This window comes from Anser brachyrhynchus (assembly GCF_964034855.1).
Source record: "Anser brachyrhynchus genome assembly, chromosome: 10".
NCBI lineage: Eukaryota > Metazoa > Chordata > Aves > Anseriformes > Anatidae > Anser > Anser brachyrhynchus.
In genome coordinates this window covers 12,177,494-12,307,021 of record NC_137705.1, presented here as the reverse complement: position 1 = coordinate 12,307,021, position 129,528 = coordinate 12,177,494, and the positions used below count along the sequence as shown (strand labels likewise).

Sequence of the window (129,528 nt, the reverse complement as noted above, 5' to 3'; positions counted from 1 at the left end):
TTGCCCAATTTGTCTTCGAGGCTGACACGAGAGAAAACCCCAAATGACAGCGCCTGCCCGGCACAGTTTTACCACAGTATCCTGAAAAAGGCATCTGGCGAGCTGATAGTGCAGGGGGGCTCCGGGCGGGAGCCCCGGCCGGAAGCGCGGGCCCGGCAGCGGTTGCGGGGCCGATGCTTCAGCGCGGGCAGCAAACAGGAAACTTCCCCGGCCCCGGGGAGCTCCTTCGGGGCTGCTCGGCTCTCCAGGCCTGCTGGAGGCTGCCCACCCCGCCAGGGACACCGCAGACCCCCTGCCGGCCCTGGCCCCCAGGGCTGGCCCCGCTGCCATCTTGTGCCAGGCCCTGAGTCGTGCCTTGGAGGCGCTGCCTCCTCCTGAGGGCCGTGAACGTGCACGTGGAGGCTGTGGAGCTCAGCCGGGATGGCACGGGCCTTGCCTGCCATCGTGGGACAAACCCATCTTCGATGGCTCCAGCTGAGAAACATCCCCAGCAAACGCTGTTTGTGTGGCCCCACACGGTGTCCGTCCCATCTCCCAACGTTCCCCAAAAGCCACCGCTGCTCCAGGGGCTCTGCAGCATGTGGGACGTGTCCTCGTGGGGACACGGGGGCTGTGTGTGTTGGTGGCCTGTGCGGCAGAGCCGCGGGTGCAGAGCATCGCCTGGCCAGCAGGGATGCGGCTGTGCTATGCACGTGCAGCCACGGGCTGCAGAACGCTGCCCCGAGCTAGGAGCAGCCTCAGAGGGATGTTCAGTGTCGTGTGGGACATTTAAAAGAGGAGAGCCCCTGCTAACGCCTCCCAGAGCAGTGGGGAAGGCAGCAGAGGAGCAGTGAGCACACAGGGAGAGCAGGAGCCACACCACACCTCCTCACTGAGAGAGGAAGCTGTCGGTCTGGGCATGGGGCCCTGGCACTTCTTGCCCTCTGGCTCTGAACTGATCCAGACTGGAGGGGTCCAGGTCCTGCGGGGCTTGGAGCCACAACCAGAGACCTTGGCACCCCAAATACGCTGCCAGGGTGAAAGTCTCCCAGTCACTGCTCACAGAGCAGCCTCATGGTGGCAGCAGTTTGGAGCAGGGAGAGGAAAAGGGATGCTCAGCATCTCTTTGGTAAAGTCAGCATGTTTGGTTTTTTTTTCATAAACTTGGAACATTTGGGAGATCTTACAAGCTGGGGGCATCCAGAGGGGCCTGAGGAGAAAGATTTAGAGAGGAGGTGCTGAAAGACCAAATCCACATGGTTTGGGTTAGCAGCAGGGACAAGGGGCAAGCATTGCCCCAGGAGGGCAGAGCACAAGCAGCCATCAGCTCCGTCCCTGGGAGGCAGGAGCGCAGGGAGGGGAGGAGGAGGAGGATGTCCCATGTGCAGCCACACTGACTTGCCCACTCCCCGCCGTCCCTCCTCGCCCTCTCCCTGCCGGTTCCTGCACCCGCAGTGCCCCCTGCCTTCGCTGGCACAGGCCAGGCTGTGCCCCAGGCCAGCCCTGCCACAAAGCTGCTGTGGCCTCGGCCCTGCGATGTCCCTGTGCCGGAGGAGCGGAGAGGACAGGAGCTCGTGGTGCCTTCAGGATACCGGGCCCCCGTCCCACCGAGCAGCTTTACACACAGGCAACAAAACTACCGGAGGGCAACACCAAAATTCTCTTCCTTGCTTTTTCCTAATCATTTGCAAGCAGACTTCAGTTTCTCTTTGTTTCCCGTTATTTAATAAGCCTTTATTTCCTCTCGTTACGACAGAAAAGGAGGAGCAGTGGCTCTTCAGGGGTGCCGTCCATCCAGCAAGGCTCCGCAGCGCGCACCCCGGGGGGCTCCCCAGCTCCCCACCGAGTCCCCCCGAGGCAGGATCGGGCCCCCCACAGCCCCGAGGGTGCTACTGCCCCCCGGAGGACCTCGTGCCCCGCGGGGGTCCCCTGGCCCAGCCTCGGGGACGCAGTGAGGCTGGCAGCCACCAGGTGTCCCTGCAAGCCCACGCTTGTCCCCGCCGCTGGCAGGGCTGGGGCTCGCCGGAGGGACGAGGGGACGAGCGGGGACACCTCCTGAAGTGGCCTCGCCCGCTCCTTGCTTGGCCGGGTCAGCACAGAGCTGAAGCCGGGGGAGGATCGGGTGGTCTTGTTGGGGGGGATGGAGAGCGGGACCCGTCGGAGGTGACCGTCACCCAGAGGGGCGGGTAGGAAAGGAGGGCTGGGGACAAAAAGCATCACTGGGGGAGATGGAGCAAATGGGACCTTCAAGGGGCTCCTGTACCTGTGCATCTGGGAGCTGTGGGGTCTGTGGGGAGCTGTGGCGTCTGGGGGGAGCTGTGGTAACACCAGGGGACCGGGAGCTGCAGGAGGCGCTGAACAGGCAGGCGCTGCTGGCAAGGTCAGGGCATCTGATGGCAATAGCGAGGGGGCTTTGCTACTGCAGGCAGCCATGGCAAGACACTTTACCTTCAGCCAACAGCCTTCCATAAGGCTTTGGGGATGGGAAGCTGTTGGGCCGCTGCAAGGGAGCACCCAGCAAATATGGCCCGAGCAGGGACTCAAAAGAGATGTGCAAGCACTGCTGATGTTGCTTAGGCCCATATGGAGGGGCAAAGGTGGGGGAGTTGTGGATAGGGGTTGGCAAAGGCCATGCACGCACCCTTCATCCCATTGTCTCTCCATAGAGGCCGCAGGGCAGGATGCAGAACTACACATGGAGCAACACCGGGAAGCAGCACCTGCCCTCCTCGCCCCCCCAGCCCGCCCCAGTATCTGGGTGAGCGCTGTCCGCCCGGGTTTCCTCCCCTCTGACAATCAGGCATTAATCTCCCCCGCGCTGCTGTCCTGCTCACGTTCATTTTTATCACAGTTCCGTTAGTGCCAGGCTGAGCTTTCCGGGCGCTGGCGGGGCCCTGCCGCGCTCCTCGTGCCAAGCCCCGCCGTCCCCGCTGCCGCCAGCCGCCCCGAGGGGCTGCCCCCCCCCCGCCCTCACCGGTGGGAGCTGCTCACCACATCAGGATACAGAGCCGTGCCCCAATTCCGGCCGGGCTTATTTCAGCGCTCTGGTCAACCGCAAGCACGGGGGGGGCTCACAAACACGGCACGCCACCCGGCACGGGCTGGGGCCTGGCCCCGCAGCCTAACGGATGCTCCCTGGGACCATGCCGGCTGCGAGATGCCCCCCCAGACTCCCCCAACCCAGCCTGGCCTGCTTCGAGGGGTGCTGAGTTTCTCTGGTTCTCAGCCTGGCTTGCAGCACTGCAGGTCGTGCACTACCAGACGTGGGCAGGGCAGAGGCCTCAGGCCGGCTCTGCAGTGTCGTTCTGCCTTCTGCCAGCAGCTTGGGTGCACCCAAGCACAGCACATGCCTGCCCCGCTGGGCCCAGCCACATGCAGGATGGCGCTAAGCCCATGGGTGACCCACGGTGGAGGAGCTGGGTGCTGGCACGTGCTCATGTTCCCCTCCACTTCACGCGTTATCACAAGCCATGAGTTATCACAGAGGAACGAGGCCAGCGCTGCGTGCTGCCGGACGAAGCTGTGGTTTCAGCAGGGAGCTGGGCAATCCCTGCAACTCGCTGCGGGGCCTCTCTGCGCCGCACCAAACCCCCCTGGCTCTGCCTGGCCGACCTCACAGCTCTGCTCGGATACACCTATTCACTTCGATTTGGCTCTCAGTGATCCAGGCTTCAGCAAAAATCAGAAGCAGGAGTGCGGCTGCTGCAGTGACAGAAGGGAGACAAGAAGGCCTCTCCTCCCTCCTTCCCCTTTAACTCTTTACAGAAAGAACTGGCTCCAAACCAGCTCCAGGCACCCCCAGCACTGTTTCTGTGCAGGGACAGGTGGCAGGGCAGGGGGCACGTCCTCACCCCGCTGCTGCTGGGGACCAGCAGGACAGACACGGGCAGTGCCACCACCCTTCTGTGCCAGGACGCCGAGACCAGGCACAGCACTTTGGGATAAATCCTGTGCTCGGAGCATCGCCTCGCGCCCTGGGGGAGCAGCGCCTGCAGCCAGGGCCGCATCCAGCTTGCTGTCCCCTGACCCAGCACCCACAAAGGACACGTTTTTGGGAAGGAGGTGCCACCCAGCGGCTGGCTGCCTGATTCCCTGTGTGACCACACCGTGTACGGCTGCATCAGAGTGTCCGACAGCCCCACAGAGCTGGTGCAGGTCTTCAGGGACAGGGGGAAGGCTGGGGAGCAGCGACATGTCAAGGCAGGGGCTTTGGGTGTTAGCTTCTAATTGCTTCCATCTGAAAAAAAAAATCTATTAAAATAACTCAATGTATATATCACCTTTTTACCTGCACACACTTTTTCACAGGCACTGCTGATGCCTGGGCATAAATTCCACCCCATCCCATCATGTCCAGAGCTCCACAAAGGCAGGGATGGCCCGGGGTGGCACAGAGCTGCCCCAGGGAAGAGCCGACTGCTGCAGGACATGTCCCGTGGCACAGCGAGCTCCCCCTGCCCTCCAGGCTACTGTCACAGCCCCCCAGATTCAACAGGACATTTAGGGCCTCTTCGGCCAAATATCATTTGTAAAATCCATAATGTGAGAAGCAAAAGCCTGCCCCGGGCTGCTGCTGGCCTGCAACAGACGCACCTTAGTGCTCTGTGAACAGGCACCGGCTGCGGGCAAGGGCTCGGTCCCATTTAAAGCTGGGGACACAAAGGGACTTGGGGTGGCTGCCTGCAGCAGAGGGACACCTGTATCTCTCCCACCATCCCCTCTCCCCATGCCCCAGAGGGGTCTGCACCCCTGAGCCCACCCGCACACCAGTGGGGATGCACGGGGAGGGGTTTGCTGGCAGACACAGAGCTGTGAAGCAGCAGCACCTGCCCCAAACACATCCCACGTGCGGCAGGAGGCAGAGGCTGCTGAGAGATGTGCCTCTCATCTGTCATCGGCGCAGCTTCTTCTCCTCAAGGTCTTATTGTGCCCCTTGGAGCGCATTGGGAAGCTCTGCCAGACTAATCCTGCCCAGTACCCACCCCCTCTGGACCTGGGAAAACAATGTGAGCCCTTAACTTCCTAATCCTGGGAGCTCCCGGGCTTTGCTTTGATAGCAGCCCTGCCTCAGCCCATCTGCGGGGCAGGGCTGGAAACTTCTGTCCTCATGTCCTGACAGCTCCAGGAGGCATCTCTCACCGCTGCGAGCCCACAGAGGGGCTGGCACAGCCTGCCGGAGGGGCTGCGGAGCCCTTCACCTCCCCCTGGCCCAACAAAACACTGCCAAAGGGGCAGGACCTACCCCTCACATCACTTGGGGCTCCAGAGGCTGTGACTTGGGGGCTCACGAGGGTTCCTCTGACCATACAAAGTGCCAATCTGCACAGCCCAGCCACTCATCCATCCTCTCCTGCCCACATGGCCCCCAAGGGACACGAAGAGTGGGTCCTGAGCTGCCCACCCAGCCCAGCACCATCCCGCAGAGCGGCCAGGGCAGGATGGGGCTCGCGGGGCTTGGACGGGCGAGGGCCAGGCTGCCGGGGAGCGGCGGGGTGGAACACAAACAGGAAAGCTGGCGGGGACCCAGCCCTTCCCAGCTGGGACAGGAAAGAGACACGCTGTCCCCTGCTCGGGGCCCGAGCTGCAAGGGGGGGGGGGACGATGCTTGAGCTCCGAGCGGAGCCCACCCCAGGGTGCCCACCCCTGACCGGCTCCCCCGGGACCACCCCATCCCTTCGTGCCCTCGCTGCCCACCCCAGGACAGGGGCTGTGGACACCCCAGAGCCTGCCAGGCTGGGGGGGACCCTGCGGGCACCCGCCGCCTGCCCAGCCCAGGGGGCTCCCCAGCAGCCCCCGAGCCGCCGCACAGCGCTGCGCCGCAGGAGGGCACCATCGGCCAAGCTTTCCCCTTGCTGAAGCCCACCGAGGCACGGAGGGGGGGGGGGAAGCACTGCTGAGAGCACACCTGAAGCCCTCACACCCCGTCCCACAGGACCCCAGCCCCACCGAGGGACCGGCCAAGGGAAGGCAGCGTGGCGGTGGGGAAGGGGCTTTCTGCCTGAAAAGGGGGAAAAGCAGCCGTAAACCCGCAGCAGTTCCTAGCTGGGATTGGAGACAGGTCTCGGAGAGATCCCACCGAAGGGATGCTGCGTGTTTCCCATGAATGGGGAGGTGGAGTGGAATTTTTCCAAAAAATGCTCCAAGCATTTCACCCAAGCCCCTCCAGCCCCTGCTCACACTGCCTGCACCAATTTCTCCTACAGTGGTTTAAAACAGCCTGGCCAAGCTGCGTCCCAGCAAATCCCAGATGTCTGCCTCGCCTTGAGCATCGCATGGACAGGAGGAGAAGCAGCCTCCTGGCCTCCCCCATCCCCTTTGGTCCATCCCCAGGTGCGGTGGCCGAGCCCAGGCCCGCTCCTGTCACCGCGCCGCTTGCCTTCATGCCGAGCGCCTTGCCACTACCTGCCCGCGATGTGCCTCTGTCACTGCCATCGTCCCCAGGCTGTCAGCGCCCCGGCCTCCCTGCAGGTGTGAAGACAGGACAGCCCTTTGTGTGTGAGCCCTTCCCGGCGCTGGGCTCTCAGCAGCGCTGGCACGGCTCCCCAGCTTTTCAACACCTCCCATCACGCCCGCCACAAAGGGCAGCCCTGTCCCGGGGAGCCCCATGGGGCTCCCAGGCACGCAGGCACAGAGAGCTGCTCACCTCCCCGGGGAGCAGGCACGGGGATGTACAGCCAGGAAAGGGGTTACTGGGTGCGCCCTGCTCCTTCTCTTAGCAGTTTTGACCTCCTTTCACTGGGAAATTCCACTGGGATGCAGCAGGGAGGACAGCGGGGCATTTGCTGGTATGCCCCATGGGGTGTTTGCCTGCAGGAGGCTGGGGCTAGCTCACAACGCTGAGGGAAAACAGGTTACGGCCAAAGTATTCGCAGCTCTTCCTGTAACAACAACAAATGTGCTCGCAGCCCCTGACCTGGCACATGTCAGAGCCCGCGTGTTTGTACAGCGGCCTTGGGGTTTACACCTGGCTGGCGGGGCCGGGCAGCGAGCCCTTCGCTCCCCGCAGCGGAGCAGCCAGCGACCGCACCGCCCTGGCCGCCTGCCCCACTCCGGGCCAGGGATCTCTGCAGGCTCGGGATATCCTGCTCGCTCTGCCCCAGCACAGCAGGTGCTGCCCAGCCTCAGCAAACCCCTCGCTCCTGCCCGCAAACACGGCTCCAGCACAGGCTGCCACGCATCCTCCTGGCCGGGACGATGGGCAGGGTCGCTGCTCCCTGCTGCGGCTGGTGACCGTGGATGCTTTGCCAAGCAGCTTTTCCCTCCCGTCCTGAGTCCACAGCAGCACTTGGAGGGATCTTTAAATCACAGGACTGGACAGCCTAGGGGCAGAGCCTCCTGCACATGGGGCGGACGTTTTCAATTTCTGCAGCCAAGAGAGCCTCGCGGTGCTACCAACGCTGTTCACAAAAGCTCAACAGCAGCACCCTGCTCCCATCCAGCAGCTTTGCCCCAGCCAGTGCAAAAGGGAACTGTGGAAAAAAAATACAGCACCACATCACACAGCTTTTGCACAGAGCACTGGGGACATATTCAGCCCTTCCATTTTTTGCTGGAGAACATCGCCCCAACCCGTTTCCTTGCCCCGTGCTGTGCAAAGTCGGGCTGCGCTGCACATGACCATTGGCACAGCAGTGCCTGGGCAAGAGAGGACAAAGCTGGAGCACACGGCAGTAGGACAAGGTGCAGGGGGTGAAAGCTTTCTGTATTTCCCCGCCAAGCCTCCCCTCTCTCCGAAAACAAACCGCGCTGTTCCCTGCACACAGCTCCCCGCTGTGCTCTCCACTTTCCAGAGCCCGTGCCAGCACATCCCTCCGTGCCCTCCCTCCCTGCAGAGACCACGCTGCAAGCACTGGCCCTTCCTGCCCTCTGTCTCTCAGATCATTAACTAGCTCCACTCTCACTCATTTTTTTTTTTCTTCTTCCCTTTTGAACATATCAGCCTAATGGAATCAAAGAGGCATTTCAGTGACTCAGGCGTTTCCCATTGCCCTATTCCAGCATCCTCTACTCTTAACGCTGAGAGCTTTTCACGTCCTATTTGGAACTGATAGGAAGCCCTTTCATTGTTTCACTACATGGATATTAACACTGATGAAGGAAATGCTCCATCTGATAACAGAACCGTTGAAAAGAGCTCCATTTCCAAACGAGCAGACTCTGAGACACTGCATGCCTGCCTCTCACACCGGCTCAGCACGGTCCCCGGGCACGGCCGGGTCCGGCTCCCTGTGAGCCGCATCCACGCCTGCTGGGATCTCACCTTCTGACCTCTGGGGAACGGGCTGTTCCCTGCCACGGGCACGTGGCATTGCCCAGGCTGAGCCTGGAGATCAGCTTGGTGTCCTCCAGGCTGCAAGGAAGAGCTGCTGTCACTCTGAGACACTGATTTCAGGAGCCCGATGGCCAACAGCAAGGTCAGCCCTTGGCTGGAGGGAATGGGTTTGGCTCAAGAAGCCAAGGAATAAAATCATCCCACCTAGGAGGAGGTTGTGCAGCTTTTAAGGGATTCTCTGAAGCCTTCAACATATTAAAGCTGAGAGCTTCTCCTGTGGACAAAGCCTAACTGGAGCTCAGAAATGATAAAAGTACCCTTGGGGTGGGTGGGGGGGGAGTCTATGAGCCAAGAGCTGTCTCCTGCCTCGGTGCAGAGCACAGCCACCAGCATCTGCATGGGGCTTCCTGGACCTACAGCAGCTCTGTCCTACCAAGGGGCCCCCAAGAACAGCACAGACTTATGACTTCTCTTCAGGACATACCCCAAAAGCCAGGCACCCAGAGAAACACCTCTTTCCAAAGCATGTTGATCACTTGGGGACTTTCTGCTCTCCCTGATGCCTCTCCAAAGCTGGCTGGGTGCTCACTCCTGAAAGTCCTTTCCTTCCAGTGTGGCCGCCCTAATCAATTAGCCACCTATAAATAGCCTCCCTGATTTCACAGTGACACACAGAGAGCTTCATCCCTGACAGCCTCCTCCTTTTCCTGGAAGCGGTTTATTTCCAGCACCCTGTGTGGGATCAAACAGCCACCAACCCACCCACCCTCCCAGCCCTCTCTGATGCTTGCAACCACCTGGTGGCTTTCTGCTCCCTGCCAGCCTGCTCCCACCCCAGGGCCATGGGACCCATTTGGGGCTCAGCATTTGGATGCTCTGGATCTGCTAAGAAAGGTCCCACTTGGGGCGGTGGCCACCCCTATGTGGTCCCTCCAAACAGCTCGTCCCATCCCTCCCAAGGTGACATGGTGGGGTGCAGCCGTACCTGAGGATGTTCCTTCTTCCACGAACAATGCCCAACACAGGTCATGTTTGCCAACAAGCCTCCTGATTGAGTAGAAGAGCCAAAAAGCCCCTCAGGAAGATTTGTAGGGTCACCAGCCTGGGGTACGGCCCTACGGGGACCTTGGGGGAGCCTGCAGCCAAGGCACAGCCTGGCAGCACCCACCTGGGCTGAGTTGTCCCCACGCTGGTGTCACCCCCATGCACCAACGGGAGGGCTTCACACGGTCACTGCAGCAGGGCCACCACCGCTAGCTCCTTCTTCCCCTGCACAAGCAAAAATAGTTCAATTGTATGCTAAAAAACAAAAGAAACATGGGACTGGAATGGGGCTATTGCGGCCGGCTGGCAGTGCCCCCAGCTTTTGTCGTCATTTCCCTTCCCCAACCAATGTGCAAAACCCAAACCTGAGGAGCGCATTGGGCTTTTGCTGGAATTCACATTTTTTTAAAACATGCTTATGTGGAGAAGGGAAAACTCAAGGCCACCCATCAGATTATTATTATTTTTCTTCAAAACTCTCCATCACCCGGCTCTTGCCTGGGCTGTCTGAGCAGCAGAGCCGCAGCAGTTAACAGATCTCTTCCCTCGCCTCCCCAGCGCTGCCCCTGGCACCACCGGAGGAAGTCTCCCAGCAGCTCGTTCCCGTAAGCTGCCCCTTTGATCAGCTGCAACTTTCAGGGATCAAACGGCTCCGAGGACGTAACCGCAAACCCCGGGGCACGCAATGACGGGCGGGGAAGCGGCGTCTCCAGCAGGAGCTGGCGAAGCCCCGGCCAGCACAGCCGGGAAGCCGATCCCACCCGACCCACAAAAAAACCCAGGCTGGCACCTCCAAATCCCACGATGGCCAAAGCTGGGGGTTCGGCTCCAGCAAAACTCCTGGGGCATGGCTGGGTGGCGAGGGTCCTGCCCTGCTGGGTGTATTGGGGGGTTCCGTGTATAAAAAGCCAAGGGCAGGAAACGGGTATACAGCTCCTCAGGGGGCATCCAAGTGGTCCCCGCAGCTGGGCTGCCCTTGGAAAAAAACACACCCTGGTAAAAAGTCCTTCTGTCTTGTGTGCACATCGGTCTGGGAGCAGCCACCCTGCATGGCCACATTTCTCACTGCTTTGTGCCGCAAATATGTGGCTCCCATGTGGAGTCTGCTGGCTACTAAGGGGCAGAAATTTTCCTAAATTTCTAATAAGGGACAGGATCCCTTAAATCCTCATCTGCTGGAGTCAAGGAGTTTTTGGTTTAGTTGTGGTTTATGATTTTTTTATATATTTTTTTCCTAAAAGCAAGGACTTTTTAGCCCATGGGATTACAGAAAAAAAAATAGCTCCCAAAAAGCAGCAGACAGATGAAAACACAACCCAAAACATTCATTTTTGAACAAATTTCTTCCCTTTGGTTATATCACATCAGCCACTGCTTTGGAGCAGGGACAGGTTGAACCCTCCATGGGAAGATAACTAGGGTCTGGCAGGGAAACAGGGCACTACCCTTGGATAAAACCCTACACAGACACACAGGCACACAGCACCTGAGCTGGAGGACAGGACCGCAGGGGGCCGGGGGCACCGGGCAGGGATGCTCCGCACCCCAGGGATGCTGCAGGCAGGGACGAGCCCTCGCGGGCCCTTCGTGGACCAGCCTTAAGCATATTTCCACACAGCTGGAGGGAAACCCCAGCTGCAGTCCTGAAAAATAACAAATAATAAAAGTGGCTGTGAGCAGCAGCAGGGCTGGCAGGAAACATTCCCAGTAGCAGCTGCTTCCTGAGTGCGACATTTATTTGATCCCCTGGCACCATCTGGGCCATGCCCCACTCTTTGTTTTCATTAAGAGTTTAGAAAAACAATTCAGCTTTGACTAATTGCTCTTTAAGGTCCCAGGCTCGCCCTTTCTCCTCCCCCCACATTTCCTCTCCCACCCCCTCCGTGCCCTCCATCCCCAGACTCTCCCCTTGACCCACGCCGTCTGCCTTGTCCCCATGTCCCCAGGTACCTGGCGTCCCAGACAAGGCACGTCTTCACACACCCCACGAGCACCTTCCCCTCCTGCAGAGGTAGCAGTGGCACAAGCACAGGGTGCCCGATGTGCCTGGGGAGCCCCGAAGCACCCCGCTGCGGTGATGCGCTGGGCTGGGGCGCTCTGAGCCCGGCACCTCTCTACCAGGCAGATGGGGCCGGATGCTGGCGGGCCAGCAGCCTTCCCCTGCACCATCCAGGGCCGCTGTGCCGTGCATGGGTACCTCCCAAATCCTGCTGGTGCCCTGCCCAGACCCCTCACTGTCTTCTTTCCACCGCTAACGTGAGCGCGCTGCCCTGGGGGAAGCAGCCCTGCGACCCTGCCGGTTTAGTCCGACGTGTATTTTCCACCCCGAAATAATCAGCGAGGAAAACGTCAAGCCTTGATGTGAAATCCTTGCCACGCTGGGAGAGGGTTGTTATTGCAAAGGGCTTGCGTGTTCCCCCTCGCCCCCTCACCCCGTGTCCTCACCTGATGGCTTTAGCAGGATTCGCGGCAAGGACAAGGAACCGGAGGAATTCCGGCCCCGTAATTACACTTGCCGGGAGGAATTTGCTTTTGCAATATCCCCGCTGAGTTAACCTAACAAGCGTGGAGACGAGCCTTTCTTAGTTAATTAGCAGCTCCACCGTGAAGTCCCCTCCACGGCACGCACACGCGGGCTGCCCCCTCCCTGAGCTCCGCACCGCTGTTTGTCCCTGTCCCCTCACCCCTTGCCCTCTGCGATCCTCTGCCAAAGCTCAAAGCGCTTTTACGCCTTCCTACTCCCACTTTCCGGTCCTGAAAAGCCTGCTCGGGTTGAGGCAGTGGCTCCGTTTCCTCGCTCCTTCCTAACAAGCGCTTCCTGCCCCTCGCCGCCCGCGATTATTTGCAGCTCACCAAGCGCTGGGATTTCCTTCCCTGGAAGCCCTGCTGGCTCTGCTCTGCTGCTGCAGGCTCGGAGGGATGGGGAGCCCATCACTGCCACCTCGCCAGCCCCGTCGGGAGCCACAGCCACCAGCTGCTTCCCACAGCGGGGGCTGACCCCTCCGTAGGGTTTTTTTTTGGGGGGGGGGGGGGGGGGGGGCACACTGGGGTCACTGCTGGACAGGGCAGGGATGTGGGTGTCACTAAGAGGCTCGCCGTGAGCTGCTTTGGAGATGTTGAAGCCTGCGACGGCACTCGATGGGCTTGGGGAAGCTGGCAGGTGGGGATGGGGTCTCGGAAAGGACCAGGCTGCTTCCATGTGTGCTGTGAATGGCTGCAAAGGGGCTGCTGGTGGGCCAGGGTTATGCCAGCAGTTAGACTCGTACCAGAACGAGAAAGAGCAGAAAAATAGGTTTTCTGGGACTACGAGAAGCTCTGCAATGGCCCGGCAATGCTGGTTGGGAGGGAGATTTTGCCCAGCTAAAGGCACGTGTCAGCTTCAGACAGGAGCTCCCGGGCCTTCTTCCTACCAAACAAATTGCCAGCGGGGCTGCTCAGGCCGTGTCCCACTGCTGACGCCTCCACTGACAACACAGACACCATCCCTGGGGCTGCCAACACCACATACCCCAAAAAATCTCACTGACCTGCAGGAGCCGGGACAGGGCAGCAGAGCAGCACCCACTGCGACCAGCAGTGTTGGAGCAGTGGTTGTGCGTGACTGCGAGATGCCAGATGAAATGCAGCCAGTATGTGACCCCGGATAGACTTTCCCATGCAAGCCAATAACACACAATATAAATACAATAAAAGGAAACAAAAACAAAGTGACAAACTAGAACAACAACATGAGCAAACTTAGACATTTGGAACTGCAGAGGACTGGGCTCACCTGGTGGACTATCGGAGGAGAACAAAGCTGAAAACTCTCCTGGAGAAGCATCGTGGAGGCAGCACATCGTCCAGGCTTGGTTAAATGGCACACTGGTTAATTGGGCTTGGGCATACGCAAAGGGGAATTGCAGAGATCTAAGAGGAAAGCAAATAGAAACCACAACGAGGAGCTGGCTGAGATCTTACCAGCTAAAGCTGAAGCACCTTAAAGAAAATAACCCAAAACATGAGTATGGAGGAGGTTTTAGGAGAAGACCCCAAGGCCTCATCTGCCTGCCTGGAAATGGAGCAGTCCCACCAAGGGGGCACGGTGAGGGGCCGTCTCCTTGGCCATGGCTGCGCGGCATGGGGGAGATGCTCCGGGATGAGCCTGCGGTGGGAGAGGAGGGACAGGGCACTGCCCTGGGCTGCGGGGCTCTGCCTTGACCCATCACGGTGCGGCACTGCCCATCTCACGCTGAGGTCACCTAGGACACACACATGCCATGCACCCTTGCAGTTAGCTGTCACCTCACCTCGCCGTGACCACCTCCCTGCTGCGGTGTGACCATCACCGGAGGGACCATGGCTGGAGCCTGTGCCCGGGGCATCCTCGGGACAGACACCGGGCTGCATCACACCCGTGCTGAGGACCAAAGCCTCCGAGCATCGCTTTGCTCCTGACCCAAAGAGCAGGACAATGAGTGCTGCAGGGCCGCGTCCAGCGGGGCAGCAGGCGCTGCTCGGGGCGGAGGTGCTCCAGGCACGCCGCAGGAAGCGTGACTCGGCTTTCCAGCGCGCAGGAATGCCGGGCGGCGCGGCGGCCAGCTTCCTGCCACCCACGGCACGCTTCCTGCCCCAGCCCGGGGCTTACTGGAAACCCCCAGCACTGCCCAGCACGGCCGCCAGCATTTTCCAGGTGGCACAGGGCTGGTGCAAGCCCCTGCCACGCCGTCCTCCTTCCCCTCTGGCCTGTGCTCCTGCGGGAGCAGGGCTTGTCTTCTTTCTGGAAGGATGTAGAAGCCAGTGGGCAATGTCGGCTGAGCAGAGGGCTTGTCCCAGCAGGGTTTGGGCTCCCCAAGCAGCACTGACTGCCTGGGGGGCTCCTCTTTCCCCTTCCCCTCCGTGCTCCCTCCCAGACCCAAATCCAGGCTTGCTGCCAGGCCCCAGCTCCAGCTCCTCCCTGCCCGTTGCACAGCCAGCCCAGCCCGGACCCACAGTTTCTTGCTCTTCAGCATCACCTCTTTGTGCACAGGTTCCTCTCCCGGTCACCTTCCTGAGGGGATGCTGTAAGGACCCACCTTAACCCCAAACTGCTCAGAAACACCACTGATCACATCTCACCACTTCCAGCCTCCCCCACACACCACCTGGCCACATCTCAATCCCATCTCAGCAGCGATGTCTTCCCACTGGATTCCCTCTTTGCATCTCAAGCCTCAACCCTAACACCGGTGCTGTCCCTGTGAGGCAGCCCTCAGCCTCCTTATTCCTTCCACACCACTCGGAGCACAAGAAAACTCATCCCACCTTCCTTATGAGCACCCCCAGTGCCCCGGGCAGACACCAAATCAGTGTCCCGTACAGCGCATCCCAGCCAGGCGGGAGCGCCTCGTGCTGCACCAGCAGCCCCCTAATCTCCCCAGAGCCAGTCCTTCGGGGCTGTTCCTGTTCAGGCGCTGATAAAAATCTGACCAAGATGTTTTCAACAGTAAGCCGGGAGCGATTACAAAGCAACCGTCCCCTACCCTCCAGCTGGGAAAGCTCAGCCTGGAGTTTTCTTTTAGAAACAAGTGGATTTTTTTTTTTATTTTTTTTTTAATTTTTATTTTTTCTTGCCGATGCAAACTCTTGGTGGGACAGTCCCAAACCTGGTTCCCTGAGACCTAAAGGGAGAGGGATGGACCAGAGGCAAGGCAGAGCCCCGCTCTCCTGCTGCAGAACCCCATCCATGGAGGTTTGCAGGACATTGCTGGGCAAAGCCAAAGCTGGGACAACCCAACACCAGTGACCATCCCCCTGGCCTGGCCTGGACACCTCCAGGAGCTGACCCTTGGTTTGGCATCACCCCAGCGGGGTAAATCCCTGCAGGATTTACCTGGGCAGCTCTGCGTTGACACAAGCGACCCATTAATTAACATAACCACAGAGGAAAACAACAACTCACAGAAAACATTTGGCATGGGGATGGAGGACACGGCATTTTTGGCTTCAGGACCCAAATACCTTCCCTTTATAGTGCTGCCAACCCGTAGCACGAGCGTGTCAGTGCATGAAAACCATTTTGTGAAATGCAGCAGGCTCATTAGCCAAAGGCATTAAGGGTGAAAATTGACCAAAACGCCCTGGAAAGTAAATCACATGTAAGAAAAAAAGGTCTTGGATAAACGCATATATCATGGCCAGGTCCCAGGGAGTGCAGAGCCGGCCCGGTGCTGGTGCACAAAGCCCCCCCCGAGCTGCTCAGCCCCAGTGCTTGTCACCTCAGGGGGAATAAAGGATTTAATTAGCCCTTCAACATGCAGTGAAAGCATCCCCAGCTGATCCTGGGGAGCAACAGGTACTTTAAACAACATTTTTAAATCCCCAGAGCCATAGGGAAATTACAAGGCAGTCACTTCACGATCAGGGGAAAATTAAAAGTCCAACTTTGGTGACAACAAAAATAACGCAAAGCCACAACGTGCAATAAACAGCCCAGGGACCGGCAGGCTCTTTAAACAGGTTTTTAATCTCCTCTCCCCTCTGCTCATAACATCGCCTTTATTATTTTCTGATGCGGAGCCTGATTCTCATGAGGGTGGCGGATGCTGACAGCAGAGTAATGGAGCAGCGGCAATTTTGCCCGGGCAGCCCTCGGGGATTTAATATGCTGCGGAGAGCGAGACGTGACTGAGGGGAGAGGGTGAGCGGGCCTGGAGGTGCAATAAAGCCGGGGTGATAACGAGCCTGCTGGGCTGAGCAGGTTCGTTGGCTTATGTCCCTTCACAGTTGGACACTGGGGCTGGTGAGGAAGGTGCCCGAGGACAGGGACGGATGGATGGGGTTTTGGGGAGACCCACATCCTCTAGCCCAGGTCAGCCCATGGCCAAAGGCTGCCAGTCCCTCCCCACAGCCCTTGATGTGATTGCTGACCCAGGAGACCCGGGTTGTCATACATGGGTCCGCTTGCAGCCAAGGCCCCACCTGTTTGGGACTAGCAAGAGCCACGGAGCCCAGAAGGGGACGGCCCCATCACCAGGCCAGACGTCGCCTCCCTGCACGTGGGAGCTGAGCTTGTGGCATCCTGCCCCCATCCAAAGGGTTCCCTGGAGGTGAAGAAAACCAGGCAGGTGTGTAGGAACAGCCCGAACGCCCTTGTCCCCACAACCACCTGCAATCCCTTTCCCTCCTCCAGCCCGGAGTCCCTGCAGCATCCCTTGACCTGCAGCCTCCCTTCTGCTGACCTGGGGTCCGCTGCTGCAGCTCCTGCTCACACAAACGTGCTGCCCTCGGACGCGGTGCCATGGGCTGTCCCTCGCTCCCCAGGGAAGGTCTCTGCTGGGTTAGGAAAAATGAAACATGCTGAGATCTGACCAGTGGCTTGCACGGTCCCACCCACGCCTGGTCCTTGGCTGCCGTAGCCATCGCCTTTTTCATGACCACTCAAAACCACCCCGATTTTGACCTACAGCATTAAAACAACAGCACCACCAGATGACGGAGAGCAGCGTGCAATGGCAGGACACCAGTGGCAGCACAACAGATCTGCTCTGAGCTGCCAGCAGAGAGGTCCCATCCTGCCCGTCCCTGCGGTGGAGCACCCACGGGGAGGGAAAGCTCCCGGTACCTCCGGCCCCCGCGCTGCCTGCCGGTGCCCTCCTGCCTGACAGCGGCACGTGACTGCGGCTGGAGTGATGGATGGGGCCGGAGCCTCTCTTTAATAGTATCTCACGGTGGTTTCCGTAAGTTGATGGAGATTGCACAACACTACCAACTGCCATGCCGGATATATTTTGCAACCAGGGCTTTTGTGCCACATCTGTAGGATGATATGCCAGAGCCTTCTGAGGAGGCCTGGGGAAGTCTGAGCACAGGAAGAAAAAAAAAAAAAAAAGAAAGAAAAAGGAAAGGAAAAGAAAAAAAAAAAGTCAACAAACCCCTTTCCATAGCAGCTATTTTGGTGAGGCACCCTGGGGTGAGGGGAGCGGGCACCAGCCAGCGCGGAGGCGTGGAAGCCCAGCAGCTCTGCCCCACTGCAGCGGCCAGGAGAAGACCTCTCCCGTGTGTGGGTGGCAGCGTGCCCTGAAATGCTCAGCCAGGGCTGTGGGATGGCCAGTGCTCGCCGAGAGCAGCCGCAGGTCCGATGTCCCTGCGGAAGAAGTGCTGCTGAAGCACGGTGGAGGTGTTGGCCAGCTCCGGGCTGTGCCAGCTGGTGGCCCTGGGAAGCGCTGTCCCTGTCCGCCAAGCCTGGTGGCTCATGCCATCTCCCATCCCCTCAGCCTTTCTCTACAAGATAGAAAAAGGAGCCCAAGACACACGGCCCAGGCCAGCAGGTGTCGGTGAAGGCACCAGCCCGGCTGATGCCGTATATTAGCACTGCATCTTACAACCCTCAACAGCCTTAAACACATGGCGCAGCGCCAAGTGCAGACGAACTAGCACATCCCAAAGTAGCATCCCCATAAAATTGCCTTCCTTGGAAAGCTTTTGGGCTCGGTCAAAGAGCTATCATGTTGACTCCATCAGATGAAGGAGGCCAAGGAAAGGGGACTCCAGGACTGCTGCCTTCCCAGACTCACGAGCAGCTGTCAGCCCCTAATTTAAGAGGAAGGACAATCTCCATCACAGAGGACCTGAAGGGCTCTACAAACTAAAGCAGACCACGGAGAAAGGAACAAGACGAGTCAGTGCCCGCAGCGTGTGAACCACGGTCCTTGTATTTGATTCACATCCGGAGAGCCAGGAAGGGGCATTCTGCACGAGTAGTTGTGCTGGATATCCCACCTCATCAGTGCACAGAGGAAGACAAAGCCCTGCCCTCCCACGGTGGGCACCCACTACAGACTTCAGAACCCCCCGAGATGTTGCAGGCAGGGCACCCAAGATGCAGGGTGGTGAGGATGCAGAAGGAAGCACGGAGCCAAGGCTTCGGAGATGCTCAGGGCTTAAGTGGCTGAAAATGAAAGCGCTGGGACACTTTTTCAGCCTGCACTTGACAGTGGGGATGTGATAACATCAGAGATGCTGAGCGGAGAGCATCTCTTGTGGAAGATTGATGATGCCAGCAACGAACCGAGCCAAAAACATCACGTCAGCCTCCGTCTGCTTGGAGCTGAGTGCTGCCGTGTGGAGGACCCCAAAAAGCTGGCTGATACGGGGCCAGCCATGGGTTACCCAACACCAGTGAGCCAGACATGGTGCTGTGTCATCCTGCTGCCCCGTGCTGGGTTTCCCTGCTCCCAGCCAGGGAGCGAGCAGCTCTTTTGTCCCTGAACCCAGTGGGCCGACGACACTTCATGTACCAGCTAGATCTCTCCGGCACTGCACAAATGTTAAGGAAACCTTACGAAAACCCATTAGAACATGACCCAGTAGCAGGCCAGCTAAGGACTGCCCAGCCCTTCTGCAACTCAGCCGTTTTCTTGAGCTCTGCCAGCACATCCGAGCCCTAGCCAGGCTCAGACCCTAGCCGAGGAGCAGAGGTGTCCCAGTGCCACGGGATGGGGAAGAGCTCACAGAAATGCCTCCCCCCACAGGTTAAGCACGTGTAAGAGCTGCTTCCCACGTTGGCATGAGGGGAGGAAGCACCAGGCTGTATTTTTCCGTGGCTAACCCAGCAATTGCCTGACCTTCTGGCAGCCGCTCCTCTCCTTGGAGGCAGCTGGAAGCAATTCCCTTTTCCAGACGGGGACTGGACCCCACAATGCTCGCACCAAGCAGGGTCCACCTGCTGCCTTATTTCTGCCTCCTGCTAATTTGCAGGGACTGTCCAGGACATGGCACTGCTCACGCTCACCTGGGTGCCCTTGCCTGGGGATTTGCTCACCTGCTTAATCCAGAGGCACCAGAGCCCTTGGCTGTTGCAGGTTAACCCTAAACCCACGTCACCCATGCCCATGTCCTCTCATTTTGGGTGTCTTGGTGCCAGCCTTGGCAGGCAGGCATCCAACTCCCCTCTGCTCCGAGCTGCATGGACAGAACAAAAGCGTGGCTATCTCAGTGTTACCAGCCCTCATTTTGAGAATCCACCTGGGAACGCCCAAGCACCCAGGCTGGCTGCTGCCCCCAGGAAGCAACAAACTCCCTCTGACGCCTCAAATCCAGCCAGATTTTGCCCCATTGAGATGCTGATAGACCAAGCCTTGGTCACTGGCTGCTGGGTGTGCTCTGCCAGCCCCTTCACCCACAGCCAACTGTGCTGACTACCCACCATGCTCACCTAATGATGCCATCAGCAATACCTGCTAATAGTTCATTATTATTTATTACTGCTGCTGCCTAGTGCCTGCTGGGAAGGTTAAATAAACCAAATGCTGCCACAGATGTTGCCCACGGCATGGGGAGCAAGGATGTGGAGGAATAACAGGGAAAACAACTTTCCAATTTCCACCCCCCACTCCTGGAAAAAAAATAAAAAGGAAGAGGAAAAAAAATATCCCTTTCAGAGCAAGGATGTGGTGAGGGCCCGACAGCCTCCCCTGACACGCGAGCCAGGATGTGGAGATGCTGGCTTTTCCAGGAGGAAAGGAGGGATTTTACCATCTCCTCCAGTCAATGAGGATTTAATTCATCCTAGCTCTGGGCAGGTGCTGGCAGTGCCACATCCCCTCACCCCCCTCGCTGGCAGGCAGCCACTGGCCCTGCCTCAGTTTCCTCAGCTGTAAATCAGGATAACTCTCATCTATGGCAGAACTTAGTGTGTATCCACAAAGCCCTGGGAGGCCTTCACACCTTCCATCATCCATCATCATCTAAAAGGTGACCACGGGGTTTTTGCGGTGCAAAGAGCAGGTCCCAGGCATCTGCCCTTCGGGGCTGGGGCTGTCTCCCTTCTCCCCTCCCATCCTGCAGCAGCGGGCTCCTTCCCCTCGTCTCCTTCCTGCACGGGCCAGAAGCGGAGCCAAGCTAATAATTCAGATGACAGAATTAAACTGATCCTGATTAGAAAAAGCCTTTACCCTGAAGAGAGCAAAACCTGGCTCCGGGCTGCCCTGTAATCCAATAGTCTCCCACGGCTGCCGCAGCGAACCCGAAACCTGCCTCCAGGCAGAGGCACTTTGTCCTGGAACAAGGGAAGTTAAATGTGTCTTAATGGGAATTTTGACACGTTTTGCTTTGATTTCACTAATGTTACAAAAGTAGCTGTTAGGAAATATTTCAGCCCCCCTGTGCAGGGCCGGACCCTTGTGAGAGGGACGATGGCTGAGAGGCTGTGGTGCCCGGTCTCCTCCACGCTTCCCTGGGTGCAAGGACTTCATTTGGGGTCTGTTGTGGAGCCAGGAGCCCCACAGGTTTGCAGTGACACCTGCGGGGCAGCTAGCATCATGGATGGGACCTGTTCAAGCCCCTCATAAGGCCAAAAAAACCCAAAAGGTTTCATCAATTTATTTCCACCTGGCACCAAAACAGCAGCTGGCATTTCCCTGGCCTTCGGTGACTTGGGGCAGGGGGAGTCCGGTCTGCATTAAATGCACCCCATTGGCATTCCTGGTGCTTCCCGGTCCCAGTTCAGCCTGGTGGGCACCCTGCTGGGCTCACAGCTCGCTCCCAAAAAGTCTCAGCCCAGTAACAGGAGTTAGTGGATGCCACAGGGCATGTCCTGGTGCAGCCCAACTGTGTGCATGGGCAGATAACGCGGTGTGAATGCAGAGAAGGAGGTGGCAAACGGATGGGATGAGACTTTAGTGGTGAATGTACTTAGATGGGAAGCTCAAAACAAGGCTCTTCTCCCCCAGCATCTCCCCCTGCACAAGGCAGAGCCTTTGCAAGCCCTGCAGGGACCAGGTCCCACCTCCAAACACAGGTGCCCCCAGCAAGGCTGCTGCAGGGCAGGCAAGGAAGGCAAAGCCCAGTGCAGGACAGCACTAATTTTAGTGAGCCTGAACGCAATTACCCCAACTGGAAGACGTAAGACTAACAAACAGCCAGGGTTGTGGGGTTGCAGGAGGCATCTCTGTGCACCTCCCTGGGGACCGTATTTACTCACAGGGGCTTTTCCTGCCCCTGCAGCCCCATCCCCACCCGGCTGCCTCGGCCCACGTCTGTGAGCTGTTTTTTGTTGGTTTAACGCGATGCTACGATTCTAACCCAGAGCCTCAGATTGTCAAACAGTTTTTCTTTTATTTTCTTTCCTTTAGGAAAAAAAAAATACAGCTGAACTAATTTGATGAAAGGGGAAAATAAAACGTAAGCCAGACTAAACACATGCAGTTCCTACCTACAGCCAGGGCCCAGCTTCTCCCAGGCCAAAGTCAACACATGTCAATTTTTAACATGACAGGGCTTTAAAAGGGAGGTTTGAGCCCTGGATGAGAGGCGGCTGGAAAACGTTAATAACAAGGTCTGTCAATTAAAGGCAAGCATGACATGCCACCAGGACAAGGGCTGGGGGTTTTCCCTTCCTCCCCTTCTCTTCCCTCTTAATTTGGTGAAAAAAAAAGGGGGTTATGGAGAAATCCATCCTTTCGTCCAAGAAATGCAGCCACATTACCAAATGAAGGATGGTCTTTGTTTAGGAGCCTTGAGAACAGCCCAGCAGAAAAGGGTCAAGACCCCCGGGTTAAGGAAAGCACAGCCCCGAGGGATGCTCCCAGCACTGCTCCCAATTCACCTGCATCCATGGAGCCATGGATGTGCTAGGGCAGGATGCTCAGCTCCTGTGCTGGTGTGCCTGGTGCACTGGAAATTGCTATTTTGGGTTGCAGAGGAAAAAAATGCTTTTATCAGTCCCATAGGAAGCACTGCTATGGTTCTGTGGGCTGGGCAGATTTCTGCCCAAAGTCACTCACTTGTTTCCAAAACAGAGCTGGGAAAAACAAGGGGAAGGGCAGTGCAGCACAGCCTGACCAGCTTCTGGAGGTGAAGGCAAAATCCTTCATGGGTAAGGGGAGGGGGTGCTTCATTAGGGGTGGAGGGGAAAGGGCTTTTCCCCAAAATGCTGGGAAAAATCTGCCCGCCATACTGGGAGCAGGGTGCTGGGCTCTGGAACAGCGTCAGTGGCTCTCAGCTGCGGGAGCAGGTAAAGATTCAGCCTAGAGGGAAACAGCAGAGATTCATTTCTCCTTCAACACCTAAATAAACACTGCGCCCACAGCCACACACTGCACGCCGTGGCGGTGTGCATTACACATCCACAGCGCAGGAACCGGCCGGCGGAGCGGCTCCGATATCCCGGCTGCAATATCCTGTCCCCGACAGCGGCTCAGCCAGATGCCGTGGGAGGTGTAAAGAGCCTGCAGCAGCCAAACACAGCCTGCTCTGCCGCCCAGCACCGACTGTCCTGGCCTCTGAAGGGCAGAGGACCCTCCTGGAGACACGCAGGCACGGGCACTGTGTCCACCCGGCACACACTGCGGGGCTGGAGATTTATGGGGCTGCTGCAAGGAGCTGGGTGCAGGACTCAGCTCTGCTGCCACATACACTGCTTGCCAGAGCATAATGGGTGAGCTGGGCTCCAGCCCCGTTCTCAGATTGTGTTTCGCTTTCCCTGGCCCAGCATCCAAAGCCTCCGTCCAGCATGCAGGAGGCTCCCTTGGCAAGGGCAGGCAGAGCCAGCCCAGGCTGCTTTTTTCAAACAGGTCCCAAGGCCTCGCCCCTGAGGGGGTGAAAGTCTCTGCCACCAAAAAGCCAGCCTGGGGTGGCTGGGGGGCATTGGATTTTAAGACAAAGCTCAGAAAGCCTGCGGCTGTCCCTGCCCACAGCTCCTGGAGAAACACCCCACCGACACATCCCGCTGCTGCAGCCCTCACCTGGAGCAGTGGCATCTCCGCAGGTGGAGAACAACCTGCCCCAACAAAGGGAGCACCTGGGCTGGAGTCGGTAGCTCCTCATGCTCATCATCTAAATTGTTAGCTCCGGGGCTGCTGACAAGCCCTGTGCGCCTCTGCACCGCCGTGCGGGGCGACCGCCGGCTGTCAGCCCCACACTGCCAGCACAAAGCCCAGGACACAGGTAGCGGGACCTGGGATGATTTATGCCTCCACAGCAGATGCATTGTTTGGGTTTTTCAAGACATGCTGTCAGCCCTGGCTCAGAGGAGACCGAGCCTGGGGAGCCGACCGCCCTGCGGCCAGCAGGGACCATCCCTACGTCTCAATCCCGACGGCTGCCTGCTGTCACCGTGCCCACACTGTCCTCAAGTCCATGGGTCCACCCTGCGCTGCACTTCACACGTGCTCCTCTCATCATTCTCCAAATTTCCAGCACAGCCTCACATGTTGTCCTCATCCCTGCCCTCCTCCGGGCAGGCAAATCAGCTCCCCGCAGTATCATCTACCCAGATCGCACAGCACAGACAAAAATATCGAAGCAGAGCCCTTCTAAATCAAGTTCGTGCCCTGTGTCAAGACAGGTTAGCCTTCCCCCTCCCCAGATAAAGGGTACAGATGTTAAACTGATGCCACGTTTGATCACAGCCAAAAAGCCAAGAGGGCTTCAAACGTTCATTCATCTCGAGCTGCAAGCGAGGCTGATTCTCGCTAATCAGGTAATTACTCTGCCTCTCCCCCAGCACGAAGAGCAGCCGTGCAGCGGGAAGGTTTCCTTCCTCCCCGGGACCCTGCTCAGAGCTGGGCTCAGAGGTTTGCAGGAGAGTTCCCCCCTTTTAAGAGACGGGGCTGGGAACGTGGGGCTGGATTCAGCAGGATTGCTCTGGAGCAGGATTGGGCCCCGGACTCTTGAGCTTCCTGCTCGAGATGAGCGTCTTTGATCTAAGCACATCAGGGCTGTTGGCATCACCACGAGATCGGGAACGTAGGGAGCCACGAGGGACCAGCAGGGCTGACATCCTCCTCAAACTCCACAAGATCTTTTCAGACAGCAAGAGGAGCAAGGATAAATCAACACCTCCAGTGTGGTACAAAGCGAGCAATGAGCAGACAAAGCTGCCCACGAGGGCCCGACGGAGCAGAGCAGAACAAGGAGATTTTCTTCCCGGAGACGTCTGCTGGAAGCAGTCTGAAACAATTCCATTTATGTTGCCTTTTAATAGCAAGGTCAGCTCCTTTCTTCCTACCCCGACATCCTCCATCAGGGCCTCTTTCTGGGAACTTGCAGCAACGCGCCAGATGTCGCCGAGAGACAGAAAAACAACCGGGGGCCAAACTGGGGCATTTCACTACTGCCCCCAATCCCAAACCGCACTGAGCTGCCTGAGGCGTGTGTGTAGGGGGTGAGCAATACCCCTCACGGGCCATCCCTGGGTACCCAGGGCCAGCAGGAGCCCTTTCCTCCTGGGCACAAGCAGCTGCGCTGCTCCCACAAAAAGCCACCTTACAGCAGCCCCAGCAGTACCCAGCAACTGGAAAGCATCTAAATAACCACAGCCCAAAGGAGACATGTTCCCCTCACCCTCCCCATGCTTTGCCTCTTGCTGTGCTCGGGAACAGGGTGGAGGATCTCCTCCGTACCAGCTCTCCCGTCAGGATCAGCCCCAGCCAGCGCCCAGCTCCCTGCTCCTCGGGGACAAGGGGGTGGCCGTGCAGCGAGCAGCTCCCCGACCCCGCTGGGACACAGATCCTTGTGCTCAGCCCCCCCTGTGCTGCTGGCCACCAGCGGCAGACCTCACAGGAAGGCCAGAGCCACGGGGGGAGTCCAACATCACCACCCCAAGGAGCGGAGGAGCAGCTGGACCACCCCTTTTTGGCTAGGGGACACGGTTATGGCCAGATTTCTAGGGGGGGGGGCTTTCAGGGTTGCAGACCCCAGGCACACAAACACCACATCAGCCGCTGCCCGGGGTGAGGAGGATGCAGTAGGGAAGAAAAGAAACCACAAGGCTTAAAAAAAGAAAACCACCTACATGCGGGGACACTCTGTGCTCCTCTTCAAACTTTCAGCTCAGGGCACGTTTCCAGGCTTCTTCCTTTTAATAAAAAAAACCGAAAGCAGGAACACAGCTACCTTCTTTCTAAAGGCAGGTAAGGCATCCAGTCCCAGGATCCAGAGCTAAAACCACGAAGCTTTAGCCCTAAAAATGCAGCTCTCTGCCCTCCTCTGAGAGGGGCAGAGGGAAACAGAGACCAAAAGGAGAGGAGAGCCCAGGCGGGGGCTTTTATAGGTGCGCAGGTGTCCCGGGTGGGCCAGGCAGGTGGGGAAGCAAGGGCTGTGAACAGAACCACAGGTGTGGACGGGCACACGCACAAATTACCTCTCTTGGTTTTCAGGAGTGACCTTGGGAAAAAAAAAAAAAGGAAGAGCCGTAGTTCTTCATGTCGAGGGTGATAACCCGTTTGTCACTGTGCAGGCTGTCTGAGGGCTGCCCACGTTTTACTTTATTGCGTTCCTGGGTGTCACCAAAACCCAGCTGAATTACTCTGCCAACTCCATCATAAAATAAATAAATAAAAAAGTAAATAAAAAAAGGGGGAAAAAAGTGACTTTGCTTTACATCTCCGCAGCACGCTGGAGACCGGTGCTTAGACCTCTCCACTTACCTTTATCATTTTTATATATATATATTTTTTTTTTTTTTTTTTTGCGTGAAACCAGAGGGTGAAAGGCTCCGAGCCCCTCAGCGGGACACCATCCCCGACCCTAAATCGGGCATATTTCATCACCGCACCTGCGGCCCCCCCCAAAATATTCAGCAGCCCACCAAGGGCTCAGGGCGCCCGGTGCCCCCCCGGTGCCCTCCCGGTGCCCCCCTGCGCCCCCCCCCCGGGCTCCAGCCCCGAGCTCCGGCCGCCGGCGGAGCGGGGCCGCGCTGCGCGTCCCCGGGGGATGCTTGGGGGGGGGGGGGGGGGGGGGGGCCGGCCCCCCCCGGCCTGCCCCTGCCCGGCCGCTGCCTCGCCCCGGTCCGCCAGAAGGTGACGCCGTCCGCCCGCAAATTGCTGCCAGCCCAATTAGGCGGCCGCTATCGGCTGCAATCACGGCTGCTGATAGAGATAAATGGGGAAGGCGCTATCTGCGCGACAATAGTGGTGTGGGTTTTTTTTTTTTTTCCTTAAAGGGGGGGAAAAAAAAACTTTTTTTTTTTTTAAAAAAAAAAAAAACAATTGAACTTTTCATCAGCTGCTAATCATGATTTTTTTATTGCTTTGCTTAGCGTTTTCTGGGGAATAAAACCTCAGAGGAGCCCAGTCTTTTGTGGAAAATGAAAGGGCATATAAAAAAATGAATGTACATGGATTCTAAATATTTCAGGTTGTATGACTTTGTGTTTGACCTTAGCAGAAGATGAACTAATCCTGCAATATAATAGACTTTCATAGAGATATGGAAAATGGCTGCTTTTTTATCTCAGTTGCCATGGGAACCATCAGAGAGAAGGCCTAGCTGAGATGCAATAGAAGGTTATTAAATGTGTGCTTGTGTATATTGGAAAAATACAGCTTTTTGTCATCTTGTGTCACTCATAGGTCTTTAATACGTAATGTTTAGGTTATTAATAAACTAACACAGGTCCATTTTTTATGGGGAACAACTGTGAATACAGCCATAAAAAAATTAGTACAAGTTGAACATTTGCAAAACTCTTGAGCACGGGCAGGGGCTGGATGGGGCTGCTGCTCGCCTGCAACTTCCCATGAAAGTTTCTCTCCTTTTCCAGGAGAAGGAAGGGGTCAGACGAGCCCTCCTCGCCCACCGCAGAAGCCAGGCACCCCTCTGCCCTTGCCAGACAGGCAAAGGGACTGGGACACCGGGGACATCCAGTTCCTAACGGGGCAGTGTTGGGGACACAGGGGTGTGCAAAATAAAATGCTGCCTTGTTCGGTGACTGGGCACCGGTTAGAGGCTGCCAGGGAAAGAAGGAGCTGCGGGGACATCTATCCCCGGCTCAGAATCACCTGCCCCGGAGCCAGGAGCTGCATGGGCGGGCTGCGAGGCGGTGGTTTTTATGTTGGTATCTGCAAAAATAAAAATAAAATTAAAAAATAAAAATAAAAAAGAGAGGGAAGAAACAAGAAAATCTGGAAAAAAAATGGAAGAAGAAGAAAAGGGAAACAGAAAGGGAAGAAAAAAAAAGAAAAACAAAGCCAGAAAGAAACAAGGCTGATGCTGCCCTGAGCAGACTTCGTGGTGACCCCAGGAGGGAGAAGGACTCCCTTTTTGGGGGGGTTTCTTTTCTCGCCCATGCTCACCGCTCGCTCCCCAGGCTCAGGATGCCCGCGGCTGGGGGGGGCTCCCCACTTTGGGGTCCTGCCCCGCTCCGCTCCCTCCGCGCCCAGCAAAGCCAAATATCGCAGAGCGGCACCTTGCAAGGAGGTTTTGGCCATCCCACGCCGCTCCCCCGGCTCGGGGACGGGCTGGGGACACTCTCCTCGCCCCAGCGCAGGGCTGCGTGTGCCGAGAGCCCCGGGGGTGTCCCAGGCCCGGCGGGGGCACCCCGCACGCACCGCAGCCCGGCGTCCGTGCATACTAAGCAAAGCAAGGAACACATAGATTTTGCCTATCTGCCGATCAAACGCGGAGATCTGCTCTGGTAAATGATGCATTAGATGTGGTGGCTGTATTTGTTGTGTGAGTTTTGAAAGGGTTCCGATAATCTGGAAGCGAGAGATAAGGAACACCATTTATTCAGCAGCACTTTGGAACCAATTTTCAACCCTGTTCAACCCCATTCTCCAGCAGCCTCCAGGAGCCCAGGAGATAAGGATTGGGCTATTCATTATCTTCACAAGGAACAAAGATTAGCTAGCAGAGATGAAAAATTACCCCTGGATAGTAATAATAAGGAAGCGAACCTGGAGAGTTGCTGAGCCTATATTCTCCCTGCTGCTGGTGCTGCTTCTTCTCTTTTTTAAATTCTCTCCCTCTCTTTTTTTGTTGAATAAATATTGAAAAGGTTGGTTCTTTTTCTTTCTTTCTTTCTTTTTTTTTCCTTTTTTTTTTTTTAAAGGAAAAAAAAAGCGCCTTCCTTGCTGTCTATCATATTTTTACTCTGCAGAATATGGTTGTTACCGTGGAAGAGAGCTGAGCGCGGTCCCCCCTTCCTCCCAGACTTTCAGATGACATCTTTAGCACAGAAGCTAAACAGCAGAGGAAAACAGCCTTCTCTTCCAGCGGGCATGAGGGGGAAACAGCACCCCTCCTCCTGCCCCCAGTGTCGCCGGTGGCACTCGGGGGTGGCCCCGGCCCCGGGACAACCCGGGACAACCCGGGACAGCAGCGCCAAGAGCCTGGGCTGCGCAGCCCGGCTCCTCCGCGGGTCTCTCCCCCCACCTCCGCCCCGAGCCCCTACTCGGACACCCCCTCTGTCCCCGCTCCGGGGGAAATCTGCAGGCTTCGAAACCCCGTTTTTCCCGTAGTTTTTCCGCCTGGGCGATGCTCCCTCGTTTTGGAGTCGTTCCGTGCGGGGCGATCCCAGGACGCGGCTGGCGGCACCGTCTCCCTCTTCCTGGGCGCAAGGGAAAAAAAGAAGGGGATCTGTATATATGTGTATATTTTAATAGCACATTCTTTTGTATTTTTCCCCTGCATAAATCTGGGGATGTATCTCCTCTCAGAGGATGAAGGGTAATACAGGAGGAGTAATTAAAACACTTACTTTAGAAATGGGCTGCGTGGGGCTGATAAGAATTATCTGCCGCATATCAAGGACCCTTTTTCCCCCGAACCATATCACAAAGACAGACAGAAAATGCCAGCAGAATAGGATTCCCCCCACCCCTCCCCTGCTCACATTTTTACCTCCATTATGATGATAATTCCTCTCCCGCGAAACTTTTTCTCCTTCCCTTCCCGAACCGTATTTCGTTCCCCCGCTCCCGCAGGGCCCCCGCCGGACGGTCCGGCCTTTTGTCTCGGCATTAAGACGGTTTGCCCGCAGCCCCGAGGCGGGGGGCTCGCCGCCCCCTCCCGGAGAATCGCGCCGCGCCCCGCAGCGCCCCGCCGCTGCCCCCGCTGCCCCCCGCCGCGCGACCCCCGCGGCGCGACCCCGGCGCCCGCGACCCCATCCAGCCTCCGGGGGCTCGGCGAGGGGACCCCCCCCCGCTCCGGCCCCGCACACACACACACACACACACACGGGCAGCGGGAGGAAAAGGCACAGCAGGTGAGGAATGCCAAGACGGGGCTGGGGCGAGCAAACGTTTCCCAACCCATTCGTTTTGGCTGAGTCGCCTTGGTGGGCTGCGAAATGTGTGTTTTTACCGTTTCTTTTCCACCTATAAATTGACTCCGTCGTGTGGTATCTGCTTGTGCCTCTTCCAGCTCCCCCGCTGCCTCTCTTAGGTGCAGGTGCATAGCACGAAAGACTGAGTTTGGGAAGGGAGAGCGGGGAGAAGAGACACGAGGTTATACAAAAAAATAAAAAACAGGCTGGCCAATACAAAAAAAAAAATCACCCCCGTCACCAAGGAGTGGAAACTAAATTAATACGAATAGTAATATTTTATAGCCATAATTGATAGTACAAAGCGGCTCCCCCCACCCCACCTTCCCTGGGATCCGGAGGCAGAAGCGAGCGGCTCGGGGCTGCGGCGCCCGGCGTGCCGGAGCCCGGCTTCCCAGCGCCTGGGATGTGAGCGTGCTGTTGGTGTAATATCAATTCATTTAAAATATGAAAGTCAAGTCGCGTAGACTGTGACAGCAACCGTAACAAAAGGTGCAAGCAACAGACAATGTGATGTGCTTGTACCGATATTGTAATGATGCAAATGAAGTGGAGGGGACGAGCTGCCTTATTATGTACATAAATACACAGTGGCTCGCTGTGCCATCCTTGAATGCAGGAGAGGGAGAGAGAGAAGGGGAGGGAAAGAAGGGAGAGAGGAAAAGAGAGGGAGGGAGGGAGGAAGGGAAGGGGGGAAGGAGGGAGAAGAGAGAGAGAGGAAAAAAAAAAAAAAGGGCTCAGCTCGAAAACTGCTGCCAGTTTTAAGCAGAGCGCACCTCGGGCAGCCCCTCCGCAGGGCTGCGCGCTCCCACCGCCGGGGCACGGCCGCGCCACCGGAGCGGGCAGACGGGGGAGGCTCCCCGCGGCCGGCGCCCCCTCCCCAGCCCTCGGAAGGGGAGAGCAGGGGCTTTCCAGGCACCGGGCGGAAAACTGAAAGAAAAACCCCGGACGGGAGAAAGGCAAGGTAAGGGGATGCGGCTGCGCGACTCTGCGCGGCCCCGGGGGCGGGCGGGGGGCACCGGGGTCCCGCCGCCGGAGCGCAGCGCTCCGGGCGGTTTCCCCCCCCGGCACCGGGGACAAAGTGGTGGGGTTTTGTAAAGAACGAAAAAAGACACCCCCCCCCGTAAAAAAAAAAGCACTGCACCCCCCCGGCAGCCCCCTCCCGCGGGGCCGGTTCCAGGCACGGCGGAGCCGCGGGGGCTTCGCCGGGGCGCACCGGCACCCTGCGGAGAGCGGGGCCACCGGGCCGCCGTCCTTGGTGTCGCTTTTTTTTTTTTTTTTTTTTTAATTCTTTTCCCCCCTCATTGTCATCAGGATAATTATTTAAATCTCCATCTTTGAAAGTTGCATTTCACCCAGGGCGGCCCGGGCAGACGCATCCCGGAGAAAGGGTGTGCAAAGCCCCCTCCCCGCAGCCACATCCTATCTCCTCGCTCCCATTGTTGGCAGATTTGGGTATAAAAAAAAAAATTAAAAAAAAAAAAAAAAAAAAAAGAGGGAGGGTTTGTTCTGCTCTCGAAAGCCGCGGCTCGGCAGGGCCCGGCCGCTGTTCCCCTGCACCTGCCTGCCGGGGAGTCCTCCCGTCCCAGTCCCGTGCGGCAGCTTTACGGGGCTTTGCATGATTTAAAACTACCCAGCCACATCGGGGACCCGGCCGCTCCTCTCTGCTGGCTCCTCCACCGCCCTCTCTCTCTCTCTTTTTTTTTTTTTTGTATGTGCAAAGTTCCCCTCTTTATCCTCCTTTTGCTTTGGGGTGCAGAAGCTGGAAGGCAAAGAGAAAAAAAAAAAAATCCACCAGGAGCGGAGCCTGCCTGGATTTGAGGCAATTTCAATAAGAAAAGCGATTTCAATAAGAGGGGTGCGGGTTTTGGTCTCGGGGATTGTTTCTCCCGAGAGCATCTTTATTAATTAAAGGCTTTTTTTTTTTTTTTGCTTTTTTTTTTTTTTTTTAATAAACTGTCGGAAGTGTAAAAACCCCGGCCTGGTTCAAGCCCCGGGGAAAGGCGGCCGGGGGCGGCGGGGGGCAGCCGCGGGCGGTGCCGGTGCCCGGTGCGAGCCGAGCCCGCGCCCCAGCCAAGTTTTGCCTGCGGAGAACCAACCGTAACCTGCGGGCCCGGCCTCTTTCCCCGATCCTGAAACAGCTGCGCCCGAAATAACCTTAAAAAAAAAAAAAATACAAAGTGCAGCGAGCTCCCGCGAACGAAATCTTCCGTGGCAGCGCCTGAAAATCAGATTTATACCTTCCTCTGGACAAACGCGTGCGTGCGCAAACCTCCCGCACGAGTTTTTCTTTGGGAACTTGAAAAAAAGGAAAAAAAAAACCACGGTGTCGTGGCGAACCTGGGGCTTTTTCTCGGCTTTGTGGCAGCTGGGGGGGCTGCGCCAGCGTGCGGGGGGCACCGGGCGGCTTGCGGACAAAGCGCAGGTGAAGGAGGTGAAGGAGGGGTGGCACCGGGACGCAGGGTGGCACCGGGGGCTCCCACGCTGGGGGGCAATTTTCTGGGGACAAATTTTCTGCGGGTGGGGGAGAGCGAGGAGGCTTTTAGACGATTTACCAAAAAAAAAAAAAAAGGTATTCCGTGATTTATTCCCCGAGACAGACTTTTTTTTTTTTTAATGCAGCCTAAATAGGGTCCTGTGGCTAGGAGGTACCAGTGTCGTTTTCTACCCCTATCAGCAGCCATAATATGTGCTGCTAACGCAGGACGGGGGTGGGCGGGCTGGGGCGGGGGGGAGAGCAACGCGGAGACGAGACCAGAGGGAGAAAAAAAACCGGAGAAATAATAATAATTAAAAATAGGCAGAAGGCAAGAAGTTGCCCTCCCCAGAAAAAAATAAAACAACCCCAAGGAAATAAAGCCGGGGCCCGACGCGGGGGGGGGGGGGGGCTGCAGCCGGGCCGTGCGGGGCTCCCGGCCGCCCGGGGGGGCTCGTACCTGGGGGAGGCGGGCGGTGGGAGCCGGCCCCCGGCTGGCTGCTCCTCTACCTGCCCCCGGCGGGCGGGAGGGTCGGCGCTACGCCCACTGGCGGCCCTGCCAGCCCCCTCCCCGCCGGGGGCAGCCGCCTTCCCCGGCCCGCCCCGGGGCTCGCACACCACCCGCCGGCACCGGCGGCACCAGGCTGCCGTGAGTACCGCGGCCCGGCCCCGGGGCCGAGCGCTTCTCTGCCTCTTTTCCTTCCTTTTCGCTAAGGTTGGGGGTTATTTGGATTAGGTTTTTATATATTTTTTTTTTTCTTTCCCTCCCCGCTTGCGGCCGCCGGGGGGTTGCGCTTCGGGGAAAGGCGGCGGAGGGGTTGGGGAGGGGATGCGCGGTCGCCCCGGGAGGTCTCGTCCCCTTGGGGTGCGTTAAACGGGGGGGCAGGGGGGAGTGGGGGCCCCGGGGGGGCTGCCGGGGGCTCCCCGGCAAGGGGCTGACGGAGGGGAGCGCCTCCGGCTCCCATCCTGCCGGCCCCAGCCCCGTCGGCTCAGGTACACTTTTTTTTTTTTTTCCCTTGATCCGAGCTCCCAGGGTCAGGGAAAAAAGAAAAAAAAAAAAAAAAGGAAAAAAAGGAAAAAGAAACAAACCCCGCTCCAGGCGTGTAAATAAATAGCGTGGGTGTACGGCTGGGGATATTTGTTTTCTGCCTTTGCGTCTGCCCGGGCATAGGTGTCAACTCCATCACAAGGCGCTACTAAGTGCTGCTAAAACATGCTGTCGTCCCCCCCCCCGCGATATGACATCACTTGTCAATCAAATCAAAATAACCAGTTGTGCTGCCAGATGTGGGAAATCTCTTATTAAAAAAAAAAAAAGCAACGACGATAACAAAATAAAGTTAATAAAACTGAGCCCCTCGGACAGGAATCAAAAAAAGGAAAAAAGAAAAAAAAAAAGGAGCGGCGGGGGGGGGGGGTTGAAAGTGGTGGGGGCACCCCCGGGCTCGTCCCGGCTGCGGGGCCCCGCTCCCGGGGGGGCTGCAGCAAATTGCCCGAGAGCCGCCCGAGCAGCCGTGTGGAGCGGGCTGCGGAGCGGAGCTAAGCTGCTGGGCTTGCTGCTGCTCCCGGCGGGGGAATTAATTCAATTAAAAGCCCCAGCCCAGCTCAGCGCCGGGCACCGCCGCTCGCCTGCAGCGGGGATGGGATACGGCGGGGGGGGAAATAAAAAAAAAAAAATGAAAATATAAAATACATAAATTTAAATAAAAGCAAATCTCGGGAGGCGAACTCCGGGCTGAGCTGCGGGAATTGAGCCGCTCCTTCGGCAGGAATCGTTTCTCCCTGCCGGAGGGGTCAGTGGGTTTGCAAAGGGGCTCGGGAGCACGACGAGAGGCGCCGGCCGCGGTGCCAGCAGCTCGGGGGCGGCCGGACCCCCCCGGGCGGCCGGGGACCGAGGCGGGGGGGGGCCCGGAGCCGGAGCCGGCGCTGCCCGCTCGCCCCTTTTGTTTTTGCTTCTCCTGCCGGCCCCCGGGTAACCCGAGCCGGGGGCTTCAGGGAGCCCTTGCCGGGCAGCTCCGGGGTCTGCCTCGCCATAAATCAAGCCGCCTGATTAATCTTTACAATTTGTCTTTTAAAACAAACACGAACGAATTATCAGCTCGTTAACTGCGATTTTATCACCTGCCTAAAACAAACAGCCCACCCCCTAACCCCCCCCACCTTCCGCCCCCCCAAAAAAAAAGGAAAAAAAGAAAAAAAAAAAAAGAACCGCGGCCCCGTGCTGTTGGCAGCCGGGCAGTAATTATAATTAAAACATCCCCAGGAATTAATAAGGGAGCAGCTGCCCGGGAGATGCTCGGTGGCCCGGGCCGGGGGCGGCGGGCACGGCTCGGCCCGGCTGCGGTCAGAGCAGGGAGCCGCGGGACCTACCTGGGTTTATTTTATACTCACCCCTCTTTAAAAATAAATAAATAAAAGAAAAAAAAGAAAGGAGACAGAAAGAAAGAATCCGTTTGGGGGAAATACTCGGCTGCTTTTTGGTGGGTTGCTTTTTGCGTGTGGAAAGCGAATCGCTTCGGACGTGGAAGGAGAAGCCGGATTTTTAGAAAGCTCGCTTGCTTCTCGCTCTGCCTTTTAACTTTTTTTTTTTTTTTTTTTCCTCGCTTTGTTTCCCTTTCCTCCCTGGCACCTCCGGCCTAAGGCGCCCCGAGCGCGCTCCGCAGCTGAGCAGCGCGGGGGGCACTCGCCCTCCCCGGCCCCTCTCCCCCCGAGCCCGGCCCAGCTCCCGTCGCCTATCCCGGCCCTTCCCGGGCCAACCAGCCCGGCCCGGGACAAGCCGGCTCCGCCGCCCCCTCCGTGCCCTGCAGCCGGCGGAGGAGCCGCCGCCCGCCCGCCGCTTGCGACCCCCCCCCCGGCGGCAGGAGGGGCCGAGGGGCTCCGCCGTGTCCCCCCCCCGAGGTGACCCCGGTGTGGGGTGCGGGACACCCGCGGAGGGAAGGGTGCGGGGTGTGTGTGGGGGGCATGCCGGGTCCCCCTTCCCCAGCATCCCGCACCCCCCACCCCACCGGGCTGCTCTGGGGGTCCCCGGGGGGGGGGGACACGGCGAGTGCAGGGGGGGGCAGCGGTACGGGAGGGAGCCCCGCGTCTCTCCGGCCAGACGTGCTCCGCAGCGAGGAAAGGGAGTTTATTATTATTATTACCGTCATCATCATTATTATTATTATTATTTAAAAAACACACAAAAAAAGTTCATTTCCTGGCGAATTTGGCAGCGGCGGGTGACGTCAGAGCCCCGGCGTCGTAGTGACTGGGGCGGCCGGGCCGGGGGGAGGCCGGCTGCGGCTCCCAGCCCCCGACCCCAGCGCTGCCCCCATGCCGGGGGGGGGTCGGCCCTAGGAGCCCCCCCCCGGGCACCCCCCGCGGGGCCCGGCACCGCCCGGCCGGCACCGAGCGGCTCCCGGCCCGGCCGCCCCGTCGGGCAGGGGCTGTGCTCCCAGCCGCCCCCCCCCGCAAAACGGGGGGGTCCTGGCCCTGCAGCCCCCCCCCGCCCCGGCTCGGAGGTTTTGGGGGCTGCAGCGAACGCTCCCGTTTTCCCCAAAAAGCAGAGGTTTGAGGAACGGGAGGGGAGCCCCCGGGAAACAGGACCCGCAGCAGCGCCCATGGCGCTGCGGGGGTTCGCTTGTGACTTTCCCTTTTTTTTATTTGTTGGTGGATTTCTTTTTTTTATTATTTTTTTTTCCCCTTTCTGCCCCCCAAAGCGGACGGGTTCATGGGGCCGAAGCAGAGCCCGAGCCCCGCCGGGTGCTGCAGCCCCAAACTCCGCAGCAAACTCGCGCTGAGCCGGGCTGCGCCGCTCCCTGCCCGCTGAAAAGCCTGCCAGCCACTGCGAATAACAAAACCACTACCAGAAAATAAAAAAATACAGAAAAAAAGAAGCGAGGGGGAGAGGAAAATAAAACCATCGGGAGATGCCGCGGCTGCCGGGCGCCCTGCTCGTGGCCCGGCACGGCCCGGCACGGCCCGGCTCGGCTCGCCGGGCCCGGTGCTCGCTGCAGCAGCCTCCTGCCGGCCCCGAGCCCCGCAGGCCGGGCAGGGGGGGCACGATCTGGCCCGGGGGGGGGGGGGGGGGGCACCGCAATGACCCCGCTGCCCGGACCCGAGGAGGCTCCCCCGGGTCGGCGCGGAGCCTGGCGTTTATTTTTTTTATTATTTTTTTATTTATTTTTTTTTTTGCCGATTCCGACGGTTCTTTCCAAGGGACGGGATGGCAACGAGCGCGCCGGCGTTTGTCCCGCGGGGGGGCTGGGGCGCGTTTGTCCCCTCGGTGCCGATTTCATCCCCCCCCCCCCCCTCTCCATCCCCAGCCCCGGGCATCCCTGCGGCTCCGCTCCGGGGCAGCCCCCGACGGAGCCACCCCCCGCTCCCCCGAGCCCTTCCCGCACTCCATCCCCCAACCCCCCCCCCCAACCCCGCACACCCCTCCGGGACCCCCCCAATTTCACCTTCCCCGCCCTATAGGGGCGTGCAGCGCCCGGGCGGGGAAAACCCCCACGGCGCTGCCGGGCGAGGATGCTACGGGCGGGGGCGGGGGGGGGAGAAGAAGAGGAGGAGGAGGAGGAGGAGGAGGGAGGGGGGGGGTCTGCGCCTCGCTCCCCCTTCTCCCCCCCCTCCGGGCCGGCTCCTTTTGGGGCCGGGGGTGCGGTTGGGGGCGGTGTGGGGCGGCGGGATTGGCTGGCCCGGCCGCCGGCCCTGCGCGCCCCGGCCCGTCTGCGGCGCCGCGGCCAGCTGGCGCCAGCGCTCATATAGGATGCGCGGGGATGGGACCGAGCCGGCCAGAGCAGCGGCTTTGCCATCTGAGTAACACCCTCCAGCCAGCCTCCTCTCCTCCTCCCGCGCTCGCCCTGCTCCCCCCCCCCCCTCCTCCTCCCGAGCCCCCCCCCAACTCTGCTCTCCGGCTCCCTCTCTTCTTCTCTCCCCCCCTTTTTTTTCCCTCCCCTCTCCGCCGCACTCGCATCCCTCCAGGCAGGCAGCCGGCGGCGCCCACCCCGCGGGGGCACCCTGCCTCCCGCACCGGGTAAGTGTGGGGCGCGGGGGGGCCGCCGCGCCGCTGCCAGGGCGCGCTCGCTGCTTTCTCTAAACACCCTTTCCCCCCCCCCGCCCCGCTCCCGTTTCTCTTTCTCTCCCCCTCCAATTTTCCTTTTGTGTCAGGCGAAGTTCTTGCTAGAACTGCGCCGTGTTAGATCTGCCCTTCTTCCTTCCCCCCCCCCCCCTCCCCTTTTGAAGCCAGCTGGAAAAACTCCTGTTGACGTTTGTAGCGAGAGCGGGGGGAAAAGGAGGAAAAAAAAAGGAAGATTTTTTGCTTTTTTTTTCCCCGTTTTTTTCTTGGTAAAGTTTGAAATGGGATCTGTGTTTATTTTGCGGGGCAATGGGAAGGGAGGGCGCAAGGCGAGGACTTGGGGGGGGGGGAGAGGATATTTTGGGGAGGGAGGAGGGGCTCCGCTTCCCCCTCCCCATCCTTTTACCGCCGGGACCAGCAGCGCACCTCGGGGCCGGCGAGCCGCTCACCCGGCCGTGTCTCCCTACAGGTGCTGTCCCCGGACCTGCCTCCTCGACCTGTCCGCTGCCAGAGGGACACGCCGCCTCCGGGGGTCTCCCCCCATCCCTCCGAGGGCACGCTCCAGCCCCCCGACGGCCTTCTTTCCAGAAAAGCCATCCCCACCTCCTAAGAGCCACCGGTAGCTCCAAAAGCCACCCGCGGGCAGCAGCCCCCTGCCCCGAGCGCTGCTCGCTCCCGGTCTCGGGGGTGGCTGGGAGGGGAGGCCCGAGGCCATGGAGGTGGCCACAGACCAGCCTCGCTGGATGACCCACCACGCCGTGCTCAACGGGCAGCACCCCGAGAGCCATCACCCCGGACTGGCTCACAACTACATGGAACCAGCGCAGCTCCTACCTCCGGACGAAGTCGACGTCTTCTTCAACCACCTGGACTCCCAGGGCAACCCCTACTACGCCAATTCCGCCCATGCCCGGGCCAGGGTCTCCTACAGCCAGGCACACGGTAAATGAGCCCTCACCGCCCTCCTCTGCACCCCAGCCCCTTCCCCACCCTCCTCTGCCTGCGCCCCCCGGGCTCTTCCGTGCGGGCCGGCGGATGTCCTACGTGGAGGCGAGGAGTTTCACCCGGGGGCCGCTCTGGTGCGTCGGGGCCAGGGGGAAAAGAGCTCGAAGAAAACAGGATAGAAAGGGAGGCACGGGTGGATTTTAACCCCAGCGATGACCAAGCATTGGCGGAGGGGAGGGAAAGTAGGGGAGGGTGAGAGAGGAAGGGGAAATAGTGCGCGCACAGGGTAAAACTTCGCAGACACGGCTACTTCCCGGATGCAAAATACAAACCAATTTGAATCGGCGATGGATTTTAATCGGGGGTGGTTTTAGGAGCCGAAGAGAGAGCGCTGCAGCAGTTCGGAAGACAGAGCAGAAGGGGGTTTGCTAATTATTGCCAGGGTGGGGCGGGAGGAGAGGGGGTGCCTTACTCCTGCCCCTTGTGCTGCTGCCCTCTTTCTCACCGAGCTTCCCTGGGCTGTCCGGTGTCCCCCTCAGAGGGGTCTGGGAGAAGGGGCTGTTGCGCCAGGCTGGCTGCTCTTCCCCGGGTTGTGAAATCTCTCCCCATGCCCGGTTCCCCTCTGGCTGCCCGCACACCAGGGAGCTCCCCGGGCCGGGAGCCGGGAGATTTCCCGGAGCCGCTCCGGGCTGAGCTGCCCCACGCTGATCCCCAACGCTCTTGTGTTCCTACAGCCCGCCTGACCGGGAGTCAAATGTGCCGGCCTCATCTTATCCACAGCCCCGGGATCCCCTGGCTGGACAGCAGCAAGGCGGCACTGTCTGCCCACCACCACAACCCCTGGACCGTCAACCCCTTCACCAAGACACCCCTGCACCCCTCGGCAGCCGGAGCGCCCGGGGCCATCTCGGTGTACCCCGGCAGCAGCACATCAAGCACCGCCTCCGTGTCTTCGCTCACCCCGGCCTCGCACTCCGGCTCCCACCTCTTCGGCTTCCCCCCAACCCCTCCCAAGGAAGTGTCCCCGGACCCCAACTCCACCAGCGCTGCCTCCCCTTCATCCTCCGCTGGGGCCCGGCAGGAGGACAAAGACAGCATCAAGTACCAAGTGTCGCTGTCGGAAGGGATGAAAATGGAGAGCGCCAGCCCGCTCAGAAGCAGCCTCACCAGCATGGGGGCCCAGCCCTCCACCCACCACCCCATCCCCACCTACCCCTCCTACGTGCCGGCTGCCCACGACTACAGCAGCAGCCTCTTCCACCCGGGCAGCTTCCTGGGGGGCCCCGCATCCAGCTTCACCCCCAAGCCGCGAAGCAAGGCCAGATCCTGCTCGGGTAAGTGTTGCCTCCCGCGGCCTGCCCCGCCACACGTTGGCTCTAGCCCTGGGGGGGAAGGAGCGAGGTTAGGGCCACTCTGCCGGGTGCAGGAATGCATGTTGGGGGTGGCTTTGCTTGCTCTTTGGGGTTGAAGTCGCAGGCAGCTGCAGGGCCGGGTGTTTTCGTCAGCCCTCTTTGGGACAGGAGGGCAGGTGACTGCTCGGTCCCGCTTTTCTGGGTTTTTAAACTAGGAAATAGGGGTTGTACCAGGGTGCCATCGTCTTCGTAGTGGCTGCTGGCCTCAGGGCGCTCAGATGGGGCCGAGGGACGCGGGAGCCGGCACAGCGTGAGCTGGCAGCCTGAATCGTACAAAGAGGGATTTATACAAGGAAAAAATGTAAAAGCAGCCCCTGACAGGCTGCAGCCCCCCGAGGGACTCAGGCCTGATCCTGCCCTCCCAAAGCGGTTAACCCCCCCCCCCCCCGCCCCAAATTCCACGTGGGGACTTTCTGCCCATAGATATTTCTCCTGCAATAATTTTCACGTCTCTTCGTTAATACGAAAGAAGGCCCCAGCGCAGGATGAAAGCGAAACTTACTCGGCCGGTCCGCTTCAGATCGCGGAGGGCCTTATTTCCTTCACAATTTACAGGAACAAAAGTTCAAATATAGTTTACATACCAGTGCAAAAGACGAAGGTGTCCAGTCATCGCTAACTTACGCCAGCCTAAGTCCAGAAAATCCTCCTTTTTTCCTGAACCAGACATCTCTCTGCTTCCTAATAACTGACTGCAGACCTTTCCCACACTCACAACCCTTTCTTGCATTTCTACCTAAGAGTGCAGTTCTAAATTAGCAAATTAGGTGATGGATGAAATCCTGATCCCACTTTGAAATCACATTAGTTGTACAACTAGACAGATGAATTAAGGAAATTTGTCTTAAGTCCACTAACCTTCCCGGTTTAACATCCTCAGCAACAGAAGGAAATGAAAGAATGTGTATTGGTACTGAATTGAGACAGCCCTTTAAAAATAAGTGGCTATATGTGTCGGTGTGTGAATTCTTACATATCATTGCATATATCGGCTTATGAGTAGACCACATGCATTTATTTTTAAAGCAGACTCATTTAGAAATGTGATCTCTTATGAGTTTTGCAACAAAAACATCGGGTATTTTACAGTCTCATCAGATCTGTTTCAAATGGCTACTCTGAGAGGAAAAACACACTCTCCCATTATTTACATGCATTCCATTATTTACCATTATGCGTATGTATTTTTTGGTAGTGTAGAGACTAGTAAGTAAAGGCAATTAGCAGCCTGAGCCTCCTGATTTTGGAAGCAAATTCATGACCTAGGTCTCTGCAGATAAAGGGATCTCAAGCAGCTTTTTTATTTTCATCCGGCAGTTGCCGATGATTTTATTAAATGGGGGTGTTAGGGGAGCTTTTTGTGTGCGTGCTTTTTTTTTTTTTTGTAAGGGAGCCCCCTGTGCAAGGAACTGGGGAAAGTTCGTGACCACTCAGTGTTTTTGTAGGAAAACTAAGACTCACGACACAACGACTCCTGCAGCTTCCTGCCCTAGGAGGGACAAAAGCTACAAATGCAGCGCCGCAGAGCTCCCCTCATTTTTCACTGTAGACTGTGTTGTTTAAAAGCCACCCACTCCCTAGATTAAAGGAGACACAACCCTGTTGAACTCAACGTGGCCTGCTTCAGTTATTAGCAAAAAGAGAATTTCCTTTCCAGTTAAATACTTTAGGATTTGCATAAACTATATTAAGAGAGATTTCTATATTAAGCAGACCTGCCTTCGAACCATCGGAGGCAAATGAACTTTTAGCAGAGGGCTTTCTGAGGCAGAAACATATCTAGGAGTTGCATGCTGGGTTTAATAGAGCCATTCTACAGTGCTGTTTCCCATGTTGTTGTGCTACTAAAACTACTAATAAAGCAGTAATATGGTAAACTGTTCCCTACCAAATCCAAACTGCATTGTTGTAAAGTCACAGGAACAGAAAAGAACTCACAGCTTCTTTTTTACAGTAATTTCCAGAGTGCTTGCTGAAACTGAACTTTCTTTTAAAGATCAGCATTAACAGCGGCTTTCTGCCTTTAGCACAAAAATCATAACTGAGCCTTTGGCATTGTGTATCTATTCCCAGTCTGCTCGGCTTTACTTTCTTACCCAGTAGTGCTTGCAACAAAAACAGAAAGCACAGAAAAGGAGCTCCTTTTGCTTAGATTTAATTCTAGAAAACCCCTTTCTTTGATTTTTTTTTTAACCTTTTTCTTTTCTTTCTTTTTTTTTTTTTAACATCTTGTGAGCTTGCAGGTGTGTGTTTGTGTACATGTGTGTGCGTATTCATGGCAGGGGAACATGCAATCTAACCATCGCCGTGCAATAGATACGGGAGGGGAGCGGTGCCCGCTGCAGATTAAGGGAGTTCTCATTACTGAAACGATAACTTCCATCTGACACAATAAGAGTGTCATTCTTTCTCACCTTGTGCAGAGCATGAGCTGCCTATTTCTGCTCGTGACATAAAATACTTACCGGAGTCTGGGCGTTCTCGAAACGCTGAGGTCCTTGCTGCATGTGCTGTAGATGTCACTGCTGTCTGATTGTGCTTGAATTAACACACTGTTTTGACTTGTGGAAAATGCCTAAAGGACAATGCAAAAAGCTTTTGTGAATTTGTTTTTAAAGAAAGAAATCCGGTTTCTTCGTGTTTCCATTTAGAAGGCAGAGAGTGTGTGAACTGTGGAGCAACTGCTACCCCTCTCTGGAGAAGAGACGGCACCGGGCATTACCTGTGTAACGCCTGCGGGCTCTACCACAAAATGAACGGTCAAAACCGACCTCTCATTAAACCTAAACGGAGGCTGGTAGGTATCTCTATCTTTCCTGGGTTTGGGGATAAATCGGGCTAAGGGACCACACGCAGGCACAAGGCAAACGTGTCTCAGTGCTGCTCAGCCCCTGCGCGGATGGGGCTCAGTCACGCCGAGGTCACTGCCGTGCCTCGGGGCAGATCCCCCGCACGCTGCCCTGGCTGGGGCATCCCTGCCGCCGCAGCCCGGCGAGCGTGCCTCCGTCCCGAGCCTCCCTGCCGTGCCAAATGCATGTGGGGTATCGCGTATCCATCTCCCCGTTTATCCTCGGATGACAGCTTTTAATTTAATTCCTCATTTATTTGGCCTCTTGGGACGTTTTGGGAGCGTACTGGGAGCGAAAGGGTTATGAGCGTGAATGTCCTCCACTGTGGACTAAAAAAAAAGTTCCAGCTCTAAAAAAGCAAAACAAATCAGATGAGTCAAAGCTACTGCTCCCTACTTAATAATTATTTGTATAAAAGCCATGAAGTAATTTTCACTCTTATATTCTCTGGCAATATTAATATTGGTTCCCTCCCCAGACAATCCCCTACTGTTTAAAAAAAAATCCGATTATTTTTCCATGGAGTCACCTATACTTTGTATTTTCATTTGAGTGATTTAAAAAAAATGTCCTTTCTAAGCTCCTGGTAGTAGTTTCCTATCCGGATATCTGTACGTTAAAGATAAGGAAACTTTGTGTATCTGTTTCCTGACTCTAAAAGCTTTAGAGAGTTTCTATAGGCAAGCCTTGCCAGTCATGCTTGCTGTTTTGAAATTTCTAATACACTCTATTCCACAAATAATGTGTAAAATGCTAAGAATAATAAATATATTTTTTTTGGAGCTTTGTGATTTATGGTGCCTAAGACTCTTAGCTATTCGTGGGCACATTTAAATGAGGTCTGGAGACCAGCAGAGAGCAGAAAAATTGGCATTACTGCTCTAACACTGGGATGGGATACAGAAGATTTCTGTCCGGAGTCAGAATTTCAACTATGCAAGCTTCTTAATGACTTGCCTTCTAAAGTGACTGACATATAGAAAAATGTTAAGACAACAGTGTAACATTATCGTCTCTCAGGCTCAAGTGCTTTGCAGCCTGAATGGGACAGGCCGTGGAGTTAAGCAGCACGGGTGAATATCAGTAAGCCATCTCAAATATGCAAACAGAGGTCTCCACCTTCCCCTGCGTTGGGAGACTGTTATACTTAGCTCCCTGTGAGGGATCTGGGGGGAACTGGAGGGGTTTTCTTTTCGTTTAGATGTTTTAATGGTGGTTGTTGTTGTTTTTTAAATTGATTTACAGCTTTGTTAATTGCCCCTTTTTTCCACTGTAGTTTGCTTGTTTGCAGGGGAGAGGAGATGGCCATCTTTGGGAATTTGTTCATCTCACATGCAATAGCAAAGCGATCATATTAATAATGTCAGTGTTTGGAGGTCTGGCATTAATTGTGTTTGGGTTGCATGAGTGTACTTGCAGTAGGGGGTACCCCTTCTTTCTGCCTGTGGCCTGTTCTCGCAAGCGAGTAAGGGACTGAAATATATGAGTCTCAGAGGGCCTGATTCTTGCTCTAAGCTGCTGAACCGTCGTCCATCAGCTTTGGGAAAGTTACAGGGCCACGGCGTAAATCAGCGGCAAGTGCAAACAGAACCTGGTGCTCCCCACTTGTGAGCTGGGTCAGTCTGGGCTTTGAGAAAGCCATGCCAGCTCCCAGTGGGGCCAGCCGGCAGGGAAGCGCACCAGGCTCTTTTGGGAACCCCGCTGCTCCGGGACTCCGCTGTCGCCTCGCTGGGGTGCCCAGCGCTTAATGTGAGCCTCGCTGCTGCTGCTTCACCCGATGGTTCTCATGGCTAATTGCAAAAATACCCCGAGAGTAAGGCCCCGGGGAAATTCAGTACAATTGATCAGCGTTAGAAAGTAAAACTGTGCTAATTTAAGGGGGAAAAAAAAATGAGTCCTCTGCATTAATCTGATCGTGCAAAATAGATCGTATTTTGACCATTTCCAGAGGCAGGGCTGAAGCTTTCTAATGAGAAATTCTTTCCCCAAATACGGGGTGCAGTTAGCTTGTCCACAATAGTTTCAACGATACCGTGCTTGCACAAGGAGTGTATTATGTTGTGGGGTCTGCTAGAGAAGGGCCCATCCAGAAATTACTGGTTACCTGCTGTTTTGCTTTTCCTGTTCTTGTTCTGGGAGGTGGGTGAACGGTTGGGGTATTTTACTGCCCCCCACCTTGGTTTCAGCAGAACAATATGGTTTAAAAAGATCCTTTTCTATTTTTTTTAAAGATGGTTGTTTGAGGGCTTGTCAGCCAAGGAACTGTGAGTAGGGACAGAGGCGGCAGACGGGTCAGCAGAATCATTGCTGCAAGGCATGAAATTTGGTTTGCTAAATATTTAAAGAAAGTTGGAGCCGGTTTTGTTTTCTCCCTTTCACTTGTAAATGGAAACTGAATTTTCAGTGATGGCTCTGATAAATACTGCACCCAGTTAAGTAATGCGGTTGGTTTTCTTTTGTAGCCATCTTTAAAGGGACAGAGTAGGGGTAAAAAAAAATCACATTCTTTAAGATCATTACCTCTTTTGAAACCCAGTCCCAACATTGGCACTCACTAAATTGGTCACTGAAAAAAAAAAAGGAAGAAAAGTGAAAAATGAAAAAAATACATTTTTTGTGACGCATTCTAGAATCCTGTAAAAGGGAACCTTGAACAAATCAAACACCATGTCCCCCTCCTAAAATTTTTGTCTTTGGAGAGTTAGAGATGTATTGCTTCCCTCCTTACTTCCCCTCCACACACGGTGCCACAGGGCTGGAAGCTGCAGTCTGCAAAGGAGAATACTTGCATTTTTTAAACAAAAACCCAACGCCACAGAATACAAAACTGCCAGGAGCCTTCCTTCAGACCTGATGCTGTGTACAGTTTTGTTATTAATCCTGCCCGACCTAGATATTGAGCCTAACTTGACCTTTCTCATGATCTCCCTCCTCCTGCTGACACATTTTTAATTTTCTTTTTCTTTTGGTTAGTCAGCGGCTAGGAGAGCAGGGACTTGTTGTGCCAACTGTCAGACCACCACCACGACCTTATGGCGACGTAATGCAAACGGGGACCCAGTTTGTAATGCCTGCGGACTCTACTATAAATTGCACAATGTGAGTATTTGCTCATCTCATGTGTCGCTGCTTGCCTAGCTGGGACTGATGTCTTAACTGCATGGTGTACACTAGGCTTTTATAGGTTTCAGGGTTTTGGTTGTTGTTTTATTCCTTCCCCCCAGTCTCTAAGGTTCCCCTGGGAAGTGACAGCCATTCTTTGTCGGCATAGTGATGCTAAGTTCAGTGACATTACAATGCATTAGCTTGGCTTCTAACGCTTGGGCAAATCAGGCAAAATAGAGTTACAACACTTGGTTTTAACTAAGCGTGTTTTGTGTGCCGTCTCCCTCCAGAAACACAGGGGCCATTCGGAATGGGCTCCGTGCAGAAATTAATCTCGGTGGGGCCTGTTCATTTTGATTTAAAACAAAAAACCCCACAACAATGCACCACCAAAACCCCTACCATTATATCTAAAGCTTTGTCTTATTATATATATTTTTTAAGAAATTAATTTCAAGCAGGAATCGCTTGTCATGTTAGAAAGTTATTTAAACCATAAGTAACAGAGGTTATTGATACAAGATTGTTCATGTCTTAGGACTGAATTTGGGTCACCATGTACCTCCTAGTTTGATCTTTCCTATTAGGAAATGAATGAGGACTGAAAGGACGGGAAAGAGAGTCATCAGATGCCAAATTCGGTTCAATTTGTTTTTCATGTCTCGGGTTTTTTGTGTTTGTGGTTTTATTAAACACATCAACATAAACAAGTTCTGCAGAGAGAAACACCTTTTTTTTTTTTTTTGGCCAGAAAAAGGTCTACATCCAGGAAAAACACACGGGGGCTGTCCAAATATTTTCATTTTTGCACAATAAGGTCATTTTGTCTGCATGAGCCTGATTTTCTCATTTCTTGCAGGTGAACAGGCCTCTGACCATGAAAAAGGAAGGAATTCAGACCAGAAATAGGAAAATGTCCAACAAATCAAAGAAAAGCAAGAAAGGCTCTGAGTGTTTTGAGGAACTGTCCAAGTGCATGCAAGAGAAGTCGTCTCCTTTCAGCGCTGCTGCCCTTGCTAGCCACATGGCTCCCATGGGGCATTTGCCACCTTTCAGCCACTCTGGACACATCCTACCAACACCCACCCCCATCCACCCATCTTCCAGCATCTCATTTGGACATCCACACCCATCCAGCATGGTTACAGCCATGGGATAAAATCTGATGACCAAGAGACCCACCCAGAGATTAAGAACATGGGGCTTTGCCTAAGATGACACCAAGTAAGAAAATGTTCTGCCAAGAAGAGAATGTAGGGATGGCAAAAGGGGATCTTTGCTCCCATGTCGTTTAACTCTTAACGCTGGACTTAAAACCTTGCAAATGATGGGTCTTCTGCAGAAACGCGTAGTGGTGCCTGTAATGCACTTTGCCCCCTCAGGTATAAGGAAAAAGAAGAACTCACCTGTTCGATATTCAGTGGTCCAGCAGAAAGCAAAAGATGGCAGAAGCAGAAGGAAGAGGCTGGAACTGGCTTTCCTTTTTCTCTTTGTTATTACTGTGAATATTGTAAAGAGATATAAGCAGCCTCCCAGGATGGAATCGGCTCACTGGAAGCCACACATGCTGGATTTCTATCGTGGACTTTGGGGAGGGGAAAAAAAAAAAAGACATCTTTATAAAAACTTAATTTTTAAAATGAAATCAGACAAAAAGTCATATTTATTTTGTTCTTGTTTTCCACAAAAAGCCTCAACCCCTCTGACTGCATGTTTTTGTGCTGTTGTTTGCAATGGCTACCCTGTAAGAAAAGCTGCCTTCATAACTAAGGGGGGGGAGGGACAATATTCAGCAGCCCCCCTGGATTAGCTCCATCTATCTTCCATATCAAAATATCTGCTAGCAAGGGGGAAAAGAAAGGGTAAGCAAAGTTGCAGCCGTAGTACAGGATTTCAGTGTGCCCAAGATGGTGATTATTTTTGACACAATTTCTTAATTCTTTTCCTTAACGTGAAAAATTAATTTAAAAAAAAAAAATGGCCCCCCTCCCGGCTACCCCATTGTTCCTCAAAACAGATAGCTATGTCAGACAAAATGTTGGGGAGATACTTTTGGGAAGGCAGTCCTGCACTAGCAAGGGGTAAAATACAGGCATTTACGAAACTGTCGCAGCTAGCTTGCAGCACAGCAAAAAGCATCGCCGGGCATAAAAACATCCAACTCCCAGACTTCAGAGGTTGAAGCATTTTGTTCTGTTGTGTCGGCAGCTGTTGCTTAAAAATGCAGATTAGCTGCTTGGGTAAACTTACGGCAGTGTGGCCACCATGTCCACACGCAGCCAGCCAGCGCGTGCGCTGTCTCAGGCATCCAGGCCCCGGTGGACTTCACAGGGAGGAAGGGCAGAAATGAGGTTGAGATCACTGGAGAGGGGAAAGAGAGAGACAATCAGTTTGAGCTTCACACATCCGTCAAATCCCAGACGCAGCGACAGCTGATGAGACGAGGGAAAGCACCGTTCTAAGGGGAACGTCGTGTTTTCCGTAGTGCATTTTATAAGAAAAGAAAAAAAAAATTAAAAAAAAAATTAAACCTCCCATTATTAAATCACGTTGTACGTAAATGACCGAAAACAAAGCTATTGCCAATGTGAAGTGTATTCTATTGATTGTAATGATCTGATGCCTCTCGTGAACACAAGCTCCAGTATAACATACAATGTACATATTTAGCTATACTTCTGATGAAAATGCCCCAATGAGCAGAGGGGTTTGATAATGTAAACCACGTAAGCTTAACTCTGTGACAAGCTTTTTTATTTTTATTTTTTAACTTTTAACTTTTTTGTTGTTGGGGTTTTTTTTGTTTTGTTTTTTTTTGGATCAAGCCAATTGTACCTTTACTGCAAAAGTCCTGCTTTAAAGAAAACAAACAACAAAACAAATAAAAATGGATGTATGTTTTGGTTTTTTTTTTTCTAAACACATAATTCAAATATTTGATAATGAATTTAAGAACCAAGCAGACCTGGAAAATCCTGCTTTCGTCCTTTTTTCTGGTCTGCGTAGGCATATAGGTGCACTTTGTATAGAAGTGGAAATAAACAGGAAACAAAATCTGTTAGGAAAAATCATAAGGCTTTTTAATCTACTGAGGTAAAAATTTGGATCCTTTTTACTTTTTACCTTTTACAATGGTACAGTTGTACGTTATTTGTACCCGACTCAAATTTCTGTAGGATTTGGGCAGGGGGGGTGGGGAAGGGATGTGGGTGGAAGACAGGGATTACTGATACAGTTGACAAAGTGCAATATATTGTCAGTCACTGCAGCATAGACAACGGCAGTTGAGATTTAAATTATTTTGTACTTGTATCAGCATAAAAAAAATCTGCAGTATTTTCTGTTTTTATTTTAATTTTTTTATTTTGCTTATTTTTGGATTAGTGAACTAAGTTATTGTTAATTATGTACAACATGTTTATATATTGTCTGTAAAAAGTGTATGCTTTCCTCATATTCCTTCAAGGTGAATATTGCTAAGAATAATAAAATACCTTTTTTGTGAAACTACTCGTGCCCAGCTTCATGTCCTAAAGGCTGCTTTTAACTAGGAGAGGAAAAATTATTGTTGTCATTGTAGCTAGTAGAATTATTAGCTTAAACTTTATGTAATAGAGTGGGCTATTGCTATTTCAGAAACCTAGCAGGGTAGGACAAAAAAAAGTGGTTGGTGAATGATTTAGTACAAAATGCTCAGGTACAAAAGCTCATTCTCTGGTGTTGTTCTGGGGTGACGAGGTCATGCAGTTAAGAGCGCTGAAGTTTCTAAACCAGTTTTAAAACATAAGGCAGCAGCAACTTTGCAAATGATGGACTGCAGGTTTTTATTATCATTATTTTAAAGTGCTTAGAGAAATACTTTTCAATTAAAAACAATTTTTAAAAGCACGGAAAAGCATCCAGCTGCCTAATTGGTTTCAAGACTGAGCCTTTGTTAGGCTGGGCAAAGTTCTCTGTAGGCTCTTGCACTAGTGTAAGAGGCAACATCATGAACCTAAAAACTGTTTCTTACCATTTGGCATCATCCGTGGCACGAAAGGAACAAGAGGGACAGCCAGCCTGGAGCCGCCCTGTGCTCTTCTGGAAATGGGATGACGGGTGTAGACGTGGGGGCTGTGCGTGCGGTCTGGCACATGAGGACGGAGAACAGGGTTTACCAGGCAGGGCTCCCAAGACCAAAACTTGGCGGTTGCTTTCAACACATGGTCGAGTGTGACCCACACAAGGAACTCCTTGGGGCCTTACAAACTGAAAGAGACTTGCAAGTCGCCCTGCCATGCGTGGGGGTGAGTACCACTCCTACTAAAACAATATTTTCTAGAAAACTGCTAATGAACTTTGGGTTTCCTCCTTTGACACAGTGGGAGCTGCATCTCACTTCTGTGGAAGCCAGCCTGGGGATAACTCCTTACTCATTAAAGAAAAAAAATAGTTCCTTTTTCAGTGAATGCGTACAAATTCCAGCCCTTTCTCTAACTGCTTCTCTTTGCTTCTTGCAAACGGGGCTGTGCAGCCTCCTCTTCAGCCCTATTTGCAAGCCCTGCTAGCAAATGACAAGGAGTTGCAGCAGCTCTAGATGTGCTGAAGAAAGCACACACAACCGGGATGAGACCTTCCTCCATCATTTCAGACGAGTTAATCATCTCTCTAACTTGTTTAGCAAGGCTTAGTGCAAACACCCATTTAAAAAAAAAAAGGAAAGAAAAAAAAAAAGGAGTTTATGGCATACCGTGCAAGCTTCATTTAAGAGGAAACATGTTCATCCTCAGACAGGTTTAAAACGGGGTTATAACTAAACTCGGACTGAGTCAGTCTTTGGAGGAGAGAATGGGAAAACTAACCACACCATTTTAAAATAATTTAAAATAATTAAGCCATTTGCTCTGGTTGCACATTACACGTACAGGCTTTGATTAGGGTTTACCTTGGAGTTGCCTCTCCGCAGGCTTTTCACGGGGTCATTTCGATCCGCTCACAGAATCGGGGCCGCAATCCATCAGCTTGGCAGGAGGGGTGCTGCAGCCCCCCCAGCGCAGGGAGCAGCGTGCCTCTTCTGACCAGGGTCAGCAGCGGTTCCTGCAACACAGATAACAAATAATCCCGTGTTTGTCAGGTGGCACTAATCTGCGAAAGATCAAACCATCTCTCTGCAACGTGTGTATCGTGTTTGTCTCCAGACATTTTGCATAGCGGAAGAAAAACAAACAGCAGGGAATGGAAATGGAGCAAGTGTGTAAAGTTCAACGCGAAGTGTAAGCACACAGCAGATACTGAGGCAACAAATTGGGATTTACGGTCCTTTCACTACCACCAGATACTGGGGGAACAGGCTTTTTGTGAGGGGGGGACCCTGACATTACTTGCCTTTGGTTCCCGTTGTTGGGATTATTGTTTTAAGCCGTGCTTAATTGTCATGTCTCCACAGCCACATCAAAAGCCAAGAAGATTAGGTTACAGGGAGTGTTTGATGTCAAAATACAAAATAAATAAAAGGAAAGCTGAAAAGGTAGCCTATTTTCCATGATGTCTAGTGAGGTTTTTTGCCTCAAACTTTTTTTTTTCTTTTTTTTTTTTGCGAAGGTTGCACTTTTAGTGACAAGATTTCATTTATTTGCTTCCAAATGACTCCACAGCTTTCCTACAACAGCTCAAAGGGTTAATAGACCCTCTTTGATGGCAAACGTGGTATAATTAACGCAAACTTCTTAAGTATCTTGGTGACCTGTAGATGGCCACATGAGAATTTTGTTATTTACTGACTTGCCAAACGTTTATTGCTTATAGCAGGACAAGTGGGAAGCAGGCATTAATTTTGATACTGTTATCTGTGATTGTGCATAGAGTTCACAGCAGAGAGTGCCTATATGTCAACTGCAATTAAACATTTCCCTATTTTTTAAATGAATTTCATGGTGGTGGAGGGGATTGGATTGGCAGCTTTGCAAACTGAAATCCTGCCCATCCACAGAGCAGGCACGACACAGCCAGACACAGGACAACTTCCCCTTACCTGCAGGCTGCAAAAGAAAACAGTCTGGCGCCACGGAGCATTTGATCCTCAGCTTCTCCACAGAGACAGTCAAATCAGGACCAACTGTGGCAGGGCACGGAGGGAGATTTTGTGGTGTGACATCTCCCCTTGGAAACCAGCCTGAAAAACACCAAAAATGAAGCCAAAAGCGGCTATCAGGTGAATATGTTCATTTATTGCCAACCTGGACTGGATTAGAATGCGTGACCTAGAAGTAAAATGCTTTGTTTAGCTCAACTCCCTGGGCCATCTGGTCCTCACGAGTAAACATTTCTAAGTGAGATTAAGTGACTGTTCTTTAAGCGTGGTGATATGAGTGCAAACCAGGCTGCTCTGGATCTAACAGATCAAAACCTCAGCATCGGGGCAGCCGGCTGGTGCCGATTCAGAAGCACCATTTGCTTGAATGGCGTTGAGTGCAATTCTCCGTGGTGTCAGCTTTGCAGTCAATCCTGATTCAATCTGATGTGTCCCGGTAAGATACAGAGCTGTCCTCAGCCCAGGGCTCAGATTGCACAAAAGTGCTGCTGGGAGGTTGAGGGCCCCACCAGACGAAACTTTTGGGAGATGCTACAGGAAGAACTACACTGCATTTGCACTCAGCTGCATTTCTGAACGCCAAAAGCTTGGCTGAGCAAAATGTTATAGCAGGGTAGGAGATATAGGGAAAAGAAAAAAAAAAAAAAGTAAGAAAAAAAAGCAGCCACCAGGTAGTAACACAATAGAGAACTAACCCCTCCTTCAGGGAAAGGCTTCTACATACCACTGAGGGAGGGAACTGCTACTGTTTGGTCTATAAAAACTGAATCAGGGAAGTATAATGTTAACCCAGCCTATGCAGCAGTGCCAAGGAGAAGAGAAAACAGCTACCTGCCTATATACCGCGTCTCTCTGTGTGGTTCTGCACTCAGGGCTGCGGGGAGTTACCTGGAGGAAAGCTGGCTCTGGCTCAGGAGGGTCGAAGGCATGCGTAAATCATTTGAAGTCGGGCCTATCAACACCAGAGCGTGAACATGGACTCTTGTTTCTCCTAAACTCTTCAGTGCTTCACCTGAGTCTTCCTCGGTGATTTTATTTTCCTCTGGAGCTCAAGTCCTCCTGCCCACGTTCTGTCAGGCAGAGAGGATGTGGCAGATTTCTTTCCTTGGGACAGAGGAGCAGAAGAACATTATGTTCTTCTTTTGGTTGGCATTTTGTTTGTGACTATTTCTCTCTGGTTCTTTCATTCAATCCCACCTGCCCACACCGGCTTTTAGCAGCAGGTTATGCAGCTGGAGTGATCTCCAGGTGCCCCTGGAAACTCCTACAGGATTTTGCGGTATAATTCACATTCATTTACCGCTTCCCATTGCATTTCAGTCCTTTCTCTACATTTTTTTTTCTTTTTGTGGTAGACCCTTGTAAAAGCACCCCATTTGGCAGTTGATCTGTTAGAAGGGAACTAGCTGAACAAAAAGGAGCAGTCCAAAGTCATTCAGGTAACCCTCGTGCCCACAGCCCCTCTGGGATATTGAGCCCATGCAGTTTTTCTCTAGCCGAGCACAAATCCCACCAGCACAGGAACACGCTCTTTAGGACGAAGCACATCTCAGGAGACAGACCACTGCTCGGCTGCCGCCAGGACTCACCACGATCCCTCCCACGCTCACTTTCTGATAACAGGCAAAGCGGCAGAACTCCGTGCCTCAGTTTCCCCTCTGCAGAACAGGCACCGAAAATACGTGACCTGCCCTGTCAGCTGCCTACGAGTGCTGACTCGCTCCGGCCTAGCAGACCTCTGGGCAAGTCTGAGCAAACATCGGCACGTGGTGTGTGCTGATAGGCACTCAGAAAGGGCACAGCGCTCTCCTCTGCAGGTTAGAGGCTCCTCCCTGTCCTTGTTGGAGTGCTGCTGGCCTCTCCATACAGCTGCGTGTGGCAAAAGTGACACACTGGAGAAATTAGTCATCGGCGTGCATCGCCCAGCTGCTCCCAACTGCTACGCAGCCCCACACACACACTGCCGCTCGCCCCAGCCCATTGTGAAGCAGCCCTGACTCCATCTCCCATGCTGTCAGCCCCTGACCTTCCTTTCACATGCTCTAATGGTCACTAGAAAACTGCGAGAGAACACAGTCACGGTATTAAATGGCCCTAATTTGTCTCCAGGCCTTTCCCCTCCTCCTCCCACCTCGGTCTCCTCCGACTTAACGTTTAAACCAGCTGAAGCTTACAACAAATCAAAGCCTCCCTATAGGCCCAGATTGTCTAAATACGGAAAACAGGAAGTGAGTAACCTTCAAGGGGAAATTGTTCATCCGATGGAGGCCAAGACCCAAGGCCTGGCGCTTTTCAGTCCTGCCCCTGCAAAGGCAGACACAGCGTGTACCGAGCGGACGCCCGGCGTTCAGCAGGAGGGAGTGGTTAGGCAAAAGTTTTGCTTCTCTTTTAGGCAAGTCGCGGCTGTTTGGAGAGAGGGGACGGTGTTTGTGCCTGTGCACAACACTAGATGAGCAGCTTGGGAAGGGTTGTTTTTTAAGAAGACCTGGGATGAGGTGGAGAAAAAGCCTGGGGTGGTAGGAGGAAACAGAGAAGATGCACGAACCCAAATGGAAACTGCCTCTTGCTTCCTAGGAAGGTGAAGGTGGCAAAAGAGCGGCGCAAACAGCGCTGGGCTGTTTCCAGCACAGAAGGGCGGGAAGAGATCTTGTGCGACAGCCCACTTGGTGATGAAAAGGAGAACACTTCATTTCCTAGGAAGAGAGAATAATAATTTATTTTTGTAGAGTAACTTGCCTGCTTCCCCCCCTAAGGAAAGATCCCAAATTATTTTACCGGCTGTTTAAGGCTTATACTATTCACTACTGAATTGCAACCATTAGCGGGGTGGAACACAGCAGCTGTTTAACAACTCAAAACAATGCCCCCTTTTTTTTTTTTACAGAAGGTCATATTAAGATCCTCTCTAACTGAAGGTGAACTTCTCGTTACGTGCCGCATCCACTGGAATAAAGTTTTGCTCACGTTTACACCTCTGCCAGAATCCCCCAAACTGCAAAGAAACTAGGATGCACAAAGACATCCAGCCATGCCCGAGTCTTTCCACTCCAGCTCTGAACAGGACTAACGAGCCATGGGACACAAAGTGGCACCTGGGCCATAGATAACTTTCTTCTGACCCCCTCAGAGCCTGCACCTATGCTCATCTAAGCCAGTTTTGCTCTGGGCAGATCATGGGATAAGCACCAGCAACCAAGCCCTGTGGTCTCTGATTTGAGAAAGGGGCAGAGAAAAAGAAGGTGCAGGCTGAGCTGGAGCTTAGCACCACTGTGGCAACGTGGCTTGATTTGTCCCATCCCGGTTCTTTGCCCCAGGGCTGGGACCACTGCAGGTGAAAGGCATTGCTGGGGCACCGTGCACATGTAGAACAGGGTCTCCAGAGGGGCTGGAGAGAAACATACGGAAGTGGGTGACTGGTAGGTCTTCTGAGAAGGACAAGATAGAGATGAAGCTTCTAGTAAGATTTCTTTGCTGCAGCATTTCAAACATCGCTGTGAATTTACTTGTAAACAATTCTATTTTAAATACCGGTTTTAGGCAGAAATATTTTCCCCTTTGGTTGTTCTACAGTCTTTTTCTGCAACGATTTACTAAGATTTCTCATTATGTATATGGGCGAGTCAAATTGGACTCGTGGCATTTGCTTCTCAAAGATTTTCTCTCTTGCATTAAGGTTGCTTTGCTAACAAACGAGCTGGCTGGGAGAAAGATGCTCTTAATCAAACAGCCTCGCTCCCCCTCTGGGGAAAATGACCTCTTTTTTTCCCATCACAACAGGTTTCCTCTTTGTTCTCTTGTAGGCAGGTGTTGTCCCACTGGGATATGGAAAAGGGCAGGCTCTGATCCCATTAAAGATACTCCCATTGGTCAGAGATCATAATAGGGCATCCCTAGGTTGTGGGAGAGTATGCCTATCTTGCTTCACTGGCTGGAGGATAATAGAGCTGGCTCCCAGTGATACATCCAGGCTTTTTAACAAGAGTCCTGTTCTCCAGAGGGATAATGAAAGGGAAAGGAACCTGTGGGGTAATGTCTGTGTCTGGCATTGCCAGAAACCACAGCTGGTCCTGCTAGTGATGGGAACACAGACAATGCTTCTACCCAGGAAGGATGCAAAGAAATGCTTCCCCACTGCATTATCTGCTTGCTTTAATCTCTTTCTCCATCACTTCCACAGCAGGCTGACTTTGAGGGATATGAAAGTGAATTTTGCTCCAGTGGAGGGTGAGATGCAGATAATCTCAGGGAAGGAAACACTACTTACTGTAACCCCTGGTCTCAGCTGCCCCTCGGTCCTTCCATCTTGAGGATTGCAGCTGCCCTGTCCTGACTCCCTGGGAAAAAAGAATGGGTGTGCAGGCTAAAGGAGGTTAGGGAGCTCCAACCACAACCTTGGCCTGGATGACCGGGGAATGAGGTTTGTGACTTGCCCAGCAGAGCCTGTCTGCCTGCAGTCCACACATAGCACGGAGTGGCATTTCTTCTGCTGACCTTGTGCTCACAAGAACTGAGATAATACTAGCGGGGATCTCCAGTGCATTTCCTTCTTCTGTGCTTTCTGAAGTGATACAGGACATAACTCTGCTGGCCTGGGAGGTACAGAATCCCGAGATCTAGAGTGGGCTGTACACCTGCTTATCCAGGTGGCTTAGTGCCTCTGCCCACGCTGCTAAGGCAGGATTTACCACCCTCACTTAGGGCTGTGGCAACGTGGTAAAGAATGAAAGCTTGAAGGTAGGTACGTGCAGCAGCCATAATACGCAGCTGTGACTGCAAACCACGCCACAGGCACGTTCACAAAGAATGTACCAACACTGCGGGCCAGAGGTTTGTCCAAATGAAGGAACATCTCTCACAGCATTCTGTCCAGGCACAGGCTCCTTGAATTTCCTTGCCTTGGTGAGATCCCTTCGGTCAGTGTCACTCCAGCTCCAGCAAAGCTGTCCATTAGGGACCCACGCCTGCTCAGCAAAGGTCCTGCAACCTCGAAAGAGTTAACCATGTGCTCCTGACTCAATGCACAGGAATGCAGCCACCTCAGGTGGAGTCTCACCGGGGCCAGCCTTGAACACTGCCTTCATGGGAGCCTGCACAACTCCGACCTTAACAGCAACTGCACTCTGTTGTGTAAGGACTGACAGGAATGGAGATGGCACCAGTGTGCTAGAGAGGCTTCCATTTTAAGTCTCCTTTTACTTTTTTTCCTGTGTGTTCTTCCTTGGTGCCCCACGGCAATTATGCTTCTTTTGGCCTACGTGTGCGGCACCAGCTGGACATCTCTTCATTTGTACTCTCCTTCTTGATGCACTCTTTGTAACGTCTCAATCCTGCATTTACATTCTTGCTGAATTTGTCTCTGTGGCTCACAAACCAGACATATACCCTTACTTCTGCTGCATGACAGTGTGTAGAGGGCCTGGGCAGACGGTCATTCTCCTTGTGGAGCCAACAAGGTGGGTCACTCTGCTGCACAAGTGCCCTGCCTGAAATCACCGCCCTGCCTAGCGTTCCTGCAGGCTGCTTTCACTTTTAGCCCCAGCGCTGAACAAACCCAGCTCTTTCCTTCATGTATGTATACGTATGTATTTATACACATACCTCCCACCACAGAAAGAGACCTATTTTGCAAGGTTTAATATGCTCCGAGTTCTGCTGTGGACTCTTCCTCTTTTGATGCAGCTGTGGTTTTAGGGCAGGCTTTGTGGCTTTGTGAGAGTCCTTGGATGCCTTGGGAAACGTTCTGCAAAAGCAGACTTTCTCTCCATGTGTTCTGCACTCCAGCCACCAGGTCCTGAAATCTCCGTGCACAGGATTTCCCCTACTTAGACGAAGACAAAACCTACTTGCCTTTCACGCAGTTTCTGATTGATACTATTTGTTTATGCAGGCAGCGTCAGGCAAAGAAATAGGAGTGCCAGCTGGACTCCCCCCTACACCATCAGCAGCTCTACCTGAACCACAGCACCAAGATGCTCTGAACAGGCCCTGGAAGCCCTGGGATGGCTGATGTAAGTTGCTTTGTTGCAGCTCTGGAAAGAGTTAAGACCTTACCCACTACCTTAATGTCATCACCTATGACACAGGAGAAGCAATACTACCTCCCCTGTAGAAATAAGGGAAAGCCTGCAAGCACCAAATAACTGTGAAACAATCAGGGCTACATTCTCTGCCTCCTGCATGCTTGTCTTCATTACTCTCAAGGGAAAGTAATTCAGGTTTAGGAGAGTTGAGGATGAACCTAACACACCTGGGTACCCCCTGCTGCTTTAGCGGCCCTAGCTCACAGTTTTGTGACAAGCTGGGTGCTTGACAACAACATCCCTTTGAAATGCCACATTTGGGTATTTCAGGGTTTGGAAAAAACTTGGAAAAGGTAATTGTCAATATGCATGAAGACAAGCCTCCTGGTGTTGGCCAGGGGCAAGAAGGGGACAGTGTAGGGGAAAAATACTATAAGCACAGCACAAGGCATGCCCATCATAACCAGCCAAACAGCAGCTTAGTCCTATAGAACTAGAGCAGTCCTGAGGTGGCTCTGACAGAGGAAGAAAAAAAAGACACAAATGCTTCAACAACACTCCCCTGCCCCCCTAAGCAACAGAACTTCTCACAACACAAAAAACCACAGTTGTCCACCCTTGCCTATTTGTATGGGAAGTGGGAGCCTCGGATCTTGGACATGGAGCTGACAGGCAGCATAAGGAAGGAGAGGGAGGCAAGATATGTGGCTGAGGAATTTGCAGCCTTCGAGTTCCCTTTCTCCCACCTCCTCCTCTCGCAGGAAATGAAAGAAACCTCTTTTGTGGAAGGAGGGTGGTAGGTGTGCAGGCGTGAGTGTGTGCTGGGGAGCAGCCTGGCCTTGTGGGCTCCTTCCCAGCATGGGAGCACGTGTGCAGGGGTGTGTGCTTGCACACACGTGTGCACAGTTACGCTGAAGCGCTTGGGGCCGGCCCAGGGCTGTTTCTCAGAAGTCTCCTCATGCGTGTCTGACAAGGTGGATCAGGCAACGGAAGCGGTGAAACCACCACCATGCCCAGGCCCCAAATGACTGCCTTTTCTCTTTTTTCTTTTTTTTTTTTTCCTCTCTGTAAAGCAGCCCCCCCAGTTCTTCCTCCTTTCCTCCCCTGCCCTGCCCTGCTGAACCACAGTGTCAGAGCAGCAGAACATGACGCTGGAGGAGAGCAAAGGGCGCTAACAACAAAGGTGGCTGCTCCAAAGAGTGATGCCAAGGGGCAAGGCCAGTAAAATGGCCTGAGCACAGTCCGCAGTAGGCAGCCGGTCCCTATCTCCTTTGGGACCTGCCTGACACCAGGGAGGGAGACCCTCAGGAGGAAAGGCAGCCGTCCATCACCCCTCATAAAACTTTCTTCCTGCTGCCATCCTGCTGTCAAAGCAGCATGGCCCATGCCTCCGTGGAGGCTCAGGCCTGGGGAAGATGGCAGGGAGGACAAAGGGAGCTGGTAGTGGGGTAAAAATGGTCAGTTTGGTTTTCCTTCTTCCCTCATCAATCCACAGTTAGCTGGTTGCCCGCTCTGCATGAGCAGTGTGGGCCAAGAGGCAATGTCCCACCAGCTGGGACAAGTTCACCTGCAACTCTTTGCCAAGGGCTCTCTTTTATACCCCATTTCCACAAAAAGGGTGACAAAAGAAGGGCTGTTCATCACCATTCCCAGCCACCAAATCACACACAGCATACCTGCACGGCTGGCAGCTGCTCCTCAGGGTGCCCACGCGGGGTTTGGAGAAGGGAAAGCATGGCTGCAGACACCACTTCTGTTTACAGCTCTTTGTTAGCAGCAAAGCTTTCCTCTCACCGTGTTCATTCCTGATGCAGGGGATATCAGTGGACCAAGTAGCAAAAGCGTGGCCAAAGTCCTCTTCTTCTCCAGCCTAAAATGGCGGCTGAGTTAGGCTATGTCTGCCCTGTGATGGCAGACGGGCCTCCACCGTCCCCCACACGCTCTCTCACCTCTCTGGCACCTTTCCCTGAGGTAAATACACTGGAACTGCACCATGTGCTGCAAATTTCCTCCTCCCATAGAGGAAGAAAAACCGGGATGTTATAAAAGGCCCAAACTCTGAAGGTGGTTTTGGCACTGAGATTTGAGATCACCTTCCTTATAGAGCTGAGCCCACGTTCAGTCCTGCTAATTTTGGGGCACTACTGGGTCAAAAATAAACCTTACACAAAATAAAATGAGATGTAATTTTTACTTTCCACATTTCCTGTAGAACAAAAGGTGTTGGGTGAAAGAAGGTAACTGCTTGAGAATGTGGGAATCTCCAGAGTGAGAAGGACAAATTCAATATTGCAAAAGAATGGTGTAGTGCCAAAGGAAAAAGGCAAATGCATTGAGAGGAATTTAGAAATAGAGCAAGTAACGTGCCACATGAGACTGTCCTGAAATCTACCCGGGTGTAAGGAAGATGGTATCCTTATATGGCACAAAAACTAAAGTGGGAGAGAAAAAGAAGAGTAAATAAAGAAGAAGAATGCAAGAAATAAGAGTGTGTAAAGCCCACTCAGAGATCTAAGGATTAAAAAGAAAACCTTTAGTAGAAATGGAAAACAGGGAGGCAACCAAACAAGAATATTCAGTCAGTTAAGGCTTGCAGGGAAAAGATAAGGGCAGCAAAAATGCAGAATGAGTTAATTATAGCCAAAGGGATTAAGGAAAATAAGAGGCCTTCACAAATATATCAGGGGAAACAGAAACACTAGGTAGAAGGTGGGTCCATTAATAATAGGTCAGAGTAGGGAAGGAAAATAATGGAACAAGGGGACAAATCATGCCAACAGCAGTGTGGGCATCTTCCTGTTACTAGCTGGCCAGAGACCTCCACACCAGCGTGACGAGTCTCTGTTGGCTGAGGCAGGTTTCAGGGCAGAGACTCCCCATCCACAAGGACACATCCGAGCTGGGTGTGGAAATCTGCCACGAACCTCCCCATGCAGCACCTGACACCTTCCCTGCAGAAATCAATATGAATATTTTCAGTGATTTAATTGCCTCAGCTAAGCTGGGCTGATACATTAAAACAGCGGGGGATGATGGAGGAGAAACTGCCTGGCTTTCTGTGGTGTAGGAGGCTGGAGGCAGCACATGCACCAAGGTTAAGCTGCATACATGGTGCAGTGGCCTTGCTAAAACACACCAGTGGATGATAGATAGACTGACCAGCTAACTATGGCCTTTTCATCGACTCTTGTGGCCTTAGCTGGATTATTTCCTCTTTGTCTGCCATGGTCAACACTCCCCCACTCCCCCCGAAAACACGAGAATAACACCCAACAAATCCCTTGGGGCTGGAAGCAGGGATCGGCATGCATTAGGACTCTGTAAAACTTGCATTTCACTGACTCCTGAGCCAAATTCTAACCTTTTAAGAAAGTTTGCGCAAGGGTTGTAAGTATTTCAGATATGCACACATTCCTGCCATCAGGATTTTGGCTTTCTACCACTCCAGAAATAAAGTTTGGCTCCAAATCCCAGGTTTCCCTCTCAGTTCCTATACAAACAGGAGGCTCAGTTAGGAAAACTACAGAGTAATTATGTTTTCTCAAAGTCGAAAAAAAAAAAAAAAAAGCCATCAGAAGAGATAGAAACTATTTCGCCCTGCTCTTCCGCAGGCAGGGGGAACTCCATCAGTCTCCTGCCTGCCTGCCTGTGGGCACGCTTTGCATACTGGAGGCTTTCCTGGAACCAGACCCCTCAGGCACCCTCCAGCCCCCATCTGCCAGGGAGTCACACAGGGAAACAAAGGGCCAGCGCCTTTGTGGCAGGAGACAAGGTGCCAACCTGCCTGTCTCTGTTTACCAAAGGGAGGGATGTTAGCTGGGTGCGAATGGGGGGCTGGGACCATCGCGGGGCGGGGGCCATTTGTCCTCCATTCCCGGCTCTCAGGCGCTTTCCCCTCCCTTCCGCCACTTGGGCTGTCTCCCTCTGATTTTCAAGTCTTGTTTTTTTGAAATGCTTTAGGTAGTTAGTTAGCAGGCTGTTGACTAGAGAATAAAAATTTTTACATTTTAAAATAAGGCTCTATTTCTGCAAGGGAATGCAGGGAACAGCCTTAATGCCTAAATTCCTGCGAGCTGATTCCCTACAGCTCCGTCCACCACAGATACAGGGTGCTTTGGCCCATGGATCACCCCGTGGTAAGGTGGATGCACATACACAACCCATACCTTGTCCTTTACTCAGTGCCTGCCTTTTCCTGCCTCCCTACCATGCCTCCTGCAGAGAGCAGGCAGCGAGGAGATGCTCGGCGCCAAGTCCTAGGACAGGCCTGGCAGTTAGCTCAGTAACTGAGCCATGCCAACAAACACTGCTTTGGGGATGACGGCTGACAACTGACAGTTTGCACCAGCCTGATTTTCTCCCAAGATGTATCCCTGCGTGATGCTGAACAGCAGCATGCCCCTCACATGCACACGTTTGCACACTTAAATGGACAAACCCAGCCAGCTCAGCATATGGCTCTGTAGGATGGACACTGACCCTGGAGATGCCTTCTGCATTCACCCTACTTACCTTGAAGTCCCCACAAATGACAAAAACACCCCCACCCACCCCTCATTTTACCTGTGTTGCACATTTCAGGGTGAAGACAGCGCTCTCCATCTCCCTGCTGCCTCTTTACACTTTCAGCCCAAGTATGTAAAACTGCACAAGGGGAGGTTAAAATAACAGCAGACCATAGTAAAATAAAGGGAATATACTGACCTTTATAGGTCTTCCCTTTCCACCACTGGTGCTTTTGCTAGCATGATCTCTATCGGGTGTTAATGTTAGTGGGACTCTCCAGGGAGATGCCAAGCAGGAGATCAGAGGAACTATAATGAATAAAAATATATGCCATCGTTTGGTATTGCGCCCTGAAGCTGAGGAATGATACATAGGTGATGCTGAGTGCTGCCTTTATAGGCAGGTAAACACATTCCCCCCTTTCTTGTCCCTTCCTGGAGCAGGGCAGGGTTTGCTGGCTCCCAGTCTGTTCCTGCCCTGTACAGAGCCTTGCTGCAGCCGACCTAACTCCCCTTTATTCCTCTTCTCCTTCTGAGCACCCCTCCTGTCTCTCTCCCAGCTGCACAGGAATCAGTTTGTAAAATCCAGCCAGCAGGAGAGGTGTTGTCACAGGGAGGGAACCCAAGCCAAGAAGCATCAGCACCAAAAGAAGCAGCCGTGGCGGAAGGCAGCACTTTGAATGATCTCATGAATCAGCCATGACATTATCTGCAGTGAAATGCCTGGGAAGGGGTTTCCCATGTCCTACCCTGACCTGGAAGGCTGACTCCACAGGGGCCTGAAGGGCATTTTGATTGCCAAAGACAAAGGCTAAATCAGGAGGAAATGATATTTTATTTAACCTCTGCGTCGGGGTGGGGGCCTGAGGGGAGGGCAGAGGCAGGGGGGTGGTGACAGAGGCGTGGGGATAATACTGGGGGATTCACAACAGATAACTCCCTAACATATGGGCTTTCACTGAAGCACATGTCCCACCGAAAAGCCAATTTCCCTCCACATGCTGTCAGTCGCTGCCGGGGAAGCCTGCTCCGTCAGGGCTGCGCTCTGCCATACAACGCGCTGGTTGGTGCCAATATGGAATTTCCTTTCGGGAAAGGGCTACAATAATTGTCTCTCCTATTTACTCAGCTCTTTCCAGACAATGTACCAGAGGCTGGAGCCCTTATACAAGCAAAGCTCCCAGGGACACCCTGACTTGGCTTCAATGTCAGCTGGGGCTCTGAGTGCTGGTGTGGGATCAGGCTGCGGGACCGCAGACCTGTTGGGGCAGGGACCCAGCTCTCCCAAAGGTGCCCCATTCCCAAAGTGCAGAAGAAACCAACATCAAAAGTGCTCAGGAGTGGTGGGGTGGGGTGGGCTTACCTCCTATTTACAAGGTATTAGAGCTACAAAGGCTTTAAATATTTCCCTGATGTAACGTTCCTGCAGGAAGTTGCTGGAGATGTCCTAAGGACCTGTGTGATCAGGTGGGTAGCTGGGTGGAGAAGGGCTCTGTAGCCTGGAGGGATGGGAGCCAGGGCAGGGGAATGCAACAGTGCCTGGAAGGGAAGGTGGTGGGCTTTATGCAACAATGCCCTGAAGGAGAGGTGGGGGCCACTGCCGTGCAGTACAACCTGTGGTGCCAGCAAGGTGACACCGTGGTGGTGGAGACCATTCCAGTCTTCCCCTGATGAGCTGGGGAGCCCTGCTCCCAGCGCAGGGAAGATAACGTGCATACCTGAACATCGCCAGTTCCGTGAAGCTCAGCCTTCCCACCACTGGTCCTTTCTCCATTTCAGCCAACCCTGAGTTGCAAGGAGGGTGGATCCGAGAACCAGAGGTGTTAGAAATGGTGAAGACCTCCACTCCGGATTATTTTCTTGTATTTCATCAGATCAAGTAGGCATACAATGGCATTTTATCCCCTTTGAAGGTGGTTTCCATACCTCTCGTACACCCAGGAACAGGTTGTATTTTGCCAGATCTGTTTTCACCATTAAGTAGAAAATAGTCATGGATACCAACATGAATTTTTACAAGTGCAAAGGACTTAAAAGAGACACCCCCTCCCATCTTCCCACAGTACCAAAATATCACACGTCAAAGATCCTCATGGTGAGAGCTGAATTCCCCCTTCATGCAAAGTTCAAGGACTGAGGCTTGTTCCAAGCGTTTCTATTTCAGACACTTGGTCTTTGACCAAATCATCTCATTTCAGGCCTGTGCCGAAGACCTGAGGACCATATTTGTTTGCATTCCCCTTGCACTCAGGGGCCCAACCACAGCCCCCCGTGCTAGGAGTTTTACAAAGGCAACACGAAACTGCAGCCTGTCCTGGGCATGTTCCCCCAGATATGTGGTTCCTTGGAGGTCCTGGCTAATGCAGGGCAGGTTAGGCGCACACCAGTTCTCCAGATTTGCCGTGCAGGGAACCCACAGCACAAGTTTATCTGTGGGGAGCATGACCCAAAGTGTCAAAACAGGGCCTTTTACATTTTCCACTGCCACCAAACCTGTTTGACTGAATTGCAGGTTAAAAAGGCATTGTGTCTGTAATTGTTGGGCTTTAGAGAGCATGTCTTTTCCTTTAATGAAATACCTTGCTCATTCCATTCGAAAAGGAACCAAAGACTTCTCAGGTTTATGATAAAGTTGTAAAAAATTTTATTTACCCCATATTTCCTGCTGGGTTATTTACGAGGCATTTTGTCAGCTCTCATAAAACTGCCTAGTAAAATATATTTTCTTACAAAAAAAATAAAATCATTTGTGTGGAACATCTTGAGAGCAGCGAGGACAGAGTTAATGGGATACACACACGTTCCGACCCTGGGAGAAAACAAAACAGAACGAAAGCCAGGCATTGTTGTGCTGTATTAGTTAATAATAGCTTTAGAGCTAAAATCCTGCTCCCACTGATGTTACTGGAAGTTGGTCCTTAATATAAAGTAATCAGAGAACCAGCTGCCATGGAATGCCGAGCCCCAAAATGAACCTGAAATGCACCAGAGCACCTAGAAAACACACTTCTCCTCTTGGGATTTCACAAGAAACACCAGCTCAAGACCTTTTTCTTTAAAATATAGTGGCTTGGATTTATGTAACTCAAGGGTGGATTGAAATTGCTACTCTGAGCTTGAACCCAAGGTCAGCTGATTGTTAATACAATCATTTTTACCTAGATAAGCTTCAAGATGCAAGAAATGAAGCTCCTTGACACAAACCTGAACACAATCCCATTGTGGTAGCTGCTGTCAAACAAACAGCCTAGGCAGGGGAGAAGCACGACCCACCCGCGCCAGGCACAGCTGGGGTAACTTGCCTCTCTCGGAGCACAGCTTTTTGGTTGTGTCACATGTTTGCATCTGCTCAGTTCTCCATGGTCTAAACTCTTGCATTTTCTATCTCCCAGCGGTGCTGACGTTCCCCAGTCCCAGTGGGAACCCTGACACGCTAAGTTTGTGGTGCTGCATTACCCCTAGTACCCTTGGTTCAAGCATCACAGCTTGAGCCCCGCCACGCTTACCACTTGCAGATAGGCTGGGCACAGGTAAATTTTCCTTCCCATGTGACCAACGTGGCCTGGCTCACACAGGAGCACAGCAATGGTATTCTAGCTGGAAGGCACCAGGTGTATAAAGGAAGCAAGGAAACAATGAATAAAAGACAAAAGAAAAGAGCCAGGGAGGGTTGCTTTTAAAACAACAGCAGCTAGATGCTGGGAAGTGGTCGGAGGGCTTTTGTTCGGTGCCTGCACAGCACTTAGCACAACACAACCTCTGTACAGCCCAGCTCCTTGCTCCCGCTGCTGTGCAGAAGTAAAGGAGCCACAGCAGAGAACGGGAAACAGGCAAGGAGCCAGGTTTGGAAAGGTATTTAAGTGTATAAAGGCGCAGGGGGATATTTATTTACGGATGCTGGTAGAGGTCCTGTTTCCTGTGGGAGCCAAAGGGCATTAGGCTCACAGCTCCAGCGCGTTATTGGTGCCACCAGGTGTTGTCTGTGTCTTTAGGTAGGGCTGCTTTACCACTCCTCTCAACAAGGCTTGTTTTTAAAAAACACTTGTACTGTGGGGTTGTTCTGCTGTGTGTCCGTCTGCACAATGCCTCTCGCACAGCAGGGTCAGAAGGGGAAGGGGGGAGCTCCCTGATGAACTGAGCAGGGTGGCTCCTTGTGGAAGCACAGAACACGTTTGTAACACGAGGTGTACCATACCTGAGTGTTAACGGACAACTCAAACTGGCTGTGATTTTAACCAAACTGGACCAAACCTCCTCCTCCAGCTCAGCCCTGTTGGAAATGCCTGATACAACAAAAAATGAGCTCTACGACTACTACATACTGCCTAGGCTAAACTAAGGCCATTACAATAACCCAGCAAGCACATTAGAGACAGGCTCACCTGGAGTATTTGTCAGCTGTTAACAAAACACAGAGGAGCTCCGATTCAGGGCAGTCTGGAGAGATGTGTCTGAAGGCTCTCTGGGTGCGACGGAGCGTTGAGTAGGTGGAGATGGAGAAGGAAAGCCATTTCTATTCCAGATATCAAACAAGCTCTCAGGGAAATTCCTTCTACAGCTTAGTTCATTTAAAAAGAAAACACCTTTGCCTCCCCAGCTTTCAGGAGGTTTTGGCATCCCTTACAACCAGCACAGTCAGCCGGTCAGCCGTTCCAGAGTCAACAGCTTTGGTCAATGACTGACAAGGAAGGGCTGCTTTGCCTCAGCGCACCAGGGAGAAACCAGCAGACATGTGGCAGACGCCTTGTTTGCACTGGTGGGAATAATGCTTTCGAGTCAGCTTACGAAAGGTGAGCTGGCAGGATGTTAGCATACTGCACGCTCTGACAAACCCCTGGCGATGAGAGAGCAGCTGGCCTCCAGAGAGATCCGGCCCAGGGGAAGGTTCCCCCCCGTCCCACCAGACCGCTGCCACTAATGGGGTGAATTCCAAAATTAAAACTACAAAATGCATCTCCTGTGCTCCAGGCAGGCATCAGAACGTATGGCGATTAAGCTCGAAAGCTGGAACGGGGGTCGTCCTTCGGAGAGGAAACGTAAGTGGAGGCAGATAGCAGGGATGTGCAATAGCCCACGCAGAGGTCTCTGAAAAGCTGCCATTGACCGGGGTCCTTGTCAAATGTTTCCGGTCATACAAGCAGAGACGAGGCTTAGAGCTGCTTTTTTTTTTTTTTTTCCCTCCTCTTTTCAACAGGCTGTGTTATTTCTTTTCCCCGCTGCCAACTGGCATTGGCAACCGATCTATTTACACCAAAGACAAAGATACAGGCTGTCTGAAGCCAAGCAGGACCCTCATCTAGGGCACTCTCTGGAGCTATTTAATAAAGTTTAGAGAAGCATCCAGGCTTTTCCACCATAGTAGGAGAATATGAAATTCTTTAATTGTTTGTGTTTGAGTGAAACTCATATAAAAAGAGGATTTGGGATTCTGGGGAAGCTTTAGAGCTGAGTCTGACCTTAAGCTGTGTTTCTGCACGGCATCACACGCTCTCACACTGTGCTCCCAGCACCCACCCCAGGAGCAGCCCTCACTCACATCCCCTAAGACATCACGTCTTAGGCACATGGTCATCCCATACGAAGAACAAGATCTCTTGGGGCCTGCGTAACTTGGAGGAGGGCTGGGCCTCTTATGGGCAAACACACATTGCATCCCATCAGGGCTGTGTTCTCCAGCTTTGCACAAGTCACAGAGTTTAAATCCCTGATACTTCTGCTCTTGGGTTCTCCCCCCGCCCTGATTTGAGCACACCTGCAACATTTAACCTGTTCTTCTCTCACTGTACTCCACACACTCTTTATCAGAGTACTCCGACTTTTCCAACAAGCAGTGAAAGGAATAGACAACTCAAGTTTAGCATGTGGATTTAGCTCTGAATGACAGAAACTTCACAGGACATGCAATTTTCATCATTTGGTCCTCATTCCGGGTTGAAGTTCTGTCAGCCTGGCTGCTCTCTGTTAAGTTGGCTGGTATTTGGACCTGAACGTCTGACCTGCGTAAGATTCAACCTGAATTCAGAGCTAACAGTGACAACAAGAGATCTAGGAGTACAAGCAGAGCAGCCAACAGCCCAGAAGCGCACTGGAGATGAGAGGTGAAGCATGTGAATCTGGATTTCCTAAACCACAGATAACCTCGCTAATACTGCAGTCAGTCAGTGTGGCATCTCTCAATCTCGATAAAAAAAATGATTTTATTTTAATTGATAGATAAGGGGAACACTGGAGGCTGTTTTGATTTTTTCAGATCTTGAAAACTCTTCCCGGGTAGGAACTCTGCCTTCCACCCTTCTTCAACGTCACATTCCCAAGTCGCTCACACAGATGATGATGTGCATTTCCCTTTCAGCCTCCATGAGTTTTACATTCTAGATAACCAGAACTTTGAGCAGAAAACCTTGTCAAAGCTGTGGCACAAGCACAGGCTTGAAGGTAAAACACAGAACAATTTCTTTGGCTCAAAAGACTCCAAGACGCATGGCCACAAACACCATCTGGCACAGAGGAACTCTTACTGACAAGGAGACCATGCAACCAAACTGACAACAGAGAAAGAAAAAAGCATGACACGACTGATCTTTTCCCAATATGATCCTATTTCTACCTACTATATCTCTATGAGGAACACAATTAGAGACTGTGACACTTCAGGACGGGAAGAAAACAACTGAGAGAATATAACAGAGATCTATAAACGCTGAGTGACACTGTAAAGGTGAACCAGGAGCAACCATTTACTGCCTTTTCCAGCAGAGACAGGGAGTGGCTGGGGAAACAAGGAGGAGGAAGAGCTGGAGCAAACAGAAGGCAGGAGCTGGGCAGCATACACTGCAGCCTGGCCCCGTTGAGTCTCTGTTTTGAAAAATAATCCTAACAAGGGCTACCAGCCCTGATGAGGCCTGCTTGAACAAGCACCAAATCTCTGCACGCTTGTCTGAAGTGCAGGTCTGGTTGGTGACAGGGAACATTTGTGAGAGGTTCCCTCGGCTGTAAGAAAGACGGATGCTTTCAATCAACCCTAAAAATATTAATGTTAGCCTTTTTGTTTCCTAGACATGACATAAAAGTGGGTTATGTGCCTTCCACCTTCTGGCAATCCTGGACGGCAGCATTAAGCATGGCATAAACTGGTTCAAGTTCTCATGCTACAATACTGATTTTACCGCTAGTCATCATATGGCTTTACAAAAACCATCTAAGGGCTTGGCACATGAAGGGCTTCAAACCCAGCAACATCTAGGGGTCAGTGGTCTAAATTTGGCTCACTCTGTCAACCTCTAGGTGAGAATGACAGCCTTTGCCTCCTGGTATCTCAGGAGGGTGGGATCTGACCTAATACCACAGAAGTTTTGGGGTGCCCAGGTATTAATTGTGCATATTTGAGTCATGCTGAGCTGATTAACCCTCAGCTTTTCTGGGCAAGTTGGCAGAAGACAGAACTATCTGCAAACTGAGAAATGCAAACAAGCAGGAAAAAAGTTCAGTTTTGCATTATGAAAGAAAATGCAAATCTTTTTTTTTTTTTTTTTAGTTTCAGTGCCAGTCTTCCCTTTCTGATTTCTACACCTTCTGGCACAGGAATGAAACCAGTCTAATCTCAGTAACTGGCTAAGGAATGCTCGGGCTTTCTGAAGTCCCAGCCCACTTGGTTAGCTGCGTTTCTGAGACAGAGAAACAGCAATCTTTCTACTTGTAACATCAATAACACCAGTTATTCTCCCAAAGAATTATTATCAACAATTCCTTTGCTATATTTACAAAGAAGCAGGGCTATTCTTAGAGAAAACACTAAAAAAGCCATTTTATTTAGCTTTCTTGGCAGTTATACAAAAATGTAAGGAATGTAGTCAGTTAAAAACATCAAATCCCCAGCACGAGCCTATAAGAGCTTCCCTAATGCATATTTACAGTATAGAAAGCAAGCACTTTCCTGTTTTGTAGAACAAACAGGGAACCTTCTCTTTTCCTCCTAGCTGTTCCTGAAGACCAAACATTAAAGTTTGACACAGAATGCTGCTTTTAATGGTGCAGACTGTAAACTTTTAATGCCTAGAAAATGGGACTTTATACTACAGCCTTCTTTTCCTAAAAAGGAATCGGAGGCGAATTTTACTGCTGGTTTTAGGAAAGTTCTGAATTGGCAGCCCAGGGTATCCGAATACTCCTTCAGCCACAGCTTGGTGTGCCATGGCAGCACTCACTTCTTCTGTGCTGCTCCTCGCCCCGGCAAGGACGTGCAGCCCTGGGAGGGAGAGCTGCTTGGGTCCCACTGAGCTGCTGGTGGGACTGGGAAAAACACTGTGTTCCCATAGGGACCCGCTCAGTGCGGGGACACTGGGGTTTGGGAGCACACGCAGGGACCTCACTGCTGTTCCCATACATGCGGCAGCAGCTCAGGACGTTGCTCCAACCTCTTAGGACCCTTGGAAAACTTCTCTTTCTTAGGGGCATTACTTACTGCACAGGAAGGAGCCTGCGTGGCTTGTTGAGGTCACGGCTTTCCTGGTGACACTGAAAACAAACAAAAAAGACATGGGTTATTGCTCCAGGTTTTGAGGGGTGGTTAATGGGTTTGGCTCTTAGTGAAAATGGACGAGTGCTTCCAACGTTACTTATTCTGCACAAAACCCCCAATGGTTTCCAAATGGACATGACAATAGCTCCATTAAAGTATAGTCTGTTCCATAGGGAAATAAGGAAGCTCAAACCTTTGGGATTTCATAAATCAACTGCTATAGTCTACATAGTGTGATAAACAATCCTCCATGAATAGGGACACAGGTGTTCACCTTCTTCCAATTCTTCAGCTATAAGCCATAAAACTTTATTTTTGGCTTCCCTAAGCCTTCCTGTGTTGGAGATTTCCAGAGCCAACTTCAAATTAAAGATCGGAAAAGGCCCTAGATCCCATTCCCAACACTTCAAATGCTCTCAGGTGTCCGGGGCCAGAGGGAGACTGAAATCCTGCGGGGGTAGCATGTTCCCTGCAGGGTCAGGGCCTGGGGAGCAGTCGCTCCTTAGGGCAGGCAGTGCAACCCCAAGCAGGATTTCTATGGGTTGTTGGGATTTGTGCCGCAACCACTGGTTTTTCTTTCTGTTTCAGAGCCATCAGAAGCGAGCAAAGCTTCATCCAGAGAAAACCAGGCAAGAAAACGACCACACTTGAAGTGAGAGAGAGGAAACGAGAGCCTGGGCCCAGCCTCTGGCTCCCATCCCTTGCCATGTAACAGTTTCATCATTGTGCAAAGTGTCAATAAGACACCAACAGGGTAAACAATTGTCAGACAGATTTTCACAGAGCCAGTTGACTGGACCATGGCTGCTTTGTACACAATGCCAATGCAGTGTCGTTTCTAATGGGGGAATTTATACAGTGTAATTATGTCAGAATTTGCTCCAGGCTACACACTGTTGCATTATAAACCTGGCCATTGCCGTGCGATTAGTCAGAGCCTTAAATAACACCGAAAGTAATTATATCAAGCAAGTAGTTGTCAAAAGCTGATGAAGAAAAGTGGCGAATTCCAGCGCTTGCCACATACGGCCCCTGAAGGAGGTTAGCTAATGATGATGGCCTTCGTTGCTGGGGGGTTTGGTACCCGAGGCCACGTCCCCATCAGCTGACTCACAAAGCGTTTAAGGACCCGCACCGTTTGGCCCCTGTAATTACGCAGCAGAGAGGGCTTCTTTACGATAAGTCACGATAAGATTCCCGACGATTGGATTTAGATGCAGGCGATTGAAATGCAAAGAGCAGGGAGGCTGCCTCCCCCCGGCAGCACGGGGCCAAAGGGGCTTTGCATCAAAGAGACGTCCCCGGTGCTTGTGGGGCCAAGGTGGGCCGCAGGCAGCCCCTCACCAGCAGCCTGGGGGCTACAGGCTCCTTCGGGGCTGGTCTGGCAGCAGTGAGAGCCCCTTCTGCTGCTCCAGCCCTGCACGAACACGCTGCCGCATCGCCAGTGCCCTGTAAAAGTGAGGGCTCCATCCAGGAGGGACAGAAGAAGAAGGAGCAGAAGAAATCAGTGGATTAGGGGCGAGTAGATAGCAGGGTTATGCGATCCTTCTATTTTGCACTTCCCATCAGAGGAGCCCTAATCAGCTGGCATCGTTAGATCCCCGTTTCCCAGAGAGAAAATATAAATCCTCTGCTTTCCAAGTCATGCTGAGCTTCAGCCCTGTGAGGGGGACAAAGCTGGCTGATATCTCCCTCACTCTGGCCCTCGTCCCTCAGGGCTGTTACAAACTATTGGAGTTTGTAGCAGCTCTCCTGAGGGCTGTTACAATGGCTGGGAATCGCTGTCCTGCAGCATCGTTTGGCTTCGCTCACTCCTGCCTTGCTCTCTGTTACACAGGGTGTTCCCCCTTTGCTTTACCTTCTCTTTCCAGTAAATGCTCCGTCAGACCCAGAGCAATGCACGGAGGCTCTGTCCCTCAAGATCTCGTGGCATCCGAGGCATCTGAGATGTTGCAGCCAAATCACAGCCAGAAACACTGCTATTGCTCGTGCCTTACAGCATCTGAGGCTGAGACGCTCAAACAACTGTATGGACACACTTTTAGAAATGGACTGGAAAATTCGTGAGAAATCCCCTCTACTTCTGCTTCTACCTGGCCTGAAAAGCTACGCAGACCAGCAGCTACTTGTGGTATCCTGGTATTTCTGCTTTTGTCTGGGATGGGAATTAAACCAGGCACTAGATCGACAATAGAAATAACAGAATGGTGGAAGATTAGCCAAATCTTCAAATCTCAGAAAAAAAAAAATCTCTCATTGGTTTTATAAGCAGACAGTCAGAATACTTTTAATTTACTCCGTCCTGATTCCCCCGCCCCTTCCTTTGACCTAGTGAGATGGTGACTGAAGCCCTAGGCTGTGCCTCCTGTTTCGGCTGTAGCCACGCTCCGTGAAGAGGTGCGAGGGGCTCGTCCACATCTGCTGATCACAGCTCCCATCCAAAGGTTGTCACCTCTACTCGTCTGCCAGCATAACTATTTGTGTCATCACTTCCCCAGTTCCATCAAAATAGTCCTGCTTAGAGAAGATCTGAATTAAATAGGCTTTAAAATACAGAACCCCATGCGTTTTTGCTGGGACAGGACTAAGTGGAGAACTGTTGTTAAACAGCATGTTCAGGTCAACGCCTTGAGCACAAACCAGGAAAAATATACAACTTATATATATATATATATATATATATATGCATATATACGAACATTAACAAACTTTCCTCCGCGGTCCCTCTTTCCGTTCTGTTTCTCACCTGACTGTGCAGAGAATTGCCTCAATGTGTTGAGCTGGCATAAAGCTAACCCAACCAAAAATACTTTTTAAAATTTTATTTTATTTTTTTTGCCGCTGAGCATCCTGGGCAGGCTCTGAGCAGGATCAAGTGAGCCACAGCCCGGATACATTATTATAACAAGGTGTGTCTTTCTAGGTCTTAGTCTCAAAACCTGCATTGCCCAGCTGCTCTGAAAATAAAAGATGCTGTGGGCAACAGAGCAGGAATTGAACAGAGGTAAATTTGAGTTTCAAATGAGAGAAAGAAGGGGGTGGGGTGAAGAATGAAGGGTGGTGAGAAAAGAGGTGCCTTTTTTGAACAATGCACCAGTGTTTCATAGGACAGGATTTCTCCTGAGTTTCTTGAAGTCTGATAATTTTACATCCACTTCTGGATGTTAATTCCTGGTCATTTTAGCTCATGTCATCAACTGTTCTAATGGAGCCAACCCTGTAAAACTGCTCCTGTACTTATCAAATGTGCACTCACATACGTGCATACATTGCTTGTATCGACTGTGAAAAAGGAAGTCCAAACCAATACCCCGACAAAATTTTTCATCTGAGGTGCTTTGCCTCACTAAGCAGTATAAAAGAAGCAAATCTTAAGTGAAAAGTAAACCAATATGTGGCTGGCTGGCTTTGCTGTGATTTTCCTTCCGTGCCTCCATGGGCTGAACCACCAGGACATTCACCTTGGTTTTTTCACCTAGCAAAACGGGTAAACCTGAGCCAAGTGAGGCTTCCCACTGAGCTGCTTACCTGGATCTACTCCCCAGCACTGCTGGATGCTGGGTGTGGGATGCCTGTGTCCCAAACTGTGCTGCTGGGCTGTGGCTCTGGTGGCCTTCAGGCTAGTCCAGTCCTTCTGAGACAGCTCAGGGAAGATTTCAGGGCTCTCCCCACTTCTTCCAGCTCCCCTGCTTGAAGGAGAAAGAGAAGTAACTTTTCTTATGTCTCCAAGCTTCTAATAATAGTTGCAGAAGTCGCTGTGCTACAACAGTAAAAGGCAAGGCGAAACCCTGCTGCACAGGTCCTTGTGCTGGAAGGAGCAAGCAGAACAAAAGATAAGCCATAAACATGCACTTACGTAGGTGACCCACATCACAGCCCGGTGTGCCTCTTCCAAACAAGCCAGGTGGTGGTGACCAGGGCTCCCAGATGAGAGAAGGAGGTTGGTGTGGTCAGGATCTCTGGACCTAATGTTTTTGGTCCAGCGAGTGGCCCAAAGACCGGACCCTCAGACTGCACCCAACCCCGCAGGGCTCCCTCTGTACCGAGCCCCTCTGGTTCCTTCCTCCAGCAGTGTATGGCCCTGCTGTCACAGCTCTGCAGGGCAGCAAGCAAGACAAACCAGCCTCTGGCTCCAGGAGGTGACAAATTATTTTGGTCCCTTTGCTATGGAGTTGGAGGGAAGAGTTCCCAGCAAAGCAGAGGAAGCATCAGTTGATGCCAGGTGGACTTCAGGACCTTAATCCTCAGAGATCCCATCATGGCGCTATGAAGCCACAGAGAAGATGGATTCAGCCAAATACAGAAACAAGGACACAGCTTCCCTTTCATACTTGCCCTTCTTCAGCCATCTCTCTCATCTCTGCAACACTAAATCTCTCGTAGAGATGTCCGTGATTTTGGGGAGGAGAACTCCTTAGCCCAGCAAAACCAGCACTGGCAAATTGGGTGGAATAGGTTTTTAACTGGAAAACTGAGTGGCAAAAAGCCAGGTCTGCAGGCACAGGTGCATTCCTGCTCCCTCCTGAGCCTGGCAGCAATGCTCCGGGGGGATCCCACCTGTGCCTATCTCCAGTCCCGCAGCAAAACCTGAGTCAACTGTTGAGCTTGGAGGAGTGCGGGGACCTGGGAGGTGGCAGTGAGCATCCTCGTGGGGACAGCATGCCAGTGAGGGGACAGAGCTGGCCTGTGGTACAAGAAAAAATAATTGGAGAAAAATAATTACCTTCGCCCATACTCATACTCGCCTAACAAGTCCATTGAAGTGCCTTTGCCCTACCTCTTGAGATTTTCCAAAATCCTATTTGTGTTTTTGAGTGTTAAAAAAAAATGCAAACCGCCATCTGCAATGAACAAGACATGAAGCAGTAAGCGGGGCGGCCAGGCAGGATGAGCAGAAGGGATGCGCTAAGAGGAGGAGGAGAGCAAGGAAAAGGTGCACTGGAGGAAAAGGAGGAAAGATCAATGGATGGAGAAGGCTGTGGCACGGCAACGAAACCCTTGCAGCCACCACATCCTGAGAACTGCAGCCAGCACGGCTTGCTGCCGGTCCCCAGCCTGGTCCAACTGCAACAACATCTGTTACACTTGAGCTCTGCTCGGTTAGTGGCATGTTTGTTTAATTGTGGGCCCAGTTTGTTATTTTGCTTCCCATTAGGAAGCTGAAGAAAGAGGGGGAGGGTGTTTTCATTCTGGGGAGCGTTTCGCCAGGACAATGAGGTTTTTTTCCATGGCCTGGGTAGTCAGAACTAGCTGTACTGCTCCTCCGACAGGGCAGACGCCTCCGAAGCCCATTGTTCGACCTGATGCATTAAGGGCTCACACTTGTAATTTTGGCGCTGATCCCCTTCTCCCATTGTGTGAGCAGAATGGGCTGAAAAAGGAGAGTCTGTCCTCTTTATCTGGTTGCAAGGAAAGGAGGCAGCGGCTCCCCTGCCCGCCAAGGCTCTCGCTCTGCTCTGGCAGCTGGGAGGGATGGGGGGATGGCTTTGAAAGCGTCCCTGGTCACTCCCGGGAATGTTACCCAGCTTCCACTCTGCTGGAGCTCCTTGGCCTCCTACCAGCTTCCCCAAATTCATCACTGAGTATTCTGGAAAAATATGATTTTATTTTTTTTTAATATAAAAAAGGGCATTGTTGAAAGAGTTTTTTAGCGCTGGACTGACAGCCCTGAGACCCAATGGCTTCTGCTCCTCCACACACAGCGGTCAGAGCACGGAGGAACAAAATCCCATGCCGCCTTGCCCTACCAGTGAGGGGTAACCCGGATCACACCAACGCAGTGCTGTCAGAGGGCTTCCACGGCATGGACATCCCCTTCCTAGAGACTACTATCCCAACATGACGCTTTGGTTCTGTCCAAGCCTCCAGGAAGGTTTGGGCTTGGAAGAATTGCTGGAAGATGCAGGTGTGCCCTGTTGTGCTTGCCCTGTTTGAAGGCAGGGCAGAGGCTCAGCTTGCAGAGTCAGCACTGAGCACAGACCTATAAAACAGTCTGGCACGAAGGATGCTGAGACAGAAGCAGCGTGTCCTGGCAGCACTTCGGACAAAGGAGTGTCAGGAACACGGATAGGTTAAGTCTGTGTACAGCACAGTTCTCATTCTCCATCACTGCTCAAAACTGGAGACCCCAAGCCAAACCTGAACTCACAAGGAACGTTTCGGATGTCTGCCTAAAAACAAAACGAAAAACCTTTCCTTAAAACTATGGATGGTTTAAAAAAAATGAACCATTAAAAAAAAAATGAACCGAATATCAGAAGCTTAAATATAAACTTAGATTAGTAAACAGGCAATACAAACAAAGCCCCGACTCTACAAACATTTACATATGCAAGAATCCTGGGCACTCAGAGCTGGAGGGGAAGGATCGTGTGTCCGAACACCCTCACAGAGACCAGCATCTTTTCCTTGCTGGAGCTGCACACAGGCTGAGCTGGTACAAATCTCCCCTCTGCAGGGCAGAAACGCCACCTTAGCTTTTACTAGCCATGCTCACTCAATTTTCTGTACAATGCAAGATATAATTCGCTAACCGAGTCCGTGAGTGCTGCCCGCATGGATGCTTTAAGCCATGGAAGGCAAACTTATTTGGGATCTGGTACTAAAAATGATTTCACACGGCAGCTCCTGGCTGCTTGGGCACCAGCTTCGATCTCAGCTGGTGACATGAGGACCGTCAGCACAACAGCCCATGGTCAGAGGTTTGACAGCACTGTAACTTAACTCGATTTTAAGGTCTGCATGGAGCGAATATTAAAGCGAGGTCTCCGTGCTGCAGGGCTGGCGGAGCTGGGAGGCTCGGTTACAGAACAACCGTCCATTAGCGCAGGAGGCAGTGCAGATGCTATCTGGCTGCGGTATTATCCCTCACTGTTATAACTTCACTTTGGACAGTTAAGATCTTGATGACATTATGAGCGGGGCTAGGGGCAAGCTGTGGCCACAGCCGGATTAATAGCGCGCGGGGCCCGAGTCGGGACGTGCTGGTTCGTTTGCTCACCAGCAGAGCTGCTTTTTCTTACAGCTTTTCTCCCAGACTTTCCTATTCCTCCCTGGAGCTGCACCAGAGTGACATGCTTGCAAACCAACGCCCCAAAACGAGGTGGATTTAAGCAGAGTGGCCAAAGCCAAAGGACCACCAAAGCCAAGGCACCGCCAAGCCACATCCCGACCCGGTGGGATGGCAGCTGAGGGGCGGGCGGTGTTTGCTTAAGCTGGGGCTGGTCTCACGTTTTCGCAGTGATATGATAATTGCGTTTAGATAGCCCTGTCTCTCTCTGCTGGGCTTTTCACAGGGCTCTCCTGGCCCCCAGCAGGGCTCATTTAAAAGCGCCCCGCTCTCAATGACACGCCGCAGTGTTTTCAAAAAGAAACAACCAGCAGCGGCTCTCTGGAAAAATAACAAAGGGACCCAATTACAAGCAAATGTGTTGAAGGGTCCCAGGGCCGTCTGTGGGCAAATTAGGGCCAATTAAAGGTCAAAATGATTTAAGGTATAAGGACAAGAGAGGGAAGAGAAACAATTGGTCAGATTCCTGCACAGAATAAGTGTCTGCTGCTTGGTTTGAATAGGTCTTAATGCCCAAACGATGGAGAAACTTCAGAGCTGGGATTGTGCGTGATGTTTAAAGCGGGTGGTTCATGCTTTCTGTTTCATTTGTGGCTGGGAAAGTGCTCAGGGTGCTCAGAGCCAGCAGCCCACCCATATTTACAGAGGGCACCTCCGAGGAGCCCTGGCACACGGCAGCCACGCGGACCCGTGGCAGCAGCAAGGGGACACTTGTTTTTTGTCACCCACAAGCTGTCCTGCAGGCTTTTCTGGGGACACACGGTGCCGAGCCTTTACACACGCCTTCCTGCAAAGGTGGCTCGAAGCATGGGAACGGCCATAACCCTGAGGTTGGGAGGCTGAGGGGAAATGCTCGACCACATCATTTTTTTTGCAGTGTTAGAAGACTCTTTGGGCTGATGGTTTGGAAAATGTTTAAAAAGTCACACTCGGCTGAGGTGCACAGCCCCGGTGGGTGAAAACACCTTTCCCCTGCTGCACAGGCATCCAGGCAGGTGGAGAGGCATTGTTCCCTACCTGGGGGGAGCACAGCCCCCGCACTGAAACCTCAGCCCCCCATGCCCTCCTGGCCGAGACCACCTTCACCCACCTGTGGCAGCTGAAAGCTCGTCCAGAAATGGCCCAGCACGTGCATCTGCAGAGCAGGCTGGGGATTTCACATGGAGTTTCCTTCCAAGATCAGTCCTTCCACCCGCAGCCAGCACAAACGCCCCAGCAATGCTGCAATGAAAACAGCATGATAAATACTTTCACCAGAGCTATTTAAAACCAGAGAACATGCTCGTCCTGCTGCTTTCTGTTGGATTTCAAATGAAGACTATGGAGGAGATGGCTTTCTCATTGTCATTTTTTTCCAGAGACAAAGAAGCCTGGAGAAGGTCTGAACTTCTGACGGCTCCCCGCATCTCCCCCTGCTTCACCATGGGTGGTTTAACAGCCAGCACTGGAGAGCCATGCTGATGCTCAAAGAGCAAAAAGGCAAAGCAAGGGGCTCAATGCCTGGTGCAGGGGGCTAGCAGGGGGTGGCTGGACCCTGGCACACTGGGGTGGGCACTGTAGGGTTTGGATGAAAAAACCCACACTGATAGAATCAGGTCTCATTTCAGGATCACCCTCCCATCACTAAAGTAATGGGCAGACAGGCAGAAATTTAAAGAACTGAAGCACTTCTTTCTTTCTTTTTTTTTTTCTTCCCCCCTTTGCACACAAAGAACAGAGGGACAATGTGAAATAAAGTCACCTGCATTTTGATTTCATACATCCCTGGGTGAAGAAATGCTGAAATTTAGAGGGGAGGCTCTAGGCAAAAGAAGTCCTGATATAATGCACTGAATAGACCATGCTGCTGGTTGTTTTTTTTAAAAGAAGGCAGATAAAACCATCCAGGACAAAATGGCACCACCAATGCTTTTAGCCAGTTATTCATCATCCCATGACATCTTCAGCACTGCCTACCTGAACTGGTTGGAGACAGCTGATTATTGGTGACACATTTCCTTGCAGTCTTGCTTTGAAGAGAAAAAAAAAAAAGAAAGGCAGTTTAAACCCATTTTACAAATGGCATCCAGCCCTGTCCCATCTCATCCTGCCCCCTTCCTACCATCTCCAGCTGGAAAAAGAGACCATAAAGCAGTTTTGTGCAGTCACATGTAAATCCCCTGTCTCTGTTAAGGCGAGAGATTAGCCTGTTAACAAAGTTACCTTGTCACCTACTCCGCTTAATCCTTGCATTTCAAAGTGTAATTTTATTGAGCGCCTCGGAGCTGAAATCTGGTGTATGTTATTTATTTATTTATGCACTTTAATCGTTCCCTAAATTTTTTTTCTCCCTTCCTTCCTTAATTCACCTGGAGCTCAAAAAAATTTTTTTTTCTCCTGACCTTGCTGAAAACAGTGGCTTTTGGAGAGGCGGCGCCTCTGCCGTTTTTATTAATTCTAACGTATTTATTTAACCCTTCGAGGACTGAGGCAGCACAAGGGCCCCGTGCCCCCACCCTGCACCTCGCTGAGACAACAGTCAGCCGGTCTCCACCGAGTGCCGCGCGGCCAGGGTGCAGCGGGGTATCCCAGCCATAAATCTGTCAATACAAAGAGAACAGCACACACGCAAAAAATGCGGCTAAAACCAAGAAATGCAGCATAATTACAGGTTCATTACTGCAAACAAAAGCATCCCCCGAGCCCACCCCTTTGGCAGGGACGGGAGCAATTCCAAGAGGCTCATTATGTAGTTACCTGGGCAGGGTCAGAGCCTCCTGCATAGCGCTGCGGCCCCGCTCCCTGTACAGCCCCAGGATGCACCCACTGCAGCACCCCACTTTCCACCTGGCGTTATTTTGGGCTCATTTTAAAGCGTATTCAGCCATGGTTGGGTTGATGGCCAAAGAGACTGAAGGCTTTGTGGTTATGTGCCGAGGGGGCACAGCACAGAACAGGGAGGTTGGGCACGGGAAGGGGTCTGCAGCCCCACTGCCATGCCCTGCTCTGTGCCACCTTCCCTCTCCAAAGCCCCCTGCAAGGCTGGATGTGGGCTGCCCGAGGCCTGCGGCTCCTGCAGCACATCCAGAAAATCCCTCTCTGCTTGCAAACAGCTTGCACCCTACCTGGTGCAGAAAAAAAAATCACAACTTCCCAACTCATCTTGAATTTTTCAGAAATTGAGGGAGCTCAGAAACACACCAAACCTTGGGCCAGCAGCTGACACTTGCCCAGGACATCTCCAGCTCCGTGCGAGCCCTGCACCCAGCGGATGCACAGGCAACCAAGGGATGCAGGCGGTGCTTTTTGGCTGTTTCCAGCCCGTGGCTCCCTTTCTTGCTGGGCTGGGAAGCGGTGTGAAGTCCCCTTCGACACCACATGCCCCTTCCAGAGCCACAGCTTCCCTCTCCGGCAGCCAAAGAATTGAGGAACTCCAACCGGCACCGCCGAATATTCAGGGAACCTGACAGCCCCCTTCCCCTCCGCCTGCAGCAGCGGTGAGCGCCGCCAGCGCGCCCACACCGAGCCTGCCTCCATCTATAACCCAAACGTCAAAACATTTCCTCTTGCAACCCCATTCGGCTCATGGTAGCCCTGATCCCAGGTCCGAGTCACACTGCTTTTGGGGTCTGCCTTGCCGAGCCATTACTGTCACCGCCCCACTGTGCGCAGATAAGAATAGGCTGCTTCTTCTGACTCATTTAGCTAAAACAATGGAGCCACCAGAGGCCAAATTAATCCCTGGTGACTTCAGCAGAGTTGCACCAGGCTAAATTTGGTCCCAAGTGTACAATTAGCACGGAGGAGAGCTCAGTGTCATGACAGTCTCTTGGCTCTTCCCGCGGGCTCCCTTAGCCAGGCTCGCCCTCTGTGCCAGGCAGCTGGGTGCTCCCTCTCGGCCGCCCCGTGCTCACGCCTTGCCATTTCTGGGCACTGGGAAGGGCACCCTGCGAGGGGGAAGGCAGCCCATCACCAGCAGCTTTCGCCTAGGGAAGGGCAGAGCCCCCTTCCCTTGGAGCTGATCCTCCCCGCTCTGGATTTTGCAAGAAAATGAGCCTCATCCCCTGCTGTCCGCAGGCATCTCTGCAGCGCTGTCATAAATTTGGGCATCCTCCCCAGCTCCAGCCTTCAGGTGGGTGTAAGCTGGTCCAGGTCTCCTGGCCGGTCCCCTCGAGAGCCACGCAACATGCCTCTGAGCTCAGCCCTCACCAGCCTCTCTTCGGTAGTTTTGTGGCAACCTGATTCCCTCTAGTTAAACAGTTAAACCACCAAACCACAATTTTTTGGCATGTTTGTATTTCAAACGCTGAGAAAATGGGTCAGAAATCATACAGGGATTGTCCTTGGTGAGGAAATGGGTCAGAAATCATACAGGGAGATTGCCTTTGGTGACTCTCAGCTGACTGAGGACCAGGAGGCATGGCCCAGCTGCTCCTGCAGCCATGCAGCCGTGCCACGCACAAAAAATAGATGGGGCAGAAATAAATTTAAAAAAATCTTTACAAAAAAAAACCAACTAACCGGACCTTTTCAGACTCCAGAAACACTTCCTCAAACACGTGGTTTTGCATCAGGCGCGAGCAGAGCCTGGATGGCAGGGCTGCTCCTGCCGCCGCTCCGCAGGCGGGTCCTGCCGGCAAGGACTGGGGCTTGCGCTGAGAAAACTCCTGCTAACCTCAGAGAGTGCATGTGCGCATCCAAAAAAAAAAAAAGCAATGAAAAAGCCTCATATAATTAAAAAAAAAGGGGAACAAAGAGCAGAGTGTGGGACTTGGGAAGGTCTGGACTCACTGCCTCTCTCCCGTGTCCCCCTGCCCCCCTCCGGCCCCACAACCCGAAGCCATTTCAAACATCCAGCCTTCTCATTCCTTTGACAATTCTTCAAAGGCTCCAGGACTCAAGGAAGCTTCCTGTTTCATCACAAAACCTTGCTTTCTTTTCCTCTGCCAAGCTATTAAAACCATGCTGATGAAGCAGCGTTTGCTGCGTGGCCGACGACCCTGCCTCGTGCGCGACACCGAAGTCACGTTGCTCAAGGAAATCCTGCCGAGCACAAGCCTTGCCCGTGCTCTGCCCATGGTGTGGTCACGTCCGTGAACGGCCGGCTCTGGGTGCTCGGCATTTTGGCAGTGCCCGTCAGTGTCTCTGTGAAAATAGCACGGCATTAACAGTTCTCAAAGGCTTGAGTTACTGTAAAAATCTGCACTGGGCGCAGGGTTGAAAAGTTCAGACGAAGGAAGAGGTGGAAGGAGAAGGAAAAAAGGGGGGAGAGGGGAGAAGCGCTGGCACAGCTGGTGAGGGCTTTCAGCATCATCCCGAGCCAGGCTGCTGGTGTGACTAGGTGGAAAAAAGATGGTACGCCACAAATACTCACCCCAGCTCACTACAACACGTCCCTCAAAGCTCCCCAGGTCCACACAGTGTCAGGCCAGAGGCAGAGCACGGTGCCCAGCACAGCCGAGGGCAGAGCATGGCAGCAGGCACACAGCCCCGACCCTCACCTGCCCCAGCATCACGTCTGGGGCTCATTTTCCTCGTTCATCAAGGAAAAGAGGAAAACAGCTGAGCTTGGGCAATACTGGGAAGGAAACACATGATGATGCACCATGCCTAGCAGATCATCCCCAGCTCCGTTGTGAAAGGGGAGACTGAAAAGACAATGAAATTAAGGCGAGAGACTCCTGTCAAGCTAAATAATTAGGTCTCAGAGTACATAATTGATGCGCTCTTGATGTGGACTCCAAATCATTTACAAGGAGGTGCCTCACCTGGCACGGCTCTGGTGTTGTGACAGCAGGGGACGAGCATCCTCAGCGGCGGGGCCAAGCGAGCAGCGTGCAGGGGCACAAGCTTCCCACCATCCCACCACCATCTCTAACACATCACTTTTTTTTTTTTTTTTTTCCTCTCCTGGGCATCAAAAGTCCCTGGCCAGCATCACTTGGGAGCAGCTCTCCCCACAGCTACTCTGATCCATGCCCCTAACCCAAGTAGGAGGAGCGATCAATACACAAACGAACCACTGGACAAAACAAGGCCACAGGGACCAAGCTGAGCCATGCAGATCCTCCCTGGGGCTTCGTTGCCCAGGCCGAGGCAGAGGAAGCCGACCCTGCAGCTGACTGCACCATCCCATAAGAAAGACATCAATCTCGAGGGCTTTTTCCACTGTCAGTCATCCGCAATGCTCTTTCCTGCCCCATCAGTTGCAGAGCACCAACATCCCCATTCTGCTTTTTGTTGTTTTCTTTACATTTTTTTTTCCTCTTTCCTTGCTCTTTTCACACCACATCATCACAAAAAGCTAGCTCTGCCCTTCTCCTCCCTTCCAACAACCTTTGCCCCCAACCTTGGCGCACCACAAATCTCCTGGGCACCCTGAGACTGGAGCAGGAGCTCAGCCCCGGCTGCCTGCCGTCGTGCAGAGCTGGCTCCACGCTGAAACCTCTCGCTGTCCCTCCGGGCTGCCCCCCACTCCCCGTGTTGTGACAGTCGGCTCGAGGGGCTGAACGTGTCAGCACGGCCACCCCGAGCCCCCGCCAGCTCCCCTCCGCCCCAGGCATGCGCCGTCTGCCCGACACTGCCTACAAACTCTATTAGCTTTGTAATTAAAAACAGCTGTAATCTGATCAGGTGGAGATCACGGTTACAAAATGAAGGAAGCCATTAGCAGGAAATGTTGTGGTTCAGGCAGACATCAAATCAGTTTAAAGAGATTGGATTTCATTGTTTTTATACAGTTACTCCATTACTATAATGCACTGGGTCCATTTAAGCGGCTGGCTCGGAGGAGTGCTCATAAGGCAGTAGTGACATCTATGTGAAATGAACGGCATAAACGGCAAACTCTGAAGAGATAGCAGTGAATTTACACCCCTTGCTCTGCGCTGAATATTAATGCACCGGAGTGGGGCTTGTAGGGCTGTCCTGGTTTTCCCTCCTTGCTTCCCAAGCCCCCTGCAGCGCTGCCAGCCCCCTTGCAGGGCAGGGAGAGCCCCCCTGGGGCAGGTCGGATCCAAGGACCACCTTTCCGTGCCCCTATACCACAAGCAAACCACGGGTCCGGTTTCTCAGCAGCGAGGTGGAGTGAGAACCGAAACCGCAGCAGCCACATCGCTTCGCTTCCTCCTGGTAAACACCAGCCGGTCAACAAGACAAAACCTGGAGCACTTCGGTTCTCACAGGGGATGTTGCCCTTTTCCTCTGTTTCCCCTCCCTGAAAAATAAATAAATAAAACAATAACCCAACAAACAAACACAAAAAACACAAGGAGGGAAACAACCTGTGCTGGGAGGCACCAGCCTGTGGCCCAGCGCTCGCAGCGAGGTGCAGGATGTAGCCCAAAAGCCTTGCCATCAGGAGGGGCTGTTTGCAAAAGCTGCTGGCTCCTGCTTTACCTCAGTGCCCACCACACGACCCTGGTACCTATAGAAAACCTACACGGAAAGGCACACGGCCCCCAGCTGCTGCTGGTCACTTTCACACGAAGGGGCAGGTGGAGGGGTTACAGTGTTATGGGGTTTGCACGACTAGCCCATCCCCATGCTCTGGTGCCAACTGGGCCATCGGTACCCTCTGCTTTCTTGTACCAAAAATGCCCCAATGGTAGGAGGTGGGCTCATCTGCCCCCTTCCTGTGGGGAAGGCCTGCAGGGAGGGCTCAGGACGCAGCTTGGAAACGAGGAGGGTGTTAGGGAAATGCAAATGGGATGAGAGCTGCAAGGAGAAGGGAGCTGTGCCCCTGCCCTGGTCCTGCCTGAGCATTAGGAGGCCTCTTCAGGCGATGCAGAGCACACGCGCTGCCCTCCCCTCCCCTCCCCGATCTGCTCATCGCAGGAGGAGATAAGACAGGGCCTGCAGACAAACGCCCACACAGATCCCAGGGTGCGGAGCTCCCCCTCCAGCCAGAGCCCCCCTGGCTGTGGCAGAGCCCCCTGGGCTAGCAGAGGGCTCCGGCATCTCCCTGCTCATCCCGTCCTTCCCTCCTCGCCTCCCTCCCTTCTTGAACCAAACTGTATCAAATGCATCAAAGCCCGAGTGAATTACGTTCCCCTTGACCCGCTGGCAGCAAGTTCAGCCACAGGACATTAAAAGAGCAGAGGCTGAGGTTTCACGGCCTGCGATGGCAGAGGCGGAAGTGCAGGCCTCGTCGCTGCGTCGCTTTTGCCTTCAGAAGCGATGTTTTCAGCCAAGTTCAGGGGCGGGCAGGGCCGAAGCGTGGGGCTCAGCCCAGATGGGGCTGGGGGCTGGTTGTGAGGTGTGGGGGATTTCTGAGCAGCACCCACAGCTGCCCCCCAGCGTTACAGTACACGTGCTATCCGGGCAACTCCACGTGGTTTGGGGTTTGGTTGCAGGCACTGTGCAGGCTGTGGGGAGAGCTGGAGCTGTCAAGGCCCCGCAGTCACGGGATGCTCTGGGGCACATCGTGGACTCCAGCTGCATAAGGCCACCAGTACTCCCAGTTTGTGCCAGCTGTCCCTGCTGCTGGGACGCAGAGGGTGCTCAGCATCAGCACACGCCTCAGCACCCCGTCCTCAGGGACCTGTATCTAGAAAGGGAGCAAGAGTAGAGAAATTGCCCATAATATCTCTTCCCCTTACAAGGGCTCCAAAGAGGACGGTGAACATAAAATGACGGTAACACACCCCGTTGTCCTCGCAGGAACGGTGGCACACAGGGACCGGCCGCCATCTCACGGCGCTATTGCATCCTGGCCGCCCCTGCCACAGCTCTGGATGCTGCGTGTTGTGAAACACCCTGCTCTAAAATCGCTGCCATGACCATGCCAATCCCCGAAGCAGCAGCATCAAATTTGGAGCCTGTGAAGCCACCGCCAGCAAAATAAATATTCGGGAATATTTTTAGCATGCTCTTGTTCAGAGAGAATTTCTTTGTGTCCTTCTGAGGAGCTCGCCGGATCTTTCATCGGTTTGTTTTTCTCATTAGCCGGCATAAGCTTTGTTCTTATTTAATAAAGATTAGGATCTGCTGCCTCCAGCCCTCTCTTTTTGCTCCTCCATCAGGCCCGTGGGGGCTCAGGCTGCAGCGATCTGTTTGATGTCGGCCGCGGAAGTTGAAATGCGGGACAGAAGCTGGGGTTTGCTTCCCCAAAAAAGCCATGGCCCATGGCCCCTGGGAGGGCAGAGGGGGACAGGGCGCAGAGATGGGAAAGCACTGCCTGGGTCCAGAGGTTTCTGTGTCCAGCTGGCTGGGCGCTTTGCAGAGGTTTGGTCTGAGCCGCTAAGAACACGGGTGGAAAACGGGACGGCCGATGCAGCGAGCTAGCCCATGTGCAAGCCTAATAAAACAGGAGACGTGCCACAGATGGGGGAACTGCTTCTTCCAGCGCTGGAGGTCAGGGAGATGCAACGGAGCTCCTATCCCTTTATATATCACCAGATTTTCCTTGCGAGCCCAGAAAATAAAATAACTGCCTTCCTTTCTGGAGCTGAGTCATTCATTGGAAAGAAATGGGTTTAAAATGACAGCAGCCATGAACCAGAATGGGTTTGATGAACACCCAGAAGGAGGTAGTGGCATCTTCTGAGCTCTGAAAGCCTGATCCCGGCTGCTCGCTGCCATGTGCAGCTCGGGTCAGACCGGCACTGCATCCCACGGGGATGGAGGCTGCTGCTGGGACAAGGACAGCGAGGGGCCAAGGGGGCCGAGTCATGCCCATGGTGGAGGCTGGGCTCCAGAGGCCCCACTTCACAGCTGGAGCTCCTGTGTGTCACTTTTCCAGATACTCCTCCTCTGCTGACTGCATGGACCAGCCAGGTCACTGCTGCGTGCCCTGGTTTAGCCATCCCAACGGGAAGAAGATTATATTTACCTCTTCAGAAACCAGCTGTGGTTGGTTGCTTGTGGTAACGTAGACAAGGTCTATACAGAACCAGCACTATTAGCGTCACTATTTGTTAACACACTTCTTTCTTAGAGATTTAATTTCTTTTTTTTTCCTTTAAAAAATATCTTCGAGCTCTTACATGTAGCAAGAAGGCTCCCATTTCTAGCAGGGGAGCATATTTTGCATGCGCGCGCCTTCGAAGGGGATGCATAACTCCCGGCCAACAACACTTATCACAGTGCCTCGTGCGGGGAGATAAGGGCAAAGGCACGCAGGGCTGCGGGGCAGGAGCTGTTTGCCGAGACGGGCCGGGAAGGAATCCAGCCCCCACCCTGCCACAGCCTTACCTGCGCCCAGGTGCGCACTGGCCACGGCGCCGATCCCTGCGGAGCCGTGCTGCCGCGCGCTGACGGGTGCCAAACCTCGAAGCTCGCTCCGACATATTTAGGAGGGGAGGAGGAACAGCAGGGAAAGCAGATTTTATGCATGCCTTTTTTTTTTTTTTCTTCTTTAGCAGTTGCAGTTGTAAAGGAACTCGTCCTCACCATGTTTGTGTCACTTGTGTTTGCTGCCTGGGGTGATGTGAGAGCGCAAGTTTTCCTGGCATGACTACTCTTGGAAAATCAGCCTCAAATCCATATATGATAGTATTCATGGAAACCACAACCCTAATTTACATGCACCAATTTCCCTGCCAGAAACTGCGCTCCCATCCAACCCGGGGATAGGAACACTGCCCTGTGACTTTCCTTCCCAATCACGACCAACCCATGCACTTCAAAACTCAAATATTTTCCAGGGAATGTTTGCAGCCCGCAGTTTAAAAAAAGAAAACCTTCCCCACACTCATGCGGTGGCTCAGTATCATGGCTGCATTCAAGGAAGTTTCCTTATAGGTATTTCCCAAGCCGGACTACTCTCCTCTCACAGAAAAACAAACCAAAAAAGCCTTGAGAACCAACCACTTCAGATACAGAATTTCTTATATATCTCATTCAAAATTTCTTCCCTGTGTTTTCGAGTGCTTTACACCACGTTATGGAGACGTGATCGCAGGTCACCAGCGCACAGGGAAGGACCTGGCTCTTTGGACACCCATCCTCCCCTGCCCAACACCAGGGAGAGGTGCTTCCAGCCACTGCTGTGCTTGGTGCAATAGAACAAAGGTTGGGGAGGTGGAGGGAGAGCCCTGGACAAAGATAAAAATCTATTTCTGATGCCTATAAAAACCAAACCCAAATTCCCAGTTGCTTCAACGTGAGCAGTGGACGTGGGGTAATGGAGAATAGAGTTATTTATTAATAGAAGGGCATTTCAATAGAGATCTGAGGAGGTGATATGGGCCAAATGGAGGCTTTTACAGAAATAATGCTCGGGAGGTTTTACCCGGTTTGCCCAGGTGTCTCAGCTCTGTGTCCTGGGGATGGTTGCCTCCCATTCCAGAAGGGGTCTTTTTGGGGAGCTGTATGCTCACAGAGCCCTGCCATCACTTGATCCATCTCCCCCAGACCCAGAAATGGAGAGAGAATAATGAGTATGGAGGGAAGACATTTGTCTGGGGATCCTGTCCCTACTGCTTTTTGGGGTAAGCATTGTAGTGCTGGTACAGAGCCTCACACTGTGCCCCCAGCCCAGGGCAGCCACAGCCCCACCAGCTCTGGTCCCCGGCCTCAGCTTCACACCTCCAAGGCCAGGAGCCTCTAAAACCTCCTTAGACCCTCTCTGATTCCTATTGCTGTCTCCCACAAAACACAAAATTCACCTCCCCGAATTCCTCACCGACTCCTTTTTAAGCAACACCTCTCCATCACTTCGCAAGGAAACGGCACCAAAATTCCCACCCGCCTCTCCCTCGCAGCCCCTTCTGGAGGGGGCTCATGACCCACGCAAATAAATAAAGAAAGCACCCCAAAGGCCAATCTCCCCCCCTGCACCGTCAGGCAATAACAATTCATGGGGGGTCTTTGGGGAACAAGGACGGAGGGAGGGAGGAGCACGGTGCTGCGTGGCTGCATGTGGCAATCAAGCTTTCCCACCGCCGCCTGCCCCTGGGGAGCATCCCCGCTCCTGTTTGCAGAAGCGGCGTCTCTCCCTCCACTTCGCTAATCCCCCTTTGCTGTGCTCCCACCCCTCAGGAGCCCTGGGAAAGCGGCGCCGGTCCCCGCTGCCCCATCTCCCCTCTGCAAAACCGAGCGGGGAGGGAGGAGAAGGGGAAACGTGCACTCCCTTAATTGATTTTGGTGAAAGAGGCAGGCAGCTGCGGCACCGTCAAATTAATTAGTTCCAGAGCTATTTGCAGTTATGAGCCACGTTAAGATTAGTGGTCATTGCGTTGTGGTGCTGGGAAGTAGAGGTAGGAAGAAGGTTTTTAAAATGCCTTTTTTTTTTGTTTTTTTCTCTTGGAGCCTTCCTTAAAAACACAGGAGAAAATGAAAGAGAGGGGGCCCCTGGCTGCCAGTGCTGTGTCCCGCATGTGCCACAGCCCAGGTCCAGCCCAATTCATGGGGTGAAATGACCACTTTGGCCCATTCTGCATCATCTGCCCCATGTTTAACCAGGCAGGTGCTCAGAGAGGCCAGGCAAGAGCTGGCCAGGTCTCCATCACCCTGCTGTTGTCGCCACCAAAGAGCAGGGACAATGCCAGCTCCCACGCCCTGGTGGGTGACACCTGCGTCCCTTCTTGCCCTCCCTGCCTAGGAGTGGGGGAAGAGGCTTTGAGAGCCTCATGTGGGCTCGGGGGCTGCGATCCCAATGGGACAAGAACGCCTGCTGCAACCTGATAACGCTGCAGCATCCGAGGGGCACCCGTTGTCTCGGGAGACACCACCATGTGCAGAGGCTTACATCTGGGTATCGATAAGCCTGCCTGTTTGCGCATAAACACAGCACCACACGCAGCCACATACCTCTGCATTCCTCCTCCCCCTTGTTCCTTCATCTCTGTTTCATCTGCTCTTGCCTGTTACGTGTTATCTCTCCTCCTCTCATTCAGAATCCAGGTCTGGGAAAGGGCAGTTGTTGCGGGTCACACAAACCAGGACCATGGTGCTGAGGAGTGGCAAATGTTTTGGGTACATTTGCAAAACTTTCAAGGGTCTGGGTGGAGGGAAGCAGGAGGAGGAGGTCTTAGACCAAAGCACTGCCAAGTGGACTTCAGCCAGGGTAGGAGTGTAGTTTTTACAGCAATTAAAAACTAGTTAAGAAACATAACCTCTCCCCCTTCCTGGTTGCTTATAAGATAAGAGAGGGTCTGCAAGATGAACACACACCAGCAGTACTCCAAAACTGAGTGCACAACACCGACCCACACATGCCACTACAGTCAGGGTCTGCTTGTGCAAGGATGGGGACCGCGAGGTCTATGGCAACCACGTGCTAAGCTTGTCCCCTCACACTTACTGAGTGCCGGCTGCTTGATCTGCTTGACTGAGTAGAAAGGCATCCCATGGCATCTTCTGGTGTGCCCCCAGGATCTGCCTGGCTCTTCTGGCTCACAGCATGGTCACAAGCTCTGCTCCAGCAGGACAGTAGGTTGGCATGGGGTGCTGCATCCCCACCTCAGCTCCAGACAGGGCTCCCAGCCCAAAAGCATGCTCTGGACCTAGAAGCAGGACAGTTCCTAACTCTCCATTGTTCTTGGAAAAGCAGGGAAAATATATGATGCCAAAGGTGTTTATACCTAGGCAAGTTATTCAAGGAAATCTGTACTGGACAAACTCGGTGACAACCATGACCCAGCTGTAGGAACCTCATCACAGTTCACCCCAGAAACAGCCCGGCATGTTCACCACTCCTCCCCAGAGCTCTCCTCAGCCCTCTGCTCGCAGGGGTCACCCAGCTCTATGCAGAAAGCTGGTGGAAGGACCTACGGATTAGTAGAAACCTTCATCTTTCCCACTCTGGCAGCACAAACAGGCAAGGCTGCTTCAACAGACTCCACGCATGAGACCATTTCACACTGCCCACACATGAGAACATAGATGAGACCATGGAGCTACTTTGCAAGCAATAGGCAAGGACACTTGGGCCCCAGATAAATGCGAACTGGTCTCCAGAGAGAGGTGATCACCAGGGGATGCAACATCATCTTCAAGACCTCTGCTTGCTCCCTGACCGCAGACGGGGCAAATGCTGCTCCAGCACCACCACTGGTGCCTGAAGAAGCAGCAGCTCGGCCACAGTGGCAGGTAGGCAGCAAAACCCCAGTGTGTACAGAGAGGATGGGCAGCGTGCAGGAGTGTTCACAAGCACATGTGCACACACACCGGCCTGGGAGCCAGGGCAGAGCAGAAGGGCTCTTCGGGGAACATAGGTTTGGGCACTGGGAGCAAGGAACTTGTGAGCCCAAGGCAGCGTGCCTGCACTGCTCTCGAGCTCTCTGGAATGGGGTTGTATACTGAATTTATGAGCTCTTAAGTCATCACATTTACAATTTATATTCTCCAGTCTTTTAATCTCGGCAATAAACTTGGACTAAACCTTTGCTGAGGCAGTGTGGAAATTTCACTGTTCCCCACAGCCCTGTCTATGAGGAGCCCGTAGGCAGGGCCAGAACTTGTCTCCTGACAGCTTCATGGTAGGGTCTCCTCCTGTTCCCTGCTCCCAGTAAAGCCACTGGTGACCAGCTGGTCCCCTACCCACCACCTTGATTGCCCAGGAAGGGGGTCCTGGACACAGTTATAAGACATCAACAAATATCAGGGGGCAAACACTTGCAATGATCCCCTACAATATCTCCTATCTTCTAGAGGGGGCTGCTTTCCTTAATGATGGGCACCAGGTCTATGTGCACATCACCAACTAAATCTTGCACCACTTGGGGCCCCGCCATCTCCTGCAAACCAGCCCCACAGGTGCAGTTTTACCCACCTAGAGTTGCCTTACTCCAGAGGTCTAGACCAGAAGAACCATCTCCAGAAGGTTTCCTGATGGAGCAGTGGCTCTCAGCATGAACCGATCTCCAAAGTGGGCACCTCCTTTGCACACTGAGACCTAAAATTGAGATGGAATTGGCACCAATAAAACTACTAACGGAGGCAGGCCCTCCCTGCTTGGACGAACCCCACACTTTCAGAAGAGGGTGGCATCATTTCTGCAGAATGCTCGAGTGGCCTCAAATAACACACTGAACTGTCAGGCACAAACCCAAGCGATGGCGTGAGCCAGCACTGAAATAATGAGAAGCTGATCTACAGCTTTTCCCCTCTGGTTTATTAAATGAATGCTCCGCATACCACTTCCCACTGACTGGAGACAGAGCGAAAATCCCAGGACAGTAACTCATCATCCTTTCTTCCCCTGAGAAGACTCGAGGCTGTGGCTATGTATGGATGTTGCGAAGTGATAAAGTCGCTGCGGCTTCACGAGTTACCACGCACCGGCTGAGCCGCGCTGCCCGGCCGCGCGCACGCTCCCAGCTCCCTGCAGCTGGGTGGTAAAACATGTTCGCTCACGATGGGGCTGGAGCAGGTACCCCGGCGGCGGGCTCCTGATAAGCATGCTGCTTATCTGTGCCTCGTTAAGCCCCAGGACTCAACGGCTCGCGATGCAACCCTTGGCCCAGAGGACCCACCTCTTTTCGAGCTGTAGACCTCAGCCACGGAACTGGCAACGGGAACCGGCTCCGGGAAGGCGGTCAATATTGCATGAATTCCTGAGCGTGGAAGAGAGAGGAAGGGAGGTTCGGGACCGTGCCAAAGAGCAGGAATAGCAGAGGGACCAGCCAACCCTACCGCTGAGTTCAACCTCAGCGGAGCCACGCCTGGGTGAGAATATTGTAGATGACACATGGAGATGACCCAGGCAATGAAACTGAAGTGCTCTGAATTCTGCTGGGATCAGAGTCCGTGGAGACAAGTTACATCACTGCTTGTGCTTTCCAAGACTGGAGTAAGGTCTTGCCCTGGGCATGATGTAACATCAAAAACATGCCAGGCCCCTTGACTCCAATAAGTAGGATCAGGCCTCCTCTTTGGCTTCTTATCTCAAAAAATGGCAGTTTTGGGGAGGTTCCTGCCCCTTACCGCCATCCAGAAGCTGTGTCCTCTTGCCCAAACCTTGGTTTAGCCTCAAGGCTCAGAAAAGCTGGATCCAAACCCAGTTCTCTGGGTCCTCCTTCAGCTCCGTCTGCCAGCCTCCAGGCGTCTCTCCCAGGCGTCTCTCCCCAGAGCCGTCCCCTGTCCTGTCCTGCCGCCAGCCTCCGCACTGAGGACACGCTGTCCCTCCCTCCAGCCTGCAGAGGCAGGAATCCACGCCATTTAAGCCTTTTCTGCCCAACACCCACAGCTGCAAAAACAGCAAGCAAACAACCTCCCCAGACTAAACACCGGGCACCTACCTCCTTCTCTCCTCCAGTGCACCCAGATGCTTTTGAGGTGACAGAATTTCAGTCCCAATCTTCCTCCTGAAGGCAAGAAGGTCCCTCTGTCCCCTCACCAGGAGGTCAGTGAGCCTGACCCATCCCAGTCAGATTTTGGGAGCAGGCAGGGGGTGAGTGGAGCTGCCCTGGGGGCAGGCAGCCGATGACAGCCCGACTGGCAGGGCGAAGTGCGACCTGTGTTTGTTTGGATAGCCAAAGGACTTGGAACAAATGTCTCCGGCTCATGTTTTAGATAAAAGAAACCCAGCCTTGTCATGGGATCAACGGGGCTGGCAAGAAAATACTCAGGGAGACCTCTCTTCGTCCCCAGTCCCTTTTAAAACAGGAGAAACCATAACAGCAACAACAATAATAGAGGAAAATATCCACATCTCTGAGATACTCTCTCCTTTCTGGACCAGGACATTTTAGGGTGTCAGGAGCAAGATCAGTGATGGGGGCCACAAACGTGGGGTCACCAGCGGTCCAGGTACCAAAATCTTGGGGCGTTTCGCCCCTGGGTGCCCATTGTTCTGTTCCCCATCCCCACCTGCTCACCACCCCTGCCCCTGCAGCCTGACGCCAGCCCGACGCCTGGCTGGGAGGGAAGAGGGGGACGTGGCAGTGCCTGGAGCACGGGGGGACAGGGACCGCCACATCCGCATCCATCTGGCATACTGAAGCAGCGACTGGAGGAAAAGGAAGGAGGGGGTGGGTAGAAGAGAAAATCCCAAAGATCCTCGGATAATAAGCACCATTAAGGTTAGTCTGTCTCATGATTGTTTCTTATTAAAAAGAGACTGTACTTTATCTGTGCAGGATATGCTGTTTGGATGAGGGAATTAGCAGAGTGACTGCCTCCATATCATCTAATTAGCAAAAATGTTGATAAGCAGATACAATCACATATGATTAGGATCCTTTTAAAAAGCCACTCCATTAATTAAATAGACAGAAAGGCCGCCTCCAGCCCTCGCGTGCCACTGATTAGAATACAAATATTTACACTAATCTCACCTCCATCAGCCATGGGACACTTTTGAGTATTTTTAGTGACATCAGATTACTATTGATTTTCATCCCCAATGTCAGACCATTTTGTTAGTATCTGAAAGTGCTGCCTTCAGTTTCGGATGCTTTAAATCATGTTAAGGGTTTATCTTAATGACGCTGCTGATAACCACTGTTCAGGTCACTCGTACTTTCTCTTCAAAGAACACAGTCTAGGCTGGTTTTTATTGTTTGTACTTGAGATTTAAGATACGAAAAACATTTCTCATTTCAAAGCCTTGGTTTCTAGGGATGGGGCTGCCAGGCTAGTTTGGGTCTAGTTACTTGAAGCGTGCACGTCTCTCTCATTTCCCTTTTTCCCCATCTCTCCTCCACCCTTTCTCTCTTCCTTGCAAACTCTTTTGGCTCACAGCAGTGGCCCCTGTCGAATGGCTGCTAATGTCTGACGCCTGCTGCAGGGAGCAGACAGACAGGCAGTGAGCGTCCCCCGCTCTGGGATGACAGGAGAAAAACCATTCCTTATGTTTCAGATGGGTAGGATGCGCTAAATCCAAGACAGATAATCCAGTGCACCAGCCAGTCTGAGATGGGCACTCATCATCAAAAGCAGCTCTGGGAAGAGATGCTTTGCAAGGAGACAGCCCAAGGCAGAGTCACCTCCTCCCTTCTGTGCACAGCCCCGCTCCCTGCATCGGCTAACTGGCCTGGGACCCTCCAACAGGCCTCCCACCTGCCTCTCATGTCCCATTTTCCCTTCTGGATAGCAGACAGCAGGAACTGCAATTGCTCTCGAAATGTCTGCCAAGCATTTGCAAATGGACCATGGTGGCAGTGGCTAGGAGCTGCTGCGCCTTTTGGTGGCAAGCTCAAATTGCACTCAAGTCCAATAGACAATCATAAAAAAAACCAAAAAGCACCAGCCCAAATGAATGAGCCCCTTGGTGAAGATTTCAAGCCAAGCAGCCAGCTCGTACACTGCATACATGCTCTTTCATACGGCCAGCTCTCGACTCCTTCCCCGAGTGCTGGATGATGGAAATGAGGGCAGTGATCTGCAACACGTGCTGCCACCAGTAGGTGTTTACGACAGGGTTACAGGCAGCCGAGTTCTTGTTACTGGCACTTCCTCGGAGACCTCCTTCCTGCAACGACTCCCTGCGTAGATATGTTATTTCCCACAGGAATGGCAAATCCAGGGAACAGAAACAGATGCAGGACAGCCACAGACTGGATCGGCGAAGCTCAGCTCCTCAGGCTGAACCTGTCTGTACTGAGCTCATGTGGCATCCCTGCCGTATGTGTATGCACCTGGGGCCAACCACCCAAAAAGCACACAGAAAAGAGGCTGAGGTTGTCAATGAACTTCACCCTGGGCATTTATTCAGGTACTAACAAGGGAGTTAAAGCTCTTCATGAAGTGTTAGATTTGGCTATAAATTCGGAAGAGACCACAATGGTCATCTAATCAGGATTTTTAGATAAAATGTCCACTCTAGGTTTAAAAATGGCCACATGAGGAGGGTTCCAGTGATTCACTACCTGCACGCTGAAGGACATGCAACATTTTTAGAGTTAGACTTTGCTAGTGCCACCGTGCCCAGTCACTGCCTTGCCTGAGAGCCTGAAGGTCCCTGTACCACTGACTGTCTGTTCCCATTCACGTTCTTAGAGGCTAGGATGAAGCTAGTGTTGAACTTCCTCTTAATACCGAGAAACATTCCCTGAATATATCACTCCAGAGCATGTTTTCCAAATCCTTAATTACATTTTATGGGTCTTCCCTGAGCCTTATCCAACTTATCAACACTCTTCCTAAACTGTGGGAAGCCAAACTGCAAACAGCTTTCCTATGGCTGCTGCCACAGGGCAATAACACCCTATAGATGTAGGATGACCTGACTGCACAGCGCTTCCCTGGACGGCACACGAAAGCACAGCGCGTATCTGAGACTCCCACCTTCGAGCAGGTACAGGCAGAAGCCGAGCTGATGGAGCCTTACGCCACAGCTGTGATACCACAGTCCCATGGGGCGACTACAACACGTGTACGACATCTGCTTGAAAATGCAAGGCCGGTGACAACCCATTCCACCCCAGAATGAAGTCAGATCAGCTGAGCAGTGGTTGGCTGAGCCGCCTCTGAGGTCATAATCCCACGATTTGGGAACAACAGGCTTCAAAAAAAGGCTATTTTTATGGGACTTGCCTCCTGTAACACCACAGGACGGAGCGGAGCAAGGGGTGAACCTAGTGTCCACCTGTCCCCAAGGCACACAGTGGCAGTGGGTGTCCAGTTGTGTCTGGAAGCTGGACACCCCCAGGCTTCAAATCCTTGGTGGGAGAGAGGCACCAGGCAACTTCCAAACAGCCTCACCTCACCTCTGAGATGGTGGACTACTACAAAGTCCTTGGACTGCAAAAAAACGCCTCCCAGGATGACATTAGGAAATCCTACCGCAGGCTGGCACTAAAATGGCATCCTGATAAGAATTCCAGCAACAAGGAGGAAGCCGAAAAGAAATTCAAAGCTGTTGCTGAGGCATACGAGGTTTTGTCTGACCCTCAGAAACGGTCGCTCTATGACAGGTCTTTTAAGGAGAACAGATCCCACAGAGCAAGAAGTCCCTCGATGGGCCATAACGGCTTCTTTGACGCCACTTATGTATTCCAAGACCCCAATGAGATCTTTAGGGATTTCTTTGGAGGGATGGGTCCCTTTGTCGATGTTTTCTGGGACCCATTTGACAACATCAGAAACGGTGATGAAAACAAGCACGGTCCAAGTGGAAGAGGAAGCTGCTCCCATTTGTTTTCTGACTTCGTGCAGTCCTTCATGCCATTTAATCCATTCAGCCCCAGCGAGCAGCCCACCTTCTCCTTTGCTGAGGACACGGCTGAGCCACACAGTTTCAGGTCAGTCTTAACCACTACTGAAGGGATCAACGGCAAGAGGGTCACCACCCGGAAAATCATTGAGAACGGGCAGGAGAGAATAGAAGTGGAAGAAGACGGCCATTTGAGGTCTGTGACGATAAATGGAAGAGACCACCTCAAATTATAACGTCCCCCAGCACATGCGTCAGCTGCAAGCTGTGGGACATGCCCTCATTGCTCAGCGGATGGGATCTACTATGAGCAGTATTAATAAATGCTGAGTTCATGACACAACTGATGCCAGCTTCTCAATGGCCTGGAACAAATACTTGACAGGTAAAGATAAGAAGTTATGCTAAACTAAGGAGGGGGGCTGTACTAACCCAGTGTAAGGCGATACACACTGCTTGTTCACTAAGTAGGTACAGTAAATACAAACAAAAGAACCTTGCTGGTTTGCCAAAGAGACCAAGTTAGCTAACAGAGCAAGAAGAGATGGGCTGGTTGGTGAACAGGTAAGGGAGCTCTGTAACAGGCTACAGGCCCTCTTCCCACCCCTTGAAGCGGACCCTTTTGCCAATGTTGAAGTCTGCTGGCTGGAAGAATAAAGGCTTTTGTCTGACCTTCATGCACAGCCCTGAGGCTGAACGAAGGCTGTGCTGCCTTTGGGCATTGGCACACAAGGGCCGTACTCACTGGCAACAGATTTTGTATACAGGCAAGGAAGTGAGGGAGGCTCAGCGGGTCAGGCAGAGTCCAGAAGAGAGGGACTGCCACAGGAAAAAAACAAAGGAAGACTTCAGTGAGGAAGAGAAGGAAGAAAATGTTGTTCCTAACAGACCATAAAAGAAAATGATGTGTTCCTTGAGAATGCCAGCAAACTATGACTGGAGACCCCTGCGTAGCTCAGAGGCTGAAAGCGAGCAAGAAGGTGAATTTGGGTCTTGGACTGGGACAACCTATGGTCCCTTTCTGCTTGGAGTTGTTCAGACAAAGCCAGCTCAATTCAAACCACGAGCAAACAGATTCCAGGGGGCTCAATTTAGCTACTTCTTTGTGCAAAGCTGGATGCGGGGAGTTAGATGGTACTTTACCATCCTCATTGTCTTGCTCACAGCTGCAAGAGCCAGCTCACAATGCATTTCTTGCACAGCCTGGCAGCATGCTGCTTTCATCCTCCACTGAGCTGAGGAACGCGCTCCCCACGTTTCCGCCCTCCCCTGTGCTGACATGAACCACTGAGCTTCGTTTCTTGCTTGGCCAGATCACCTTAGGCATTTAAAATCCTACACGCCTCTCATTTTTGGTCCCACGCTACGTCCCCTTGAGTTTCCCAGCTTGTCCTGCCCATTGATGTTTCCCTGGAGAGCAGAACTAGCTTTCAGGGACATTTTCACTGTAATCCAGATTGCAATTGCTGCCTGTGTTTGGGCAGGTCTTTGCATCTGTTTCCTTTGCTGTAAAATGGGAATAACAGACTCCCATGCTTTGAAGGGGACTGTGAGGTAGTGATACTCATAAAGGACTCCCAACGCTAAGTTAAATTAGCCAGAATACTGCCATGATTTAATCGAAACCTTTTACTTTTGAAAAGAGAAACATAGCAAAAATTGCCTTCCTTAGCAAACTGATGCCATGTTCAGCTTTGGAAAAACAGAACAAAACTGCATTTGTTATATCAAGGGCTGTTAAGTCCCTGTGAGTCCCTCTCCCATAAGAAAAGGGCACAGCACCGGGAGGCAAGAAGCCTAAGGGCACAGTGGGTTTACAGAGGGAAGGCAGCAGTGATGGGAGCAGGGACAGCCAGTGGGGTGATCCGCCTCCACTGCTCCTCCATGGTCTGGAAGCTGTAAGGAGCCCTGCAGGCACTGGGACACTGGGGTTCACAAAGAATTTGTGGGTTTGCTGCAGGCAGATGATGGTTTTGGTCAGAGCAAACAAACACTTCTACCAACATTCCCTATGTGGACACTGTGTTCATGTGTGGTGGCCATTTGAATTTACCTTACGTTACTTTGGAGGAAGTTCAAGGTTTAAAAAAAATGCACATTTTGGATCGGAAACTGAAATGGTCTTTGATCAAAATAGCATGTTTTGAAATCTGGACCAGAGTTGAATTCCCAGCTCCACAACCTTTTCAGCTTGCTAGGGCTGAAGCTTTGCTTCAATCTCACCCACTAATGGAATATTTTTGTGCACATCCATCAAGATTTCTTGATCTGTGATCAAGATACGCAGATCTACATCTTAGACCTGGCCTGCTTGGCTCATCAATTCCCTCCCTTGTATCAGTATGTAAGGCAGCATCTAAGAGTGAACGCTTCCTTTTCTCATCCCTTGGTCAGATCGTTTCCGTAACCTCTTGCAGCAGCACAGAGCTCCTGTGGCAGCCCTGGCAGCTGCACACACCAAAACTCACTGTTAGGAAAATGGGTCAGGAAGAGACCCAAGCGTGCTCACCTAGTAAGTGTTGGGTGCAGGATGGCCTGCAGATCTCCTCTTCCACATCTCCCTGTGCACTGCAGGCCACAAAACACCTCTCAGCACTTCCTGCAAGCAAAAGATTTGAGATTAAAAAAAAAAAAAGAAAAAAAAAAAGAAAATGGGGGAAAAAAAGAGAGCCATAAAGGGCTGGTGGTAAGAAAGCAGGTCAGACTGCATTATCAAAGTTCTGCATTCCTGCCATAGCAGGAAATCTGCCAGGTGTACCCAAACCATCCATGGAAATGGGTTATGCCCGTGTTACAAAAATAAATGAACCTCTGCAAACCTTTCAACGTGGCCCTGGAAGTAAACCCTTGCCTGTCCCAGGACAGGCTCTTCCAGAAATGCACCTTTCCTGCAAAAAAGCTGTGTTTTGGAACCTGCAAGGCCAGCAGTACGTCCTTCAGGGGCGTTCACTGAAGGTGCTCGGCAGGCACAGCTGATCCACCACAGGGACCAGAGGCTCTGGTGGCAGAACTTTTTCTCAGCCAGCACAGGCTGAAAGGGGTTGGTTTCAAGCATCAGCTCTGCTCGCAGGGAGCGGGTCGGGGCCACTTCGGAGGGCTCCTGCCCGAGGGCAGCCCCAGCCCCAGGCGCCCAGCCCTGGCAGCAGCAGGAGGAGCGCGCAGCGGAGGCGGCTCGAGCCCGGCCGGCAGCCGGCTCGGAGAGACTGAGTCATTATTTTATTAGCAGGCCCCACAACTACTTTAATGTGGGCTTAGGCTGCAAAAACAAAAACATACATAAAAGCATTTGGAATTACTTCATAAAATACTGAATCACAATATTAACCGACTGACCTTTGCTCTATACAGACCTGCTAATTTTAGCAATTACAGCCAACAACTTGAACATATCAAGTGGGCAACGGTTTAACAATAATGACATCTGCTTGGAAAATCCAATTATGTCTAAACATCTTTAAATCCCCACTAGGGGATACCTGCTTTCTTTTTGCAACTGTTAGTCTCTGCCTAATAGGATTTTAAACTCACAGCCTGCTGCACACTGCGGTGGCGGTGGCCCCGCTCCCTGGAGTGGCAACGACAGGACGGCGAGCACATTAAGCAGGGAGCGGGTCTCTCCTCGGACGGTGATGAAAGTGGCTTGGTTTTCTGACAGCCTAATCGGATGGAGGGGTGCATTAACCAGATCCCTTCACTGCCCCATCCCCCTGCAGATACTGCTCCAAGCTGGGCTCTGCAGCCACCAGAGCCCTTTGTGGGGCAATGGAAGCGAGGTTTCCTCCTGTGAGCTCCTTCAGACACAGACTGCTTTTGCCTTTTGGGCTGACCTCTGTTTCTCCCCTCTCCCCATCTCCTTTCTCCCTTTTTCCCTCCTCCACCCAGAACTACTTAAAAACCCCCCACTGCTGCTCCCTGCTCCACGGGTGAAGCTCCAAGACTGGGATCTGTTCCTCTCTACAGCATGAACCCCTAAAAGACAACAGCTACGCGGTGGCTTCTGCAGCCATATTTCAGGCCTCAAGGTTGTTTTTGCCAAGAAGAGTGACGTTAAATGCAACCGGGACCAGTGGGGAAGAGTGAGCACGAGGAGACCACCCAACTCTCCAACGAAGCACCCCAATGCGGAGCAGCATCCTCCGCCACAAAGCCAAAGGTCCTTATCCAGCCCCCAGTCATGCTCTGCAAACCCCTGATCTGGCAGCAGCTCCACAGCCCCACTCCTGATCACTCAGCACCCCGGGCTGCAAGGCTATTGTCAGATATTTGAATCAAGATACAAGAACTGAATATTTCCGTCCCTTCTCCTCCCTCTCCCTCCCCGGCCAGCCTGGCTCTCTTCTGATGGAGCGTGCAACAAAATCACAATCACATGTTTGCAGCAGTAGGAGGCCATTGGCATGGAAGCGGCTGTGATGTCACTACAAACATTTCCACCCTATCCCATTTCTCCAGAACAGTCTCCGTTTTTATGACCCCATCCTGAGATCTGCAGGAAATCAAATTGTCCCGGTGCTATTTTGAGCGCTGGTGTCATGGCATCAATATACAACGATGCGGTGTCAAGCCGGAGAGGCTCGAGCGCGCTGCCGCGGTGTCACAGCCGGTTTGTTTTGTGCAGCTTCTCTGGCCTGGATCGCAGCCCTGCGGATGCCAGGCTCGTGCTGGGACTGCTCGGGACACGCACGCCGTGCTGGCAGGACGCAGGGCAGCGTGGGCTCGCAGCCACCGGCGGCTCCCGCACCCCGCCGGGGGTCACCGGCTCGGGCAGGGCAGCACCGCGGGGCAGAGCACGCAGGCACGGCACGCACGGTTCCTACAGATGCTGTTTTTCTGCTGGGGGCACGTGGGAGGGAAGAGAAGAGCACGCTTGCAAGGTGCTTGCAAGGGGAGATGGTGGGGGGAGATATTTGAGGGCAGGCAGACACTGGCAAGGCGCCCGGGGCAAGGAGCTAAGTCATTTGGGCAGCAGCCATCTGACCAACGTGACAGAAGCAATGCCCAGCAGCTACAAACCCTTGTCTAAACTAGGATTACCATCTAAACAGAGTGGCCCATGGGTTAACCTCCCCTATGTAGCCACCTGAGATCCTGTAAGGGGTTTAGATCCCAGAGTGCTCAGGAAACGCTTCTCCCATGCTGTCCACTGACATGTGAGCCACTGCAGACTGGAGCTCTCCCTCGTGCCATCATCTCAAGGGGAAGAATCAGGCCCTGGGATATCCCCTGGCAATTAAGCTGCAGTGCCATCCCTACCTGACTCATCCCCTGCACCCAAATCATCTCTTCTCCTCAAAGAACATCAGATCTAACACCAGGCGTACACAAAACGTTGCTGAGCTGAGCTCTCCAACAGAAGCAACATCTGCAGCAAAATTTTATCTGTTGGCCAGAGAGCTTATCTTGGAAGAACTTTAGACAGCCTGCAGAGTCCCCTGGAGCAATAGCAGGAAAAGGCACTGGTTTGACTAAAAATGCAGTGGGAGAGTCACGGTGGAGGCCCATTGCTCCAAGTAAGCGGGAGAGCACGGACTACGTACCAGGAAGTGTAGTGGGAACACCTCAATTATTTGTTATAAAGAACAGGATGACCCCATATATTCAAAGATTTTGCAGGCCACAAGGGCATAGCTTCTGATGAAACCCCTCCATCCTCAGCTGAGCCTCACCAAAACTGGATGTGACTCTTTATTTACCTTCAGCCATAACTTCTAACCTCATTGTATCCAAAGGAGCCAGCACGGAGACCAGACAACTGCTTTCTGAACTCCTGCTTGGGGAACATGAGTAATTGGAGATAGCAGCCCGGCAGACTCGCAGCCTGAGCCGACGCGTCAGTTCCCACGAAATGGCCGGGCCATTAGTCATCTCCTCTCCACAGCTTTCATTTTCAAGCCCTCCTTTATCTTCGGCTATGATTAGCGCTCAATTGCATTCACCTTTGGTCACCCTCCAGAAGGCACAAGGCGAAAGAGCTCGTGGGACTCGAATACCACCCACTTCTGAGGCGTTCAAGAAAGTTCTTTACTGTCTGGTGCCGGTATCTGCTTCCCCATCTTACCACGGGGCTATGCCCTGCAACTCGTTCTTCATGGCTGGCAACAGCTTTGTGCCCTTCCTTCCCCAGGCACAGACCTCCCCGGTGCCCTTACAGACAGCTCCTCGCTTTCCCATGCCCTCCATCCCTCAACATCTTGGCTCGCCGATGCCAGCTGCCCCTTTCAGCTCCTCTGCCTCCCCGCTTTATCCCAAAACTCCCCTCACCTCCCTCCTCCACCGTCCTCCAGGAGCTGCTTGCTCATGCTTTCATCCCCGCTTTGGATGCCGCACCCCGTTAATAAATAGCTGCTCAAATCGCTCAGCTGAGAACCTGGCCTCTTCCCATTGCCCATGACGGGAGGAAAATCCTCAACAGTGTTCAAACAGCCACAGGATTAAGCCCGGCAGCACTGGCGACTTGGTGAGGGGCGACATCAGCCCTACAGAGACAAACACCAGCATGCTCAGAGTGAGGAGCCCATGTGGGGTGATGTTGGTTTTTCTTCCAAAATCTTTTTTTTTTTTTTTTTTTAGTTTTATTATTCCCTCTCTTGTGGTTCCTCCTGCTCCCGGAATGAACAGGGGGGTTTTATTGCTGGGGTTAAAAAACACGAATTTGCATTACATCCTGGCTCCCGCTGTAATACTTCAGTCTTGTTTCTCTCTCGTCCCCTCTCCAGAACAACTGATGCTATCACAGCCTGATTTAATTTCAAAGACGGATTGTGATTTGGCAGTCGGGGGAAAAAAAAAAAAAGCCAAGCTAATCAAAAGTCACCATCTGCTGCGTTGCCATGGGGATATTCCTCCCCAATAAATGTGCTCTTTGCCAAAATCACAGATAACAGCACTATAAAGGGTGGGAGGTGGAGGCGGGGGGAATCAAAGAAAGAAGTTCCGACACTAGGGGGGAAAAACGAAAGAGAGAGAAAGGAGGGAGAAACAAGACACAGAAGAAGTGGGAGAGAAAGGAGCCTGGACTACTGAGGAAAAATGACGAATGGACCAACTAGGGAGAAGAAGGAGGGAAGCAGAGACTAACAAGCAGCTGAGGGTGACAAAGTGATGGAGGGAGACAGACAGCTGGAAAGGAGGAAGGAGGAGAGACACCTCGAGACACTCTGCTGCGTGAGATACCAAAACAAAACAGGCAGAGATAAGGGAATTGCCCTCGGAGCCTGGGCTCAGGGGAAAGGGAGAAAACTGAAGCATCAGTGAGAACTGCCAGGGATGGTGGTTGGAGCTCAGGAAGAGATCTTACCGCTGTTTGCATCACAAAGTTGCTGAAAATAAATCCCTGGATAGGACGGGTTGTTACACAGGGGGACGTCAGGGTCAGGTCCTGCCCTGCAGCACCCCAGACGCTGCCAGGTCCCCGTGGTCGTGCTGCCGCACAGCACCGAGCCTGGTGGGTATAAATACAAATAAATCATCCGGAGCGGAGCAGCTTCGAGCTGTCCTGCTCGAGATGGCAGAGGAGCAGGGGCCAGCTGTTAAACAACCGCTGCTGCTTTCTATTTCCCCTTGTGATAGTGGCTAGTGATTTGGGATACGGAATATGAGGGCGAAGAGTGCATCCGTGCAGGGGGGTCGCTGCTGTCCCCAGAGCTCAGTGGGGACAGGCCAGCCTCCCGCAGCACTGTGTGCCCCAGGGTGGGCACAGGGCAAGGCAGTTACCCAGGGAGAAATGGGGTCAGCTAACCTAGAATGAGTAAAAGCCGTCAGATTTCAGGTCGCAATGTGCTGGCTGCCCCCTGACCCTGCTTAGAGCCTGCCTGTGTGTGTCGAGTGCCCCTATTAACCCCCAGCAGCTAACGGAGATAGGGGAGGCATCCCGCTCGCCTCCCCAGCCCAAGCAGGAGCTGAGCAAAGGGGTCACTTAGCACCCATGCAAGTAGGACAGGATGAATTATTTGCTACAGAAGCATCTCTGGCCATTTTCTTCCTCCCCTGTTGGAGAACAAATCCCGAATAGGTCACAGGTTGTATGAATTCTTTGCTCAACAAAACACAAACCAAAACAAAACCCAACATCAACAGCAAAACCCACGCACAACAACCTGAGTGACTTCTGCATGAACTTGTTTTGTAATTCGGCACTGAGGCTGATAAGAAGCGGCCGCTGTGTGTCGGCTGGAGGAGCACAACACCACGCTGCCCATCTCCGACAGGAAAAAATTTATGATCAGCTCTTCCCTCTGCTCCCACCTCCTCCCCACATCGAGAGATGGTGTAAAACTCACAGGTCTTAAAACAAAGTGTTGGGTGTTTGCCTCTGAGCGAGCACTTCAGAGCACTGGGGTCACACATGCATCCTTCTCTGCAAAACACTGGAAATGTTTCTTTTGAAGGAAAGCTAACGGGCCTCCCGTTGCACGACTCCAGGAGCTGGGGTTTAGCAATGTACACTAGCACATGTCCCACACGAGCAATAATGCTTGCTGAGCCTACACGCACGGAAAGAGGGAGCTGGAGAGAATTAATTTAAAAATTAGAACGGGAGCTATTGGGTAACATTTTTCAGAGCAGTTTTAGTGGAGAACACAGGCCTCTGAGTTCAAGTGGCCTCACCTGTGCGAACACAGCCCAACAGGCTGTCATAGCAGCAGTTTCTGTTCCCAGATCCCATCCTTGCCCATGCCCCTGCCTCCAAGAGCCCCCAGACACCTCTCCCAAGCCAGGCGGCACCTGGGGAAGCAGAGCTGGCCGTGGCAGCAATGGGGCTCCCTCAGACCCAGTGTCTCACATCTGTTGGCATGGTGGTACTCACCCAGGGTTGGCACTGAGAGAAGATCCAGCAGGATGGCCAAAAGCCTCTTTGTCCTTGTGTTCTCCATGGATGCAGGACAATGCCCCGGGGAACCCTTTGGGCTTGTTCTCCACAGGGGATGGCTCTATCGCTTGGGCCAAGGATAGCCCCCAGCAAAGTCACCCCCCAGCGGGGTCCCAGAGCAGGAACAATGGTAGAAAAGAGCTGAGATGGGAAGAACCCGAAAACAGGAGGAGAGAAGGCACTGGAGAACCTGGATTAAAAATAAAACAAACACAAAACCAAGTGACACAAAAGGAAAAACTCAAATAATGCAAGCAGCAGAGGGAGGAAAGCTCTTTGGAACAGGAAGGGTTTGTGGGAGAGACAGGCAAGGGACAAAACCACACAAAATGGAGCAATCCTTCTGGATAGCATAAGCATCAGGTGCATAAACACCCAGATTCAGCCCCTTGAGAGCTAGGTAGGACAGGGGAGTTGAACAGCAGATTGACGGAGCTAAGAAAAAAAGCCTCTGGAAGGAAAAGTCTCTTAAAAACAACCTGGGACATGGAGATGAAACAGCACAATGCGAGGGACTCGTGTACTGTAGCCTCCCTTGGCATGACCAGGCAGTACAATTGCTACCGTCCCCAGTGGAGCAGGGGCCTAGTCCCACATCAGCTCCCGGGGAGGCACGAGTGGTGGGGAAAAGGACATGAGCACAGCAAAGGGCTAAACCAAGCAGCTCCGAAGGAACCAAACCCCCATCTCCTGCCTCCACCACACCTCGCCTCCCCCTCTCCTTTCTTTGCAGTGCAGCTCCAGTGAGAGGAGGGACAAAAATGGGGAAGCAGTGAAGATTTGTTTAAAATTAGTGAATTTTGTTAAACAAAGCCTTTTCCTATTCAGTTGGCCTTTCACTACTACTTTTCTTCCTCCCCACCCCGCCCCCAAATTAAACAGCAAATTATACTTATCAAAGAAAAGAAGGTAAAGAGAGTCTGAAAGGCTGTGAGAAACCTTTAATTATTAGTATAGTGGCATGAAAAGCTGTTGAGCCCCTTAGAAACGTACATGGCCAATTATCAAAAAATATAAGAGATGCAGAAAGAAAGGTTTGTCTAATAAGTATGAATCGCGGGGCCATTTAGAACATCAGTGTTAAAGCATTAGAGTTAAATGGAAAAGTAAAAAGGGGCTGATGGTTTTAACTATTTCACAGGAGGACAAGAGGTTGATACTGATAAGACAAGCAGTATAGTGAAGTTAATTATCTGCGGCCCTTGGTGCACAAAGCTTTTTGAGCTGGTGATTAATAGAGATAAACCATTCAAACTCCACATTTCTAAGGTGAATGAAGATGGCAGAGGAACCGCACAGCCCCAGCATACTAACTAACCCGGCAGCGGCGGGCGCCGGGTGGCTGCATGGCACCCCGCCTGCTCCCCCTCCTGCGGCGGGGCAGGGGTAGTTGGGAGGTACGGAGAGGGTTGACCAGATGTCCCCAGCACCTCTGGGTCTTCGCTTTGGTGGAGATGTTTGGGGCAGCTTCTCCTTAATTAGCAAAAAAAGGTCTTTGTGAAATGTTCCAGTGTTATCTCTCAGAGTGAAGCGACCTGGGGGAGGTAATACACGCAAAGATTTTACACTGTGCTGATCAGTGCTTACGTGAAATCCTTGTTATGCTGCGTTAGCTGCTGGCTGCAGGCCTGCTTGCTGCTAGGTACGTGCAGAGAACCTCTCCTTTAGCTTCTCATCCCACCACTCAGCCCAGCTAGAGGCTCTGCTCCCTCCCTGGACCAGTGGTCACTGGAGGAGATGGGTGGTGAGGGGTTAAAAGTGCTCGAAGAAGGCCCGCGTCCTAGGCATGAATTTTGTTTTATAATCACAGAGTACCTGCACAGATGATGGGAATAAATTAAGTGGTCTGGTGCTTCTGTGGAAGCTGGGAAACAAAGATGTGAAAGCAGAAGGATTGACTCAGCCCTTCATCTTTCTGAGGCAGACAAATCAGGCTCCACGAGGTTTATCATGCTCGAGTCTGGCAGATAAGACCTAAAAAATGGAGAGCCTGGATGGAAAATCAAGAGGGACAGATCCTGATCTTACAAGATTTTCAGACAGATCTCCAGACCAAAGCAATTCAGACGCGCTCCCATGACAGTCCTGGCCTCCATGCTCTGTGATTTCGGTCAGACATTTCTCCAAACCTCCTGGAACTGAAGAATTCCCTGGTGATATCTGATGCTTCCTGCTGGCCCCCCCGATGCTGCAAATGCTGGGTGTCTTCCTCCGATGTTTCTGTCTGAAGCCCAGCTAGAACAATGAAGTTCAGAGACAGCAGTGAAAACTAATCAAAAAACGGTCTCTGTTCCTGAGCTCCACGAACGACTCAGTGCTTAGGTTTCTGGTTCAATTTGAATTCTAGGATGACTTTGGGGTTGGCTGTTATTTTCTCCAAAGTAGTTCCCTTGTCCTTGATAAGTTTGGAAAGGCATCTAAACTTCAGCATCTGCAAACAAAAGAATCTTATATTTTTGGCCAAACTAAATTGAATAAATTTTGTGTTTGTTAATTGCATCCAGGCCAACCTAGCGCAGGGCCAAGTTTCAGCCCAGTGGGATTTGCACATGGCCTGGATACAAGCTATTGTAAATGGGGATCCCTGAAGGAAAAGCTGACAGATGGTGATTCTAAAAATGTTTGTCAGAGCCAGCCTTTGTGACACATAAAACCCATAGCCAAGGGGGTCCCTGAGTTTGGGAGATGGTTCTGAACTATGTGTAAGGCCAGGGAAGTTTGTTGGTGCTGGAGAAATTTTACTGGGTTCCTCTCATTGTCAGCCAAACCCATTTCTGCTAAACCCTCTCTCTCTGAGTTCTGGTTATTTGGATGAAATGAAAACTGGATCAGTGCTGCACCTGGTTTTCCAAATGCACACGCCAAAACCACTCTGATTTCCGTGTTATGAAGTGGGACCAAAGATGAACATAGTTCATTGGAGCTGTGTGGAAATGCTTCTCAGCCAGTCCCACAAACACAGTTACAATATGACTCGCGCTTCAGCATTTTGGTGATGGCGTCAACACCAAAACACATTAGCCAACCTCCCTGTTAGTACCACTTTTCTTCTAACTCAATAGCTGCATTCAAAGCCTGGACTGGGAAAGGTCTCGTGATACAGCACACCTAAGTGGTAGGCAAGGAACAATTTCTCCTTGCCATCCTTTGACCAAGCACTGCGGACCCAAATATTTCCAAAGCATGGAAGATAAGATCCAGAAACAAATTCCCAACCCGGTCCCATTCACAACAGCATCATCCCAAGACAGCGACAGGTTCCCCAAGGGGCTCTGCAGCAAGCATCAAGCTTTGCAAGGCAGATTCAGCCTCAGAAACAACAGGTCTCTCCCTTCCTTGCTCATCCTAGTCAGTGTCAAGTTTCACCTGTTGTTGAGCAAATGGGTGTAAGCAGCTTGATGCAAGGCATCAAGGGAGAACGATTAGAAGAGGATGATGCCCCAGGAGTCACCTCTGCCTGATAACTCCCTGGAGGAAGGCTGGAGCATACCTGGTGCAGGTCCAAGGCACACCAGTGCCCAGCTGTGCAACTGCCCAGTCACCTGGGGGAGCGGGAGCCGGCTCCAGGAAGGCAACACTGGCTCCAGGAGAGGTTACAGGGCCCTCATAATCAAGTTCAAATTACACATCACACACATGCTCCCATGAGCAGACTCCAGACACCAGCTGGTTATTTTCAGATAGGAAAAGCCTTTTCTCACCAGCACAGGTGGTGAGGTTGATGTCCCCAGAGCACCAGGAGCCCACAGCCATCCCTTGAGGCTCATGTACTGTGAAGCACCGAAACAAACCTCTGAGCATCATCCACGATCTCCTTTCCCTCTGGGGAACCAGTGTGTTGTACCACAGCAGAGGGGATAGCGTGGAGCTCTCCTGACACCCTCGCAGGGGACGTGCAGAGCCCCGATGCCACTCGGTGGCACATTGCGCCCCACCGCGCCCATCGGCCGTAGCTGTTCTCCACTGAACGTCGGATCCATGTGTGGCCATGCTGGCTCGGAAATTTTGAGGAAAGAAAATAGCATCTTGGGAGACTGCTGGTGTTTCCTACTCAGCAGAGTGGAGAGCAGCTTTCTAAATAAACAGCTTTTCTACATCGCTCTCCTCACCACTATTGCTCTAACCAAACCACTAGACAACTCCAGACACCCTGTTAGCTCCATCAACAACTGGACAAATCGTTTGGATCAAATTATTTATTTAATGAATTTGCTTTTACCCTGCAAACAGCCAATAAGAAGTGTGCAATGGTTTGGATACACTTTTTTTTTTCTTTTAAATTTTCTGCAACTAATTTTTGTTACTGGCATCACTCATTGCAGCATTTGTCATCTGAAAACTGGAAATTAAATCCTTCATCTGAGCATTTGTCATCTGAAAACTGGAAATTAAATCCTTCATCTGAGTGAAATTACCTGTCCTGGGATTGCTCACACACACTTAGTTGGTCAAAATTTTAGAGAAATACACTAAAAAGAGATTAAAACCGACCCCTACCCCTTAACGTTTTCTACCATTAGCCTATTGTATCTGTTGCCACCCATGTTCCTATGTGTGTGTGTATATATATATATATGTACACACATAATTTTGTGCATGTACCAGAATATTCATGGAAAGTCGGCACAAAGAAGAAACAGGCAAAGCAAACACATTCACTGTAACTTTATGTTAGATAACTATTTTATAGCAAGGCACGTTCCTCCTATTACATATTCATAATTGTAGGTGGATAATTCAAGAAATAAGAACTTACCTAAATGATACCCTCTACAGGCATAAATAAGCAAAGCTAAGAAAATATTTCAACCAATAACATAAACATATTTAGGGGGAAAAACAAAACAAAAGAAATCATGAGAAATGGGCCATTCAAATCCTTAACTTCAAAGAAGAGACCACATTAAACAAGAAAACCAATCTTTCCATCTCATGGGAACTCACCTTTTTGAACTCTGATGGAACACAAGGCTCCACACAGTCCTTCGGCTCTTGCCATCTTGCAAAAGAGCATATTTCCCCCAAATCAGTGTGAATTCATTGGGAGAAGGAGGGTGTTTCTCCAAAAAAAAAAAATCAAATAGGCAGATTTTCTTCTAGAAGCTCATTTTGTTTAAACTCCTTTCTGCACAAGACATCTATTTTGGAGACTTTTACAAGGACCACTAGACATGCACAGCCCTGTGGCAATGCTCACTGCTGCGTTTGTGGCGCACGCATTTGGGGGTTGCACAGGATCTGACCCTGCAAAAGAGAAGGACACCCACAAGTTCAAGGACAGGTACCTGGGCCAGAGCATTTTATCTGAAGCAAGAATAACTAAACACCGTGATTTTGTCAGAGCGGTAATGGAAAGGCATAGGGAAAGCCAAACAAAGTGTCCAGCAGAGCCATTCTGCCCCAAATACCAACAAGATTTTTATCAGGGATAACACAAGCCCTCCAAAAAAATCCAGTGTTGCAAGTTTGCTCCTATCTAGCTGACTGCCCGGTTATGCCTTGCGGGCAGGACACAGCTCCTGAGCAAACATTTACCTCAACTACCATTTTTGGTGGGCTTGACTTGGTCGCACTATTGCAAAGGTCATTTATTAGCTCTTCTCCCTGTATTTTTTCCTGTTCCAAGTCTTTGCTCTGTTATGGCCGATGGCACTCCCAAGGCAGCCATGAAAAACATCCCAATCACCTTGCGCTGCCCCATTATGGGAAGGTCTTGCTCCTCCACTGCCATATCTGGAGAGGAAATGATATAACACAGCAGTGACGTCTCTGCAAAGATAAAGCGTTACTCAAAGTAAAGTCAGGCTGCTTCATGTTTCTGCTATTTATCTCCCCTGCTAGCCATTTGTTAGGAATTTATGCATGGTCTTTAGTCACTGTTGACTCACCTTCTCTCAGTTGCCTTTAATCACTCTTCTTACAGCACAGGAAAGGTGAAGATCTACTCACAAGCAGAGCAAAACTGGTTAGGAGAGCACACTGATTAGGAAAACACTGCTGGGCCATTGGGCACTTCTTCCTTCTGAAAGCCGTAGCTTGTGCATCCTCCTCAGTGGGACAGGACAGTCTTCATCCCCTCTCCCACCTCATTTTTCTAATGGCTTGTTACTGTTGTGCAACAGGGTGGCATTATAAAAAAGGGGCTTTCCTGTTTTTCAAAACAGGATAGTCCCTGTCCTGAAGTACTAACACAGCCTGGAGAAACCCTCCCTAGGCATGCTCGTGCTATAAAACCCCACTGGTTCAAAGGAACAACCCGCACGCCCAAAGGGCAGGCTTTGAGCACCCTGGCTCGCATCAAGCACTGTGGCTGTCCAGCACCTTCCATGATGAAAGGCTTTTGGAGAACAAGTTGTAGATGTTTCTGGAAGTGCCAGAATTACGGAATGTTGTAAAATAGCAAGCAAAGGACACACAAAAAGCCCGCTCCATCACAAAGTCTCTGGTATGGACTTTTTTTTTTTTTTTTTGAGTTGTATTTTACTGCAGCTACTGATGATAACTCATTACAAAGCCCTAATAAATTTGCTGAATGGCACTTTTTTTTTTTTTTTTTTACATAGAAATCATGTAGCCATATGCTCAACTCCACTCCTTCTCACTCAGTAAAGTTAGGCACGTACTTGGCATTTCCAGACCCTGGGTTTGAATTCAGACATGACAAAATACAAGTGTGCATGCAACTGCACAAAAGGGTAAGTAGCTGGTAGGAAGAAGGAAGATGGACATCAAACGTATCATAGAATTGCTTGGCAAAAGCTGAGATGAATTTTTACATACAAAGAAAATGAAATCTTAGTCACAACTCACTGGGACATTTTATTAAACAGAATAAAGTTTAGAAATGGGAGAACTTTATAACAGCAACGTTTTTTCCCCCCTCTTTCCTTCTGAAAGTGGCGGGCATGACCATTATTTTGCGCAGGTTATAAAACACAGATTGGGAAGATGTAGATCGCAGCGTGAATGGTTTTCAAGTTAATGGCGGGTTTCAAGTTATGATAGAGATTCACTTAGCTGCTATTTGGAAGAGATTTGATGGGATCACTTGAAACTGTAATGATGAACTCTTTGATTATTTCTGAAGTGCCTAAAGACAAATTATTTTTTGCTCTAGGTCTTCATTTTCTGTGATGACATTATGACGATCAGATTTCTCCCACTTCACAATACTGTCTGTTGCTAAAAACTGAAGCATCTTCTTGCTAAGAAGATATAATAAAGCTAATTTGGTTCCTGATATAACACCATGAGCTTGCACCGAGTCACACAAAATGGATGAATTTGATCATATCTGCATAGCATCCATAACTATTCCTTCTCTTACATGCACTCAAATACTATTTTAGCTATATGTGTGCATACATATACACAAACATATGTATGTGTATAACATCTTCTTGCATGCCCAAACCAAGTAGGTGGCTGGCTGAATTCTAATAGGTTCTGCTTGCAAAGTCTTCCCATAAAATCCAACAATATATTTCAAAACAAGAGACAAAAGGAGAGACAAAAGGGGGAGAGAGAGAGAGAGAGAGAAACCAGCACCGCTGAATGTATATGGAGCCTGGACTACTTCATTTCTGTGTGTTGAAACTAATTTGTTGCATTATGTTTCTATCTCTTGCATGTCCACATTGCCACAAGGTCTTATTTTTACAAAACAGACCCATCATTCTTTCCCACAGGATGAAAACACGGTTAAATACTTGCTGTAAAAAAACCATTATGTGATGTGCTAGCCAAATGATACACTAATACTCCGACGTAAGTGCTTTTTTGGCAACTACTCAAAGGAGCAAAAATCACATCGTTTTCAACCCCAGTGATGATAAGATTACACAAAAGAAAGCAAAATATACAAAATGGGTTGATGATAAATATTGTACAATAAATGGAGAATAAGCCGGTTTTCTTGCTGTCACACCCTTTGCAGTTTTCTGCAATTTTTCCATCACTTGAGGCAGCAACACCAATTATTTCCATCATATTGGGTGTCCCCTGAAAAAAACCTGACAAAAATAAGGATTTGAAAGATTCCTTTTCAGGAACTTCCTCCACCAACTATTTCCTCCTTTTCAAATGGGGCTTTCAGAAAGGAAGTGGTGGCCAGCAGTAACATTCCCCACGGGAGGGACCCATCTTCCCTTCACATGTGGAGAAGCAAGAATATCCTCTTATGAGGCAGAGCAGGAAAAGAAATCATCCTCTCATCGGCGGTGTATTCCAACCGGATAGGTGTCTGCTGTCCAAGATGGTACCTTCTGAGGAGTCATTTCCAATTGGCTTCAAGCCCCACACTTCAGACAGACAGTGTAAAGCCCATTGGATTATCCTCTACCCTACTTATTTCAGTTGGAAACAAATCAAGACGCGAACAGAAAAAATAGCTACCCTTAATCTTCACCCAGATCCTCCACTGCAGCGGAAAAATTTCCTTACATCCTCAGCGAGGTGCTCAAATATTTCCCTCTGTTGCTAGTGGGCACAGGGGTGGTGGAAATGCTTCTTGCAGCCTTTCACCTTTTTTTCCCCGCAGTTTGCAAACCCTATTTCCTGCTGTCTGCATATTGCCTTGCTCCTTGCAAACGCTTGCTAGGAAGGTGGAAGGAACCATCCCGAAGGTGGCTGAGAGCCGGGGCTGCCCAGGGAGCCAGACGAAAAGCAGGCGCTCGCTGGCAGCCCTGCAGCGGCGTCCCTTGAGCACAGATGTTTGCAAGGGGGGGCACGGAGAGGGGCACCATGCCGGAGGTGTGATACCGCCCTGCACGTTTGCAAACAGCATTTAGCGGAAGTCGGATGACTATTTATCGCTTTCAAAGGGAGACGAGATCGGCTGTTAGTGCTCGCAGGATCAAATGGGTAAATTAGAGGCAGAAAAGATCGCCATTCAGGCTAATGGGATTTACACTCTCAAATCAAGTTACGTGGATGCATTATATGGAGTTCACATTGAGGGGAGCCAATTACCCCATTAGCACTAATAGGAATTACACTAAGGCATCATGTGAGAAGACACATGCAAAAAGATCCCAGCTTTCCCTTGCTTATTAGGGATTGTTTTGCTGAAACAAGGCAATAACTGATGGAACTGGATGTTCAGTCTTGGCTTCATCCAGCCACTTCATTCATAAAGCCATGGAGGGACCTTTCTCCCAAAGAGCTGCTACAAGGGCTCAGCTCTTCCAAACCAATCGCAGCCTCTTTTACGCAAACAAATACAGAAACCCAGGAAGGCCTTCTGCTGCTAAGAAAGCCATGGTAGGAGACATGCCTTTTATCTGCAGTTCCTTCTGCCTCTCAGAAGCTGCATGCTGGCGTTGTCTCTGGTTGCTGTTGTTTATCACCATCCCTTCACTGGCAAGTGCCCAGTGGAGCCATTTATTCCCTGTGCAGTGCACAGAGGCATCTCGAACAGATACCTGTAACTCCAGTGATGCTTCTTTAATGAAGAAAAGGCAGCAAAATTAAATGCAAGTGGCATATTACCACACTTGTTTTAAATTGATATTTAATTAAAAAGTTAATTATTAATTAAGTTTATCAATTGCACATCAGTTGTTCAATAGAAAGGGGCTCATTCATTTAATTATCTGCGTGCAACCGATAGTATATGCTTTTTAGCCAGGCAAGGTTATCTCTGCATCTCTTCTAATTTAGATCAGTTTAGCTTCTAATCTATCGAGAGTGCTTCCTTTTGCGAGCTTTTGATTTGATCTATAAATGTTTACTTACAGAACTGTTAGGTATTAGAAGCTGATCAAATAAAGGGAAGAGCTGCTCGGAGCTGCATTACGCTCACCAAAGGGCGCCGGTTGCGCTCGCTTGCAAAGAGCTTCTTGGGGTTTTCTTTAACAATGCGCCTGCCGTAAAAGTTTCAAAAAAGATAAACATCCACCCCGAAAGTATGTTAATAGCCCAAACAATGGGGAATCTTCAAAGGGTGAGAGGGGCCGGAGAGCAGAACACAGCGGCAGCCGCCACCACCGCCGGGTGAGCCCCTCGCTGCTCGCGCCGCGGAGAAAAGAGGAGAGGACCCCGGGGATGGGCCGTGGCAGGGGTGCTGGGTCTGGCCCAGGGTGGTGGGGAGACGGTGCCCTTCCTGGGGGCCCCGTGATCAAAGAGTCAGCCTAAGGCTCCTGCTCTCCTTTCCCCCTTCGCACGGTTCCTAGGTGCAAATCAACAGCTATTTATGGAGGGGGTTTGGATGCCACGTAGTAAGCCGTGCAGCAAACACCTCCGGTGCTTGGATGGTATAACGGACAGAAATGTCCTGCAGAGGCTGCGACTCCAACGGTGCATTATAATAAACTACTTTGTATTTGTTTTAACTGCAAATCAGGGTCCTGTTCAGTTTCTATTAAAAGTAGTGCTCAGTACATATATTTAAGAAGCTAAAGGGTCCTGGCACATCAGCATGTTATCAGGGACCAGTCCTCCTAGTGCCCAGGATGCTGAAATCAGTGAAGTTAAAAAACAGGGAGTACCCAGACCTTGGAGCATTATAGCAGGCTATACATAGGCACTACACAATTATAAACAACCACCCACCCAGCCGCTGGGGCTACAGCCCCCCAGAATGGACTGCAGCACTTGCATCTCCCTAAATATTTCTAAATATTTCTCATATCCATTGCACGATAGAAGCCTGTCACAGGCAGCCACCACAACACACTCCCTGCCCCAGGACTCCACAGTCTAACACAGATCACGAACACAAGACAAAAAAATATAACAGACCACAGAGGGTAAGGTGAGGAAAAGGTGGGAGAAAAAGATGCTACAGAGCACTGATGGACTGCCTTGAGGGGGCAATGCTGAAGCAGATGTGTCCTTTCAGAGCTTAGTTAATCAAGAAAAGGAAATGTATCACAACAAGTAAATAGCTACAGCACAGAGGTTCATATAATTCAGGTGAATACCCAGAGTCTGCAGCTTGTATTTGATCTGAAGACAACAAGCCCAAGGCTGTCTCCCATCTCCTGAATGAAAAGCACTAAGGGGAGAGGGCTTTTAAAAGGAAGGTAATTTACAATGCAATATTGCCGGGGGTGGTGGTGGTGGTGTGTTTGTACAACTGGAAAGAGGATAAAAGAAATCTCCATGAATAGTAACTGTATGTTTATAGATGGGTGCTTCGTTGCCAACTCTGCATGCAATGTGCATTCATCTTCACCAGATATTCAAGTGGCAGGACTTTTTCAAGCAACAATGTTTATAGAAAATGACTGTTTTGAAGCTTTACACACTAAAATTTGAGGAAACTTAAAATTTACATTTACAAACATCATCAGTCACTCTATCTGACAAATCAGAACAGAGGAATCTGGCTTAACTGCTATAGATGTGCAGCAAACAGCAGTCGGTTTCTCCAGAGATTTGCTACATCAGTTAAAATGAAAAATTCATCATGCATCTACTCCTAGATACTCTGAGAGAAGCCAAACATATCAAAGCACTCACTCGCGAGGAATTATTTACACCAGCCCTCCTTCTTGACTAGAGGACAAAACTGGAAAGTTTCCTCTCTGTTGTATCACCTCATCCAACGTGGCAGCAAGCCAGGGGACACTCCTTTCCTTCAGTAATGGGACTAAAGAGGAGATAAAGAAGAGCTTCCACATGGACATAAGTTATCAATGAAGATGACACATAAGCAAGCAGCCCTGAGAGATGGGGAACAAAAAGCCAGTTTGTTTGTTTTTCAAGGTGCCACTGCACAATGAGATGGTTGATAAAGTGAGAGTTTTGACTGGAGTTTTTCCACAGCTGGGGGAGATCAGAAAGCCCTTTGCGTCCCCTTGACCCAGCCTCCACTGAGGATCTTCCTCTGCTGTTTGGTAAGGAATGAATTAACACTACAAACTTTTTGTAATAGAGGTGCTAATTCAGTCTGTCATCCCCGTTCAACCATCTACTCTCATAAAACCTGTAAGCATTTTGTATCTCCGTGCTCTCTAGACTTTGTGGCCAAGTGCCATTGAAAAAGTTACTTGCGGAAGGATTCAGAGAGATGCTGGGCTGATGTAGGACCTCACACCATTTGTCTTTTGATTTTTCTGTTGAAAAAAACCTGAACACCTAAGGTAATTTAAATAATTTCTGCATGAATCAAGCAGTGGGGTGTCAGGGATGAGATTATTTCTTTATAAGGTACAAGACAGCTACCACCCCCTTCCTTCCATCCGCAGTGCATGTAAACATTTATTTAAAAGAGCTGTGTTCCTCTAATCTTATGGCCCAAGAGGGTCAACACTTGCCTCGCAGAGCATTACCTCTGGGTTTCTGCCCCAAAGGTTGAACCTCTCCATCTGTCAGCAAGCAGTAAGCAAGCCAATCAATCAATCAAGGACTGGACCTTCCACGCAACACTTTGATTAAACCCTTGGCTTCCAAGCTGAATCTTCTGTGCCCATCTGTAGTCCCGGGCTCCCCTGGCAAATAAACGCAGAAATGCCGCTGGGGAAAGCATGTTTGTGTGAGATTTCCAACCCAGTTTTGCAGACTCAGATGTTAGGCAGTTTAGATAAGAGGATGATTAGAGGTCTAAGCCTTAGGTTTGAAATACCCAGACATCCTGGAACCACTGGTGCAAACCCCAGCACGGCTGACTCAGCCCTCCAACCTCCTGATGAAGATAAAGTGAGCTCCATGCAGAAGTGTGACTTGTGAATCTCCACCAGCAAGACCTCACTGGAGCTGAGATAACGATGGTGGTGCCTACAGCACAGAAGAGGATTCGTTATGCAGCGGAGGCGTAGCGTTTCAAGTCTGTCCACACCATGGCTTCTGCTGCTCTTCTTCTCTCACTCTTGGGCTCTACCAGAAATGATTTATAGACCCTAAACTTTTCTAGAGTTTTGCTCCAGCATGCCAGGTGTGCGTGTACGGAGTCTTTCAGTGCTCCTGGCAAAACAGCAGCCCTTCTTATCTTTCTGTTGTGCTACATATTGACCACTTCAGAAGAGCATTGTATCAGTATAGCTTGTGACTCACTCTTACAGAAAAACTCTACAGAAGCATACGATGTTGTTTTTCTGTCAATTAGTTCTGTGATCCAATCATTTTTGTTTTAAAAAATAAACCAGAGACCTAAATCTCTGGAATGCTCTTCACACTAACATTGGGTTTGCCAAGCACAACTACCCAAAAGTTATCAGCAAACAACTTTTAACAAATAATCCGAACTAATGGATTTAGCTTTTCTTTTCCCTTCTGTTACTGGACAATTAGCCAGCATGACACAAAATTCCTGCACGCATTTCCTCTTCTAAGTTATTCATAATATTTTCCTTTAATAATTCACAGAGTACTTGCAATGAAAACTTGCAATTTATTCTTTTGTGCTGCGTTCTGAAAATTAAGCCAAGTGATCAGGGGCTCCCATGAAACAAAGTTAAGAAAAACCACCCAAACTCTGTAACTGTCAAATATAGCATTGAGGACTGATTTCACAACTAAATGTATGGTTTGAAATGTACTTCAGAAAACTATGGAAACAGCAGAGCTAATTAAACTTTTGCTCCCACTAGTATGCATTATGACTCAAACATTCACATGGCAACAAACCCATACGGGACACATGTACTTGAATATTTTCAAGTGAAACTCCTCAAACGGACACTGGTACAAACCCAGTCCCACTTTGTCCGTCCTTGTCCCATATCAAGACCAACGGATTAATCAAATCATGCCAGGGCAGCAGATATTCAGTTCTATTACTCAGTCCAACACAAAAACAGCAGTAGGAAAATTATAACTCATCCTCTCTCATTCTCCTGTTCACACCATAGCCAACTGGATGATGACCCATTGGCACCTCCACCCCCAAAATGCTCTCCAGCAGAAGGGGGGAATGCTGTGCTCATTCACATTCTTTGAGCCAAAAGAAGTATCCCCAAACTGCTATCCACAAAATCCATGTAAGTAAATTAAAAACAAAGAAGACACTTGAAGAAATGGAAGTAAGTGTCCTGTTTTCCTTCCTGGACTTTGTGTTCCCATGGTTGAATTATCCTACATCTTAAAGGGTACAACTGTTACGCACATGCTGTGATGGAAATTTCTCCAGTTGGCTGCAGCCACAATGTCTGCAAGAAAATATCTATCCCTCTCTTTCTCTCAGATTTTTTGGAAGATCAGTAATACTGCTTCTACACATGGAGAAGCTTTTCCTTCAGTTGAAATAATGATTTGGTTGTTTCTCCCCCACCTGGATTTTTATTTTCACCAAATGAAACATGAACGTGGTACCTTTGAGATGTCCACCCTCCTGCCACTTTTCATTGAACCTTGCAGGTTGGCTCCAAAGTTATTGGGGGAAGAAGTGAGACCCACTTCTTTTGAGTTGAAGCTAAAAACGGCTACAGAAGCCATATATGCAGACAGAAAAACTAAATAACTTAATGGAAGCCTTAGATTTCCAAATAAAAGTGCCCACCTTCTGGTTTTTAATACCATGCAGCCAGTATTTTCATTCTGCTTTAGTCTGACTTAAATTGTAACTCCCTTGGGGCAGCATATTTGCCTTTCTATTTGCTTTTAAAAATGTCCTGCATGCCCAGCAGCTCCAAGTATAAAATAATCTCTAGTGCTGCAAGGAGAAAAGTCTCCACAAAGACGCGCCTGAATTTTGTAATGAAATTGTCTCCGTGTTGAGATGTCCTGGTGAACAAACATTTCCTCGACAGGGTTTCGCTAGGACAAATACTTGCTTTTTGTCATTTCATGTTTGAATACACATGGAGACTGCATCTGAGCTTTGGGTAAGCATTCACATCAGAAGCAGCTTTGTAAGTGCAACTCGCCTGCTCAGAGAACAGAAAGAGTGATTTTCTTGACCCATCCCAATTCGGCAATAAAATTCAAATGTGGCAAACCAGACCATCCAGGCTTTTATTTTTCCTTTCTTTCTTTCTTTTCTCCATTTCTCACCCCTCCCTTTTTTTCAAAGCAACAAACATTTTGTTGAATTGTTCTAAATAATGACAACATTTGAAACCACTTCAGTCTGTTTAAGATCTCAGGGGGAAAATTTGGTGAATAAATGACTTGGGATAAATCAAATCATTCTGTTCTAATAACTGTGTCTCTCACTCTCCTTATCTTGATTGCTGTCCCTACTTCTGCATGCCCCCACGCCTCCATGGCCAAATCCTGGGCATTGCCCCTGCCCTGCAGCCACCCTCTCCACCCCTGTCTCCAGTGTTTGTCCCAGCCCGGTGACAATCCCTGACCCACCTCCTCTCAATGAAGCTGTCAGGCTTCTCCTGCCTTGTCTTCTATTGCAACTCTTTTCTCCATTCGGTTCCCAGCCTCTGTCCACAGCCCCGCACACCCAGCTGCCAGACGTCTCCTCTCACCACCCTTTCCATCAAGGCCATTGCGCTTTGCACAGCTCTCTCCAGTGAGAAGCCTGGTTCCTTTCAGCTCTCCATTCCTCTTCTCCTCTAAAAAAAAAAAAAAAAAAAAAAGGCAATTTCTCACACAGGCGCAACCACACCATCTAGACCAGTCTCTCTCTACACCTCACTGCAAACCCAACCCAGAGTCCACTTCTTCCTTTCCCTTCCCGTGCTCTTGGTTTGACACAGTAGCCATATAATTTATAGCAGTCCTTTCCGATGGCCTTTGGATGCTGTTAGCATGGGAAATGTGGCCCAGCATCGTGCTGCCTCCGTGCACCCATGTCAGGGGTGTGCGGCGGGGTCTGAGGAGTCAGGAGAGGTCAACCCTTGGCTTGACCTCCTAAGCCCATCTGCCTCCACGCAAGCAAAGAGACAAGCTCTAAACGTGTATTATCTTTTCAGGACATTTGTTTCAGGAGCGAGTTGCGTTAAGCAAAGGTACGTCAATTGATAATAAACCTGCTCCACACTGTCATTTGTGGGTGATTTGAAGAAAAACAGACCATGTAATCAGGTCTAAGGGGTCCCTAATACCAGAGACGCTGGTGCTGTCAGCTATAGAAAATAATTAGAACGTTATCCCTGTGGCAAGGAGAATGTAAATACATCTAAAATACGACATAATGACATTCTCCTCTGTAAGCCAGGGGATCTGCTTCAAATAAAAGGGCCATTAACACAACAATTAAAGCCGAGGGGGCTGGTGAAGTAGGGAGCCGGCCTGGTGCAGGGCGAGGCGAGCGAGCGCCCAGCGTAAATCTTTCGCCATCCCAGCCAGGAATGTGACTATTAGCCCTCTCATGACCCGAGGGCTTCCCAATAATGCATCTGCTCTCTGTCAGGGCCAGGATTTCGTAACGTCCTCCAGCACAAGAGGAGGGCCAACTCCACAGTGCGGCGCCAAAGAGGGAGTCGGCGGGAGCAGGGTGGCTCCAGGCCGGACCTTGGACCCCGTTCAGCAAAGCACTTAGCGCACGCCGTAGGGACGCGGCTCGTCCCAGCGAGGGTGGCGGGGCTCTTGGCGTGCTTGGAGGTGAGCACGGGTGGGCTCTGCTGAATCAGGGCTGTCCTGGCTTACCAGGGGCTGGACCCGCTTTCAGCTTCAGCACTTCTCTATTCCCGTGGGGGTCACACCCCGTGGTGGTCCTGGTGGTGAGCGTCCTCATCGTGAAACGCCGGCTTGGGAACCTGCGAGACACAAGGCATGGAGAGCACTGCAGAAATTTAGGCAATTTAAAGGATATAACGTCCCGCTTTCCATGGTCCAGGCAGCAGAAGACAGATGCTTTGGACATGCTAAAGGCAACAGACATAATATTTCCTAGAAGCCCTGTAAGAAACTTACAGAAATGATGGACAAATGCTTGGAGAGAAGAGCAGGTTCAGTCTGAAGGAGGAGCAGGTGAAGATAAAAGCCCCAAACATATCAGGAACTTTGATTTGGGGCAAAGCACACCTAGAATGACCCTGTGGGTTCTGTTTCCATTTTTGACAGCTCTTATACAAAAGAAAAATATCACTGAGCTGGCAAAACCAGCTTCTGCAATTACACCAGGCTCAGATATAAGGTTTCTTAAAAGGAAGCTGAGAAATTAGGTCACAAACACAGATTTTATTTGTTCCTTATATAGATAGAGGCCTCATCAGGGCTCAAAAGACATTTATTTATTTATTTAAAGTTTGGTGACTTTTTGTGGTAAATGTAAAGTTTTGTGTATCCAGTGGAAGTTTGTGAATGCCAGAAAACAGGAAATGAAACCGACCTGCTTGCACAGGAAAAGAACAGTGCCAAATTCAGCCCTTTGGAAAGATTTGTCAAAAGTCAGTTTTATTACAGCAATCCCCCTTTTCAGTTCTACTCACCCTTTTCAGAGAAGGACATAGGAGACACTTCAAAACAAAAAAAAAACCAAAAAACACCTCAAAATTTTACCTTTCAGTCACAATGCTTCAAAACACCAAGGTAACATACTTCCTGTACCCTGCTTTGGGCATACAAATATTAATCCCTGCTCCAATAGTAATTAAGTGTAATTAGTTGTAGGATATGCAGAAACTTTGCAAGCTATTTAAAGGTGACCTTTATATATTTTTTTTAAAGAAGACAACACATATCCTCTCAACCTTTATGAGTAAGAAAGATTGGAAAAATAACAACCACAGAGGTCACATTTCTCTTATGAAGTCATACAGTACGGTGAGATAATTTAAAACGGCATGCAGAGAAAATGTCTCCCTATGATACATTAATGACTTCTACAAAAGAAGCACTTATGTAAGAACCGAGGAGCTGGATAACTCGAGGTACTCTACTGAAGTCTGGGATGTGACTTTCAGAGTCACTAGTACCTCATGAAGCAAGGCTTAGCTCCGGTTGCAATGAAGTTCAGAAGATCAGACCCAAATTCAGGGCAAAGAAGAAAGGTCTTAAGCAGAGCCTGAGCTCTGCAGAACTCGTCCATGATCTCCTACTGACGGATGCAGGATCAACACCCCCCAGAGGACAGGCTTACACCTGATCTAAGAAAGAATTATTTATGTCGAGGTAGAGCAACCATTGCAGCATATCTGGGTATGGTGAGAATTATGTAAGCAAAAAAAAAAGCTACATGTCCAATATAGAATAATCTTTGAAGATTCTCGTTACAAGTAAACACAAGGATAATAACTAGTGGATAAGCTAATTAGTCATGCAAATCTGATGGATTTTCACTGCCTCCTTCCAGCCACTCACTACTTTAGAAGGCATTTCGTTTTCTGAGTAGTGCACAGTTCAGCATCCAATTCATATTAGCTGGGCAAAAAGACAGTCCTTTAATCTTCCGACACTTTGGTCCTCAGTGTAAAGCACATGGAAGGTTTCCAACAGAGAAACAACAAGAGTGATAGTATAAAAGAAGATACTAGCAAAAACTCCCATGGAACAAAATGAGGTGGTGTTCTCTGGCAGATCTCATGCCTGAGCGTTGCGGACAGCAGTAACTTATAACCTGCGAACCCAAGGACAGCAACCAACGCATCTGTCTCTTTCAATTATGTGAGCTGCCTTATATATAATAGAGCTAGTAAAAACGATCTGAAATAAACAACATCAAGCCTTTACAACTAAGGTCATACTGGCCAAAAGGGTTGTGAGTGTTCCAGCTAGCTAGGAACAAGTTTCTAGACAGCTGGAGACATTTCGAGCAAGCATGGGCCAAATTAAACCGATGTGGGAAGCCAAAGTGAAACCAGTAAAAGCTTGCCTACTCAGATGACTTTTGTTTGAGCTGGCAGCTAAATTCAAACAAAATTCCTAGGATGATACTGCTTCAACTGCAACAGCAGTCACCTGAGTCATGTGATAAACACTTTGCTTTAAAATCTCAGCATGTCACTCCTGAGAGCACTTGCACATCAGATCCATGAGAAGTAAAGAGGGTAAAAAAAGGGAAAATAAAAGCTTTTGTACAAACTCTGTGAACCAAGTCCCCTCTGTCTCTTTCCTTCCAGACATTTCTAAAAAAACAGCTCACTGGAACCACAAAGAACAACAACAACTGAGCAGCATTCTAATACGGGACATCCTGCCGGACCAGCCAGAGCCAAAAGAAAAAAGAAAGCCACAAAAGTCAGAACTCAAATTGGACGTACAAACCCAAACCCTTACATTTGGGGGCATTTTTTTCATTTAAACTAATCTAATCAATTGGTCACCATAACAGAGGGTTCAAGCAGCTAGCTTAGTTAGGTCCATCTGTGACAAACCTTGGAACCAAAGCCATGTGTTCAGATGCACGCACATTTGAAAATGTGAACAAAAGATCAACTATTGTGTCTTAAAATATCTACTGTTGACTTTGTGCATCACCACTAATAAGTATCATAGCACACTGTATAGTCGTAATATTGTTTGTGGCGCCTCCAATCAGATCCCTAGAAATACAGTTTACACATTTATTAAGTCCCAGGGACGGATTTCCTCTCATACTGACATACAAACCACGGGTGAAGGTTTATCAAGGGTCATTGCCTCGTGCTGATGACCCTGTCTTGGGAATGGATGCAGATTAGAGAGCACGAGAAATAGTATGAAACGATGTTAAGAGTGGAAAACTGTAAAACAAGACAGGTACCTGGGAACAGCGCACTTTTTTTTTCCAGGAAGTAGTAAATACCTGGAAAAGCATGAAGAAAAAAAAAATTAACCACTAAAAGACCACTTAAAAGTAGATCAGTGACAAAGCTTGCAAGCACAGTAATAACCCAGATATAATAACCCTTGCCTATGAGCTGCTATCCACTTTGCTTCCTTCCTACCAGCTGGGAATAAGATCTCGTGGCTCTGCCGAGCAGAGCAGGGGCACTACACGACACACCCCGCAGCACTGATCCCCCACGGCCCATCAGTCTGGGAAGAAAAAGCTGCAAGGACGACGCACAACTGAGCCCGGTCCCAGCACAGCATCAGATCACGGCTGGACTGTGACTCCCAGCACGGAGTCCAGCTTGGACCCAGGAGCTGGAAAATGCTCCTTGGCCCCTATTCAGCCTCTGGGACGTTTTCCAGAAATGAACCAGCTCCAGAGCCAAGGTCTGATAAAATGGAGCCTGGGACTGGACCAGGCTGTTTTTTTGGATGCGTAACCCCCAAAACCCAACAGTCAAGACACCACAAATCCAACACCGAGCTTGACAAGTTGGGTCACTGCAGGCATCAGGCATCCAGGCTCCACTTTTGGGTCTATCTCACATTCCAGTATGGTGCAACTCTCCCTTTTATGGTCATTTACCTAAAATAGGACCTATGCATGCTCCATTTTGCTAGCTCAGAGCCATCTCTGACTTTGCTCTACTCTTCACTACCACTGTCTTATTTAATTTTTCTTTGCAGCCACACAGAGATAAACTCAGTGAGTAAATGGCCAGGGGATGTTGAGGCTGCTGCAAGAACAAAACCAACCGCTGACTTTCTTTTTATCTAGTAAGGCAAAGGCTTAAATTCTCCTAAGAATAAACTGGCTTTTATTGCAAAAGAAAGAAAAATTCCTAGCAACAACAACAAAAGAGATAGATGTCCTGTGAGAATACAATGGAACTGGGGTAAATTACTCTAAAATAAGAAATCCAGGGTGAAGGGGAAACTCCCCAAAAGTGAACAAGTGCTCTTCACATTTTAAACAAGGGATGGATTTTTTTTTTTTTAACTTTTTTTTTCTTCCTTTCTTTCCAGCAGCTAGAAGTCCCATCTGGTTCCTGTTTCTATTCGTCTGATCTCCCAGAAACTTCTAAAAGCCATAAGCATCAGCCAAAAATTCCCCAGGCATGGACTCCTTTCCAAAATAGCCCACAAAACGGCATTTTTTAGGTGGGTTGGTTTGGAAGGAGCTGGGGGGGGGGGGATGTTGATTTCTGTAACATTCCTAGGAATTTTCTCCCCTCTAGAATTTCTCCTCTGCCTGAAACCCCCTTCCACTTTCTGCAGGCATGCCAGCCAGCACAGGGACTACCCACTCCCATGCAGTGGGTTTCAGCTCTTCTGGTGGGAACTCAACGAGCTGCCGAGAGGTTTTTATCCCCAAGAAAGGCAAACGAACTTGCAGTGCACTCACAGATGAGGTCTCCTCCGCTGGGCTGGTGGGTTCCATCTGGAGGCTGCATAACGGGACATTTTCCTCAGTGAATGCATGGTCAAGACAGGACTTTTGGAAATAATGACTTGGTGTAAATAAGACAGATAAGACAAAGAAGCTTGGATCACCTCTACTGTCACTACTCCATGGCAGGTGAAAGAACTTGAACAAAACACATCAATTTGTACCACAGACCCCGCAGAGAGGGTGGTGCAAGTGTCATTCCCATCAGGTCCCCAGCTCCTACCTGGCCTGGAAGCAAAGGGTGTGAGCAAGTGGCACTGCAGGCTCTGATGGCCAGAGGGAACGATGGCTTTCCCTGCCTGGGCGCAGCTGGAAAGAGGTGAAGGCTGGTTAAGATAGGGACACTCACCTGATGTTCCCTCATGATGGTTTTGCTCGACAGACATTTGGCTGATCAATAACTACCCCTCCAAAATGCAGCCAGGGTGTCCAAATTCTGTACATTTAGGATCTGATTCAGGCAAGCTTTGATAAAGATGGTTAACTCTCCCTGACTTCAGCACATGCCTAAAAGCTTCCCTTCGCATAGCTAAGACCAAACAAAACCCTAAACAAAAGCAGCCCCATTTAATTCACTTTTTGGTTACACCCATGATTCCTGCAAAGGTGCACAGACCTGTGATGGAGGCTCCAAGCACCCCAGTCTCCTCTGTCTTTGAATCCTTATAAACCTTCACTGGATCTAAGCAAACAACATAAAAGTGCAATCTTTCAGGCAGTGAATAGGAGACACAGGGAGAGCAGGACGGCTCCAGAGATGAGAGATGGACTGCAGAGATTTACCCCACCACCACCCCCAGAAGAAAGCGGTCCAGGTCACCAATGACTAAAGGTTGCTACTTTTAGACAGCTGAATTAATGAGATTAATTTAACCTCACAAAAGAGCCCAGCTGCCAGGCTGTACCCATCCAGCATTTGTAGTAGAGCAACAGAATAATCTAAAAGGTCACAGTCTTATCTCCACATCCTCCACTCGCATGTGTTACTTGCATGGCTATTGAAAAAAATTAAATAAAAAATAGAGGCATAACCGAGAGCAGGCTCTAGGGCTCCGTGGCACAGCTCTGTGACACAATGCAATGCCATGCAGAGCTCAGCAAATTAGCTTGGGAAGCATCCCCAGAAAGAGACCGGTGATGTCCGTGTGGTGATAGGAGGGTTACCTGCCTTCCTCAGCGAGGCTATTTCAGTTAGCTCAGGTATCTTTATATGTTGTACCACCTTGGCAGATGCTGTCTGGCGCAGTCTGCTTTGCTGGTGGACTCCATTTAGATACCAAAGCCTGAACACAGTCCAAAATCACTGCTTGGGTAAGCCTGCCTGGCCAAAGTTCAAGTGCGCTAGCCAGAGACTTACTTTCTGCTGCCAAACACATCTGCTCAACAAGCCTTTGGGTCTTCCTACAATGTAGTCCAGTGTGAGAAGAAACCAGTGGATTTCTCTGACCCTGCTGGCAGAACTGGAGCATGTCAGAGATCACCAAGAGGTCCTGACATCCCCTTATCCCTTCCCAGCCACAAAGCAGGTGAGCTTGACCTAGCAGGGTATTTGTACCAAAGACCAATTGGCATTTCTAGTCAATGCACAGCCCGAGATGCTGCTATGAACATCTCTCAAACCCTCAGAGCAATTAAATGCTTCATCAATAAAAAATAAACACACTTCATTTTCTATTTATAAAAGAATCTCTCCCTCCCCCCCCCCAATGTTTTATTTTAGCAAGTGCACTCAACCATGTTCTCAATCTGCACTTCATTTCCTGCTATTCAGCTTTCTGTGGTTCACAGACAAAAATACCTGGGGAAAAAAAAAAAAAAAAAAAAGGCACAATACCAGATCCCAGGGGGCTCTGATTTAATGCAGGAAATAAATGTGGCACGCTGTATAACAGGAGCCCATGCCCAGGCTGGGAGCAGGAGGCACAAGGGACGGGGCAGAGTGCGTAGGTTCAGAGGTGATGGTGCAAAGAGCTTCCTGTGTCTTCTCCAGCCAAGATGGTGGTGAGCAATTCTGTCTCCATCATTTGTCCTCGATTCTTTCAGGAGCAGCAGAGAAAGCAAGGTGTTCCTTCTGTGGGAGAAAGAGCAGTGCACAAGGCAACCCTTCAGCCCCAAAGCAAGAGCAAGACCTTCAGTCCCTGTTCCTGCCAGCCCAGGACTTTTTACCAATGCAGGAATGCATTTCTGCAGCCGTTCCCATCCACACGGATCCCACCCGCACCCAGTCTTCTACAACCGTGGCTGGCATAATACATGAAGGCAGGCACA

At 51.4% G+C, this 129,528-nt stretch overlaps 2 protein-coding genes and 4 long non-coding RNA genes across 17 annotated transcripts; 2 read left to right on the top strand and 4 right to left on the bottom strand.

Annotated features, from left to right (window-relative positions):
• Positions 1 to 10,293: 10,293 nt before the first annotated feature.
• On the bottom strand, positions 10,294 to 25,874 carry LOC308200408. The gene is made up of 6 exons (XR_013955607.1): positions 25,050 to 25,874; positions 16,495 to 16,585; positions 13,585 to 16,356; positions 13,068 to 13,204; positions 12,823 to 12,943; positions 10,294 to 11,851 (listed from the first exon to the last, which is right to left on the bottom strand). It is a non-coding gene; the product is annotated as an uncharacterized lncRNA (long non-coding RNA).
• Positions 25,875 to 30,065: 4,191 nt separating this feature from the next.
• On the top strand, positions 30,066 to 48,653 carry GATA2 (GATA binding protein 2). Of its 9 annotated transcripts, none has more exons than XM_080606102.1 (6): positions 30,066 to 30,267; positions 37,305 to 37,777; positions 38,515 to 39,114; positions 41,844 to 41,989; positions 45,015 to 45,140; positions 46,006 to 48,653. In XM_080606102.1, exons 2-6 carry the CDS (start codon positions 37,549 to 37,551, stop codon positions 46,303 to 46,305), a joined length of 1,401 nt encoding a protein of 466 aa, XP_080462228.1. In that variant the 5' UTR covers positions 30,066 to 30,267; positions 37,305 to 37,548; the 3' UTR covers positions 46,306 to 48,653. The 9 variants fall into 9 exon arrangements, with proteins under 9 accessions (XP_080462228.1, XP_080462224.1, XP_080462229.1 ...); XM_080606098.1 differs by having other exon boundaries at positions 30,111 to 30,267; positions 41,811 to 41,989; XM_080606103.1 differs by lacking the exon at positions 30,066 to 30,267 and adding an exon at positions 32,317 to 32,428.
• Positions 41,358 to 45,008, bottom strand: LOC308200403. The gene is made up of 2 exons (XR_013955601.1): positions 44,562 to 45,008; positions 41,358 to 41,767 (listed from the first exon to the last, which is right to left on the bottom strand). It is a non-coding gene; the product is annotated as an uncharacterized lncRNA (long non-coding RNA).
• Positions 48,324 to 52,316, bottom strand: LOC308200405. The gene is made up of 3 exons (XR_013955606.1): positions 52,105 to 52,316; positions 51,157 to 51,297; positions 48,324 to 50,222 (listed from the first exon to the last, which is right to left on the bottom strand). It is a non-coding gene; the product is annotated as an uncharacterized lncRNA (long non-coding RNA).
• Positions 52,317 to 59,472: 7,156 nt separating this feature from the next.
• Positions 59,473 to 79,680, bottom strand: LOC308200404. 4 transcript variants are annotated; one of them, XR_013955603.1, is made up of 7 exons: positions 79,285 to 79,680; positions 78,419 to 78,549; positions 73,788 to 73,945; positions 66,124 to 70,255; positions 63,460 to 63,705; positions 61,941 to 62,050; positions 59,473 to 60,187 (listed from the first exon to the last, which is right to left on the bottom strand). It is a non-coding gene; the product is annotated as an uncharacterized lncRNA (long non-coding RNA). The 4 variants fall into 4 exon arrangements; XR_013955602.1 differs by having other exon boundaries at positions 61,941 to 63,705; XR_013955604.1 differs by lacking the exons at positions 59,473 to 60,187; positions 61,941 to 62,050; positions 63,460 to 63,705 and adding an exon at positions 64,400 to 64,550 and having other exon boundaries at positions 73,788 to 73,948.
• A 16,644-nt stretch (positions 79,681 to 96,324) lies between these two features.
• On the top strand, positions 96,325 to 99,929 carry DNAJB8 (DnaJ heat shock protein family (Hsp40) member B8). Its single transcript, XM_080606112.1, has one exon. It carries the CDS (start codon positions 96,910 to 96,912, stop codon positions 97,582 to 97,584), a length of 675 nt encoding a protein of 224 aa, XP_080462238.1. The 5' UTR covers positions 96,325 to 96,909; the 3' UTR covers positions 97,585 to 99,929.
• The last annotated feature ends 29,599 nt before the right edge of the window (positions 99,930 to 129,528 follow it).

Coding starts and splice junctions, on each gene's coding strand:
- GATA2 (XM_080606098.1), top strand. CDS start 37,549: ATGGAGGTGGCCACAGACCAGCCTCGCTGGATGACCCACCACGCCGTG. Junction 41,990..45,014: donor TTAAACCTAAACGGAGGCTG/GTAGGTATCTCT, acceptor TCTTTTGGTTAG/TCAGCGGCTAGGAGAGCAGG. Junction 45,141..46,005: donor TCTACTATAAATTGCACAAT/GTGAGTATTTGC, acceptor CATTTCTTGCAG/GTGAACAGGCCTCTGACCAT.
- DNAJB8 (XM_080606112.1), top strand. CDS start 96,910: ATGGTGGACTACTACAAAGTCCTTGGACTGCAAAAAAACGCCTCCCAG.